This window comes from Mixophyes fleayi, chromosome 1 (assembly GCF_038048845.1).
Source record: "Mixophyes fleayi isolate aMixFle1 chromosome 1, aMixFle1.hap1, whole genome shotgun sequence".
NCBI classification, from domain to species: Eukaryota; Metazoa; Chordata; class Amphibia; order Anura; family Limnodynastidae; genus Mixophyes; species Mixophyes fleayi.
This window is the reverse complement of record NC_134402.1, coordinates 217,147,336-217,291,514: the sequence shown is the minus strand read 5'-3', so window position 1 is coordinate 217,291,514 and position 144,179 is coordinate 217,147,336. Positions and strand designations below refer to the sequence as shown.

General features: G+C 41.0%; 1 protein-coding gene across 1 annotated transcript; it reads left to right on the top strand.

Annotated features, from left to right (window-relative positions):
• The first annotated feature begins 26,509 nt into the window (after window positions 1-26,509).
• TMEM59L (transmembrane protein 59 like) lies at window positions 26,510-142,503 on the top strand. Its single transcript, XM_075205212.1, has 8 exons — window positions 26,510-26,766; window positions 58,541-58,646; window positions 61,260-61,354; window positions 123,014-123,163; window positions 126,714-126,822; window positions 133,204-133,315; window positions 134,910-135,027; window positions 136,232-142,503. Exons 1-8 carry the CDS (start codon window positions 26,602-26,604, stop codon window positions 136,391-136,393), a joined length of 1,017 nt encoding a protein of 338 aa, XP_075061313.1. The 5' UTR covers window positions 26,510-26,601; the 3' UTR covers window positions 136,394-142,503.
• Window positions 142,504-144,179: the final 1,676 nt, after the last annotated feature.

Sequence of the window (144,179 nt, the reverse complement as noted above, 5' to 3'; positions counted from 1 at the left end):
ATAGAGTGTGGAGTTCCAGCGCGTCACAACCTCTTGTTTGAGGTGATGGCAGGGCAGGTTCATGCTTTTTTGATGGTGCTCCAGTCTTCGGTAGGCAGTGGCAGAATGGCGAAAGTGTCCCGCAATTTTGCGCGCCACCCCAAGCATATCCTGCACACCCCTGTCACTTTTAAGATAATGCTGCACCACCAAATTTATTGTGTGGGCAAAACATGACACGTGCTGGAAATTGCCCATATGTAATGCCCGCACAATGTTATTGGCGTTGTCCGACACCACAAATCCCTAGGAGAGTCTAAGTGGGGTAAGCCACTGCAAGATGATTTCCCTCAGTTTCTCTAAGAGGTTGTCAGCGTTGTGCCTCTTACTGAAACCGGTGATACACAACGTTGCCTGCCTTGGAACGAGCAGGCGTTTCGGAGATGCTGCTACTGATGCTGCTGCTGGTGTTGCTACGGAAGGGGATGCATCTACCCAGTGGGCTGTCACAGTCATATAGTCCTTAGTTTGCCCTGAACCACTTGTCCACATGTCCATGGTTAATAGGACAGTGGGTACAACCGCATTTTTCAGAGCACTGAGGACACTTTTTCGTACTTCTCTGTACATCCCGGGTATCGCCTGCCTAGTGAAGTTGAATCTAGAGGGGATTTGGTGCCGGGGACACAATACCTCCATCAACCATCTAAATCCCACTCCACTGATGGCGGACACCGGACGCACGTCTAACACCAACATAGCTGTCAAGGCCGCAGTTATCCGCTTTGCTATAGGATGACTGCTTAGTGAAAGACGTAGCGGTCTTATGACTTCCCCTCTGGGAAGATGACTGACTCCCAGCAGCAACAGCAGCAGCGGCAGTAGTAGGCATAGCGCTGCAGGATCCTCCGGAAGAATCCCGGATTGAAGAGGACTCAGTCATGCCGGTGACATGGCCTGCAGGACTACCTCCGATCCGGATCGAGGAGGAAATTGACGAGGAGGGTGTTGCTGGTGTGGATACAACAGGACCAAGGGATTTAGGTGTCCCTGGACTTCTGACGGTCCTAGCCAGAGGTCCTGAACTAAACACAGAATGATGAAGGGTCTTCAGGTGACGTATAAGGGAGGTTGTCCCTAGGTGGCCAAGATCCTTACCCCTGCTTATTGCAGCTTTACATAAGCTACATATGGCAATACATTTGTTGTCCGGATTGGGATAGAAATAATTCCAGACCGAAGAGGTGGATTTATTGGTCTTCTGCCCAGGCATGACAATGGGCTTTTTCATCCCATGGACAACAACTGTTTCCCCCCCTGGTGCCTCATTTAAGCAAACCACATCAGCATCCTCCTCGTCAACTTCCTCCTCAGCGCCAGCTACATCAATATCCTCCTCCTGGTGTACAACATTGACACCTTCATTATCAAAATCTGGAACTGCACTGTGGGTGATCCTTCCAGCATATGCAGAGGGCGTGCTGCAAATGGTGGAAGGAGCCACCTCTTCCCATACATTGATGGGAAGGTCAGGCATCGCAACCACCAACACCCTTGGACTCTCCTTGGGGATTTGTGATGCCATGTCTTAGAAGGCAGAGTTGTTTGCTGTGTTTTTGATGACAGCTTAACTCTCTTAAATTTTCTAGAGGGGGGGGAGGAGGAGGGCTTAGATCGTTGTGTGAAGCTGAACCACTAGTCATGAACACGGGCCAGGGCCTAAGCCGTTCCTTGCCACTCCGTGTCGTAAATGGCATATTGGCAAGTTTACGTTTCTCCTCAGATGATTTTAATTTCTTTTTTTTGATCATTTTAGTAAACTTTGGCTTTTTGACACTTTTACTATGACATTGGGCATCGGCCTTGGCAGATGACGTTGATGGCATTTCATCGTCTATGTCATGACTAGTGGCAGCAGCTTCAGCATTAGGAGGAAGTGGTTCTTGATCTTTCCCTACTTTATCCTCCAAATTTTTGTTCTCCATTATATGCAGCATAAGAGAGCGTACCCCTAAAGCACACACACTCGGCAAAGCCTTTAAAAATTATAGAGTACCACTGGACTGGAGTTATACGGCTGTACCACTGGACTTATATGGCAGGATCAGTGGACTTATACAGCAGTACCACTGGACTTATATACGGCAGGATCAGTGGACTTATATGGCAGTACCACTGGACTTCTACGGCAGTACCACTGGACTGGATTTAAGCAGCACAGGACAGAACCACTTGACTTATGCAGTACAGAACACCACCACTGGACTTTTGCAGCACAAGACAGCACCATTGGATTTATATGGCTGTACCACTGGACTGGACTTATATGGCAGTACCACTGGACTGGAATTAAGCAGCACAGGACAGCACCACTGGATTTAAATGGCTGTACCACTGGACTGGACACAGGACAGCACCACTGGACTGGACTTATATGGCAGTGCCACTGGACTGGACGTAAGCAGCACAGGACAACACAGGACAGCACCACTGGAATTATGGCAGCACCACCACTGGACTGAGCAGGACAGAGCACAGGACAGCACCACTGGACTGAGCAGGACAGCACCACTGGACTGAGCAGGACAGAGCACAGGACAGCACCACTGGACTGAGCAGGACAGAGCAGCGGACAGCACCACTGGACTGAGCAGGACAGAGGACACCACCACACACCCTCCCTCTTCCCTCTCCAATGCCCAAGTGAAGATGGCGGCGGGAAGCGGGGAATAATATGAATCCGGATCTCGCAAGATCCGAAGGCGGGATGATGACGTTTTGCCTCGTTCTGAGTTTTGCGTCGGGCGGAATCCCCGAACAGTGCTCGGATCCGGGCTCGGATCGGCACTGTTAGGGGGTGTTCGGATTTCAAAAATCTGAACCCGCTCACCCCTAGTTAAAAGCAAAAGCATTTGACATGCGATTATTTACGTGCAGTTTTCCTCACATTCAGAAGGCCAATGACATTAAAACATATTTAATGGAGCAGACAGCGTTCAGAAACTCGCAACACTCCCAAACAGGAGTAACATCGCAGGTGGGTATGGGGACATTAGAATCAATGCGTTCTATTTTGAGCTCCATTTTTGTGCGTCAGTAAACGTAATACAATGCAGAAAGTCAGCGCCAATGCGTAAGATGCATAGCAAGTTAGTGAAATTGTTAGGTAACTAAAACACAATACAAAATAATAACAATGGCTGTAAGCTGTTACTAAGGAACACATAACTCTGCTGTGATAAATAAGTAGATGTGGCAAGAAATACTCTGTCCACCATATTAGTAAGTAGTAGTTATTGTGGTTCACATTTGGGATTACGAGAGAGAGAGAGAGAGATTCTTCATCCCTTCAGTTCCACTGACAGGAAGTTCGGCATTTGGAACGCAAGTTTGCGTTCCAAATGCTGTCCACTGCGGAACTGAAGGGATGAAGGTACAGAGGCAGGTAGCTGGCGGCTGCTGCGCCCCCTTGGCCTTGCGCCCTGAGTGACGGCACCGCCCGTACATGCCTCGTTACGGCTCTGCATCATGCTTGCTGCTTGGCACATAGCCAGGACACGTTTTCCCCACGTTTGCAGAAGCTGTGGTTTTACCTGCCGCAACAAAGGAGGCTGTGTAGATTACCAAAGAAGTAGTAGGGATTTCAACAGTGACAGTTAAACTCTAAGGGCCTGATTCATTAAAGAAAGTAAGGCAAAAGAAGGAGTACATTTTCTCCTAGAAAAACCATGTTACAATGCAAGAGGTGTAAATTACTTTATGATTTTGCACATAACTTAAATACTGGCTGGTTTTCATGTAGCATACAAATACTTGATTGCTTTATTTGTATACTGAAATTTGATCTAGGATATGCCCTGCCCCAAGTCTAAATCTGTTCCCACATTTTAAATTTACCTCCCCCTCCAATGCAACATAGTTTTGCCAAGGTGCAAAGATACTCATTTTTTTGCTTTACTTTCCTTAATGAATCAGGCCCAAGGGTTCAATAGCTGAACTGAAATTATATTCCAGTAAAAAACTGGAAAAAAAATTGTCTAGGTACAACGCCTTGTAATTTCTAGAGATGAGCGCACTCGGATTTTGTGAATCCGAGCCCACCCGAACCTTTCCGATCCGAGTCGGATCCGAGACAGATCCGGGCATTGGCGCCAAATGAAAACTTGAAACCGAGGCTGTGAGTCATAATCCCGCTGTCGGATCTCGCGATACTCGGATCCTATAAATTCCCCGCTAGTCGCCGCCATCTTCACTCGGGCATTGATCAGGGTAGAGGGAGGGTGTGTTAGGTGGTCCTTTGTCCTGGTAGATCTCGTGCTGTGCAGTTTAGTTCTGTGCTGTGCTGTTTAGTTCTGTGCTGTGCTGTGCTGTGCTGTGCTGTGCTGTGCTGTGTTCTGCAGTATCAGTCCAGTGGTGCTGTGTGCTGTGCTCTGTCAATTTTGAGTTCAGTGGTGCTGCTGGGTCCTGTGCTGTGTCCTGTTCAGTCCAGTGGTGCTGTGTCCTGTGCTCTGTGCTTCTAAGGGCATATTTATTTCCCCATTATTCCCAAGTGTTTTAAAAAATAAAAAAAAGTTATAAAAAAAAATACAAAAAAATAATTAAAAAAAATTAATTACAACAAAATTTGCAAAACCAATCCTGCAGTATAAGCCCATTTGTACTGCAATATTACCAAGTTCACACATTCAACAGTAAAAGTCCAGTGGTGCTGTGTGCTGTGCTCTGTCAATTTTGAGTTCAGTGGTGCTGCTGGGTCCTGTGCTGTGTCCTGTTCAGTCCAGTGGTCCAGTGGTCCTGTGTCCTGTGCTTCTAAGGGCATAGTTATTTCCCCATTATTCCCAAGTGTTTAAAAAATTAAAAAAAAGTTATAATAAAAATACAAAAAAATTATTAAAAAAAAAAATTATTACAACAAAATTTGAAAAAATCAATCCTGCAGTATAAGTCCATTGGTACTGTCTGCAATATTACCAGGTTCACACATTCTGCAGTATCTTGTGCTACATATAATGGAGACCAAAAATTTGGAGGATAAAGTAGGGAAAGATCCAGACCCACTTCCTCCTAATGCTGAAGTTGCTGCCACTAGTCATGACATAGACGATGAAATGCCATCAACGTCGTCTTCCAAGCTGATGCTCAATCTCCTAGTACAGGGCATGTAAAATCCAAAAAGCCCAAGTTCTCAAAAAAAAGCAAAAAGAGAAACTTAAAATCATCTGAGGAGAAACGTAAAGTTGGCAATATGCCATTTACGACACGTAGTGGCAAGGAACGGCTTAGGCCCTGGCCCGTGTTCATGACTAGTGGTCCATCTTCACCCAAGGATCTTAGCCCTCCTCCTCCTCCCCGCCCCTAAAAAAAATTTAAGAGAGTTATGCTGTCAGCAACAAAACAGCAAACAACTCTGCCTTCTAAAGAGAAATTATCACAAATCCTCAAGGCGAGTCCAAGGGTGTTGGTGGTTGTCAAGCCTGACCTTCCCATCACTGTACGGGAAGAGGTGGCTCGGGAGGAGGCTATTGATGATGTAGCTGGCGCTGTGGAGGAACTTGATGAGGATGGTGATGTGGTTATTGTAAATGAGGCACCAGGGGGGGAAACAGCTGATGTCCATGGGATGAAAAAGCCCATCGTCATGCCTGGTCAGAAGACCAAAAAATGCACCTCTTCGGTCTGGAGTTATTTTTATCCAAATCCGGACAACCAATGTATGGCCATATGTAGCTTATGTAAAGCTCAAATAAGCAGGGGTAAGGATCTTGCCCACCTAGGGACATCCTCCCTTATACGTCACCTGAATAACCTTCATAGTTCAGTGGTTAGTTCAGGAACTGGGTCTAGGACCGTCATCGGTACAGGGACACCTAAATCCCGTGGTCCAGTTGGATACACACCAGCAACACCCTCCTCGTCAACTTCCATCAGATTCAGTCCTGCAGCCCAAGTCAGCAGCCAGACTGAGTCCTCTCCAATACGGAATTCATCCGAGGAATCCTGCAGCGGTACGCCTACTACTGCCACTGCTGCTGTTTCTGCTGTTAGTCGGTCATCTTCCCAGAGGGGAAGTCGTAAGATCGCTAAGTCTTTCACAAAACAATTGACCGTCCAACAGTCGTTTGCCATGACCACAAAATACGATAGTAGTCACCCTTTTGCAAAGCGTATAACTGCGGCTGTAACTGCAATGTTGGTGTTAGACGTGCGCCCGGTGTCCGCCATCAGTGGAGTGGGATTTAGAGGGTTGATGGAGGTATTGTGTCCCCGGTACCAAATCCCGTCGAGATTCCACTTCACTAGGCAGGCGATACCAAAAATGTACAGAGAAGTACGATCAAGTGTCCTCAGTGCTCTGAAAAATGCGGTTGTACCCACTGTCCACTTAACCACGGACATGTGGACAAGTGGTTCTGGGCAAACGAAGGACTATATGACTGTGACAGCCCACTGGGTAGATGCATCGCCTTCCGCAGCAACAGCAACAGCTGCATCAGTAGCAGCATCTACAAAATGGCTGCTCATGCAAAGGCAGGCAACATTGTGTATTACAGGCTTTAATAAGAGGCACAACGCTGACAACATATTAGAGAAACTGAGGGAAATTATCTCCCAGTGTCTTACCCCACTTAGACTCTCATGGGGATTTGTGGTGTCAGACAATGCCAGTAACATTGTGCGGGCATTAAATATGGGAAATTTCCAGCACGTCCCATGTTTTGCACACACCATTAATTTGGTGGTGCAGCATTACCTCAAGAGTGACAGGGGTGTGCAGGAGATGCTTGCGGTGGCGCGCAAAATTGCTGGACACTTTCGGCATTCAGCCAGTGCCTACCGCAGACTAGAGGCACATCAAAAAAGCATGAACCTGCCCTGCCATCACCTCAAACAAGAGGTTGTGACGCGCTGGAACTCCACCCTCTATATGCTGCAGAGGATGGAGGAGCAGCAAAAGGCCATTCAGGCCTACACAGCCACCTACGACATAGGCAAAGGAGTGGGGATGCGCCTGAGTCAAGCGCAGTGGAGACTGATTTCCGTGTTGTGCAAGGTTCTCCAGCCGTTTGAACTTGCCACACGAGAAGTCAGTTCCGACACTGCCAGCTTGAGTCAGGTCATTCCCCTGATCAGGCTGTTGCAGAAGCAGCTGGAGAAAGTGAGGGAGGAGCTGGTAAAGCATTGCGATCCAACAAAGCATGTAGCTCTTGTGGATGAAGCCCTTCGTACGCTTTGCCAGGATATGAGGGTGGTCACTCTTTTAAAGTCAGAGGAATACATTCTGGCCACCGTGCTCGATCCTCGGTTTAAAGCGTATGTTGTGTCTCTGTTTCCGGCAGACACAAGTGTCACAATTGAAAAAATGGTGGAGGATTATTTTGCTGACACCATCCAAATAGACATGTCAGACAGTCCATATTGTTACTGGCAGGAAAAAAAGGCAGTTTGGAAGCCCCTGTACAAACTGGCTCTATTTTACCTGAGTTGTCCCCCCTCCAGTGTGTACTCGGAAAGAGTTTTTAGTGCAGCTGGGAACCTGGTCAGTGAGCGGCGAAGGAGGTTGCTTCCTCACAACGTTGAAAAAATGATGTTTATAAAAATGAATAATCAATTCCTCAATGAAGTACAGCACTGCCCTCCAGATAGTACAGAGGGACCTGTGGTTGTGGAGTCCAGCGGGGACGAATTGATAATGTGTGAGGAGGAGGAAGTACACACTGTAGGGGGAGAGGAATCAGAGGTTGAGGATGAGGATGACATCTTTCCTCAGTAGGGCCTGTTTAGTTTGTACAGGGAGAGATGAATTGTTATTTTGGTGTGGGGGCCCAAACAAACCAATCATTTCAGCCACAGTTGTTTGGTAGGCCCTGTCGCTGAAATGATTGGTTTGTTAAAGTGTGCATGTCCTATTTCAACAACATAAGGGTGGGTGGGAGGGCCCAAGGACAATTCCATCTTGCAACTATTTTTTTGGCATTATGTGACCATTCAACAATCGTTTGCCATGTTCAAAAAGTAAAACAAAATGTCAACAAATAACAAAAATGTAATCAAAAGTTAAATGCCCTGTCATTATTTAAAACAAGAGGGTTTGACGTGCTAGAATTAATGTAGTGTTAATATGTTATAAACACTACACTTGGAACTTGGAGGAGGTATTGTGGGCCAGGTATCAAATTTAGTACCGGGCCACCCCACTACACAGTCCAGATTTTTTTTTTTTCGGAAATTCAGACCCGTGGAGGGTTTTCTTATTAATTATATTGTGGTGACCACTCCTCTACGCAGTCCAGATACATTTATTGGTGCGAATCATACAAGTTCAGGGTTTTTAAATTATATTGTGGTGACCCACTCCTCTACGCAGTCCAGATACATTTATTGGTGCGATTAAGACCAGTTGATGGTTTTCTTATTATATTGTGGTGACCCACTCCTCTACGCAGTCCAGATACATTTATTGGTGCGATTAAGACCAGTTGATGGTTTTCTTATTATATTGTGGTGACCCACTCCTCTACGCAGTCCAGATACATTTATTGGTGCGATTCATACAAGTTCAGGGTTTTTAAATTATATTGTGGTGACCCACTCCTCTACGCAGTCCAGGTACATTTTTTGGTGCGAATCATACAAGTTTAGGGTTTTTAATTTATATTGTGGTGACCCACTCCTCTACGCAGTCCAGGTACATTATTGGTGCGAATCATACAAGTTCAGGGTTTTTAATTTATATTGTGGTGACCCACCCCTCTACGCAGTCCAGGTACATTATTCGGTGCGATTCATACCAGTTGATGGTTTTCTTATTATATTTATTGTGGTGACCCACTCCTCTACGCAGTCCAGGTACATTATTGGTGCGAATCATACAAGTTCAGGGTTTTTAATTTATATTGTGGTGACCCACTCCTCTACGCAGTCCAGGTACATTATTCGGTGCGATTCATACCAGTTGATGGTTTTCTTATTATATATATTGTGGTGACCCACTCCTCTACGCAGTCCAGGTACATTATTGGTGCGAATCATACAAGTTCAGGGTTTTTAATTTATATTGTGGTGACCCACTCCTCTACGCAGTCCAGGTACATTTTTTGGTGCGATTAAGACCAGTTGATGGTTTTCTTATTATATTGTGGGGACCACTCCACTACGCAGTCCAGAAAGATACCTCGTTGCAACGTTTTGGACTAATAACTATATTGTGAGGTCTTCAGAATACACGGTAAATTAGTGGAAATGCTTGTTATTGAATGTTATTGAGGTTAATAATAGCGTAGGAGTGAAAATAAGCCCAAAAACTTGATTTTTGAACTTTTTATGCTTTTTTAAAAAAAAATCTGAATCCAAAACCTTAAATCCGAACCAAAACCTTTCGGCAGGTGTTTTGCGAAACAAATCCGAACCCAAAACATCGCGGAAATCCGAATCCAAAACACAAAACACGAGACACCAAAAGTCGCCGGTGCACATCTCTAGTAATTTCCCACTGTCTTCACAATTTTTTTACTGTTTTATATCTGTGTGAAGATGATTATGTGGGAAGAAGGGCACAGAGCTGATTTAAACTGCAACCATATCTATCCACATGCCACATGGTGTTTCCATTGTAACAAAAGGAGTCAATTGCCAGATGAAAGCATCTCATTTTATATTGCTGAATTGTGTAGGTTGTCAGATAATTGCAATTTGGGCAGTAGTTTGAGATCCATCCTAAGGGAACAAATTGTGAGGCTGCATCTACAGTATACATTAAAGAGAAATGCAGCACTCATACAGTAAACTACATTCACCAGATGTTCATCAATTGCAGAATAACAATTCTTATGTAAAATTACAAATTAAGCAAATTGACACAATAGCTTAACTGCAGAGTTCCTGTTCAAGCTGTGGAAGAAATCACAGACATGAAAGTTGCTGATTACAAAATGAAGTATGTCAGTGTGATCATAAACAGGGATTGTGCCATCAGGAATACAACTCAATGAGAAACATGCACATAACTCAGCCTCCACACGCAGCATATAAAGGTAATACTCCAAATGGCACTCTTAAAAATTAGGTAATCCCTAAATATATGCTTCAATTTGTGAATAATGTGAGAACATACCCAAAAAGGCTAAAGATTTAATGTTATGAGGGATTAAAAGCAAGATAAATGTGGATTCAAGAGGTGAATATTCTTTAATCTCAGAAGTGATTTTTAATACCTTTTTGCCTTTATATATTCAAATTTGGACTAGCTAAATGATATCAACAGCCGCCTGTAGATGATACTGTTGTTGATGCAATCAATAATCACTCACAGAGAAGTATTCAGAGCTAACTTATTGTAATTCAGTGTCTGCATTGTACTTCCTGGTCTTCCAGTTAAAATGTTATGATGTTTTAATTGAATGAGACTAAATCTAAACATTATCTGCAGGACTCAGAGAAATACTGCTGATTTGCTGTTATTGGCATGTGTTATGGCCACCAGTGCGGCATAAACTCATAGAACAGGTAGAAGAGGTCTTCACCTTTAGCAGCTGCCTTTCCCATAGAGACTGGTTATGCTCACAGGTACTCAGATGCCCCCAGGTCTTATGCTCAGAGTAGTATGAGTTTATGCTAACACGGCAGTTCACAGGTATAGGAGGTTGCACACGGAGTAGCGGCAGGCCAGAGATGAGCAGACTGGGCAGAGCACCAGAGGATATGTCAGGTACAAGCAGAAGGGTCAAGATCACAGGCACAGGTTCAGGATCCAGGGACAGGCGATAGGTCAGGGTCACTAGCAGAGGTTCAGAATCCAGAAACAGGCCAAGGTCATTCACGGGTAATCAATCACAGGTTTCAACACCAAGGATAGGAACAGGAGCAGGCAGCAGTACTGGAACAGAACGCTATAACCGGCAGTGAGGCTCAGTCCTCACTGCCTTAAATAGTACAGATAGCCAATCAGAACATAGTCCAGAATGTGTTCCCAGCAGCAGTATAATTAATTTGCAGAGACTGCAGCCAATGATATTTGCAGAGTGCCAGCAGTAAACTAGAACCTTAATCAGCCTAAATTGGCTGATTATACACAGCCTTGAATGGCTGGCCCTGTACAGACCTGTGGCAGGAGCTCCCCAGCGTCCTGGTTGTTGCCCAAGCAACCGGGAGGAAGACACCGGAAGTGACGTCCCGGTCGTTATAGCGACGGCCGGGACGCCTGCAGGCGAAAAGTAAGAGTCCCCTAACAGCACGCAGATTAAAAAGAAGCGTGTTTTTTGAGTGTCCAGTGTTGTATTCATGGGGTTTTACGTTGACGTTAATGGATTCCATCCAACAGTTACAACAGTGACAGTTATTACTTCTAATGATGATGTGTCCTACTCCACTGGGCCAGTCTTTTACAAATTAAAAACTCTGGGTGGACAGATTACTTTTAGGCTAAATGTTGACAACTAAGTTATTGAGGAGAAGTGTATACAATCATTAGCTTTGCCTCTGCACAATAACTTCTTTCCTTTAACCACTCTGCAAAGAAATTCTATTCTATTTCTTTATCAGTCGAAATGAATCAGAATAAATTAACAATAAACAAATAATGAGGCCACAGCTAGTGAAGAATTCTCCATCAATTTACTTGCTCACCCTAGAGGGTTTGTTAACCATCCAAATTTTTTGAAGGATTATATTATCTGACTGTAAACTACTACCTTCTGGATCTCTAGATCACAATGTGGTATTTATTGCCTGATTGTAATTGGCACTCTTTTGTTATAGGTTCTCTATCTTTAATTATAGTCCAGTGGCGCACGCAGGGGGGGTTTCTGAGTTTCCAGAAACCCCCCCCCGCCTGCGCTAACTAAGTGGCCGCTATAGCTGCACTGTCCTATACAGCAGCCGCGGCGCTGTCAAAGAAGCGTCCGCGGCGGTGCTGTAGTGTATACAGCACCGCCGTGGACGCTTCTTTGACAGCGCCGCAGCTGCTATATAGGACAGTGCTGAAGAAACGGAGCTGCAGCTCTCGCGGGGGGTGTTTTTTTTGGGGGGGTCGGGGGGGAAACCCCCCCCCCCCCCTACCCGACAATCCTCCGTTCGCCCCTGTAGTCATTATGGTGCAGAGTTTTTTCAATATAATAGTATGCTAGCAGCTTTCCATTCTTGCTGCTTACAGTTACCTTACAGGTATTTAATACACGCTGTCGAGCATCATGTATTAGAATAGACTTGTTAGTCAGTGAACATTTAAAAGGCACATAAGAAGGGAAAAGAAAAACATGAAATGTGATTGCCTAGGATGCCAATGGTTAGGGGGCACCTAAAACAGCGAATGAGTGATATAATGTCACTCATTCAGTGGTTTTAATGCCCCTGCCCCTGCACTTCTTACATGTCAGTTTTAAGCTGGGAGGGTAGTGCTTGCCTATGATGTCATAGCCAAGTGCCACATACCCAGTCTGAGGAGCATCGATTCCACCTTCCACCTAGAAGCTGAGGCGGGGTTGCAAACTCATCTACTCCAGAAGTGGAACCAGTGGTCCACTGCTGCACTGCCTGCAGTGCAATGGCACAGTGCCTTGCTTCTCCTCCCTCCTCCTGCGCTGAGAGGAGCAGCTGACAGAAAAGAAGACCATAGGAAAGGAAGTAGAATAGAATGGTGTGATAAGGGGCACAGTGTGATGAGGGTGACAGTGTGATGAGAGGGGCAGTGTGATAAGGGGCACTGTGTAATGAGGGGCACAGTGTGTTAAGGGACACTGTGTAATGAAGAGCACAGTGTAATAAGGGGTACAGTGTGATGAGGGGCACTCTGTGATGAAGGTGGAACAGTGTGATGAAGACAGTCTCTATTAGATTAATAATCTTAAAATTGTTCATCTCTTATTATTTCAAAGCAGATAGTAGTAGTCACTGATTTTATAAATACATTTTTAATGTTAATAAAATACATTTGTTTTTAAATAATAAGAGACAAACAATCTTCCAATTACTAATCTAATGGAGACTCTAAGTGCTCTTTTTTCATTTCAAGATTCATACTTTTAAACTTCTTCAGGTTTTTATACCTAGAGAGGCTACTAGTTCCTTGGAATTCTTTATTGTTTAATAATAGGTTTACTTGCTCTTTAATTTGGTGTCTTTTTGTTGCATAAATTAACAAACAATGTTATGCATACTTCCTTTTGGTTTTCATAGTCCATAAAATCTAAGCATGGTAGTATGAAATGAGTTTGCTATTTTAATATGCACAAGACATGTTTTAAAATTATACTTAGGTGGTTGTATAAGTAGAGAGAAAAAATGATTTAATAGTTTTCTGAATAAATAGCTCTGCTATTTAGAAAAAGGGTATTCCAAATGCAACGTTAATGCCTTTCCTTGTTTCATTGTCCACATTAATGTAAATGCATTTATCACACAATGCTTACTAGAGAACTTGATCAAGAAAATCTGTGTGATCTCTGGTAATATATTCGCTCCAAGTTCTTTAAAACCATAACGATTGATTGCAGTACTTTGCCTAAGACATAATTCAGCCTGACTGCTCTAATTGCTTACTTAAGTCCTGCCTGCTTTTGCATTCCTCAGCTCTTCATTTGCATTATATCACCTAAAATGTGATATGCTAAAGGCAGAAGTTCTGGCAAAGTGCTAACTTTACTCTTAAATTATTTAAATTTACATACAGTATAACCACATGTAAGTTTTGAAATGCAGTGTTATAATTATTGTGTTTCGAGATAGTTTCTTGATTGTTGCTAAACCTATTTTCCTAAAAGTAAATAAATAAGTCTGAGGCCACTAACTACATTTATTGGTATTGCATAACACTTAAACATACATTTTGGTGCATTTTAAACAACAGTAAAATACTAAAGAAATGGGATAATTGCTGATTTTACCAAAGTACTGGTTTCTAAAGTCATAATAATAGTACCTACACAACTTGTGCTTCACAATGTTGGACGTATGTCAAGCTTTGAGGCTTACATGTACACATTTCAATACAGCGGACGCATACCAAAATGCTTTTGTATCTAGGTGGAGATATAAAGACATATTTAGACTTAGACGCATCCCCAGATACACCTTTCCTTTTGGGAGCTTATTGCTTCTGGATAAAGGAGGTACTGGTACTTAATATATGCCTGATGGTCATACTTGAGGTATGTCAGACTTAACATACACACATAAATACACTTCTTTTTGTAACAAAATCTTTATAAATATGATCAGAGCCCAAAATGCTTCAACTCTAAATGAGACTGTGCTTCAAAAATAATAATACAAAATCAACATTGATTTGAAGACAACTTTATATTATTCAGCGCTACTACTCTTTGGAAATATATACTTTTAATAGGATATTTCTGCATTTTCCAAATTCCCTTTCCCATACACACCTTCAGTTCTGACTTAGGTGAGACAATCCCAATATTAAACCAGAGAATTGAGATAGTTTGGGAGATCGGAGTGTGAAATAAACTGATCCAATTTCTCAATCAGGCATGTTAGGAGTTAGCTTTACCTGAAAGCAATATACAGCAAAATGAGATATACAGACAGATGATAATTCTTCTGACTGATGTTTCCTCCAAGACCCTATGCAGTCAGGAAAATAATGAAAACAACTCTGTAAATGATCGATATGCATCAGCTAATAGCTTGGTCCTTATGATTATTATTATTATTATTATATTTTATTTATAAAGCACTGACATTGTGCAGAGTTGTGACAAAAAAAATCATGTATAATAAGCTGGTTTCTAACTTGATTAAACTAAATAGATCCATGCCAACGACAAAAGAGGGAGCACTGAAAATATATTGGATGTGTGTTACTGTAAAGATCAAAACTATAAACGATTTAAAAAGTATATCACATTTTACTTATAACACATAATAGATCATAAAAGATTAATACTATGTGCTAAATAAAATATTACAACAAACATATATGTGCACATAAATAGAAACACTAGTATCATAATAATTCATAATGCTCTTTCTACTTGCCACAGAATCGCTAGTATGTGTGATAACAGAGGTTCTTAGTAAGTCACGCGCATCACGGCCAGAGCAGACAATGAGGATGGATATCAAATAGCATGCTCGTAGTGTCAACACATTCAATGCTTAAAACTAGTCAAGTAGTGCAAATTCTAGGCTTCAAAATCAAATGGACCACTGTTCTGTATAAAACAAGGATAAAAAACAAGGAATACATAAACTTTCCAATTGTTAAAAAGATCAAACAGTTTCATGTGACAAAGTTCATACAGCATTTAAATTCATCCACTGCGGCAACAGAAAATAAGATCGGCAGAAAGCCATCAACAATCCATAAACAAGAAAGTAAATGTATTGCAAATGGCTGCTTGTAGTGACATCATACAGAAGCTTAGCAGACTAATATATCAACATATTGTAGTACAATGTATCACATCACTGACGCATTTCTTCACTAGGTAAACATGGTTTAATCAGTGGTATGATACCACTACATTGGTCAATTTTGATAGAAACAGAAAAATCCTAGTGTCCGATAAATTTACTTTTTAAACTTGGTGATTCCTTAACTAAGTTAATTCATTAATTTTTTAGATTTCGTTAATTTTTTAATTTTAAATACTTTCAACTTCACATTTACCTATACGTTTGATAAGCATGAGATCAATTTTCTGGATATAACTTTATCTATAAAAGAGGGAAAAATTGTTACATCAAATTATAACAAACCAGCTGATGTCTGCAGTTTTCTGCATTTTAAGAGTGGCCACCACAGACCCTGGATAAAGAATATCCCTAAAAGTCAAGTTGGTCACCTACGAAGGAATTGTTCAAATGATCTAGAATTTAGGAGTCAACTCAATAGGATGTTAGAATCCTTTAGGTCCAGAGGTTATCCGGAAGCTTTACTAGACACCACTAAGGTATATGCCCTATCGCTTAATAGAGATTCCCTTATTCAAACTTTAAAGAATCCAAAACTGAATGCAAAGTATGAGAATATGAGAAATCCTGCCTTTATTTCTAAATACAATTCTAAATCTAAACAGATTACCAATATTATTAAAACCAACTATAGTCTACTGAAGTTGGATAATATTTTATGTAATCACATTGAGCAAAAACCAGTCATTATTTTTTTAAAAAACTTGGATCTCTAAAAGATCCTAGCACCAAGTTCTTTGAAAACGTTGCCAAGAAATCCCAGCGAAAGTTGGCTACAAAGACCAGAGGGTTTGTTTTAAATGTAACAGAAATATCTGCTTAACTTGTAAACATATTGTTAATAAATCTAAAATTATCAAATCCAATTATTCGGGTGCTGTTTTTCCCATAAAAGGGTTCATTAATTGTGATAGTTCTTACATTGTATACGTATTAGAATGCGAATGTAAGCTTCAATACGTTGGTAGAACAACAAGGACACTAAAAGAAAGATTCAGGAACATAAAAGGAATATTCTTAAAAAAGTATGAACTCACAGTATCTCTAGGCATTTTTCAGACTGCCATGAAGGTGACCCTAGTAGTCTAACAGTGGTAGGGGTTGAACATGTTATAAATACTGAAAGGAGAGGTGATACATTCATGAAACTGTGTTTATGTGAATCTGCATGGATCTTTAAACTGGCCACCCTATTTCCCACAGGTCTTAATGAAGCCCTAGACCATCACTGTCTTAATTGACTAATAGGGCTGCCCCCCCTTATATTCCCTAAAATACAGGTCTTTTTTAAGATTGTAACTTTATGGATTTAAGAGTTCCCTTCCCCTATATACTTATCTAGTAGCGGGCGCTGGTATTAATACGAGATTGGGATTATATTGATTGATTGGTGTCTATGTATCTAACTTAGTCATTTAATATAAGAGATATTGATTGGAATCTATGTATTTAGATTATTAAGGTTTTTTATATATTGTTTTTTATATATTGTCTTTATATGTATTTTTAGTGTAAGCATCATTGTCACTATTGTGATATTGTGATTAACTAAATTATGTTGAGCTGGAGATGGGGTTATTAAGAAAAACCTGGTTTTTATTAATTTTTTATTATTATTATTAATTTTTATTTATAGGGCGCCACTAGGTGTCCGTAGCGCCGTACAGGGACAAACAAAATTACAATACGAGGTGAGACAGCACAGTACAGTAAACAATAAGCACAGAAACTCAGTGAGCTCAAAGCACAGCTAGGGGAGGGGAGAGGGGAGATTCCACATACGACGGAGCCCAAGAGGGAGGGCACGGTTGACAGGGAAACTCCCAGAGGGGAGAGGAGGGAGCGAGAGGGGATGGAGGGAAGAGGGTCCTCGAGGAGGAGGGCTAGGTAGCTGGAGAGCAGAGTTAAAAGTGGTGAAGACAGGAGGAGAGATGACCCTGCTCAAAGGAGCTTACAATCTAAGGGGTGGGGTAACAAACAGAGAGACACGGGGGAGAGAGGGAGAGAAGGAGGAACGGAGGATAGCGATGAGGGAAGGGGAATGAAGGGGAAGAGGCAGAAGAAAACATAGGAAGTTAATTGGGAGACTGGAGGGCTTTAAGAAAAAGGTGGGTTTTTTTAAAGCCCGTTTGAAACTGGACAGATTAGGGCAAGTTCTGATGGAGGGGGGGAGCTTGTTCCAGTGGAGGGGGGCAGCGCGGGCGAAGTCTTGGATACGCGCATGGGAGGAGGTGATCAGGGGGGAAGAGAGGCGACGGTCATTGGCAGATCGGAGGGGACGGGATGGAGCATGAATAGAGAGGAGGGTGGAGATGTAGGGTGCAGTGGAGTTGGCGAGGGCCTTGTATGTGAGAGTGAGGAGCTTGAAGAGGATTCTGTAGGGGAAGGGGAGCCAGTGAAGGGCTTGGTAGAGGGGGAAGACAGACGAGGAGCGGCGAGAAAGGAAGATAAGCCTAGCGGCTGCGTTAAGTACAGATCGAAGGGGAGCGAGATGAGATTGGCGAAGGCCAGTGAGGAGGAGGTTACAGTAGTCCAAGCGGGAGATGATCAGAGAGTGAATAAGACATTTGGTGGCATCTTGGGAGAGGAAGGGCCGGATGCGAGCGATGTTACGCAGCTGGAAGCGGCAGGATTTGGCAAGAGAGAGAATGTGGGGGCCAAAGGAGAGAGAGGAGTCGAGGATTACACAGAGGCAGCGAAGTTGGGGGACAGGGGAGATAGAGGTGTTGTCGACAGTGATAGAGAGGTCGGAAGGGGGCGAGGTGTGAGGCGGAGGAAGGACTATGAGTTCAGTTTTGGCGAGGTTGAGTTTGAGGAATCGAGAGGACATCCAGGAGGAGATGGCAGAGAGGCAGACAGACACTCAAGAGAGGAGGAAGGGAGAGAGATCAGGAGAGGAGAGGTATAGTTGAGTGTCGTCGGCGTAGAGGTGGTAGTTGAGGCCGTAGGAGCTGATGAGTTCACCCAGGGAAGAGGTGTAAAGAGAGAAGAGTAAGGGTCCCAGAACAGAGCCCTGAGGGACTCCGACTGGAAGGGTGGACGGGGGGTCAGCAAGGTAAGAGGTGAACCAGGACAAGACTGGGCCGGAGAGGCCAAAGGACTGGAGGGTGTGGAGGAGGAGGGGGTGGTCGACGGTGTCGAAGGCTGCAGAGAGATCAAGGAGGATGAGAAGGGAGAAGTAGCCCCTGGCTTTAGCAGAGAGGAGGTCATTGGTGACTTTAGCCAGGGCAGTTTCAGTGGAGTGAAGGGGGCGGAAACCAGACTGGAGAGGATCAAGGAGGGAATGTTCAGAAAGGTAGGAGGAGAGACGGCTGCAGACGAGCCTTTCGAGAATTTTGGAGGCAAAGGGGAGGAGAGATATGGGGCGATAGTTGGAGGGAGAAATGGGGTCAAGATTAGGTTTCTTAAGAATGGGGGATACGAGAGCATGTTATAAGGAGGAGGGGAAGATGCCGGAAGAGAGGGTAAGGTTAAAGAGGTGGGCGAGGTGGGAGCAGGTGGTGGGGGAAAGGAAGCGAAGAAGGTGGGAGGGGATGGGATCCAGCGGACAGGTAGGGGGGAGGATGAAATGAGAGAGTGGACTTCCTCGCCCGCGGTGTGGCGGAAGGAGTAGAGGGAGAGGTGGCTGGGGGGGAGGACGGAGGAGTGGGGGGGGTGGACGAGAGAGTGGAGGAGGAGATGTCAAGTCGGATGACCTCAATTTTAGAGGAGAAAAAGGAGGCAAAGTCAGAGACAGTCAGGGAGGAGGGGGAGGGGCCAGGAGAGTGCTGAAGGTGGTGAAGAGGCGGCGGGGGTTAGAGGATTGGGACGAGATGAGGGCTTTAAAGAAAGATTGTTTAGTGAGTGAATCGGCTGATTGGCATAAATATGAAAAAATGCAGCCTCCTAGTGATATTTATTTGCATAACAATATATCTCCTGAGAAAGAGAATGTATATATAAATATGTTATCTATAAGTAAGAGCTTAGCTACGGAAATAAATATATATATACGTTTATCAGATCCACCTCTACTCTGAAACATATGATGGATTCAATGTTTCATTAAGTATAAAATTGTATCACGGGAGTGATGAATTAAGATTGGAAAACCTTAATTTATGACCATATTCAACCTTGGCTTCACTGATAAAATGATTATATCATCTGGATAATAAAGAAAAAAGAGGATACTTCAATTATTGATTGCACCTGTCACTCTGGCACCCTATTTAAAGAATTCACACAGACCCTGAGTAGCTTTGAAAAAGTGCCTAGTATCGGCACAAAACGCTTTAGCTGGGCCTGTTTTCCCTACACACTACCTGCGGATACTATACCACAAGATGCGTGTTGGTTTGAGTTGCATCTTGGAGAACCGGAATGTGAATCACTGATACTTTGTTGGCGGTGAGACATTATATCAAGTTGCGCGTGATCGCGCTAAGAACGAAGGACCGCACAAGGAGCAATTGAAGAAGCGGGTTAGTGTGTGGAGTTTACGTTGTATCGTACTCTTCCTTCCGGAGGGGTGAAGAATTTACGGGTAAGCGGAGTGACATTGTCTGTATCTGGATATTAGTGAAGTCAGCCATGACATTGGTCACATAGGAGATAACCGGACAGTTATTGTGTTGATTCAGCCTGATGATTACTTGGAATTCAATCGTGGTCACCGATGACTTTTTTTATTTTTACTTACAGCATACGAGTTGATTAATGTTCATATTCTGAAGCTATTTCTGAATGAACTCATTCATGAGTTGTCGGGGAAAGTACTTAATTGTGAACATTTCTGATTTGCGACTAGTCAAATATACTACATCCGTACTGAAGGTTTTTCTTATATGCCTATTATGATATATATGACAATGTAATACCAAGTTGGTGATGAATACACCTTGTATTTTAGATTGGTTTTTAATCGATGATTAAATATTGTATTTTATGATTTTTAGATTTTCTCTTTTTCTTCTTCAAGGGAGACTCCAGTATTATCATTATACATAAGGGGAAGGTTTTCCACAGCTCAACCATTTTTTCCTTTTTTGTCCAAACAAGTTTTGATGGTGGTTGTTATGCAATAAACCGCGGGAGACTGGCTCTACTTGTGTATTTCTCTTACTTAATAACTTTTTATTGATATCATACCTATTGGAAATTATCTCCCCAATCTATAGTGTGCGCCAATTAACCCCTAGTGGGATTGTCGATTCCTTAACTAAACCTTGTAGCATCTCCACTGTAACTAGCCATCTGATATACATTGTAGCTATTTCTTTATTATAACCTGCTAACAATTGCCAATTCAAGAAATTCTTAGTTCTATAGGTTATTTTATGTAATTATTTTTATCATTCACATCAATCCCTATGGAAATTTAGCTTACAATCTGTGTTCCCTATGACACTGTAACGGATTACTGGATACACTATTAACCTTGATTAAGCGCTGGCTTACCTGAGGTGCGGAGTCTAACGATCTCCCCGGTATTCACCAAGGACTGCCGCAAGGCGGGATGGGCTTTGCTACCAGGAGTCACAGGTCACGGTCCTCAGGTTTGCCTCAAGATGTAATACAGCGGAATAGGAGCAGGATGAGAATAGTCGGACAGGCCGGGTTGGTACAAAGGTAGGTAATGCAGACAGGGTCGGTACACGGGTCACCAAAACAGATGTCCAGTGACTCTGTTCTGCTTAATCCAGTGGTAAGTTAGTCCTGTGCTCTGTCCTGCTGATCAGTCCAGTGGTGCTTTTGTCCTGTGCTCTGTCCTGCTGAGTCCAGTGGTGCTTTGGCCAGTGCTCTGTCCTGCTGAGTCCAGTGGTGCTTTTGTCCTGTGCTCTGTCCTGCTGAGTCCAGTGTTGCTGTGTCCTGTGCTTTGTTTTGCAAAGTCCATAGTTATTTTAAAAATTTTCAAAAATGATAAAAAAATGTAAAAAAATAAAAAAAAATTATACAAAAATAATTTAAAAAAAATATAAACAAATTATTTAAAAAGTATAAAAACATTTAGAGTGCAATATATTCTTGCAGTCCAGAAATATTAGTACTGCAATATTTACCTACATTCACTGTTCTTGCAGGCCAGAAATATTAGTACTGCAATATTTACCTACGTTCACTGTTCTTGCAGTCCAGAAATCTTAGTACTGCAAAATTAAAATACGTTTACTGTTCTTGCAGTCCAGAAATACTAGTACTGCAATATTTACCTACGTTCACTGTTCTTGCAGGCCAGAAATATTAGTACTGCAATATTTACCTACGTTCACTGTTCTTGCAGTCCAGAAATATTAGTACTGCAATATTTACCTACGTTCACTGTTCTTGCAGTCCAGAAATATTAGTACTGCAATATTTACCTACGTTCACTGTTCTTGCAGGCCAGAAATATTAGTACTGCAATATTTACCTACGTTCACTGTTCTTGCAGTCCAGAAATATTAGTACTGCAATATTTACCTACGTTCACTGTTCTTGCAGTCCAGAAATATTAGTACTGCAATATTTAACTACGTTCACTGTTCTTGCAGTCCAGAAATATTAGTACTGCAAAATTAAAATACGTTTACTGTTCTTGCAGTCCAGAAATACTAGTACTGCAATATTTACCTACGTTCACTGTTCCTGCAGTTAAGAAACATTAGTACTGCAATATATAAAAATACGTTCACTGTTCCTGCAGTCCAGAAATATTATTACTGCAATATTTTACTACGTTCACTGTTCCTGCAGTCAAGAAATATTAGTACTGCAATATTTTACTACGTTCACTGTTCCTGCAGTCAAGAAATATTAGTACTGCAATATATAAATACGTTAACTGTTCCTGCAGTCAAGAAATATTAGTACTGCAATATTACTCTACGTTCACTGTTGCTGCAGTCCAGAAATATTAGTACCAGAGATTAAACTATAATGGAGTACAAAAATTTGGAGGATAAAGTAGGGAAAGATCAAGAACCACTTCCTCCTAATGCTGAAGCTGCTGCCACTAGTCATGACATAGACGATGAAATGCCATCAACGTCGTCTACCAAGGGCGATGCCCAATCTCCTAGTAGAGGGCATGTAAAATCCAAAAAGCCAAAGTTCACTAAAATTAGCAAAAAAAGAAAATTGAAATCATCTGAGGAGAAACGTAAACTTGCCAATATGCCATTTACGACACGGAGTGGAAAGGAACGGCTTAGGCCCTGGCCCGTGTTCAGGACTAGTGGTTCAGCTTCACCCAAGGATCTAAGCCCTCCTCCTCCCCCCCTCCAAAAAAATTAAGAGAGTTAAGCTGTCATCAACAACACAGCAAAAAACTCTGCCTTCTAAACAGATGACATCACAAATCCCCAAGGCGAGTCCAAGGGTGTTGGTGGTTGCGAAGCCTGACCTTCCCATCACTGTACGGGAAGAGGTGGCTCCTTCCACCATTTGCAGCACGCCCTCTGCATATGCTGCAAGGATCACCCACAGTCCAGTTACAGATTTGGCTAATGAAGGTGTCAATGTTGTACACCGGGAGGAGGATATTGATGTAGCTGGCGCTGAGGAGGAACTTGACGAGGAGGATGCTGATGTGGTTATCTTAAATGAGGCACCAGGGGGGGAAACAGTTGTTGTCCATGGGATGAAAAAGCCCATCGTCATGCCTGGGCAGAAGACCAAAAAATGCACCTCTTTGGTCTGGAGTTATTTCTATCCCAATCCGGACATCAAATGTATGGCCATATGTACCTTATGTAAAGCTCAAATAAACATATACATAAGGCTAGCACTAGATGATAAAGAAATGACCCCTAAAATTTAGTGGCAATGTTTAAATATAAATGTGAATAAATATAACCATAGCTCTATAATCCAAACTATAGGTACATATGTGCAGCCCGGAAATAAAGATGGTCCCAAACTTCCTCAGACAGCGCCTTTTACAACCATAATACGATGCAGAAGGACCCAGTAAGTACGTAAATATATATAGTCTTATTTAGAGTTGTACAGATGTCCATTATTGTCTATCTATGTGTCTGTAACAAGATTTGGATAAGCAAAAAAAGAGGAGAGGTAAGCATAAGTTGAGTACACTAAGGGCATGTTACAGTTATGTGTAGATGTGATTTCATGAGATCTAACGAGATCTGGACACATACCCAGATACACGTCTTAGAAGGAGTTTCTGTTGTGGGTACTGGAGGCCTGGTGTAAAGATACGTGTTGATGATGATGATGATGATGGTGATGATGACACCTTCAGCACTACCTAGCTGCTTCTAATTCACGGTTTACATTTAGTCCCCCTCCATCTGATAGTACGTCATTCATTAGCATTGTGGCTAAATTGAGTCTCTGTCGTCTGTTCAGATTAATAATTCTCCATTTCCATTTTGGAGGAAAGAAGATTTTCATTGGATTTATGAAGTGGTAAAGGACGCATGTGGGGTTGTTTGTATTTCATTACATTTTAAATGAAAAATACAACCTTACATTTATTATTAACATTGTCCAGACACTATTCTCTTATTTTCTGCATGACACTTCATTATATTGTATGTCTAATACAATATTGTGGATAAATAGGGTAATGCAACTTTCACATTTATTGAGGACACTGTCAAAATACAACCCTACGCTTCCTTGGGCATAAGTAAATATTCAAAACACTGTGGCATTGTAACATTGAGATAAAAATTTGAAGCTGAATATGAAGGGCTAAACAATGATTATGCAATGTGGCACTGAACTGAAAGTAAAACTAAGGCTGAATTGTAAAGGTAAATTGCAACTAAGCTTCCATGTTAGATCATCCCATATTTTAGACTGTGAAACATTGCTAACATGTAGCACACATAGCACTGGATAGGGCCTTTGATATCTTACATTTTGACAGGTCATCATCAAGTGCAATGCCTGGTACATACATTGGCTCTATGAAGCATTATTCTGGTTTTGTATATCTCACCATTGTGCACCTCTGATGTTCATACTTAATATTCAGATTCTCAAAAAAAAGTAATTAAAGTCTGGAGACACTCTGGCCGCATGAGCCTTTTGAAGCACAGTCCTTTGTGGTGGGGACAGTAAAGTTGCTAGCTGGCAATATTCTACATATTATTCAATATAATTTCTATCTAGTTAATTAAATATCAGCTGCAGCAGTGTCAAGATACTACCAATTTTATCTTCTTTTCGCATGTTGCACAGCAGATCTGCATAGTCAATCAAAGGTTAATCTTTGGTTTGCACACAGCAACTTCCATGGACCCGTCAGGGACAAATGTTTCCCATGGACAGACTCCAGACCGATACATGTACTGTCATAAGGAAACAGGGATATTTGGTAATCTTATATTAGAAATCTATTTCAGAAACATTTTTGGCACCCTATTTGAAGATTGTATTACCAGATGCAAAATAATCAATCATAGAGACTTCAACATTGTAAAATCATGCGCTCATCTTCCTCAAGGAAAATACCCACTTGCCCTCCGCCCCATTTTATGTTGGCGTCTTCTGACAGGTTTTATTTTATCTAAGTTGTTTGCTGGAGTCTTTTCTGGCCCTCTTCTGTGATGAGTCAGCAGCATTGAGTAAATGAACTAAATGACTATAAATACAGCTCAGAGCAGACTCTCAAATATTAAAATATATTTCTCGAACTATCCTTCTGCCCTTGTGTTCTTCTTTGCACGTCTCAATTTTGGCATAAAAATGAATTGCTTTGGTCAAGTCTTCAAAGGAGAAGCAGATCCACAATAGAGTAGCATTAGATGCCAACTGAAGATGTAGATGAGAGGTTGTCTTCCATAGGCAGGACACTTTCCTGTTATCAAATTTTTACAACAATTGCTTGACCCAATAAAGTTCCTGGACTGAAACAAATGTAATAGTGCATGAAAGTCTCTTGTTTTGCCTAACATAGGGGCATATTCAATTGTTTGAATTTCCCGCAGCGTTAAAAATATTACCGTTATTACGGTAATACTAAGCCGGATTTCAGCTTGCAGCTCCCTGAGCTGCGAGCTGAAATCCAGCATGAAAGGTACCGTAATAACGGTATTTACGCGTACTATAACCGTCATGGCGGTAATAGTGCGCAAGTCGCGTTACTTTTGCCAGTAAGGCTAATAATTGAATATGCCCCATAATGTAAGATCCAAATGAGCCAGGAGACCCTTATGAAAGATTGTGCTGATTTAGATATCAGCTATAACATTGGCTTTATTCCTCCTCTGACCTAAAGTGCAACAGCAGCTTCTTACCCCTTTGCTCATATGAGGTCAAAAACATTACCATCATCTATTTCCAAGTCTCCAGAAATCCCCACAAGTGGCCAAAGGCCCCTCCTATACCAGAATAAAATGCTTCTAATGCTAATGAGGGTTGTAGAACTGCCATACAACAGTAAATGGAATGTCCCTGTAAAAGTCCTACACTTGAATACATAAGAAAAAATGATTTTATCTGGAGTTAGTGGGCAAAGCAGACATGAACTTTGGAGTCTGTTGTGTTGGTGGCTCATGTATTTTTCTTGACCCCATTTTGGCATGTATGAAGTTTTCTATCAGGACCATGGACAGAGGATTGGAGCTGTAAACAAGATGCTGCCAAGGTGCTGCACGTGATAAACTGTAAACGTTGAGCATTATCTTGAACTAGGTAAAATGTCCAAAATAAATAGTTATAGTAAGTTCATACGTTGGAAAAGTGGCTGTGTGCTCTGTTTGTATTTTTTTGAAAACCAACTTTTAAAACTTAGTTTTTCCTATCATAGGACAATGAAGTTTGCGACACGAGGCTTCTTTATAATAACAAAGCACATTGCTAATCTTGTAATAACAACCGAATGAGACTGAAAATCCGCACAGATACATTTTTGTACATATTTATTAAGTTAAATATTAACTAGAACCTGGCAGGCCAAAACGGTCGCGTTCCTTAATGACTTGCATAATTATAATAACATAGGAAGTGAATACTGCTGCTCTGTTGTGAATAATGGGTTTAACGGTGAAATTGCAGACTGCATCAGTTACAAACATATGCAGCACCCGCTCTCTGAGATTTATTCCATCTCCCATTTGTACACTGTACAGCCCTCCTCCTCTCTCCCATAGTCCCTTTCACTAAACAGATGACGTTAGAGTAGCTCTGACATTACACAGCAGTGTTGCTCTCTGTATCTCCGGCTGTGCGTTTGCCCCTGAGTCCTTACAGTACTGCAGGATGGGAGCCCCGGAATATTGGACCTGCGACCTCAGCCTTCTCCTATCGCTAATAGTGATTGTATCTGCAGTCAGTGCCGGTGATCCATTTGACGCCCAGTTAGGAGACATCACCTCCTGCAGCCAGCAGTGTCAGCTCACCTTCAAGCTCAAGAGCTCGGCTGAAGTAAGTACTCTTGATTGGTAGGTGTCTTTGTGAGATCCCGCTACATATAATCATTATCATTAATTAACGTTGTGATATTGTACAGTTACCGCTGTTAATATCACCGCTCAGGCATCCATGTTATACCTGGTTCAATGAAGTCCGCGTGCTCGATTTAATTTATTATGCTGGCTTACCTGATGTATCTTTCCGTGCTCCAAACGGCTGCAATCAGATGTAAAAATTAAATTATACTTGTCATTTTAAGGCTGTGATGAAAATGGTGGTCATTGATATATTCTCTTTGTAATTAGCAGATGGGTAATTAATAATAACGTCAGTTTACAATAATGTCAATTGCTTTATTGGATATACTAGTATTGCTGTTAGAGCACCTAAATAAACACAATGCTTTCCCTTATTTTTGTGTTATTTCCTGCTTGTTTCATGTCCCCATATTCTCAGTGGGTGTTTAATTGCACATCCCTAGGTTGAATGTCACAGCGATTTCTCACTTGAGAAATGCTGTTGGTATAAAAAAAATACCCCTGTGGTTAGTCTTTATTACTTATATAGACTGTGTGTTTGATATTATATGCTGTAAAAACTAAATATTGTTCTGTAGATTGCTTGGATTGTGTATATACATAGAAGATAATGTAATCGTTTATAATTTTGTATGATCTATAGATACAATCCATAGTAATTAAAACAGTAGGTGTTAGAACAAACGTCCTACGATTTATCATTTTGCTTTGTACACAAAAAACATATGCAGGCTTTGGTATTAATATATTTATGTAGCTGCACCATTTGAAGGGATTGTGAATTCAGCAAAGATCATACATGCATACAGTGACAGAGATTGGTTCGGGCCATGATAACATAATTTGCTTATGCACCTATTCTAGTATGTGAACGCTCAGATTTATTGCTTGTCTTGCTGGATTATATTCATTTATATGTACGTAGGTCAAGGATGTGCCAGATTTTCTTATAGTGTGTTCATTCTTTCCCATCTCCCGTGTTTGTTACAAGCAGAAAATGGGATAAACCTAGGTTATTCTGATTTATGTGTTATCATTGTACATGAAACTAATTAGTCACAGTGGTTTTAATCATTATACACTGACTTGAAAAATGCCATACTTCCTTGTTGTATATTTTTATTACCTATTTGATGTTCATTGTAGGTGTATAATTACTTTTTATGTATGTAAAAAATTGTTAGTGTATGTATACATTTTAAGTTTAAATATATACCCCTCTGTGTCCCCTACTGGCCTTCAAATCCAAAACTAGTCTGATCCTCCTCCCCTCCAGCCAGCTTTAAGGGTAAATGTATCAAGCTGCGAGTTTCCAGTGGGTTTGAAAAGTGGAGATGTTGCTTATGGCAACCAATCAGATTCTAGCTATCATTTTATAGAATGTAGTAGATAAATGATAGGTAGAATGTGATTGGTTGCCATAAGCAATATCTCCACTTTTCAAACCCGCTGAAAACTCGAAGCTTGATAAATTTACCCCTTACATTTTATTTTGTATTGTGTGTGGATCACTGCTCTATTTCATAAACAACATACAAAATGTAGCAGCAAAACTGTCTTGAATTATAGGCTACTAATTTGTGTAATGTAGAAGCATACTTGTAAGAAGGACAAACTTGTAATAGCGAACAGGAACCAGAGAGATGTTAGCTTTGAGTATCCTTACTACAGAAAAAGCTGCAGATTAAATATAACAGCATGTAATCACTGCCAAGAAGGGCAGAAATAACAATCTCTAGAGAGTTGATTCCCCAGGTGCGCACCACAACAGTCCTTGCACAACCTATCTTGCAGATCTTTTAAATCCTTGCCACACAATATTCTGTGCAAACTGTTCGTAAATTAGTCCATCCCAAAGAATAAAAGTAGTAATTAATTTAATGCTTGGCAAACTTGAAATAGGTTACTGAACAATTTAATATTAAAATGTTCTCAAATTTAGGAACAGCAATGCTACAGCTAGTAGCAAATTCTTCTCACAAATACTAACTTAGAAGTTACACCCCTGTTGTGCAGAATCCTCAGCTGCTAGCTTACTTTCCTTCTGTTTCTCTTTACACGTTCTCTTTCACTCTCCAGGCTATTTGTCGTGCTGCACAGTCCTTCTCAACTTTTTTCTGTATTAGCTCCTTTCACTGTACGCTTATTCTCACTGTTTCTGTTCACTTCTTTCCTTTATTACCTTTGCTTCTTCAAGAACTCTGCCCAAATAGCCTCTCCAGTGCAGCAGCTCCTTTGTGGATGACTGGTAAAAGCCAAGATAGTAAACATGAGAGACACCTGCAAGGACCTTGCAAATTTGAGCAGCTAATTTCCAGCTTCAATTCTGACGATACATCGGTGTGAGTCTTCAAAGTCTGGGTGCTGTATTATCCCAGGTGCAAGAAAAGTAGGAGCATATGGAGGCCTATAGTAGTCAAAGTCTCCATCAGAGCGAGAGGAATCCAGAGAATTACAGTTCCTACAAGCTGGAGCTACTGACCTTAGTTTGTGTTGCTAAAGAAAACTTCTCCAACTTCCTCACAAGTTAATATAGTTTGAGGTGTGCTGTTGAAATTGGGTAAAGTCTGCTCTGCTCTACTACACAAGACAATGCAGGATACATCCAATTCCTATGTGGAATATAAATTAGCAAAAGGGGGCACAAAAAAAAAAAAGATTGAATTAATGTCACTTGCTAATTATATAGGCATTAATGATAAAACAGTTTTTAAAAAAAGTGTTTTTTTTTAATTGGTTTTTTTTCCATGAAATACATTTATTAGGATGTTCTCAATGTCTTCTGAGCATAAATTACATATTTACAGTTGCTTGTGATTGCAAACGTGCAATAGCATGCATACAAGACTGTCATCATTATAGATCAGGACTTAGACTAGCCCTGTAGCTGGAGCAAGAGATACGGTAGAAAAAATAATAATTTTGAGATAGCCATGGCTGCATGTACTTCAGTTTGGCATGTCCTTACTGTACAGAATGTATGGCAAAATGCCCCTTCTCCTCCCCATTCACTCTCCAAAATCGTAGGCTGTAATAAGTGTCCTTTGCATTCGAAGGCGGAGTGGACAGGGCTGCGTTCACAGACGTACCTACCTGTTCTGGGTATGCGCAGAATAATTTTGCGTACGATACACTCAAAATCGGCAGACATGTGCCTTGATGATTCAGGCTCTCTGTCTTTACAAGCTTGTGTGATGACAGATAATAGTAAAGATGAGCAGAAAGCATGGAGATTTCATCACTTATTATGGATCAGGGAGGATGGACAGACACTCTGCCTACCAAGAGGTTTCTGTAGGCTCTGGCGGTGTTGTGAATGGACTTTCTGTTGCTAGCTGATCACCAACAAGTGGTTGGTCGTGGTGCCTACCAAAGGTTGAAAGGAGAAGACAACTGTGCATGTAAACTGGGAACACTGCAACTGCCACTTTGATTGTCCTCGATGGATACCATCTGATCAAGGATCCTTAGGATCCAAGTTTGATGTTTGTCTGCAACAATTCTGTGCATCTGGACCCCCTTCACCTCACTTCAGGAACATAAGAGGCTGGATGTTGTGTGCTGGTTGGCATCAGCTGAGATGAAGTTGTCCCAAATGGGTATTTCAGTAAATGCTTCAGAAGTAACCTTCAATAGGGAGGGTAATAGAGTCTTTGTGACAAGCCTCAAAAATCAAGTTAGGTCGCTGGCAAAGACTCAACCATTTATTGTGTTGTAGCTATTAGATACAGAGCAGCTGGTATACAGTATGTGGTGAACTAGAGTATGCAATGGGGCGAGCAAGACGGTCGCAATTCAACTTGCTGGAATTTTTTGTGTTCTCAAATTACAAGAGGCCAAAAGCCTTGTGGGGACAGTGGAGACGTGAGGAGGAACTGAGGGAAAATCTTCCCCCCCAAGTGAGGGAGTATTTTGGTGGGACATCCAGACCGGAGCTAATGGCTGAGAGTCTGGAAATTAAAACTGATGGCACTATGTGTGAGATGGAGCAAGAAGCTGTTAAGCAGGAATTGCCTGGTCAGAACAGTAGCAATACCAATGACCTGTCTCCTAAACCATTTCAAGGGAAGGGCATCCCACCGGCTAGAATGTCAGACAGTAACATAGGTGTACTCTATGTCTAATTACAGGATATGGAAGTAGAATAGTAGAGGACTGTTTTTACACATAGACTTCTTCCCAGCTGCTGAGTACAAAAACACCAACAGCACTAGCATTATTTGTCCATGACTGTGGTCTCCAGTGACCATTTTGTTCCATTACATTTCACCTGAAAAAAATAAAAATACAATATTGTGTAAGAAAATATTTATTTACCTTACAAACAAGCTTAGTTACCTCATTACCTATATACAGTAAAGGTAAGCTTATTCCTTACACTCTTGAATAGAGAGTGGCAGTGCTTGCCATAGAATAGATAAGAGAGTGGAGTACCCTTTACTAACTGTATTGGAAATCATTGCAAGCTTTCAAGACTCTGTTTATATCCCTCCCCCCAATAAATATGCTCCTGCACCCTGTTACAATGTAGAGAACACCATTTTTCATTGAACAACAGGGTGTCCCTCTTCTGGCTTTTAGACTAGAAGGAGATCAGGACCACTACATTGCAGGACTCCTATGGTGGACCCCTCCAGTGTATAATGGCTGCTGCATGCTGAAAACTGAGTTTAGGAATTGTGCTTAAACACTTCAGAACCTTTTTGCAGAAGTCCTGGTATACAGTGATTGCAATTCCTGATGTCCCCTTCTGATCTGAAAAATAGAGGAGAGGCTGACTTTCCAACCTGGCTAGTCTTGCGTGTACTTCATCATCAATATCACCATTTATTTATATAGCGCCACTTATTCCGCAGCGCTGTACAGAGAACTCACTCACATCAGTCTCTGCCCCATTGGAGCTTACAGCCTAAATTCCCTAACATATATACACACACACACAGACAGACAAAGAGAGAGACTAGGGTCAATTTTGATAGCAGCTAATTAACCTACTAGTATGTTTTTGGAGTGTGGGAGGAAACCGGAGCACCCGGAGGAAACCCACGCAGACACGGGGAAAACATACAAACTCCACACAGATAAGGCCATGGTTGAGAATTGAACTCATGACCCCAGTGCTAACCACTAAGCCACTGTGTACTTGCACTCTTGTCTGTCTACCCAAGGGTGTGGCCCATTTGATTTGAGATAACTTTCTCACTGAAGCTCAGCATGATGAGGGTGAGGGTATAGGGTGCATATTTTTTTCTATTTGCAAACATATTCACTCTCATCTTACAACCTTGTGGAGCTTCATAGCAATATGGACATACAAATGCGCAATACACTTTATAGAGCTGTCTTTGCTCCTTTAGGGTTGGGCTTGCCCGATGCAGAGTACATCAGTAAAATTTTACAAAATTTACAACTAATTTCTGAACAATGTCGTTACCGAGGCTGATGTTTTGCTGATATAGGAATTAAACTCTCTTACAAAATTGGAAGCTAGGCAGACTTCAAAAACGTATGCAAACTGGGAAAAGTGTAAACAGTTATGTGTGCTTTGCATTCAGTAGCTCTCAACATGGGAAATATTTGTCAAACTGAAAGTAGTTATGCATATAACACTCTCTACTCAATGTTGTAAACTAAATGTCATGTAAAATGTAATAATTAATACAATTATAATAAAAGAACAAAGTAAAGAGACATTTATAACTGAAGAAATGTAACAAGTAGAAATCTGTAATTGCTGCAGAGAAAAACACATAGGGGTCTATTAACAAGCGGTGAAGAGACATGCCAGTGAAAAGGCTTTCACCACTTTATGATATTTAACAAAAGTTTAACACCAAAGAAAGCAGAGATTTCTCCGGCCTTAATCTAATTACCAGGGCTTATAGTTGTCCTTATATATCTCTATGGAGACAGCAGCACTAGTCAATTTATTAAGCTGCGAAAAGGAAAAGCAAAGTAGTGCCATCTCAGCATGGCATTACTTGTCTTTTACAATGGGATTCAGCTAAATCCTCTCTGGCTTCTCTTGATCCCTCACCTGTGAAAGCACTAGGAGCCTGATTCATTAAGGATCTTAAATGAAGAAATATCTTATTTCAGTCTCCTGGACAAAACCATGTTACAATGCAAGGGGTGCAAACTAGTATTCTGTTTTGCACATAAGTTTAATACTGGCTGTTTTTTCATGTAGCACACAAATACTTGATAGCTTATTTGGACACTGAAATTTAAAGTTGATATTTGTGTGCTACATGAAAAAACAGTCAGTATTTAACTTATGTGCAAAACAGAAAACTAATTTGCACCTCTTGCATTGTAACATGGTTTTGTCCAGGAGACTGAAATAAGAAGTTTCTTAAGTTAAGATCTTTAATGAATCAGGCCCTTGGTTCATAGCACTTCCTCCAGTTGCCGGCAGAATTATTCGGCTAACGATTAAGAGGAAACAGGCTTTGTGGAGGAGGAGGGTCTTCCCCTTGGTAAATTGCAACAGTATTTCTTTATGTATCACTGCAATTTGCAGCAGTGCGTATTGATAGTTTTAATAAATAGAACCCTTAAGCTGGGTACACACTACAGAAAATTACTGCAGATGCGATTTCTGTAATGATTTTACAGACTGTGCGGGAGACCAGGGCAACCTCCCGAATCCTGCCCGCTTCATTGGTGAAGTGTTGTGGGGGTGGGGCTAGTTGTGTCATCCTGGCCCTGCCCCCTGCTACAATAGGCTGAAAATTGTATTGTATAACAGGCGGTGGGGCCTAATGACGTGATCAGCATGGCCAAGCCCCCAAGACACAGCTTTGGAGATCTCCTGGAGGGGTGACTTGAGGATATTATCAAACTGATTGGTAAAGATTGTCATGTCAATTTTACTTCTATATAAAGTTCATACATCCAATTTGTTGTCAGTGGACACTAGATTTAAGGAGGAAGTGCCTCTGGAACTCTGTGCTTAGGAACAAAGTCCTTAAAATGAGTCTAGTTCTGAAACTAGTCTAAAATGAGTTAGTATGGGTGGTATTAATTGGCTACTAGGGCAGTAAACAGGGGATTTGACATAACGCATAGCTAGTTATAGCTAGTTTAGTAATATTGTGGTCTATCAGTGGTAAAGCTGTTAAACCACATTTCTGTGTAAATGGAGGTAAGGTATGAAAATATGTTTGTGAAACAAAGACAAGACTGTGATTGTAATTGCACGAAAGCCCTTGGTAAAATCCCTCCCTGAAAAAAACCACACACATTCACACCATAAAGCTAGGGGTGGAATCAAACGGGACAGCTGAAAATACTGACAGCTGAAAATGATGACAAGTAGGAAATACCTACTGTTGTAAACACCGACAGGCAAGAAATCCCTACAGTTTAAATACCAACATGTAATAAATCCCGACACATATAAAATACCAACAGTGTGATTACCGTCAATGAAAATGTCGACAGTCACACTGCCGCCATTAAGACAGCAGTGCTTGCTGGTCCGACTCACTGGCTGTATATTGTTAACAATTAAAAAAAAATGTGTTGTGTCCCCCCTATAAACACTATTACCCCTAGTGCTGCCAGCCTACTCTTGGTTCCTGTGAAATCAGCTGGTAGAAAAGCGTGGGATTAGCCCGATTTCATGAAAGCCAGCACTAGGCTAACCAACCGGGGGAGCTGGCACTGTAGCTGGGGACACGCAACAGGGGTCCCCCTGCCTTAATGACAAATCAACCCCAGGCTGTCTTACACAGGGCTGGATTCCCTAGGGAGTGGGGTTCACAAAAAATTGCTACAAGCACCAGTATGCCCAGACTGTTAATGGCAGCCCCGGCTGCTAGGACCTGTAGTTCAACAAAGTAAAATAGTGTTCTTCACTTATTCTTATATTACACACACTTTAATATTGCCCCAGGGGTGTAGGATGAGCCGGGCTGGGTATTCCTGTGCTGAACAGCCTGGGGTTGGTTTGAGACAAATATATGCAGGAGGAGTAGTCAAATACAACCCAATATTAGGACAGGCAGCTAGAAAACTAATGTGTATACAAACAGAGGTCAGGTCAAGAAGTAATGGAAAAAGTAGAAGTTAATATGGTTAACAGACTAGGATGAACGGTAAAAAGCAGAGGTCAATATGGGGAACAGAATAGTCAATAATGAGCCGGATCAAACACAAGCAGACTTCAGATAATACAGACATGAACGCCAGTGCAAGGTAGTGCATTGAGCAATCCCAACAGTTGGTCAATGCAACCATCACAGCGCTAACAAGCAAAGTCTAACAAATCAGACAGAAAATACCAATTTAACCATATACGCAGTTTATACAGGCTTAGACGTAGTGGAACACCTGAATCCCAGTCACTGTCATCAATATTGAGAGTACTCCCTCCCTATAATGAGGTTTTTTTCCAGGAATTGTCTATCAAAGACTCTTTTAAGTCTGTCTGCGTCTATCATACCGATGATCTTTGCTCCGGACTATACCCCCTCCAGTGTATAAGTAACTGTAGCTACCTGCTAGACAACCTAAAATTCAATATACTCTAAAAGTCATGATCTTTTTCTTCATCAATGATGATATGAGAAGGTATTGCGGGATCTAATAACTGGTTTAAGCAAGAAAATCTTGAATGTTCTGGATATCCTCATTGGGGGTCATTGCAACTATACAACCACAGGGTTGCTAATTCAAGAGATCTTAAATGGGCCAATATATCTAGGTCTCAGTTTAGCAGAGGTTGACTCAGCCTAATGTTTCTGGTAGATAATTTCATTCTATCTCCTACCTTGAACTTAAAAGCTGGACCCCTACTCCAAAGTTTTTTTTTACCCTGGGAGACAGATTGATTCAACAAAGCTTGCACCTTCCTTTTCAGTCGTTGGGAGAGAGAACCCACCTATGGAAAACCTAAAGGTCATACCAGTGCAAATGAACAAGGCTTTGGGTGATATCCATACTTGCAGAAAAATGGGGAGACCTTGGAGGAGGAGTATGCCATATATTTACAAGAAAACCCAGCCCATTGTAGAAACTCAGCCCAATCATGTCCTTTGATTTGAGGGTCATAGGCTGACAAAAATGACAGATCAATACCTAATTTAATACAAAGCACCATACAAAATTTAGAGACAAGCTTAGAGCACTATGGGCCTGATTCATTAAGTAAAGCAAGAAAAATGAGTAACTGTACACCTTGGCAAAACCATTTTGCAGTGGAGGAGGAGGTAAATTTAAAATGTTCTGTCAGATTTATAGTTAAGGTAAGGCATGTTCTAGATCAACTTTAAATTTCAGTGCACAAATAAGTCTATCAATTATTTGTGTTCTATATGAAAAAGCAACCAGTATTTATTTTATGTGCAAAATAATAAACTAATTTTCACCCCTTGACATGGTTTTGCCCAGGAGAAAACTTGCTCCTTTTTTTGCCTTACGGCCCTATATTTACAGAAATCCCATCTTACTGTGTTCTATGCAAATATTGTTGCCAATGCTTCAACTGATGGCAAACCCCTCAGAGACACAAAAGACTTATCTTGTTAAAATGCTCCAAAATGACCCACATGGTATTATATCCCTTAGAGGGTGGTAGTTCTATGATTAAATCTATAGACAGATGCGGCTAAGGTCTTTTTGGCACAGATAAAGGCATCAACTGTTCTGATGGAACTTTGTTTCTGGCACTGATATCACATGCAGCTACATATTTCTGTGTGTTTTTTTTTAATGGATGGTCACCACATAAGATCATGGAATGATACATACACTTTCCAAAAAATCAGCATAGTCTTGTAAAAAATTCAGAGAAAGAGTGTCAGTCTTGATATTTTTTGACTCACGTCTAAAGGAAATGGTAAAAATCAAAGTGAGAAAAAATTAAGCCTGTCTGGGATTCACTTTTTTAGCTGACTCAATATACGGTGATAGGATGGAGTTCATTTAATGGTCAATAATTCCCTGTTACCTACATCATTATTAATCTATGCATAATTACATTTTCTAGAAAAGTATGCATAAGGGTGCAATTTGCCATCCACACTACTGTTCTATGACAATACAGTTCTTCTCCCTACCTCCAAGGCATCTACTTCAACTACAAATGGATGATTGGTATCAGGATGTTGCAGGATGGATACTGAGATAAAACTGTCCTTTAATAATTTAAAAGCTGCTAGAGCCTCAAGTTACCATACCTATAGTTCAATTCTCTTTTTGGCCATGGCTGTGGTAGGCAACACAGTGGTGAAAAATTATATAATTGATCGTTTGCAATAATTGGAAAAACACAGAATCTGTGTATGGCTTTGAGATTACAAAATAATGTTTAATCAGCAATGGCCTTTACTTTAACTGGAACCTTACAAGATCCTGGGAAGAAATAACATAACCCAGAAATGCTACTTTACCCTATTCAAATTCACATGTTTAACTAATTTTACCTTAATTTCTCTACTACCATTTCTTTTTTTTGGTTTTGAATTATTTAATTTATGTTTCAAATACAATGCAAAAAGCAATAACACTAACCAGAGGCCAGAATAGTAGTAGCTGTACAAAATAGTTAAGCTAAGTGATAAACAAGTTTCTAGTTGGACACAGCTATCTGAACTAGTACAAAAGAGAAAACATCAAGTACTTGTTGATATCTGGCAATGGTAAGAAAAAACAAATATAGTAAAATGTATACATTGTGTTGTGGGCAGGGGATTGGATGGGGAAAGGTGGAAATTAGGAGAAAGGGTAATTGATGCCAAAGTCAGAAGCCTGGAACCCCCAGGTCTACTATGGGGGAATAGAAGCCTTTGTATGTAACAAAAGGCTAAATTAAACTAGCATAGGTATTTGGTTAACAGCAAATACTAACATTTAGATAACCTTCAGAAGGAATTCTGAAAAGCCCTGAGAAGGACCTTCTACCTTGGGTAGATGGATTGTTAAAAATGAACCAATCGCAACAAACTTAAGGGAAGGGGATTTGGCCATTTCATTGCTTTACAACCAAACCAAAACAAACCAAACCAAAGTAAAATGATGCTACAGTACCATTTTATCCTGACCATGATGTTCCTCAATGGAGGATGACATCCAAATATACCACTGTGAATTTGCTCCTATAGGTTTCTCCTAATAACCTGATTTACAAAAACAACTGGGACGTTACATAGGCCAAAAGGCACCACCGAATATGCATAATGACCAGTATGGGGGTTAAATACAGTTTTCCACTCATCCCCCTTTTTGATCCTAATCAGGTTATAGGCTCATTTGAGCTCAATTTTAGAAAACATTCCTGAATCTGATTAAAGAGTGCTGAAATTAATGAATGATGGTATTTGTTCTAAATGGTTATTTTATTTTGTCCCTTGTAATCAATACAAGAGCATAATTTTCCATTTTTTTTAGCCAGAAAAGAAAAATGGAGAGAGATAAATTTGAGTGTTGTATGCGAAGAGCTAGTAGTGGAGGCCAAAGGAATGTATGAGTTTTGGGTAGAGAGGATGTATAGAGGGAGAAAAGCAGAGGACTCAGAACAGAACCCTGAGGGATGCCAATGGAGAGTGAAATCAGGAGAGAAGCAAGAGTGAGAAGTAAAGGCACTAAAGGAATGACCTGAGGGTTAATAGGCGAACCAAGCAAGGCTAGTGTCACAACGATCAAGGGAGTGAAGAGTGTCATGGAGAGGTTAAGTAGTATAGAATGGAGAGGTGACCCTTTGACTTAGCTACAAGTAGATCATTGGTCATTTTAGTGAGGACACTTTCGGGGAGGTGAAGATGGTAAAGCCAGACTGCAGAGAGTCAAGAAGAGAGTGGGAGGAGAGCAAGTCTGTCCCCACCTTTATACCCAGACTGAGACAGGTTCCAAACTGACAGAGGCCCAGGGATATTAGTAGAGGTATGTATAGTTTCCAATGGTCTCTATTTTCCAGAGACAATCCCATTTCAATTAGTCTCTAGAAATATCCAAATTTTTCACAGTTGACAAACTGTACAATAAAATGTATCTTTCTGCGTGAGATACAATTTTTACCATCTATTCTTAGAGGCATATTCAAATGTTAGCGAGACGGGTGAAAATCCTGCGCTCGAAAAAAAACCAAAAACCTGCACTCGTTTTTTCCTGTTCGAGCGCTCGTTTTAAAAAAAAAATCGCTCAATTCAATTGTTAACATTGCATCCACCCCCTCGTGCTCTATTATTGGTCCTAGCGAGTTTGAAATGAGGAGTGGTTAAGGCAGTCATTTTAGTATAAAAAAATAAAATAGAAAATTAATACAATCAAGAAGGACCCCAGCACTGCAAAGGAGATTGGGCCCCTACACTGCAATCAAGAAGGGCCCCAGCACTGCAAGAAACAATGCTCCCCCCCCCCCCCCCCCCCCCCGGACAGTAGATTTAAAGATTTTACAAGCAGGTAAATTTTTTGCCATTTACAAACATTTCTTGAACACTGGCCAATCATGGACATTTGTAAGGTACAAATATTTGTGGGACAGTGGGCAAGCCGGACATTTCTTCGAAGGTACAAATATTTGTTGAGACTTTGCGTAAATGAGTGTGTGTAGGTAAAGCATCAGAAAACTGAGGATTTCGTCCATGGTGAGTATTTTGTATTTTTTTTGTTTTTAATAAAAATCTATGGTGTACATGAGGGTGTTTACTGTATTTCTTGGGGTTTTATTATTTTTAATAAAGATTTGTGGTTGGAATGAGGGTGTTGTGCTTTTATTTAACATTTTGCTTTGTGGAACTACAGATCACAGCCAGCTGTGGGTGTAAGAGCATTTTGGCACTTGTGGTTCTACAAGTGCAAACATGCCATGGGTACGCTGGTGCTTGTAGTTAGACAAGTAGCAGCATGCCCACACTATTTAGACCAACATGGCTGGCTGGGACATGTAGTTCCACAAGTCAAAATTATTATTTTTCTACGCAAAATCCCCATTTATTACCCTACTACCCACAGCCCAGGGGTAGTAGGAAGAGCCCTAGTGCTATCGGCACTGGGCTGGGTGTCCCTAGGGGGTGGCCCGCTTACATTTTTCAGCGGACCACACTCCCTAGGGAATCCAGGCCAGCGCTGAACAGTCTGTGGGTGTTTAGTCATTATGGCCATGGGACCCAAACTGCGTTTCCCCCTCCCCCTGCTATAGTGCCTATCACCCCGGCTGGTTTGCCTAGTGCTGGTTCAATTAAAATAGGGGGAACCCTACGCAAAATTTTTCAAATATTTTAACACACACAGCAATAGCCTGCCAGCACTAGGGTTAAGACTAAATAGAGTGGGGAGCAAACGCTTTTGGTTTTTAAAAATAAATAAATAACATGCTACTTTTCACAATTTTGATGAGAGCTGACTGAGGTCAGGCACAACCACCCCCTCCCACCTTAAAAAAAAATAATAAAGTTTAAATACATGCACCACTAATGGTTTTTTTTAAATGGGGAACTTTCAAAAAATTATTAATTATTACACTTTTATTTTTTTTAAAAAAAAAATAGTACTTTTCAGTTTTTAGGTTATTTTTATGAACTTTTACACCTATGTTTTCAGTTAAATGTATATTTTTCTTTGAGCAGACCAAGGAGGTGCGAGATGAAGCAGCAGATTTGCCTGTTTCACCCACAGCGTTAAAAAACAATTGAATAGCTTTTTCCGCTGAGGGTTTGCATCCAGCCTATACTTTAACATTGACAAATGTTTGGAGCGCGATAAGACCGTTTCGGTAAAAAAAAAAAAAAGATTTGAATTGCGGGAGAAGTTTCCGCGCTCGAAAATAAGAAAAAAAGACTTAACGTGCTCGAAATTACAAACTCGCTAACAATTGAATACCCCCCATACTGTCTAAGCTTTTTAAGTATATTTAGAAAAGGAGTCTTTAATATGCGAACTACTCTTCTATCAAATAATGGGGATTGTAGTTCTCCAAGGTCCACTGAAACAATATTGCACATAACCTGTCTGGTTCCAACGACACTGCAGCAAAGTGTCCTTGGAAAGTATTAAAACTGAGTAAAAGTATCTTTTATCCCAAAAACCATTATCTTGAAAGGCCAATGAAAGATCAAAGAAATGTAAAGGAAAGTCATAAACACATACATGAGAAGCACCGCTAAACTTTAGTAAGTCCCAGCCTTCTACATAATAAATCCCTTATCTTTTCTAATTACTAGACACACTCTTTGTCAATTTTAAACTCACCAAAAATGTAAATGCACAGTTGTCTGCTTTGTACATTGAAGTATGTCACCATTCCACGTTCTGATACTCTCCTGTTCAGATACTTTGCATGTCATCATTGGTAAGTGTCTGCAGCACCTGCTCACAATAGTGAGTGGGACATACATTCCTGAATAAATTGGGACAGTTTTAAGGTATGATGTAATGTTTCCAGAAACATGTCCCATCTAGGGACAAACCATTTAAAATGTGAACTTTCCTTGGAAACTTGGGACATCTGGTCACCCTATTCTAAATGGTGTAAGAGCTTAAATATTTGCAGTGTGAGTCTAATGAAATAAGGGCATTTGTTGAGAGGATCATGTCATGGGTTATTGTGTCCCAAATTTATGCCCTGGGATGTTGGTAGACACCATATTGTCAGAATGTCTCTACATACATATAGACCATATGAGAGAAACCATCTACTCTTTGTTGACCTCTGAAAACAGGACAGAGGAGAGATGGTTGAAAAGATTCCAGTGTGAACAAACACTAAAAATGTTTTATTTTATTATTTTGTCCATACAAAATGTTGATTTATTTATGTCTAGAGAGTTATGCATTTTTTAGTAAACCAATTCCAGTGGTACCTTCTCAGTTCTTTTCCTTCTACCACACTGAACATCATTATTTAAAAAATTTCTAGTAAATATGACATATGCTTTAATGAAACAGCTTTATTATGTGTTTGACAAAATTATCACACACCAGAAAACCTTAGCTCTAAAAATAAAAATGAAAAAAGAATCCCTGCTGTCTGGTCAAGTGGAGAAATGAAAGTGAACAGCAGGAGATGCTGTTAGAATACTCTTCTGACGGCTTGAAATCTGCTGAGGTAAAGTATAATAGATAACAAAAACGTTAATGCATTTTAATGCACTCAAAGTAGAATGCAAAATCATTTTACTTACCTTAAACGTTTAATTGATAGTGATGCTATAGCGATTGAGACACTGCACCTTCACATTTGATTTTTCAATCCCTATACATGCAAACATGGCTTGTTCTTGCATTTAACCTTTTACCTCTTTGCTGCAAACTGAGTTTTTTTTTTCTTTATATATTTTGGAGGATTTAATTAGAGATGAGCAAAGTTTCTCAATCTGCTGAATTTTGGGTGGTTTGGTGTTCTCCATCATCGATAAACATATTATACCCTTCTTTCACTACTTATTTTGTAGGATTGGAAGACCTGGTTATCCTATTTCGGCAGCTACTTTTTTAGATTCTTCTAACTGTGTAGTGGTCTGCTCCTATACAATCCAGCTAAAATCAGCTACACTCAATTGTAAGACACTCATCGTAAAGCAGCTCCCTTTGTATTGTGTAGGGAAAGAACTTGGGGGCCTATTTACCTTCAGGGTTGATTTTCTAGAAAACCTACCGCAACAATTTACTAAGAAAATGTAACCGGGGCAGCTGCCCCGGTTACATTTTCTTAGTGAGTGATACTCAGCTCCCAGGCAATACTGGTTGGCAGAGGTAAGAGGACTTCACCAGCCATTCTACAGAGCCTCAGTGCATGCGTGACTTCATACATGTGGAGTGGAACAGGAAGCCCTGACTTGGGCTTCCAATCCCACTAGTGAAAATAAATAGATAAAAATTACATTTGAAAAATAAAAATAAAATATAAATAAGTAAATTCTAGAATGAAAAATGCTTTATTTAAATAAGTAAAGCATTTTTTCATTCATTAGTCGCTGTTAGGAGAACATTAGCCCCCAATAGGAAAATTGGTAAATAGGGTTCCTCATTCTTTGCCTAAAGAAGCCATTGCCAAGAGAAAACCTACAAAAGTTTATTCTGTTCGGTCTACAGCAGGCGAAAGGCAATGCAGGGAGGAGCCCTAAATTCTTCAAAAACACCCGTTAATAAATAGGGGCCTTAATCTTCATTGAAAACAAAAGACAATGAACCTCGTTTTGACATAAATCAGAACTGGTGGATGAAGTTCTGTGTTATCACCCAGGGCCAACGGTGATCATAAAAAATAAAAGAGTAAGAGGCAGATTCAATTATGCGAGGTGCCTCCTATGCCGCGAGACAACTCACACGGATTTTTCTCTTTTTTACAGACGTAATGCTGATTTTGCTCGCACCCCATAGAGGTGTGAGCGAAAATCCACATTACTTTTTACTGTAATATTGGTAAAAATGCTCATCCACGATGTTCTTACAAGCATAGCTGAAAATTGTTTCTGCCCCAAAGTCCAGCTAGAAGGTGCCATTTTGCTCCTTGGCAAAACCATGTTGTGTTGCAGGAAGGGAACATTTAAAATGTGCAGGCACATTTAGAATTGGGAGAGGGCACATCATAGGTAAACTCTAAATAGTTTTGTTAAAATAGAGCTGCTCAGTATTTGCATGTTACAGGCAAAAGTAGCAGTATATCCCTGCATGCAGAAAAATGCAAATGCATACCCTTTAGGTGAATTTGCCCATTTTATTCAAATTTTGACAACCTTTAAAGTGCATTGTGAATAGATACAAAACTAACTGCTCGGTAAGGTATATAAACTAAGTGTGTGTAGACCATTGGGCTGTGACTTTTAGTTCTCTAATATTCAAGACATTTACCTTTATAGGATATGGTGGCATAGTTTTTGTGTTCTGTAACAAAGGGTTAATGACATCCAGACTCATTACTGAAAGAGCAATTAAATCCACTATTTGCCATTAATATATAGCCTGTGTATTACTGAGCTGTTTAATGTACATGAAATAGCAAAACATGTCCAGCATGCTCACTTGCACTCCTCTGCAGTGAAAAAGCATTGTTGTGCACAAATTCAGCCCATGGTAACATCCTAAGGAATGTTTCCAAGTCTTGATTAACTCTCTCCGTTTGCCCATTGGTCTGAGGGTGATGATGATGAAGAGGAAAATTTTAGCCGGATGCCCAGAAGGTGACACAGAGATCTCCAAAACTTGGATACAAATTGGACCCCTCTATCTGAGAAAATTTCTGAAGGGCAACCATGAAGGCAAAAGATTTCTTTCACAAATTGTTGGGTCAAGACTGCAGAAGAAGGCAGACCAACCAAAGGGACGAAGTGTGCCATTTTGGAAAAACGGTCAGCGATAACCCAGGTGGTATTATAATTCTTGCTAGTACATCAGTGATGAAGTCCATCAAAATACGGGTCCATGGTTTGGAAGGCACAGGAAGAGGCTGAAGAAGACCCAACGGAGGTTGGCAAGAGGACTTGTGTAGGGCACAAACTGCACAAGTAGCTACAAATTCCTTAACTTCAGATTGATATTTGGGCCACCAGTATTGTTGAGAAATTAATAAAGGTCTTTCGAGCTCCCAGATCTCCAGCAAAGCGTGAGGCATGAAACCAGATCAGTAGTCTCTTCCGTAGATAGGGAGGAACAAAAGTTTTCCCCAGAGGGAGAGTAAGATTCTTGGATAGATTGATACATTTTGGATCCAAAATGTGACGATCCAGAAAGTCCTCGGGTTCAGTACTGTCAAATGCCCGAGACAATGCGTTAGCTTTCTTATTCTTTAGACCAGGTTTAAACGTAACATGTAGGTTAAAACGTGAGAAGAAAAGCGACCAACGGGCTTGACGAGGATTTAAGCATTGGGCAGATTGGAGAAAAAGGAAGTTTTTGTGAGCTGTAAATACTGTGACAATATGTCGGGCCCCTTCCAACAAATAGTGCCATTCGCTCAATGCCAATTTAATGGCCAGTAACTCCTTATCGCCTATGGAGTAGTTCCTTTCTGCTGGTAGAAATTTACGGGAAAAGAAAGCACAGGGATGGAGTTTCCCTTGAATAGAGTTTTGTGAAAGAACAGCTCCAACTCCCAACATGGATGCATCAACTTCGAAAAAAATGGGAGGGAAAGGTCGGGTTGCTTCAAGACAGGAGCAGTAGAAAATGTCTCTTTGAGAAAAGAAAATGCCTCAAGTGCTTCTGGAAGCCAATGTTGGGTGTCAGCACCTTTTTTGGTGAGAGCCACTAGTGGAGCCACAATGGTGGAATATCCAGAAATGAAACGTCTGTAATAATTGGCGAAGCCCAAAAACCATTGGATAGTTTGAGTGTATTGGGGCGAGGCCACTCCAAAATAGCCCAAACTTTTTCAGGATCCATCCGAAGACCGGTACCAGACACAATGTACCCTAGGTAGGGCAGCTCAGTGGCTTCAAAAGAGCATTTCTCCAATTTACAATACAGGTTCTTTTTCCATAATTGGGAAAGAACTTCGGCAAGTTGAAGGCGATGAGACTGGAGATCTTTCAAAAAAATTAGTATATCATCAAGCTACACTACCACAGAAGAATACAGGAGGTCACGGAAAATTTCATTAACATAGCTCTGGAAAACTGCAGGCACATTGCACAGGCCAAAGGGCATAATAAGATATTCATAATGGCCATCTCATGTGTTGAACGCAGTCTTCCATTCATCTAAAGCTCGTAATCGAATGAGGTTGTATGCTCCTCGAAGGTCTAGTTTAGCAAAAATTTTTGCACTTTTGATGCAATCAAATAATTCTGTGATTAATGGAATGGGGTAGCAGTTCTTCAACGTGATGGTATTCAAGCCTCTATAATCAATGCATGGGCTAAGGGTTCCATTTTTTTTCTTTACAAAGAAGATGCCAGGTCCGGCTGGAGAGGTGGAAGGTCTAATAAAACCTCTTTGTAGATTCACTTTAATATAATTTGTGGTAGCCTCAGTCTCAGGCAATGATAAAGGATAGAACCGTCCTCTGGGTGGCACTTTACCTGGACTTAGATCGATGGGGCAATCCCATGGACGATGAGGAGGCAAACGTTCAGCATAGGATTTATTAAAAACATCAGCAAAGGAGGAATAATGTGGCGGCAGAACAGAGGTGTTAGAGTCTGGCGAGGCAAGAAGACTCCTTAAAGGCTTGACTTGAGTAACACATCTACCTGAGCAGGCTTTACCCCAAGCTGTAATCTGAGAAGAAGGCCAGTCCTACTGTGGCGAGTGAAGGTGAAGCCATGGTAGACCTAAAATAAGTGGACTGGTGGTAAGAGGAAGAAAAAGAAAATAAATTTTCTCCCGATGGACTGCTCCTACATGAAAACAGAGTGGACTAGTGCCATGCTGAATAAGACCATTGGTGAGGCGAGCTCCATCAATACCAGTAATCATGATAGATTTCTCCAGAGGCACTGTAAGAAGGGCCAACTGCCTGACAAGATGTAGAGAGATAAAATTTCCTGCAGCTCCTGAATCCAACAAGGCAGTAGTATAAGCAGTCTCAGAGGCCCAGTGTAAGCTATCAGGAAACAAACAAATTTGGTCAAAAGAAAAATCCGGAGAGTGGTGAAATGCCCCTAGCCTGATCTCTGCTGAATTAGCTAAGGTATGGTGTTTCCCGACCGTTTAGAACAAAGTTTAAGAACATGTCCAGCATCCCCGCAATAAAGATAGAGTTTATTCTTGATTCTCTTCTCTCTCTCTTCAGGAGTTAAATGAGAATGACCCAACTGCATGGGTTCATCCGACGAACCAGGGAGTTGAAATCGGGGAGCTAGTTGAAAAGATGAACGTCTGGAATTTTCCTTCTCAGAAGACCTTTCACTAAATCTAATGTCCACTCTATTACATAATGAAATTAGGGTGTCCAAGGTTGCTGGTAATTTTTGAGAGGACTTTGTCGGAGAGACATTGCAAGAAGGTAGCTACCAGAGCTTCATTGTTCCATTGTAATTCGGACGATAGAGGCCGAAATTCGATTACATATTGGGCCACTGAGCGCAATCCCTGGCGTAACCAGAGAACACTGGACGCTGAGGAAATTACTCACCCTGGTTCATCAAAAATCCTTCGGAAAGTAGCAATGAAGACAGAGCAATCATTTAAAGACCAACGCTGCTCAGATAACAGGGAAATGATATATGCAACTTTGGACCTTGAAGAAGGAAAATTCTGTGGAAGAAGTTCAAATTGAATAAGACATTGACTTAGGAAGCCCCTGCAAGACTTTGGATTACCATCGAACTTAGAAGGTGTTGACAGGCGTAGAGCAGAAGAATTTGAAGACGTCTCTGGGACAACTGGATGAACCGCCACCTGTACCGTAGTAGGTGAAGATGGAGAAAATTGAAAATTGTCCATACGAGTAGCCATTGACTGGAAGCACTGGAGCAATTGAATCTGCATGGCATCTTGGCGTCCCAATCTACCAACCATGTGTTAGAGTAAATCTTTAGCAGAGGGTTCTCTTTCAGGATCTGTCATGTGTTGGTTCTTACTGTCAGGCTTGTACACGAACAATGAGTGAGATCCTGCTGTCTCAACTGGTATTGGCTAGACTTCCCTAGAGGCGTGGAGTCTAACAGAATGTAAGGTATTCACATGGGATTCCTGCAAGGGAATTTGGGCTTCAGCGGCTTCCACCCTGCAGGTCCCGTCCCTCCAGAGAAGTTCCCAGTGAGACAGATTAGAGAATAGTTTAGGCAGCATTCAGAGAGATACAGTTCTAATAGCAGATGATGATCATAGCAATTACCACTAAAGTTCAATGGAGTACAGAATATCCTGCAGACAATAGACCACAGCTGTTATACTATAGAGTAGAAACAGTCAGCAGAGTTCAGCGGTGCAAGCAGAATACATAGTGAGCGTGGATCAGAGCAAATACCACTAAGGAGTATAAAATCTATGCAGTGTTCAATGAAGCATGAGGCATACAGCAGACAATGAGCCACAACTGTCACCACATGGCTGCAAACGATGAGCCACAGCTTAACACAGGGATATGGAACAAATCAGCTGTAGTCAGCGGTGCGTGCAGAGTAAGTAGTGGGCGTTGATCACAGCAATTACCAAAAATGCGTGGAACAGATGATCAAAGATCAGCGGTATCCAGGTATGCAGCAAACGATGAGCCACAGCTTACCACAGGGATGTGGAACAGATCAGCAGTAGTCAGCTGTGCATGCAGAGTAAATAGCGGGCGTTGATCACAGCGGAGAGAGGAAGCTGAAACAGACCAGGGGGTAAATGTATCAAGGTCTGATTTTGCAAATCCAGCGATTTTATCGTGAGAGTTGAAACTCGCAGATGTATGAAGCTGAGATTTCATGCAAAAATCGCCAGAGTTGTGCTTCTGTCAAAATCGCTATTTGCAAAATCGCCAGAGATCAAACTCCCGACTGTTTGCCACTGCAGCTATACAAGTCTCAAATGTATGAAGCTGCGGGTAAGCAAACTCAGGAGAGTTTGATTTCAAACACGCCAGATACAACACGCTGCTTGCTAACAGCGTGTTGTATAAACACATCACTGTTACACTGCCCTGGCAGTGTAAAAATGGTAAAGAATAGAAGAAAGTTAAAAAAAAAAAAAGCGTGGGGTCCCCCTCTATTCCTGCTTAACCCTAGTGCTGTCTGACTACTGCTGGTTCCGCGAAAATCGGGGCAAAATTTTGCGTGGGGTCCCCCCGGTTTTCACTTGACCAGCACTAGGCAAACCAGCCTGGGTTGGCGGCACTATAGCAGTGGGACACGCAGCAGGGGTCCCCCTGCCATAATGACTAACCAACCTTAGACTGTTCAGCCCTGGGCTGGATTCCCTAGGGAGTGGGGTCCGCCGAAAAAAACGAGCGCCCCCCCCATAGAGACACCCAGCCCAGTGCTGATAGCACTAGGGCTCTTCCTACTACCCCTGGGCTGTGGGTAGTAGGGTAATAACGGCGATAAATAGTGAAAAAAATAAACTGACGCCATTTTGTTTTGTGGAACTACAAGTCCCAGCCAGCCAGGTTGCCCAAAATAGTGTGACCATGCTGCTGCTTGTATAACTACAAGCACCAGCATACCCACGGCAGCCAGGGCATGTTGGCACTTGGAGAACCACAAGTGCCAACATGCCCTGACATCAATGGCTGGCTGGAACCTGTAGCTCTACAAAAGAAAATGTTTAAAAAACCACAACACCCTCATTACAACCACTAACATTTAATAAAAATAAATAACCCACAATAAACATAGGAAGCGTCCTCATTTACACCATAAATTTTCATTAAAAATAATAAATCCCCTAATACTCACCAATGAAGTCTTCTTTCTGTCACAAATGTCCCAACACAATTTGTATTTCCAAATGTCTGGCTTGCCCCAGTCCCAAAGTATTTATACCATCCAAAGTCCAGGCTTGAAAAAGTCACAAAACAAATTGATGATCCAAATGTCCATGCTTGCCCCAGTCCCAAAGTATTTATACCATCCAAAGTCCTGGCTTGAAAAATCTCTTCTTTGCTTCGCCCAGGAGGGGCCCCTTGTTGATAGTAGTCTTCTTTTCTTCGGCCAGGGGGGCCCCATATTTGTAGATCCGAAACTTTGTTCTTGATTGAAGGAAAATAAAAAAAACTGGAGCCTCCTCAAACAGCTCCTAGCAAGCTAGGAGAGCTCCATTACGCAATGAACGTTGCTCATGCGCATAGTCTATTTACAGTATTAGGTCATCTTCCCACGCTATTGGGGAAATCACTTAATACTGTAAATAGAGTTTACGCAATGAACGTACGTTCATTGCGTAGCGGTGTTCCTACTAGCTAGGACCTCCGTTGTGCAATGAGCGTTGCACATGCGCAATGAACTAGAGTCAGTGGCTCAGGTGGAGATTCCCGGAGAGCGGTGTGTGACAGCATGGGAACTGAAGAACTTACTATCAAATTCCAAGATAACGTGCATTAACGTGAATGACTAGGACACAGACACCCAAACAGCATTAAGGAACTGAAAAAGAATACAAAGAATCTCACAGCTTCAGGACTTTCACTGATGACCACTGCAGATACACAGTCACTTGCCTGATAAAAAGCAAAGATGAAGTACTGGACAAGTTACAGGATTATGTAACAATGACTAGAAAGTCATTTCCAAGAAATTCATTGGCATTTCGTAGTGAGAATGGTGGGGAATCACAGGACACCAAAGAGAACACTTCCTAAGACATCTCAGCATAGAGCACCACAAGCCAGTACCCTACACAACATAACAAAAGGAGGGGACTACAGGTGGAGCTGTTCCTAAATGTGTTATTATGTTGTCACTCTGTATTATAGTAATGTGCTCTGTTGTACATAGAAACTTCTAGTTTTGTTCTCATGTTGGTGTTACATGCAAGATATGCTGATATAACTGCACAGTTTCTTAGAAAGTTATTATGCTACAGAAGAACTTCCCAGTATGTGCCTGTGGACAGTGTATGAAAGAAGCAAAATCCTTTGACCAGAACAAAGGGTACCCTCTTAGCTTTACAAGGGGGAGCAGATTTCTTGATTAAGGGAACCTCACAAAACCAACCTCTTGCTTTTTCAGTTCAGATGGGCATCCAGCTGACCAGAGATACCAGTTTGAGAGAAAGAAGGGGGGCTATGGGGGAATGCAGCTTACATACCTGTATTCTACAAACTGGACCCTGCCAGATTTACCCACAAGCCACCTGACTGGTTTAAGAACAGGGTATACAAATAATCAATATTAACATGACTGCCCACAACAGTGTAACATTATCATGTGTAGAGTAAGGATTCTAACTTCTCCCACTAAAATCAGTAGTAGCGGAATTATACACAGAATATCTAGTCTTTAGAGACTGTGGTCAAGTTTCATGAGATGTTACAGTGTGTTTGCAAAGTTCACTACCTGTTCCTTACATGGAGTTCTACTGAATTATCCAGGAAGAATCAGAGTTGTAGTCCATGATAGTGAGTGTGTAATCTCCTTACATTTCACATCCGGTTTTACCATGCAGTTTGGCCAAAACTAAATGTGGTCTAGGGGATTGCAAACGTGTAATGTGGGGCAGTTTTCCAACCACATATAGGATTGCCCCTTAATAAATCTCCCCATAGTGTTTTTTATATAATTTATCGATCTAGTTTAATAAACAGTGGAAAATAGTTATATTATCTTGTAAGCTTGACATTTTAAGTCTGCTCAGCTACCTGCTTCCTTATTCAGAAAACTTAGACTTGTGCCGATTTGTTTATCAATCATTTTACAGAATGTATCATTACTCATGATTACTGCAATCCCAGAGAATTCCGTACTGAAGCCATCACGATCACCATTTAATATTGTGACTCACTCTAGACATTATTATGATGTGGTCGTAGGAAAAAGCCACCAGTACTGTTTGATTAGGTTTTAGCATAACAAAAAAAAATGTTCTGCCAGTAAAGTAAATGGACATCTCCATAATTTTATAACTCTAATGTATGTCATTACAGGAATAAAAAGCGTTATTCCACACACTAAATATTCCCCAAAAAATTTATACATCATTTTCTAATAATGTATTTATGTAGATGCTAATGTTTTCAATAAAAAGCAAAACATTAGTCTGCTGACACAGGACGGACCAAAGAACAAGACAAAATGAAGTTGAGTTTGGCCAATTGCAGAACTAGCACCACTGCAGAGGTTGTCGCCACTAAGGGCCCGGAGGTGAGCGGGACCCTCAATGCGGGTCACCATCCTAAGGCCTCACTCTATCTCAGGGAAGCAGAGTCGAGGGCTATTCTGAGTCCATTTGATTTGCAATGTAAATATCATAGAAGACCTGATTAAATATACAGTAGGAGAAAACTGACATTTTCCCAGGGTTCAAGAGTGTGCTGGAAAGTGGGTTGAATTTTATGAACTCTATTATTGAGTCTGTTATTCTTATTTTGCCAAAACTAACATTTCAGACATAATGGAATATAGGGAGAAGAAAAATCTGCAATCCCAAATCATTCTAAAGTGTTCCAGAAATGAGCATTCATTCATATGTCCTTGCAAGAGAGAATAGCATCTGTGAAAATTACTTTGCAAGCAATTTGTTTTGATTTTGTTTCAATATACATTTGGAAAGGGAGAAAAAACCCCCAAGGATCAGAAAGCAGATTAGGGGGAGAACTGTGAACTGTTTTATTGAATGTGACTTGCACTCTAAGCTATATTTTCTGCCTTTCTCTTTTATAACAAACAGGGTAGTAAGCAAACTACCCGCATGTATATAGCAATACCTGATGACAGTGGGAAGCAACTAATTATTTGGAATGTTCCATGCTTTATCTTTTATAACTTCTTATTGTGTCATTTGATGATTCCTTACACATCATAAATCTGTTAGTAGCTAGTTTTAGTCCAATTGTTTGAAAGTGTGAATCTGGGTTTAATGAAATATGCTAACTTTTAATATTAATAATTAATATACTGTAGATTGAGCTTATTCCCTGTTCTGTTCTCATATTGAATTCCCCACGCTGACCCTTACCACAAATTCCATGCAATTTGACTTAGGCTTAGTTCTATACTTGCTGTGGATTTGCTTTGTATTTCCTATTGAGTTGACCCATATGATATGGGTTGTCTTCTGTGCAGCAATTTATGCAGCAATCAATACAAAGCAGTACAGTTAATACATGCTTGCCAACTCTGATATATGGAGCTCCGGGAGATGCCGGTTAGGGGACATGGTGGAAGGGCGCGGTCCATGGCCAATCGTGTCATTTTGACATTCCGTGAGAATTGGCAAGTATGAGTTAACAGTTCTGTTAAAATTGCAAACCCTATTAATTAAAAAATGTCAAATAACATGCATTGCTATAGCATAGCATGGTGCAATATCCACAAATACAATGTAAGTTGCAGCAACAAGTGAGATTACAGCTTCAATTATGTAAACAGTTATACTAAAAGTAACTCTTATTGATGACCATGGATTACCGCACATTTCCTGTGTTATCACAGACAGATCCTATAATAACTCATTCTAAATTGATTTAGAATTGCTGTATGTTTGTATATGCGTTCATGTGCCTTTTTTTAAAATAAAAAAATATATAAATTACAAATTTATCACACAACATGATTATATAATTAATAATCCATTTATTATAATACCTAAAATATAATTTGATTTGAATACATAATCAATATGTCATCTCTGCGTTATCTTAAATACAGCTTCCAGGTGCTGTCAGTTTATCTAAATAGAGTCTATACCTGCTATAAAAGAGCCTCCATTCAAAGTAGATGCCAATTCATTAGGTATTTGAATAGGGAGGGGGTCATTTAAAATGATTCTTTTCTTATACCGGCTCGTAAATATGAAGCATGAAGAGATTAGTGATTTTAATGTACTAGGTAACAAATCAATAAGGCTTTCCCATACTTCAAAAAAAGAGCTTACTCTATTCTCCTTATGCAAAGCGGTCTCAAGCCAATACATGCTAAATGCAAAAAACAGTTTTGCATGAAATATATCTAAAGATGGCGGTTGTTCCTGTGTCCACATTTGCAGAACACTCTTTCGGGCGGCAGCGGAAATAATCAATAGTAGCTTTCTGCTTCCCCTCGTTATACGGGAAGTCACTGTCACAAACCCCAATACAGCCAATTCAGGTGACAGAGGAACATAATTCAAGAGATATGTAGATGAATATTGATAGACCTGCCGGCAATAACGCCTTATATAGGGGCATTCCCACATACAATGAAAAAAGAAGCCTTGGAGATGTAACATTTCGGACATAAATTCAAACAAGTTTTCGTAAAGTCAAACATTGTTTGTAAAAGTTTATAATGGACAGTAATAACCCCTCGACCTAACAATGGCTTGGTAATTACTGTATTTAGTTCATTAGTCCAATCTTGCGCTGAAAGATGTTTAATAACAAAGGAAACATAATGTTGAGCCTGGTTTACTGCAATAACATGAGTATAAGACAAATCAAATTTAGTAATAATCTGAGCTACAGTAAATGTTTTCTAGCTTTCTGATCCACCAACGATCCAATATTAAAAATTCCCCTCTTCTGCCATGTATTAAATGGATATATACGGCTTCTCCTCTTAAAAATTAGGATTTTTAAAAAATTATAAATAAAGCGAATAAGTACAGTTAAGATCATATTTTATTCGAGTTCCACGCCAACTTTCCATGCAGTAAGTAGTAGGGGGTCATCAATCCATTTGTCCAAAAGATCTTTTCTAAGTAGATGCAAAAAAGAAACAAAACTACAAGTGGACACAAAAGAACTATGCAAGTTAGCATAAACATTTCGGGCGTTAAGCCACTCTTGAACATACCTAAGAATCCAGGGTGGTTATATAACTTCAGATTTGGAAAATTAATTCCCCCTCTCAATATAGGCTGTTGTAACTTAAGCAAGACAATTCTAGACCTCTTAGCTTGCCAAATAAACCGACAAAACTCTCCATTTATCAATTTTTCATCTGAGGCAGTTAACAATACCGGCAAAAACTGTAGCAGTTATAAAAATTTTGGAAAGAATGACATTTTTATCAAATTTGCTTGACCTAAGTATGAGAGGGGAAGATAACTCCAACTCCGAAGTTGAGCAATGACTTCTTTAACAATAGAACTAACATTCAAAGAATAAAGTTTATATATATTTTTAGGAAGTTGGATCCCCAGATATGTAAGTGAGTGGGGTGCCCACTTAAACTTAAAAGCTCTGCCCCATGTTGGTTTCACAGCCGTACCCCAAGACCATTGCCACAGATTTCTCCCTATTATTCGTAAATGCAGAAACCTTCCCAATCTCTGCAAAATTGTCAAACACTGGTGGTATCGAAAGATGGGGATCAGAAATAAACAACAAAAGATCATTGGCAAGGGGTGCCATTTTTACTTCCTCTACCCACAAATAAATATCATGAAAATCTGTCATCTCAGTCAAAATATGTAAAAGAGGTTCAAACCCAGATTAAAAAGCAAAGGCAATAATGGACATCCCTGCTGCGTACCGCGAGTCATAGTTATCGGTTCACTATCGATATCATTTACCGATAAATAAGTAATTGGGTTATTATATATGTATTTGGCAAACTGGACAAATTCCTCTCCAAACTGCCGATACTCAAATATAAGTTGTAAATGCGTCCATGAGATTTTATCGAACACTTTTTCCGCATCTATTCTTAACAGAACATCAGCAGCCGCTTTAGTTGTATATGTAGATTCAACAATAACTACAATGGCAGTCCGTACCCCTCGCCCAGAATGCTGACCATGAGTAAAACCCAACTGATGCGAATGTCACTCACCGGACTGTGAGTGCCATTTCTCCTGTGTTCAGGAACCGTGGCCGTCCGCCATCCTGAGGGTCTGCGCATGTGCAGCCCTTTCAAACCTTCTGTTCATGTTCCTTTTAGTTAATTGGCTGATCAGGCAACACTCCCTATTTAAAGCACCTGAGTTCCATACCTCGTTGCCTGATCTTGGAGTCTCATTCCCCATGAGCCTCTGAAGGTGTTCCTGTGTTTCCTCGTGTATTTAGCTCCAGCTGATTCCTGTCTACTACGATTGTGGTTTCCAGACCACTTCAACTCTCCTGTGTTCATCGTGTATGCACTTAGCTGATTCCTATCTGCTACTGCTGTCGGATCTCAGACCGTCTCAACTCTCCTGTGTTCATCGTGTCTGCACTCAGCTGGTTCCTATCCGCTACTGCTGCCGGATTCCAGACCGCCTCAACTCTCCTGTGTTCAGCGTGTCTCCCCTCCGCTGCCTTCGCTACTACTGCCGGATTCCAGACCGCCTCTACTCTCCTGTGTTCAGCGTGTCTCCCCTCCGCTGCCTTCGCTACTACTGCCGGATTCCAGACCGCCTCTACTCTCCTGTGTTCAGCGTGTCTCCCCTCCGCTGCCTCCGCTACTACTGCCGGATACCAGACAGCCTCAACTCTCCCGTGTTCATCATGTTTCCAGTTTTACTTACTACTGCTTCCTGAGTATTGCTCCTTTGATTACCGGTTACCTTTTGTGCGCTGAACCAACCTGATTACCGCTTCCATCCTCCAGTGGTCTCTCCTCCTGCCGGCGTTCAGCCGTTCAGGTATCCCTGCACTTCTCATTGACAGCCTGCTCTCCTGAACCGCGGTATGCATACTTTCCATTCACTTTGCTATTGTATTGCATATCCGTCTGGACTGTGTTGTGTTCATCTCCGGAGTCTTCCATCTACTGAAGCTATTGTTACTATTGACTTTGTTTCCTATTACCTGGATCTCTATAGTGACTTTGTATACTTCAAGCAGTGCTTGTCAGTTATTATTGTATTGAGGTTATCATCGTGGGATCAAGTTCCGTGTGCCCCCGTGTATCCTCTGTATTCCATTTATCTCCTCGTGCCCCTCCTCACATATATATAGCAGTGGTACAACTTGCTGAACGCAGACCACTGACTCCTGTTTCCCATTGGCACCAGTTTCAAGTATCCTCTCACATAAGCAGTGGTACAACTTGCTGTATGCAGACCACTGACTTCCCCGTTACCTACTTGCACCTGGAACCCATTCCTTCACTATAGACAGTGGTACAACTTGCTATACGCAGACCACTGACTTTCACTACCTCCTCTCTACTCCTGGACATTCCTCCTCACTATAGCAGTGGTACAACTTGCTGTACGCAGACCACTGACTCTCCTCACGTTTACTTGTCCATCTTGTTCCTCGTGTTCATACATCTAAGTCATTACCAGTTGCTGCTAGTTATAGACTTTCCTTGAGCATTCTCTCACCATCTGCTGATTCTCCTGTTCCGTTGTCACCCTGCTACCAGAGGACCATAGTACCAGCTATATTACTCTGGTAAGAACATCATCTGGTGATATCCTGGGCAAAGACTCCTAGTGACAGCGAAGTAATCAAATCGGGAAGAATACTTTGTAACCTATTCGCCATTACTTTTACAAGAATTTTAAAATCCTCATTTAACAAGGTAATTGGACGGTAAGAAGATATATTTTCTAGATCTTATTTTGGATAAAAATTGTATAGGCTTTATTGAGGGAAGCTGCTCAGCGGTAATATATTGGAACACAGAGTTTTATAATATTCCCCACTTAGACTATCAGGTCCCGGTGATTTATTAGAAAGCAAGGTCTTGATAACTCAATCAATTTCTCGTTCTGTAATCTCTGAATTTAAACCACTGCGTTGTAATTCAGTGAGTTTGGGCATTTTAGCAGACTGTAAACGAGAGTGATGAAGGAGTAGATCCTCTGGATTTGCAGTATATAAATTTTCATAATATGATCGAAACTGGGAGACAATAATTGCCTCCACATATTGTTTTTTTCGTTGAACTTTAGTCATGTTCGCTAACATCTTCCCTGCTTATTACCCTACCTATAATATCTGTTTCTAGAATAGTCTAATCTAGACTTTGAATTAGAGGCCAATAAGTCTTCCAAAAGCTGTCATTCTTTCATATAAAAGTCAAAAGAAGAAACTGATGGATACATAATATAAGCATCAAATGCAGTTTTTACAGCTCCATGCAGGAGATTGTATTTAGTTTGAAATTATCTTTTCTGCTTAGCCAGGTACGCAATGATGTGACCCCTTACTACAGCCTTAGAGGTCTCCCAAAATAACACTGAATATTCCTAATGGTCTTGGTTGTCATAAACAAATTCCATCCATGTATGATTGAGATATTCTCTAAAATCATCTTACTGTGCCAGATATGCTGGAAACCTCCAAGCCCGACGAGTGGTCACATCAGAGCGTATCTTCATAGTCAACGTAACCGGTGCATAATCTGAGATTAAAATACTCCCAACTTGAAAATAACTTACTCTAGAAATCAGCAAATTGGAGACCATCAGATAATCAATACGTGAGAATGTATGATGAACCCCAGAATGAAAAGTATAAGTTCTCTCAGTAGGGTTATGAACCCTCCATGGATCAATAAGCCTATGGCTATCTTTGAAATATTGAATAATATCCCATCCGGAACTAACAAGAGAGACAGGAATAGTTGATTTATCTAGTAGTGGATTATCCACAGTATTGAAATCTCCCACAATAAGACTTGGAAGATCTCTTTGAATCATAAGTCCAGAAAATTTAGTATAACAGCTACGGTTAGGCATATTGGGGGCATAAATATTCAAAAGTGTAAAATGTTCCCAATTAATTATCAAATACAGAACATACCCTCAGCATCAATTAACACATCCTCAATAGTATAACACAATCTTTTATTCAAAAGTATCGCAACACCTCACTTTTTAGTTAAATAAGGTGCAGAGATACAATCTTGAATCCATGAGGTTTTTAAAGACATCCCTCAGTACGGTTCCAATGCGTCTCCTGAATGAAGGCAATGTCCGGAGACAAGGTCTACAAATGAGTTATAGACGGCCTTAATTTTGGTGCCTAAGGTGGAAGAAAGAGAACAGCTGGACATATCATGACCTATTTTGCTGTAAAATGAGATTTAAGTACTACTTTGGTATAGGGTGGATATTGAAAATATACTGGACTATCTAATATTGCATATAAACATTACTAGTACTGTATTCCAGGGGACCCAAGTCAGTATATATCTGTATTGTGGGTTTTTTCTATTATAATCATGTGCTTTTTTATATATTTTTACTAGAATATGGTGAGTATGAGCGCCTCCTACTTGTTACAGTGTTTAAAATGTTTGAAATCTGCTGAGATTGAATGATTTGGGAAGAAAAATAAATATGTAAAAATATTTCTCTTCTGAAAGGATGATGTCCTTGGTGCCTGTTACAGAGGATGCAGACTCTTCTCCATTTGTCACTTTGTGGATGTCACTGCTGATCTCAACACCACAAGAGCTGAATGCGAATCGGGTAAATTAATATACATAATACAAATAAAAAAAGAGATATGGTTTGTTAATGGGCTGTGCATACTTGTCTTTGAATATATAGTGCTTTAGCTTTGTTTTTAAAGTGCATGTGCTATATTAGTAGCAGATTAAATACATGTTTTTCAATTTATTTTTTTAAATACAGTAAAGAACTGATTTTATGTTTTCCAGGGGACAATGAAAGATAGTATAAAGGTGAGGAAAGTGTAAATTGAGGGACAAGTCTAAAAACCACCCAACCAGACATACAGTTTTAGTTCTCAGTCACCCAGTATCAATGTCTGTGCACATAAAGAGCACTCACCCTATCACACTGCCTCCTCCCTGATTCATTATGGAACGCAAAGTTAACGCAATTTATGTTTTTCTAAGTGAAGTACAAGCGGATCTCAACAAACATATTTCTATTTAAATATGGGTAGAAGTATGCTTTGTGTATACAGCACTTGTTGTATGCAGATAGACACAACACATTGCAGGATACGCACAATGCATATGTGCATATAAAGTCCCATCAGTACGCACAGATAAAAAAATAAATATTAAATACATTAACATCTGTTAATAATGTAATCATTGAAAACAATGTGGGTTTTTATTAAAACATGAAATTCATTTATCAGGATTTGATTAATGCTTGCTATACATAAAATGCATTTTTACAGTTGCTCTTAAATTCAAATACATGGTCTGGTATGCATACATGACGTGCATCACTACCTATCTGCACTTTCACCTGCCCTGTAGCTGATGCAAATGAGTGAGCTAAAATTCATGTACCTGAGAGATACCCAGAGCTGTCCTTAGCCCACAAACATTGAAAAGCAGCAGCCAACACCTTCACAGGTAAGAAGCTGTCTGCTGTTGTCAGGGGTAGACCTAGACTTTATTTTTAGAAGGGAGGCTATTTAGCATTGCCACATCCCTCCTTCATTGTGATTGGTTTGCCCAGCTCCTGGGCTTGATTGGCCCCACCCCCTCTTACGTTAAAATGCATTTTTACAGTTGCTCTTTAATTCAAATACATGGTCTGGTATGCATACATGACGTGCATCACTACCTATCTGCACTTTCACCTGCCCTGTAGCTGATGCAAATGAGTGAGCTAAAATTCATGTACCTGAGAGATACCCAGAGCTGTCCTTAGCCCACAAACATTGAAAAGCAGCAGCCAACACCTTCACAGGTAAGAAGCTGTCTGCTGTTGTCAGGGGTAGACCTAGACTTTATTTTTAGAAGGGAGGCTATTTAGCATTGCCACATCCCTCCTTCATTGTGATTGGTTTGCCCAGCTCCTGGGCTTGATTGGCCCCACCCCCTCTTACGTTAAAATGCATTTTTACAGTTGCTCTTAAATTCAAATACATGGTCTGGTATGCATACATGACGTGCATCACTACCTATCTGCACTTTCACCTGCCCTGTAGCTGATGCAAATGAGTGAGCTAAAATTCATGTACCTGAGAGATACCCAGAGCTGTCCTCAGCCCACAAACATTGAAGAGCAGCAGCCAACACCTTCACAGGTAAGAAGCTGTCTGCTGTTGTCAGGGGTAGACCTAGACTTTATTTTTAGAAGGGAGGCTATTTAGCATTGCCACATCCCTCCTTCATTGTGATTGGTTTGCCCAGCTCCTGGGCTTGATTGGCCCCACCCCCTCTTACGTTTTGATTTAAAGGCATACTTGTGCTGCTTGGGGGTGCGATTGCCTCAATCTCTTCCCCTGGATCCACCACTGGCTGTTGTCCCATAATGTTAGTAGCCATCGCTCAGTGTGGAGGCACTGTAGTGACAATAAAGATATTGAATGATTGATATTATGTCACTCAATCTGTGTTTTAGGCAACCACCTACGTTCACCTTCCAGCCCTGCAGATACATAAGACCTTTTACTGTTTAGTGGAAATGTTGAGGGGTTCTCTTTGCTGTGCAAAAATATTTATTTTTTAAAAATAAAATTATATATGGAGGGAGTTAATACTGCAACTCATTTATTTCCTTTTAGTATATTTGTGGGAGCTGCATAATATGTGTGCAGAGGCTGGGGAGGGAAAAATCTTTTGAAAAGGAAACATTTACTCTTAAAATGCTGGGATTTTAAGAAAGCATTACAGGTAGTGATGTATTGCTGGGTTTATTATTGGATGTGGTAATGCTAATGTTCCTTATAATGACTTGTAAGAAAAGGGCTTGAAGAGGATTGGTCTAAAACCCCCTGACATATTGTGATGCTTTTAGCTCCCGTGTAATAAAATGATTATCCTTAAATTAAATTGTTTCAGTTCATTTCTTACTCTTACATATTCTTCAATCAATAAAAAGACAAAAAAACACCGTTATTTAACGCGAAAAAATAGTGTCCTATACAGTGCTTGTAGATAGAACAAAATACAGTCCCATAATGGAAATGCTCTTCTAGTTTTTTTGCTAAAGACATGAAACACTTATGTCATGTTGTGTCTTCCTGATCTGTTTATCTGTATGTAATCAGGCTCCTCCTACTTATGTGAAATTACTTCATTTCAGAATATGCTCGATTAATGTAAATTAATTAATGATGGCAGAAGCATGTCACCAATTTCTCTTTTATAGCCTGTGTTGAAGCCTATTCCAAAACAGATGAACAATATGGCTGTACCACAGGTTGCAGAAAACAAGTTTCTGAAGTGGAAAATCAGAAAGAAAAGGTATGTGCTATCTGAATTCGTATTTGGTGCATATCAAAATGACCCTTAGCAGTACGAACTTAAAATCAGAGCAGAAACATCAATTTAGAATTTGTATTATGGTTCAGTCTTCCGGGTTTTTTTTTTGTTTATGTTTATTCTATCTACTGTATTTCATGCGTTTTGAGGGGTCCATGTTAGTTTCTTGTCGTCCTTTGTGGGCATAGGCAATTAATATTTACAGTGGATATAAAAAGTCTACACACCATTATTGCCTACTTCCAAACATTGTAGCTGTTCTAATTGGGACAGAGAGGGTGATGGGGCGTGGCCATATAACGGCTGGGGTGTGATTCTATCATCTTGAGGGCCTGATCACACCCCTGCGGGCGTATATTGTGCTTCTCAAGTACTTGGTCACCCAGTACTATCCTCTCCTCCCTTAAAAGACCATGAAAGTGATGCGCTCATGCGGCACTTATTCACTGCTGGATGAAAGTGAATGGATTTAAACACATACCTTCCACCATTCTGGTCATATTGGGACATTTGAGAAGTATGTTATTGGCATTGCAGGTGTTTGTGAAGTAGAGCCTGAAATCAAGATAAATAATGTCAGACTTTTTTTGCCTTTATTGTGAGTAATGGAAAATTTTTAGGAGAAATAAGTAAAAACAAAAACCTATAGTGCCCTGGTTGCATAAGTGGCCACACCCTATAAACTAATACTTTGTGAAAGCACCTTTTGCTTTTATTATCTTGATTTCAGGCTTTACATCACAAAGACTTGCAATTTTAATAAGGCTTTGTAGACTTGTTATATTATTATTATTATTAATTTTTATTTTTAGGGCGCCACTAGGTGTCCGTAGCGCCGTACAGGGACAAACGAGATTACAATACGAGGTGAGACAGCACAGTACAGTAAACAATAAGCACAGTAACTCAGTAAACTCAAAGCACAACTAGAGGGGTGGAGGAGGGGATAGGGGAAGGTCTGCCAACGATGGAGTCCAAGTGGGAAGGCACGGATGACAGGGAGACCCCCAAGGGTAGAGGAGGGAGCGAGAGGGGACGGGGGGAAGAGGGTCCTCAAGGAGGAGGGCTAAGTAGCTGGAGAGCAGAGTTAACAGTGGTGAAGACAGGAGGAGAGAATACCCTGCTCAAAGGAGTGTACAATCTAAGGGGTGGGGTAGACAGACAGAGAGACACAGGGGAGAGATGGAGGAATGATAAGGATAAAGGAAGGGGAAAGAGGGGAAGAGGCAGAACAAAAGGTAGGAAATTAAGTGGGAGACTGGAAGGCTTTAAGAAAAAGGTGGGTTTTTAAAGCCCGTTTGAAACTGGACAGATTAGGGGAAGTTCTGATGGAGGGAGGGAGTTTGTTCCAGTGGAGGGGGGCAGCGCAGGCGAAGTCTTGGATACGCGCGTAGGAGGAGGTGATCAGGGGGGAAGAGAGGCGACGGTCATTGGCAGAACGGAGAGGGCGGGATGGAGCATGAATAGAGATATTCATATTATAGAGTATATTCACTGTAAATTTCAAAAGCAAACACTGTGCCATTCGTGTATTATTTTGGCAAGAGAGAAGTGCATAAAACAATTAATTCATCTCAATGTATGCTATAGACCAACACCAATGCTGTAAAATCTAAAGGTAAAAAATGTGTTGTTTATTCAAATCAGTAAATATGTGTATATTATTGTCCTTAAGTTATACAATTATTATGAGCCATAAAAAGAACTTAATACACCCAAATCATTGAGCCTAGGGGCTAGATATACTAAGAATCGTGTTGGGTGGCGGTTTGAAACCGCCACCCATCGCCGGCGGTTTAGTGGGTCAAACCGCCGCATTTACTATAGGGCGGCTTGAGGCTTCAATTTAAAATGACTGGCGATGTATGGCGGATTGAAAAAAATGCCGGCGGTTTGGATGAAACCGCCAGCAAAACCGCCATCTAAAAGACAGGACAGGACAGTTTTAATACCTGCTTCAGAATGACTTGATAGCTTAAATATGCTGTTTGAACTATTTTGCCATTCAGAACATTAGAGAAAGCACCATTGACTTTTAAATTGTGTTGGCAATCATTATTTATTGATTAAGGGGCAAAATGAATTAAATATTAACTTATGAGGGAATAAAACATTTTCATTATATTAAGGGGATAAAATTATTTAATTATTATATTATTTGGACAATATGTCATGATAAATTGTGCAACATAAATAATTATATCCACCATTAACAATCAGTTAATAATATTATATATTCACATATTCAACATAATATAATACTATAATAGTGTCCCTTTAAATAAAAATATAAAAAAAAAATTCTCTCATACATTAATATTACATTTATTTTGTCCCTTTAACAATAAATAATGATTTTCCAAATGATTAAAATATCAATGGTGCTTTCTCTTATGTTCTGAATGGCAAAATAGCTCAAACAGCTTGCTGTGTGATCAATCTCGCCTATTGCAACCACCTCTTTCATTCTGGCCATTTGGATGGCTTTTTTTCGGTGGTTTTGAAAACCCCAGCTTACTAAATCCAATTGTTTGTATGTTCATCATTGTTAAAATCGGGATGGCGGTTTGTAAAGTGGTGGTTTTGAAAAACGTAATTTCTGGCCGTTTTGACGGCAGTTTGGGCTTTAGTAAATCCAGCGGTTTCAAAACCACCGGACAACTAGCCGAAAAGCGGCGGTTTGAGCAAACCGCCCTTTAGTAAATCTAGCCCTAGGTCTTTTTAGGAAATTATCCCATCTCAGGCAGTTTAAACTAAGTTATATGTAATATGGCCAACATTCATTGATCCCTGCTGATATACATGAATAAGATATGCAAAAAATCTTAAACATGGGAGGTTTGTATTGTCACTGTTATTTGACTGTTTAAATTAACCCATTTTAGCACTTTTTCAACAGTGTCCCAGGTAATTTTTATTTTATATAAACTTTTAGTATCTTATTTGATATACTCATGTGACTTCAGCAGCGGTATATGTATATGTATCAGATGGAAATGTCCTGTTTTATTAGTGTAACTTACAGTGTGCATGGTAGAAGCAAGTACACATATAGTGCTATTGTTTGTGGGCAAGGCCTTGGATCATTTTGAACCAACCCTGAAATAAAGGCCATTTACAATGCTGCAAATATATATGGGCATTCTACTCAAATTATGGTTTGTGACACAATGAGCCTATCTTTGCACAATGTGCCCATTAGTATGACAAATGCATGGAATAGCGGATGATTGTAGCAACTAAGAGTGATGCAAAAGCTTGCTCCTAACTGAAATTTCCTGCGAAAGTTCCTGTTAAATGTAGACTAGACTCCTCATATTGCATCGACATGTATAAACTAAATTTTGTTTTGTGGTCAATGGGACACATTCATACCACCCAAATAAAACCATTGGGCCTGACATTTCATGTATTATATTTGTACATATCAATGTCACCTTACTTTGATGACTTATTTAAGATCCAAATGAGGCTTAATAAAGTAAGTTTTGTAGCGTTAATTTTATCAGTTAATTTTATCAGTTTAATAGATGGCTAGACTGCTTCTTGTTTGCAGTTTTTGTCCCTTTTGCATAAGAAATGATGTCACTGAAAGTTGTCATGAGTCCTATAGGCATGCAAATTCAATAAATACAGTCAGCTCCATGGTACTAGATCTCTACATAAAAACACAGAAGGTTGAACTTTACTGGTTGAGAGAATGGAGGGGTTAAAATAAATTGTGGAATGGAAGCAGCGTATACTGTACCCACTCCTGAATAAAGCTGAGCATTTTCTGTATTCAATTTCTGAAAACACAGTTTATAAGTGTACAAAGCCACAGGGGAATCAGAAGGACTTGAAAAGTCAATGGAGGCACTTGCTATTGAACCCCTAGCCCAAACAATTATAGTAGCGCCCGACTTCCCGGGATCACTCTTCACTCATTCCCTCATAAATTATGTTTGTTTGCGGACGATGTGTTTTTGTTTGTCACCAGCCCGAGGACCTCGTTGGCGGCACTCCAGCTTATTTTAGATCGCTATAGTGATGCCTCCTTTTATAAACTCAATATCACTAAATCGGAGGCTTTGCCCATTAATATCCCCTTATCCACTCTTACACCTCTACAGAGGAAATTCCCTTTTGTGTGGGTACAAAAATCTTTGCCTTATTTGGGCATCCATATTCCAGCCACCACTGCTGAAATATTTGAGACTATTTCTGTGCCGCTAATTACACATCTTACTACACTAACTGAGAGCTGGATCAATTACGAGGTTTCCTGGCTGGGTCGCATTGCTACCTTTAAAATTATGCTTCTCCCAAAATGTATATCTTTTTCATACTATACCCTAGGTTGTTCCTAAAAAATATCTAGATCAATTATACAAACAAATGATGGCATACATCTGGAAACGGAAACGCCCACTAATGGCTTACCATCGTATGACTCTTCCAAGAAGTTAGGGAGGTCTAAAACTTCCCAATTTGGCTCTCTATCAGAAAGCATGTCAATTATCACACCTTAGGGATTGGTTCCTTTCCCCTAAAGCCAAGTCATGGGTCGACCTGGAATGGTCCTCCTCTTCGGCCTTTCCCCTCCCAGATTTATTGTGGACTCCTAAGAGTGCCCGGCATGTACCTGCTCACCAACTCCTCTCCATCTTGGATGCTATGCTGACATGGGACCGACTTATGACCCGCCATGTGGATTTTTCACTCCCCACTCGTAATATGCCCCTTCAAGCTTTTTCTAAACTTATTTCAGACCTTAATCTTGCCTCCTGGCGTTCTAAAGGATTGTCTGCTCTCAAAGACCTGTATGCCCAAGATCTTTTTCTTCCCTTTTTCCTACTTCAGGAACGCTTTGACATACCCTCTAAAGACATATTTAAATATGCCCAAATCCGTCACTGGGTAGGAGCGGTTTCCAAGCCCCCCCATTCCCTGTCCTCGCCCCGGCCCAATTGTTAGACAGATTGACAAAAGGCTCTACTAGAGGCGGCATAACGTTCTGGTATCAACACCTCCAATCCCTACTTATTGTTCCTAAAGCACCTTGTCAGATACGCTAGGAGTCAGATCTTAATCTCTCTTACTCCACGCAACAATGGGAAACCATATATATCACTTCTCATTGTTTGTCTAGATGTGTAAATCATAATGAGATGCACGTTAAAATAATCAATAGACTTTAATTTACACCCACCAGGCTTCATGTTATTTGGCCCTCTCAATCCAAATTCTGCTGGCTTCAGTGTACCCATATTGCTGATATTTTTCACATCTTCCGGGTTTGCCCACACATTCGACTCTGACTCCCTCTTCCCCGGCCCTCTCATTATCACCTCTACATGAAGCCTCCCAAGAGATCTAATATAACCAAATGTTAGTAAGCTTTACTCAACAAAAATTATTAACGATAGAAAAGTCAATGGAGTATGAATAATTACCAATACATCACATATTAAATAAAATGAAGCATTATCCACATATCTTAATAAAGAGTTTGTCTAACCAGTTGAAAGCTGGAATGTTGGAGAGCCGGAAACCTTAAAATAAAACAAAATGGTTTGTGTCTTCTAGAAAAATTATGTAGAAACTGTTTTAAGTTATTTTATTCCAGATGAAGAAAATGCCCTGGGCCTGTTGCCTTGAAGTATACACTGTATAATTATTATTTCTGTAAACGCAATTTATTATATTGTTTTTAAATAAGAAAATATTAGCAGAAAGCTGGAGGGGGGTGAATTTGCAGCATGTCAGGTTAAATGCAGAGCAATTTCATGTAGAGCTATCAACCTCGTTGGGCATTTCTATACACAGAGTACTACATACTGCACTGCTTCTGTATTCAGAGCAGAGCCGTCATTGACCATGAGACAAAAATACATACTATTAGCAACTGTAATCTGTTGCCAATTAGAATAAGTAACTGCCGGAGTGTGAGAGTCCTCAGTGCATCAATGTGAGTGACAAATCAGAACGCAGACTTTGACATTCCCTGTGAACAATGGTATTGTATCACACGGCTTTGTGTAGGCAGCTTTGCAGTGCTGGCAAATACTGATGGTGAGCTGTTTTTTTGAGATTTCTGCATAGGATAATTCTGTGGTGTTATAAAGATTGTTTCCCCAATTTCTGTTTCTGCTCCAGACTTTAATTTTCTTCACATCTTCCAATAAAATTCCATATTAAAGTACGCTGAATTTAGTTACAGGAAAGATTATTGGACTAATAAAGGTTAGCTATGTGCTATTGTATTAGATTGAAATGGATTCTTTAGTGTATCTTTATGTCTGCTAAAATGTTTCCACTTTTGCAACTTTACTATTTATATTTATAAAATATTATGAGTGAAAGAAATATATTGAGAGTCACCTTTCATTTTCAAGAATGTCCTGGATGCATTTGATCAAATTACATATAAAAAGGCATTAAGCTTTAAAATTACAAACATGATTTAAGGGAATCATATGGATGTTCCAAGAATAGGGAGACTGGTTGAAGAAGGCAGAGGGTTGCAGACTTCTGGTGGTAGATCTTAGGTTTTAAGTGCTGTAGGGGTAAAGGTCTGATCTGGTAACTTGCCAATAATGTTTTTGAAGGATAAACACACAAAGTTAATGTCTGATTTCTAGGGACAGCCACTCTAGATCACATAGCATATGACAATGGTGCAATTTGTAGTAACATGCTGTTTGGTTGTCAGGAAGTTTGTATAAAAATTAAATTAAAGGTTAGGGTCAAGCTATATAACTGAGTATTTATATTTTGGATACTGATGTCAGATAAATGTTAGAGCTTGTTGGAATCAGTAGATTAGGGACAATACAGTTTAGCCTTTAAACCAAATAGTAATGGACCTAGAGCAGAGCCTTGTTGGACCAAACAACTAAAACTAGGTTGCTATAGTTGGAGCCAGAGACTGACATAAACTGGGATCTTCCTGATAAATATAGGGGAAACCACTTGTTTTCTGTGGAAGATAAATAATTGGATGAAGTCGGCTAAATTAATGTTCGTTTTATCGTGCGATTGTGATTAGTACGCCACGTGTAATGATGCAATCACACCGATAAATAACACACCTTTACATTCACACTCTCACTTGTAAATAGTACACACTTTCTAAAAGTTTCAGTTCACATTTGATTATTTAATAAATGAATTAAAGGTTATTTATACACAGATAATATCACAATAAAAGGTATTTATGGTTAAGGTCCTCTATAATGTAAAGAGTTTGGTCTCATATTAAAGCATATTTCACCAGCAGTAACCCAGTTTTCAACAGAGTAGCGATCACATCTAGCGGTCTCTAATTATGAGCAATATGAGATTAATACTCAAAAGCACTCTTCTTATGGGTCAGCTTAAACTGGTTCTTCGAAGATACATAGGCAACAGTTGGAGTGAGTTGCCACCTCCTTTGGGAGAAGATCAAATGAACTGACTTATGACCAGCAGTCTACTGGAACATCGTTAACCCTGGACCAATGAAGACCTCTCTTAGTGTTATCTGTGTATATTTTGTGACATCAGTGTTTTTTGTAAACTTAACAATATAAAAGCAGCCTCTGATTCAGGAACAGACACACTCTTTGGCAACAGACATCAGAATTGATGGACTGTTCCTGGATCCAGGACTGCGCAGCATATGTATCGGTTGTACTTTGTATTATTGTGATCTACTAAATTTTGCTATGAAATCTCTTTTGTGCTTTGGAAACACATTAATCGCATCTGACATTATTGATAGCGACAGTACAGACATAACAATTTGGGGACTCGTGAAGTGATGTCACATTGTTCAAGGATTCGCAAAAACGTACAGATTTTGGTTTACCAACAAAAGTTGGAGATGCGTACACAAGTAGTTCTATACCTTTTATCATCCAGTGTTGCCAAACCGAATATCCGCTTTATGTAATCTAAGGGATGCTGGTGAGGACTTAGGGACAAGAAAGAAAAAATTGTTTCTTTTTCGTGTCATTTTGCGATTTAAATGTGGTTTGTTTGTACAATGTACCCATATAATTCCCTTTATATTTGCCACATGTTTAAACTAGAGATGCTCAGGCTCTGTTCCTCGGGAACCGAACATACCCTAGCTTAGAGGATCCGGGTACTTTCGCGCTTTTTCGGAATTGAAAACGAGGCAAAACGTTGTCGGATCTCGGATCTCACAAGTTTTGGAATCTATAAATACAGCCCTCCACGATCTAGCGCCATTTGAGAGAGGGACATAGAAGGGGTATCACAGAGTGTAGAGCAGTTGGGCAGGCAAAGTTATAGAATTAAAAGAGGAGGGTGGTAGCAGTGTTCAACAAAGTAATCAGTGACATTCAGGAAAGCTCCATTGCTAATTCTCATTGCAGAAAAATACAAATAATAGTGCTTACATGGTTGATGTAATTCTGCAGTCCAATTCTACTGTGTTATATAGGTAACACACAGAAAAGAGAGCTCCATTGCTAATTCTCATTGCATAAAAATAGAAATACTATTGCTGGCAGGGTTGGTGTAATTCTGCAGTCCAATTCTACTGTGTTATATAGGTAACACACAAAAAGGAGAGCTGCGTTGGTAATTCTCATTGCAGAAAAATACAAATACTAGTGCTGTCAGGGTTGGTGTAATTCTGCAGTCAAATTCTACTGTGTTATATAGGTAACACAAAAAGGAGAGCTGCGTTGCTAATTGTCATTGCTGAAATACAAATACTAGTCCTTGCAGGCTTTACTTCTAAATTTGCACAAAAAAGTGTACGGTGTTATATACACCCAAAAAGAAGAGCTCCATTGCTGAAATACAAATTCTAGTCCTTGTAGGCTTTTCTTCTAAATTTGCACAAAAAAGTGTATGGTGTTATATACACCCAAAGAGAAGAGCTCCATTGCTCCATTGCTGCAATACAAATACTAGTTCTTGCAGTCTTGTCTTCTGAATTTGCAAACAAAAGTGTAAGGTGTTATCAAAATGGATTCACAGCAGTACACAGAAGAGCAGGAGCATTCAGCAGATGCTGCCACCAGTCATGATGATAGTAATCCCTGTATGTCATCTGGTAAGGTATATGTAAAAGTACATAGTGTATTTAAGTCAGGGAAACAAAAAAGTAAAAAAACACCTTTTACCTTGGTCAAGAAAAAAAGAGCTGTAATCCAGGCAAAATTATCTGCAGAAAAAAATAGAATTGCCACAATGCCATTCTACACATGCAGAGGCAATGAAAGAATGAGGCCTTCGCCTTTCTCTATGAGTGCGAGTTCTGCAACTGTTACTGAGGCATCTTCTTGTAAGGTCAGTCTTGACCAAGCAAGACCTTGTCATTCGGACTCCAAAAGTGGTGCACAAATACTTTTACATGTAATAGCTGAGCTGGAAGAATACAGTAAGGCATTAGAGGAAAATGTTCAGATTCAGAAATGACACAAATCCCTGAGGAGAGTCCATCCACGAATGCTATGTGTTATCGTGACCATTCTGATACTGTACCCATAAAGAAGGCCTCTTTCAGCCTTTCTGCAGATGTGTGCCTGAACAGCCTGAGTGTAGCCGGTGATACACCAATTGAGGATGCCACTTTGGAATTGCAACAGGATGAGGGGGATATTTGTTTAGCCAACGTCTAGCTAATGAGGATGTTGAGGCTGAGGATGATTTCAACAACATCTTGCCACAGTAGAGGTAATTAACAGCACTGTTACCTTAGGTGCCTTAAGGCCATTGTTACCTTGTTTTGTGGGGGCCCAAACAAACCAAGCACTTCAGCTACAATGAGTGGAACTTTTGTGACTGAAGTGCTTGGTTTGTTAAAGTGTGCATGTCCTTTTTAAGGTCCAACATAAAGGTGGGTTGGAGCCCAAGGACAATTCCATCTTGCACCACTTTTATTTTCTGCCACTGCTGTGTGCCAATGTGTCCTAGATGTGGTAGGAACTGCGTGTGTTTGAGTCATTGCTCTGTCACTTAGCATCCAGCCAGGTCGCTGCAGTATTTGTCCGAAAGTGTATGAAAATAATAATGTGACCTGTGAGGTGGTCAAAAGTGACTGCAAATTACTTGAAGTTAGTGTTATTAAGATTAATATTAATGTAGAATGTAGGATAAAAAAAAGGGCAAAATTATGTGATTTTACCATTTTTTAGCAATTTTTCTAAAAAAAATACAGAACCAAAACACACGAGGACGGTTTTGCCAAAATCAAAACAAAAACACGAAGCTAATCCAGATCCAAAACCAAAACAAAAAACCACTTCATAGGGTCAGTGAGCATCTCTGGTTTAAACGGTTGTATTGATAGATATTGCTTTTGTATTTAATAGTGAAAGGAATTGTTAAAACCTCAGAAAAGTTATTACCAACATTTGGGAAAGTATTTTTCTGTACAGAAAACAAAAGTGTATGTGAAATTTTGAATTGTGTGCTTTTGAACGTATAATTGCTGAGAATAATAGTTATTAAAGGGTAGTATACGGTGAATAAAGGTAGTATACGGTTAATAAAGGTAGTATATGGTGAAAATAGGTAGTCCCAATTGTAATCGTGTAGCGTACAAATAATTAGTACCTGTAAGATGTGTGATTGGACCGCATGTGTTGCATACACAACTGTGATTGTGCAAATTGTGGACAGTGAGAGAAAATTTGCTGGAAAGGCTGGTATTCTTCAATAATCAGTTCCCCCAGTTCTAAAGTACTTAGCAGGAACTTTGCGGTAAAGGCAGAGTATTGTTTTGTGCAGCGAAGCGTTATGAAATCCGCTTCCACACGAGCACTAAAACATTGGTATTTCCGTTCTCCCAGTTTAGTGACTGTGTTAGGGTTCACGCTGTGTACGCTTGGTATCGCTTTTTAAAATGTACCCAGAATTCTCCCACGGCCACCAGAAATCTCTAGCAGGAGTTTTTCACTGTTAAGCATTGAGGATTCCGTTTCTACATGGGTGCTAAACAAACGTGTGAGATGGTCGATGATGTATGGGTTAAGCAAGGGCCGGTAGATTCGGCGAAGTATATTATGAGTGTGAAATATGGTGTGTACACAACAGCGTATAGTGATAAGTGGATCAAGGTGACCGATGAATGTGTGAAACCCTTTCCTATAATTTGCAGTTTTGATCCATAGTTATTAAGTACTGTTAGAGATAAATTCTGTTTGATAAAGTCACTAAAACTGAGAATTAAGCACACTAACTGTTTAAAACTGTGGCAACAGGTTTTAGGCAGTATGTGGCACGAGGGCATATGCGCAGCAGAAGGTAGCGCTGCAAAGCAAAGAGAAGCAAGCGCAAGCACGCCCCCGCCGCCATATGCGGAAAGTACAACTGATACCAAAAATGATAAAAATAACATAAGTCATTTATATCCTATATTGAGTGGTATGCAAGGTAATGTTTCTGAAGAAGATGACGAACCTACTGTTATTTCAGCCATTGCCCATGCAACTAATATGCAAGAGGTGTCACGCAGGCAAGGAATGGGAGCGGTCCCACTAGCGGGGTCAGTACTGAAACAGTGCTTCCAGTGATTACTTGTGAATGTAGTGATTTAGTGGACTTACATCCTGTCCGTACAATAGCACTTCCTAATGGGAAAGCAGACAAAGATGGTATAGTCCCCATAAAACAAGTAGCAATGCATTGTCCGTGGACTAGGCCTGAGCTACATTCAATTATGTCTGATTTCCCAGACCCAAGGAAAGATTTGGCAAAATGCCAGAAATTTGTTTGAAGAAGATTGGGTAAAGCTCATGAGCCAACTAATAAAGATTGGCTAGTGATGTTGAGGGCCTGTTCACATCCCAATACTGACATACAAAAGTTTATTAAGGATTGTATGTTGGAGGAAGTCCTTAACGAATGAAGATAATCAAACCAATATAAAACATATAGGGCCTGAGTTATTAAGGAATGTAAGGCAAAAAAGGAGTAAATGTTCTCCAACGCAAACCATGTTTCCATGCAAGGGGTGTTAATTAATTTATTATTTTGCACATAAGTTAAATACTGGCTATTTTTTCATCTAGCACACAAATACGTGATAGCTTTATTTTTACACTGTAATTTAAATTTGTGCTAGGACATGCCTGACTCCAACTATAAATCTCTCCCCACATTTTAAATTTCCCTCTCCCTCCAATGCAACTTGGTTTTACCCAGGTGCAAAGTTACTAATATTTTATTCTTTGCTCTCCTTAATGACTTAGGCCCATAGTCTTCCAATTAGATGTAGATTTTCCACTAGTAGTGGACTGGAGCAAAATTTTTGCTATCCAACAAAAGGAAAGTGTAACTGCAACAGACTTTTACTAGAGTCCTGACAGCAATGACAAAATACACTGGGTTATCGGACATAGCAGTATCATGGCAATAGGGTTTCTGGGATCCGCCTCGGGACCCTTGGGACTAGCTGTAGCAGGAATTATTATTATTATCTGTTATTTATATAGCGCCACTAATTCCGCAGCGCTGTACAGAGAACTCACTCACATCAATCCCTGCCCCATTGGGGCTTACAGTCTAAATTCCCTAATACACACACAGGCAGACAGAGAGAGAGTCTACAGTCTAAATTCCCTAACATACACATATACACACACATACATACAGTCTACACTCTAAATTCCGTAACATACACATACATACACACACAGACAGAGAGAGAGTCTACAGTCTAAATTCCCTTACATACACACACAGACAGACAGAGACTAGGGTCAATTTTGATAGCAGTCAATTAACCTACTAGTATGTTTTTGGAGTGTGGGAGGAAACCTGAGCACTCGGAGAAAACCCACGCAAACACAGGGAGAACATACAAACACCACACAGATAAGGCCATGGTCGGGAATCGAACTCATGACCCCAGTGCTGTGAAGCAGAATTGCTAACCACTAGGCCACTGTGTGGAAACTGGGAGGCCAGATGAATGTTTTGCTCATAGACGTTACTCTGTTCCTGTATACCGGATGTTAGGAGGAGGAATGCTGGACTGGACTCCGTCCAGAAATAAATGACTGGAATCTGGACCTGATGTACTGGAACCTGGACGTGGCAACAGGGAGGACCTGAACCTACGACTAGAGACTCAATACCTCCAAGAACACAGAAACTCAGACGAATATAAAACCACGACTCATAACTCAGGCAGTGAATATACAGGGGTTGCAACCTCCTGTACAGAATAAGCCTGGAACTGGCTATGGACAACTCAGAACCTGATTTAGGCCTGGAGCTGGAAGTCAGTACCCCGAGACTCAGAGATGGCTCCAGAAAGTATATGACTTAGAACAACAACCTACTACCACAGATAGCCAGTAGGAGACAGGAATAGGCTGAAAAGAGCTGGATCCACACAAGGGATGAGCTGGATCCACATGAGTGGTGACAGCTGAAATCTGTACAGCAGAAGATAGAATGAAGCTGAATCCACACAAAAGGTTAATACAGCTGGCAGAATGAAGCTGAATTCACACGAAGAGTTAATGGCTGAAATCTGTTCAGCAGCAGGCAGACTGAAGCTGAATTCACATGAAGGGTTAATGACTGAAATCAGTACAGCAGGAGGCAGATTGAAGCTGAATTCACACGAAGGGTTGATGGCTGAAATCTAGACAAAAGCAGGCAGATTGCAGCAGCAAACAAACAGCAAAAGTGATGAGCTGGAACTAGGATAGTGTTGCACTGGCAATTAGCTGACTAGGAGGTAACTTTTATAGTCTGCAGAGAAAGTTAATTGGTGGATGAAGTCAGGTGATCAGAATAAGCAGGATATAGCAAAATGTCTCACCCAAACTGGCAGCCTCCAGTACAGCAGACAAAAGTCAAACTTTGTGCCAGGTTTTAGAATTCTGCATTGTGACAGGATGGAGATGCACATTGATATGATACCGACGAGTGCAGTTAACAGGGCTAAGACCCTGATTCATGTCAAAAAGATGACGTGCAATACAGAGAGGTAGCTGTTTCAGTTTTGATGGATGGCCTCAGGGAAAATCTAAAAACCAGGGTACAAACCTCATTATCTAACTGGAGAGGGATCACAGTACACACCCTCAGGCAATCTGCTATAGAACATGATAGAAATATAAGTAAAAGGAAGGAAGTGCAGAGTTAGAGGTTACTGATGGTAAGTATCAGGCACTAGAAGGAGTACACACACAACCACAGTGTAACAACACATATTATGGGGAATGGAAACGACAAGAGTTGGGGAAGTGTTTTAGATGCCTAAAAGCAGGACACCTAGCAAGGGACTTTGGAGAAAGAACAAGAGAGGACACAAAGAGATTTGGGTCACCTAGGAGGGAATCACAGAGATACCCATAAAGAAGACAAAAACAAGCCTCATTGGTTTCAGTTGCCCATGCACATTATAGCAGCAAATGCTTTGCAAGAGAACAATATGCCAACACTAGGGGTTAGGTCACACCTATATCCTGCAACCAGTCAGATTAGCTGAAAATCTTAAGGAAGAACCCACAGTGACAGTTGATGTATCTGGTGTAACACAAACTTTTTTTGTAAATACAGGGGCGACCAGGTCAGTGATAACTTCTCCCTTAAGTTTACAGGTTACTAACAAAACTGTTCCAGCTATGGGAGTAACAGGAAGAGTGCTACATTACTCTTTGACTAAACCTGCGGAGGCCCCTGCATGCCAAGCTATCATTTCTCTTGGCTACAGCACTTCCTATTAACCTACTTGGCAAGGATTTATTATGCAAAATGGGATGTGTTATTTAGTGCATCCCTGATGGTGTATTTCTGGCAATTCCAGGAAAGTTCGCACAAGAGGTGAAGGACATATTAGACACCCCACAAAGGCTAATGCTGCACTCTACTGTTCTGGAACAAAGTCCATCTCTGGTAGAAGAAATGTTATCACAAATACCAGGTTCCCTATGGATCAGAGATGGACGGGACACTGGATTGATGGCAAATGTAGCCCCTGTAATGGTTCATCTAAAAAGTGGTAGGTAAGCTCCAAAAATACCATTAAAATGAGGGGTGTATCCTGTAATTGAAAGGATGTTGCAATAAGGAATTTTAATTCATGTTTCTAGCACAGCTGACAGTCCAATTTTCCCAGTAAAGGATAATGGGGGGGGGGCTACAGATTAGTTAAAAACCTAAAGGGAATTAATAAAATAGTTGAGAGCCAATTCCCCATAGTGCCCAATCCAGCTGTCATCCTTATGCAGATTCTAATATCTGCCAGTTATTTTAGGGTAATTGATCTCTAGTCTGCCTTCCTCTCTGTTCCTCTTCATCCTGACTGTCAGTATCTCTGCACATTCTCTTATAAGGGTATACAATACACATATACAAGAATTCCCCAGGGGTTCATTGACAGCCCCAGTATTATTTCTCAGGCCTTGCATGACTGTTTACAATTTTTCCAACTAAGCAATGGGTCTGTCCTAATTCAATATGTTATAGACAATCTGACATAGGAGGACTATGTACCGTTTATGCTGTTGTAGATGACGAGGATGTTATAGAAACTGAACCCCTTGGTCCACCTCACTCAGCCAAAGGGGTTGAACTTGTGGCATGGAGGAGAGCAAGTGAGTTGGCAGAGGGTAAATCAGCTAATATATACACTTACTCTAGATATGCTTTTGGGGCCCTCTAGTGTCTTAGAAACTTTATGACAGTGGCAGGCACACCAGTAGCACAGTCACAACACATAAAAGGATTTTTGACTCAATACAATTACCAAAGGCAGTAGCCGTCATCAAGTACAAGCCCACACACATGAAGAAGACCCAGTATCAGTGGGTAATAGCAGTGCAGACAAAGCTGCCAAGTGGGCAACAGGTTTATCTGTAAACATGTCAACTGGCAAGATGATTGTTCTCCTAATGACAAACACACAAAATTAATTGAAATGCAAGGTTTGTGTTGCCTACAGGAAAAGATGAACTGGAAGGTGAAGGGATGTGGTCAAGAGTCATCTGGACTCTGGAGAGATGGGCAAGGTAGACCCATGGCTCCCAGAGCATATTTCCCAGGCCTAGCTGAGGCAGCACACGGTCTTACTCATCTGGGTAAAGAAGGAATGTGTAAGCTGCTTAGCGCATACTGGTGTGCATCAGCCTTTTCTACTCAAGCTAGTAAGAAGGCAATGTCTTGTCTTATTTGTTTGAGAAAAAATGTCGGAAAGACACTACCAACAGAGCCATCCCATATCCCTCCTTCAGATGGACCTTTCCAGGTAATGCAAATTGACTTAGGGTAGTTCCCAATGAACCACCAGAGAGTGAGCGTAGTATTAGGTAGGTAGTAACCCACGGGAGGTATTGAAGGTATAGAAGCACCGGAGATCTGAGACCGTTGCTACTGAGAACTGGAGTTGCACTGAAAAATACCACTAGTGAGAGATACTACGGCTGGTCTGCAGTGTTGCCACTAGGAAGTGGTTTGCAGGGATGTTCTGCAGCGTTGCCACCTGGAAGTGGCTAGAGGAAGTATTCTGCACGTCGTCGCCTGGGAGTGATTTAGCAGAGATGATCTGCAGCATTGCCACTTGGGAGTGGTTTTAGACGCAGTGTTCAGTAGTGTTGCCACTTGGAAGTGGTTAGCCAAGAAGATCTGCAGCATTGAAACCTGGAGAAGCAGGAATACTGGGATGAAAAAGCACACAAGCTGCTTCCAGAACAATAGTCAGGAACTGACTGAAAGAACCAGCCTAGAGTTTTGGTTAGAAGGCAAGGTATAGTGCTGTTTCAATTAGGCAGCCAATAGGGGGCAGCAGGAGGAAAGAAAAAGGTTGGCAGTTATGCACATGCGCAGAACCGCTGAGAGCCGAGGAGAGAGACACAGCACTGGACAGACTGCAGCAGCAAAGAATCAGGTAAGACAGGCTTGGCGGGACAGAGCGGGAGAGCAGAGGGTGCACACGCCGGCTCCCGGGGGGACACAGTGGGAGTCCGGCGTGTGACACCCAGACCTGTCACTCGTGGATCTGTTCCGGGAGACCTAAACACTGCACATGAGCCAAGGACGTTTCAAAGACTATTATTACAGCATGGAGTGGCGGTTTTTCTATTCTAATTTTTCCACGGTTTTTCTTATTTTTATTCTATACAGGACATTCTGTTCTTGTGATGGAGGTCAGATAATAGAGACTGGGTCCTGTAATGATACTGATGAGGTGGAGATGGAGGAGAATTTGTTAGAACAGTCACTACAGCCTGTTGCCTTATTCAATTCAGGGGTAATGAAAAGGTCTGCTAACTCTGAAGCTTGGAGACAGAGTGAGGTGCTATTGTCTAATGAATATTATTATTATTATTATTATTATTCATTTTTATTTATAGGGCGCCACAAGGTGTCCGTGGCACCGTACAGGGACAAAAACGAATTACAATACAAGGTGAGACAGCACAGTACAGTAAACATAAAGCACAGTAACTCAGTAAGCTCAATGCACAGCTAGTAAGGGCGGGGGGAGTATCCGCAAATGACGGGGCCCAAAAGGAGGGCGCGGAAGACAGGGAGACCCCAAAAGGGGGAGGAGGGCCCTCGAGGAGGAGGGCAAAGTAGCTGGAGAGCAGAGTTAGAAGTGGTGGAAACAGGAGGAGAGTCTGCCCTGCTCAGAGGAGCGTACAATCTAAGGGGAGGGGTGGACAGATGGAAAAACACAGGGGAGAGAGGGAGAGTAGAGGGACGGCGGCAGGGAAGGGGAAAGAAGGGAGAGGCAGAGGATAAGGTAGGTAGTTAAGTGGGAGACTGGAAGGCTTTAAGAAAAAGGTGGGTTTTTAAAGCCCGTTTGAAACTGGACAGGTTAGGGGAAGTCCTGATGGAGGGAGGGAGCTTGTTCTAGTGGAGGGGGCAGTGCGGGCAAAGTCTTGGAAACGCTCGTGGGTGGAGGTGATGAGGGGGGAAGATAGGCGACGGTCATTGGCAGATCGGAGAGGACGGGATGGAGCATGAGTAGAGAGAAGGGAGGAGATGTAGGGTGCAGTGGAGTTGACGAGGGCCTTGTATGTAAGAGTGAGGAGCTTGAACAGAGTTCTGTAGGGGAAGGGGAGCCAGTGGAGGGATTTGTAGAGGGGGGAGACAGAAGAGGAGCGGCGAGAAAGGAAGATAAGCCTAGCGGCTGCGTTAAGTACAGATCGAAGGGGAGCGAGATGAGAGAGGGGGAGGCCAGTAAGGAGGAGGTTGCAGAAGTCCAAGCGGGAGATGATCAGAGAGTGAATAAGGCATTTAGTGGCATCTTGGGAGAGGAAGGGCCGGATGCGAGCGATGTTACGCAGCTGGAAGCGGCAGGATTTGGCAAGAGAGAGGATAAGGGGGCCAAAGGACAGAGAGGAGTCGAGGGTGACACCAAGGCAGCGAAGTTGGCGGGACAGAGGAGATAGAGGAGTTGTCGACAGTGATGGAGAGGTCGACAGGGGATGAGGTATGGGGGGGAGGAAAAACTATCAGCTCGGTTTTGGCGAGGTTGAGTTTGAGGAATCGAGAGGACATCCAGGAGGAGATGGCAGAGAGGCAGGCGTACACCCTAGAGAGGAGGGAGGGAGAGAGATCAGGAGAGGAGAGGTATAGTTGAGTGTCGTCAGCGTAAAGGTGGTAGTTGAAGCCGAAGGAGCTGATGAGTTCACCCAGGGAGGAGGTGTATAGAGAAAAGAGTAAGGGGCCCAGAACAAAGCCCTGGGGGACCCCAACTGGAAGGGTGGACAGGGGGGAGAGAGACTCAGTGGTGGTGACAGAGAAGGATCGGTAAGCGAGGTAAGAGGTGAACCAGGACAGGACAGGGCCAGAGAGGCCGAGAGACTGGAGGGTGTGGAGGAGGAGGGGGTGGCCAACGGTGTCGAAGGCTGCAGAGAGATCAAGGAGGATGAGAAGGGAGAAGTGGCCCCTGGCTTTAGCAGAGAGGAGGTCATTGGTGACTTTAGCCAGGGCAGTTTCAGTGGAGTGAAGGGGGCGGAAACCAGACTGGAGAGGATCAAGGAGGGAGTGTTCAGAAAGTTAGGAGGTGAGATGGCTGCAGACGAGCCTCTCGAGAATTTTGGAGGCAAAGGGGAGAAAATATTCTATCTGTAATTACTGTAACTCCCTAATTGAAGAGAGGTGCATCCAGCGATGCCAGTTCTGTAGTAATTTGGATTTGGGCAAGCTCCCCTTAGATGATAATCATTCCTTAGTGGGTAAGGACTTAAGCCACACCAAATGCTAGGTGTGCTCTCACGTGCCTCAGGGGCAATATAATGTAGAATTATTACCGTTCCAAGTAAACATCTCTGAGGTTCTTGAATTACGGGGCGGGAGATCCATAGAAGGGAGATATAATACCACTTCACCAATACTCTGTAGATCGATCATTATTGTGTTTGAATTTTTCACATACAAATAACTTGAGATTTGGAAAAGATAATAGTATTTAGTTATTGTAGGGTTGGGTTGGAAAATTAGGTGGTTTAGATTTAGAGACCTACATTGGGCACAACATTTGCTGTTTGTTAGGGGGAGTCTAGCCAATTCAGATTATGGTCCCCAAGATCCACCAAATCATTTTTTGAAAACAGTGCTATGCTGAAAATGTGTCATATCAGTTAGATATTGGAGAAATATTTTATGGGGTCAATAGATGCCAGCAATAATGATTTGATTAGAGATGAGAAGACATAATTTCCCAGCTAAGAAGCTGTGAAATGTAGATAGAGCACATGAGTTACAGATCATTCCAAAAGTCAGGGAATCTTCTAAAGACATTGCTACCTCTTTAAGTCCTATGTTCTAAAAACAGAATATTAACGAATGGCAATAGATGTATCTTTAGCCATGTTTCTGTAAGAATTATAACTTAAGGCTGATGCTAAAAGCACAAAGCTCTTAATGTGTCAAGTTTAGGTATTGTTATTTTATTTACATCCATTTATATAGCACCAGCATACTCTACAGTGCTTTATATTTGAGCACAAACACAGTAATAAAGCATGGCTTGGTAGATGGGCAAAGGTAAGAGGTAAGAGTTTGCAAGCTTACAATCTATGCAAAAATTGGAGCTTGATATGTGAGGTAAGTGCCATGTATTGCACATAGGTGCAGCCAGATTGCAATGGGAAAAACTGCTTAGTAGAGCTATATTATCCAGTCACATAGCAATGTTATTTTGTGGGTCAGATGGTTGTATAGGAGTATAGCAGGAGAATAAATGGTAAGTTGTGGGTGAACTGCATATCCTAGAGAGGTTAAGAAGATGGTCTTGATAAGCTTGACTAAGGAGGTGAGTTATCAGGGAACACTTGTACATTTGGAGACTTGGGACAATCGTTTTGTACAAGGGATGCAACAGGATTTCAATGCACATTGGATGTGGAGAGCAAAGGACAGTTCTGAGTCAAGGATGACACTTAGGCAGTGAGCTTGAGGGCTAGGGTTCATTGTTGTTGTTGTTAACAGAAATAGATGTTAGGTAGGTAGCTTCTGTTGACTTGTGGGAAATATGGCTCCATTTTTGAAAGTTTGACTTTAAGGAGGAGAGAGGGCATCCATTATGAAATGTGAGAAAGGCATTCAGAAACGTGGGCCAACTCAGACGGCGAGAGATCCTGATATCATAGATAAAGTTGGGTATTATGTACATACAGGTGATTCTGAAACTCAAAGGAGCTCATTCGTTTTCTACGAGAAGTAGGTATAGATAGAGTAGATGGCCTAGGGTTGTGCCTTGTCGTTCTTTAACTGACAGTGGAAGAGTAGGATCCAAAGAAAATTAACGATGAAGAAATATGTTCATTAGTAGATTGAGAACCAGAATAGGACAATGTCCTGAAGATCTAGGGAATGTGGATTTTATATGAAATGTTAGTAGTAATCATTATCAAATGCAGCAGGGATTTTCAAAAGTATTAGGCTAGGTATATATTGGAGGCCAATTATCAGGCCAATCACCCGATAAACAACCGCTCAGCCACATATTGCGTTCCAAAGTGTCGATTGTCGTTTCATTTGCTTGGTCGTACTGTTTAATAATCTCGTTCAAGTCACCTTCAGATCGTGAAGTGTGTATGCACTAACGATCACGAACTCCTATGAGTTTACAGAGTTGTTGTCTTTTCAGCCGATGCCGGCAATGAACATGTTCTAGTGATTAAATGTAAAGAGTGCTATAGATGTAATAGTTTGTTTGTTCGTTCTTTGACTGAATATTTCAGAGTCACAGAAGCTAGTGAAATTCGTAAGGACATATGGATAGCTATAACAAGGTAGTTTTACTCAGTGTGACAGGAATCAGTGAATGAGTGACTATTGTGCTGTAGTTCTCTAAACGACTAGAGGACCAGATGAATAGTGCAGATCTGAAGGTAAATCGTGTGTAATGTGTATGCATGAATCGCCCGGTCAGACCTACATTTGTAGGTACAATCGTTGTAGGCAACAGATTGGTTGGAAATTTCTCTAGTGTGTACCTAAGCTTAGAAGCGAGCAGTAGTGGTAGTGTAATTTAGAAATGATCAAATTGTTGCCCACCAGGGCAGTCTCTGGAGTGTTAGGAACAAAAGTTTGTCACAAGAAGCATAGAAGTACATTACATTAGAAGATGAGACAGCAGTCTGAGAGAGTCTTTAGATCAGAATTTGTTGGGGTTTTTTAACAATAGGAGTATGATTATCATTATTATTATTATTATTATTATTATTATTATTAAATTTTTATTCATAAGGCGCCACAAGGTTTCCGCAGCGTCATGCAAAATACAGACACTGGACCATACAGGGTAGAAACATACAGAACATACAGAACAATAAATAAAAAACACCAGGACTTCAAAGCTCCAAACATATTTTGCACATTGAGGATGGAGCAGAATAATAGGTAGAGAGACAGGAGGGACGAGTGTCAACTTGTAGGAGTAGTATGCACATGCTTGAATAGTGATAGAAAAATACCAATGGAAAGAGGGAGAGATTACAGATGTTAGTTAAGACTGTGATGAGCAGAGGAGACAGCATTTGACTTATTTGCGAGGGTCATAGATACATTCTATTAATTTGTAAAGAATTGAGCAGGTTGTTGCCTTGACAAAAGGATAGCATTTCACATCAGATCTACAATTTTATCCTTTAGGAAGCAGTAATGGTGGTCAGAAGGGGTTCATGTGGAAGGATTGGAAACTGCTTTTGGCTCTATATAAAGTGAACTTCTTGTGTCAGAGTGCAACATCTTCCTTACCTTTAAGTGCTGGTGTTTGTGTGATATCTCTTTTAAGAGTTAACTTTGAGCAATAAGCACCCCTATTCAAAAAGTGTATGCTCTATTCCTGAAAAACATCTGTAACTGCTATATTTCTGTAACCTACAGATAAGAGCAAACACTCTCATTCATCTCATGGCAGTGCATTGCAGAACCCAGTATCATGAGCCACCCTGCCTGCTGCCCAACTCTGATCCAAATTAAGTTGTCAGAAAGTTCCAGCAGGTTGGGTACGATATAACTATAGTGAGAATTCGGACACGCAGAATTCCTGCAAAAAAACTACGAAAGACTGAGAAAACTAAAGAAAATTAAACAGACTTACCTTCAATCCGACGCTGGAGATGACCAATGGAAACAGCAAGGTGACAGCAAGGTATTCCCATGAAAGAACTGTACGGCAATACAATTTGACGTCATTGCGACGTCTGTCAATCTAAAATTAAACGGGCAATCTGGAGTTAAGTGTTTAAACACTTAACCTTAGGGGTCCCCACATTGCCGGTTTAAATTTAGATTGACAGACGTTGCGATGACGTCAAATTGTATTGCCGCACAGTTCTTTCATCAGAATACCTTGCTGTCACCTTGCTGTTTCATAGGTTATCTCCAGCGTCGGATTAAAGGTAAGTCTGTTTAATTTTCTTTTGTTTTTTCGTCTTTCTTTTTTTTTTTTTGCAGGAATTCTGCGTTTCGGAATGGTGGTAATTGTAAAAACGATTACCACCGGATCCAGCCAGGGTAAACAGCAAAGCAAGCAGTTCTCTATTCAGCTGGTGGCCCACTGAGCTCAACCTGTCGGGAAAAAATCAAAATGTGGCAATATTGTTCACCACTGGTCCATGTGGACTAATCGTTCTGTGAATTTGGTAAAATGTTTTAACAAACTGATAGGCACAACTTCATTTAAATCTTGGGTCTAATAATACTTATCCTCTTGTATAATCTGTATTATAAACATTTTACCTATAAATTTAGTAATATTATTATTTCTTATTGTGATCTAATTTTCTAACCACTGTAAATCTGTAAAATAAATCTCTTACCTGGAATTGTAGATTCTTAAAATAGTAGACCAATCCTAAGGGTTGCCAGTCTAGGAAAGGGGATTGACTGCACAGAGCCATCCACTTAGGACTAGAATTGCCCTGGCAAATTCCCCTGGACATTCAACTAATTTACAGTATATTTATCCTGAATTTAGAGCCATCCTCTTGAGCGATTTATTGCAGTAAGGGGTTAAATTTCTAATCCCACCATAATCCTGGTCCCCACCCTTAATATGCTGCCTGACCGTAACTTTGAAAATCTAATTGAAAAGTTCAACTTCTAATAGTATCCACAACATATATATGGAGTTAAATCGCACTACACTTGTTAGCATCAGTTCATTAGCAGTATTATTGTTGGCGACAATACGTCATTCACCCTTCGTTGACAGATTTTGCTTTGTGTTCTTCTTATTACAGTTTGCCTAATGCTTATATATGGAAGGGCCAGCACACAGATACATTAGATTGATAGAGGCTGATAATATTACCCTGCCTTAAGCACAGTACTAATTAAATTATGAAAAAATATCTCTGAGATGAAAAAGGCAAGCAGCATACATAAGGTACAGTAATTGGATACGGGAATAGATCTATTTTTATATTACACATAAAGATGATTATAGCATTTTGAAGCTTCTGTTAAAAACAGAATTAAAAATAAATAGTTCTGTATAATCAGAAACATATTGCTTCTGGAATAAAAGCATTTTGACCTCAGCTGTGTATTTTACAATTTGCTGAGATACAGTACTGATGGAAAGAATCACCAAGCGTTCGATCCGTGTAAGAATGAAAGAAAATGCCTATAAACTATAAAAGGATTGTTGGAGGAATTGTGGCCATGAAGGTACTTTTTCAGACATTTGGTGGAGCTGCCCCAAAATCATGAGTTTTTGGCATAAATTTATTTGAAAAATAAAAAGAACATTAATCCCAAATTGTCATTCATATTGACTTTTACATAGCTCTGAATACACCCTTACACAGAGCCTCCCTTATTAGGTATATCCTCAACACAGTCAAATGCTCAATCAGTTGTAAAAAGACCAATCCCCCTGCCATTGCAGCTGTAATATATATCTCAAGTACTATATTCAGAGCCGGATTTAGACCTCATAGGGCCCTAGCCAGGATACTGGTTTGGTGCCCCCTCCCCCCCAGTGAAACAATATTAACTTTTAATAGGTTCTAGAAAAGATAGTGCAGACAATGTTATACCAATAAATATTAACTTTTAATTAAATCCTTACATAAAACAGAGTGCAAATAATGTTGTATATAGCTTTAAATGCTAAGAATTCTTACCCCAAACTTTTTTTTGTAACTACAGTATACACTTGACATAAAACATACTGCAAACAATCTTCTATTCCAATTTTTGCTGTTAAATAGAATATATTAACTTTAAACGTCTGATATCAGAGACATGCTCCACCCATGATTTCGCACTATATAAAGACTTGTAGTGTAATCAGGGAAATAGGTACTATCTCCTGGGTGAGCAGCAGCAGTAAACCACACAAGTCCAGACGTTTCACCATAACAACCACAGACAGTTTATTCACCAGCTTGTAAACAAAACAGAATATAATCAAAATCCTAGCCGTCTGGCTACTAGACAATACATTTAGCAAGACCCTTTTTCAGAACTACAACTTATTATTTCTCACTGCAGCAGAGTGTCTGAGGAGGCAGCTCATCTCCTCCCCAGGTCTAAGACACTGGATGCATATCCCAGCTGCCTTTTCACAGACACCTCCCATCTCTTGATCAGTCTGTTTTAAAGTACAACCAACAGGAACAGGAAGCTTCTGTCACAGACTGAAGAGTGCACATTTTTACAATAGAGATAATTACATTTTAATAATAGGATTTTTACAATAATCGTTTAGAATGATAACTTTTCATTACTCACATTTGCTGATGAAAAGAAAGGTTATTTCAGTCCCTGCAGGTTGATATTATTGGTCCAACTCTGCGCACTGTACCTTGATCCTCTGTATGATGTCCCTTCAGTCCCTGCACGCCCAGTCCAAGCACACTGGGCCTGTGTAAGCTCTCACAGCTCCCTCCTACAAAAAATGTATTTGGGCAAATAAGTTGAAGTACAGAAGAGAAGAAAATGTCCCCTACTTCATCACTTTTGCTCCTCATTCACACTTCCCCTTTAGTACACTGTACTCTCTTCATCATCACACTGTGCCCTCCATCATGCTTTTGCCCTTTAATCATCACACTGTGCACCCTTCACCATCACACTGTGCCCTTCATATTTTTGCTCCCCTTGTTTATTTACCCTCACACGGCCTGTTCCACATTTCTGATATCATGCCCCTCTGCTACTAATTATTGCCATCATGCCCCTCATGCCCCTCTGCTACTTATTATTGCCATCATGCCCCTCTGCTACTTATTATTGCCATCATGCCCCCTCATTTATTTAATATTGCCATCATGCCCCCTCATATACTTAATATTGCCATCATGCCCCCTCATATATTTAATATTGCCATCATGCCCCCTCATATATTTAATATTGCCATCATGCCCCCTCATATATTTAATATTGCCATCATGCCCCCTCATATACTTAATATTGCCATCATGCCCCCTCATTTATTTAATATTGCCATCATGCCTCCTCATATACTTAATATTGCCATCATGCCCCCTCATATATTTAATATTGCCATCATGCCCCCTCATATACTTAATATTGCCATCATGCCCCCTCATATATTTAATATTGCCATCATGCCCCCTCATATATTTAATATTGCCATCATGCCCCTCATATATTTAATATTGCCATCATGCCCCCTCCCTTAATACCTGTTTCAAACTTCTCTGACATGGCCCCACAGTTAGTTAACTTACCTTCTATTGTTTACTTCTTTGTCCGATGTCGCGCTGCCGCTGCTCCTCCTCTCTGATCAGCCACTGCTCCTCACCGACTTCTTGTTGAAAACCACGTCGGGAGTGACGTCATCACGCCCAACGTCATTTTCATGAGGAGAGGAGAGGAGACTGCTGGGTCCCGCGGGTCAGCTGACTTCTTTTTTTTTTTTTTAAAACTTTATTTTTGTCGTTATGCCGGCGGACAGAGGGGGATGGCAGGCGGAGGGGAGCGCCCCTCTGCTTTGCCTACCCCACTCACCGTCGGCTCTGACAGGGCCCTCTAGGTCCCGCCGGGCCCTAGGCAGTTGCCTAAGGTGCCTAGCGGGAAATCCGGCCCTGACTATATTACTTGCTCGATTGTGCGATAAAATGTTTCACTATATGGTGCCCTTTGTATATCTATTATGAGGCCCCTCATCAAACTTCTTAATTTTCTTTAATTGCTTTGCCCCCATTAAACTTAATACTAAGTTACCTTGATTTTAGCTGAGCTAATCCCCCGCCCCCTGCTCTTTCACTTACTAACACCCTCTCTTATCTCCCCCTCACACCTTTGTCTCTAACTTTACAACCAACCATTATTGACTTGCTGGTTCCATATGTGACTTTTGCCTGTCTGTATATGCAATGGAAAATTGAAAAACTGTTATGTTGGTCTAATTCTATTGACTAATGTGGAGATTCTCTTCTGTCACTCCTTTTTTCTGTATGTCTCTACCTTCAAAATTTGCACATTGAACAAATCTTAAGAAACATATATTTTAAAAAAAATGTAGTACTGAAAAGAGGAACCACTACAAGTCTCTGTATTTGTAAAAACTTAAATTTGCCCTTTTCCAAGATGGCCAGTATGGCATCAAAGAGAAACCATCTTGGATCTTGTTTCCTGTTTGGGTATATAATAAGCACTCCCTGGATCAGACATGTACTTGAGTATTTTGCCTGCTCAGCTCCTGCTACTTGCTACTCTAACCACCTGTGTACCGACTTGGCTAACGTCTGACTACCCGCTTCTGTACTGACCTAGAAAACGTCTGACTACACGCTTGTGTACTGACCCAGCATACGTCTGACTATTCGCTGTATATATGTTCATCCATTGGACTTCAGATAATATCACCAGTATCTTTGCAAGGATCTTTCAAAGAAACCTGACTTTCCTCCTTGTTGACATTTTGATTTGGCTCACCATGCACAAAATATTATGACAGCCCTGTTGGTTCTAATCCACTTCTGGTGTTGGATTTGTATGCGATACTCCCAAATTAGCCTAATACTCAATTCTTTTTGGTTTTCGCAACACAAGAAGTGGCCTTGTTTTTGCCTTCCCTTCAGAAGAAAGGTTCCAAGGGAGAGAATACTAGGTAGCAATATACCTCTGAATGTAGTCAACATGATTCAAGGTTAATGTTATGTTTTTGCTATGCTATTGTATACACCTTGTAATCATCCTTTTCCTCATAACAAAGAGATAGTTAATTATGTTAATTCCTCAGAATTCTACACTGCTGTTACGGAGCTCCGGAGTTATTTCATTAAATCAGCCGAAGATGGCCGAAATGGAGCTGCTGCGCATGCATTGTGTTGCTATGGAGGGAGAATCTTGTGTTGCTACAGGCAAGGGAATCATGTGTAGCTATTAGTAGAATGTGTTTCTGCATAAGGGGGAGGGGAAATGTGTTGTTACAAGGGAAAGGAGAGTATGTTACTATAGAAATGATTTGGGGAGGGGGAGTATGTTACTACAGAGGTGATTGGGGGACAATGTATTAAAGGGGCGGGAAGATGTGTTACTACAGGGGTGATAGAGGTTGACTGTGTCACTACTATGGTTATAGAGGGGAGGTGTTACTACAAAAATGGGAGATACATAGAGTTTTCTCTTTTCCTCTAGTAAGTTCTACATAATTTATATGTTTAAGTTTTATTTCTAATAAAAACTATGCTGTATTCAAATGAGTACTCTCTCCCAATACAATTCTTGAAGCCTGATTAATTCCAATAATAAATTTAAGAGATATAAGTAATCAGTATAATATAGTTATATGATTGGTCCATGGCCCCTAATCCTAATGATATTCAATCTGATTTTGTCAAATTTTACTCCACTTTGTATGATGGTTTTAAAGCTCCAGATTCACACCCCACTAAGATTTCTTCCTTTTTGCAGGAATGAGCTTGGTGTGCTGTTCTGCAATTTAGAGAGAATCTAGAGAAAATAAGTCTAGAATACGGATAAGAGATGAGCACAGATGTCTGTCAGTCTAACTGTAATGACAGACAACTGACATCAGGTGGAATGATCAGAATATTTCTATTTCTAATATAATATTTCAGATTCTGCCATGTTTGAATCATACTAGTGAACAAAATGTAGGTTCCCTCCCCCATCTCAGGACATGAGGTAGGGGACTAGTCTGACCTGTTTAGCTGCTCAGCATTAGCATATGTAATGCTGTGACAAATTCCTCTAAAGGGTGTTTTGTTGATTATGACGTGTCTTCCACCCTGTCACGAGGAAGATTGCGGCACCTGCGGGTATTGGCACTGCTACACTAGGAGGCGCGGAGTGTAACACGCCGCCCGGTCTTCACCAGGGACCCCCGCAAGGAAGGTTGGACGACGTGCAGGTTGCAGCCTTCTCAGGGAGCTACCTGTGGGATGGCGGAGGTAATCATGGTCGTACAGGCTGAAGTCAGGAACCGTGCGGGCAGATAAGGTACAAAATCAGGAGGCAGAGGATAGTCAACAGGCCAAAGGTCAAACCGGAGAGAATAATGCAGGACCAAGGGATAATCCAAAAACAAGGTCAGTGTTAGAGCGTAGGCCTACTGAGGACTACAATGAAGCAGGACACTAACCGGTATTAGCACTACTGAACTAGCAGGTGCTAACGTACCTCTGGTATTCGCCAGGGACCCCCACAAGGAGGTTTGGACTTCGCTGCACAGGGCACGCAGTTCGTGGTCCTACTAGCCAGTTGCCGGTGTAGTGTAGAAGGGTCAAACGGTCTGGGTAAAGCCAATCGGGAATGCAAGGTACCAGGGAGAATCCAGAGGAATAGTCAACAAGCCAAGGTCGCAGGAACAATATGGGTCACACAGATAGAAGGGATGGTCGCCAAGCCGGGTCACAACAGGAGAGCAGGTAAACTGGGAGAAAGGTCTGGGAAGCTGAGCAGGAAGAACCAGGAACACTAGGTGCAGAACCTGTTGCTCTGGCACCCTAATGGGCCAGGTTTAAATAGAGCAGGATAGGCAGAGATTGGAGGAGCCAGGAGGCGGAACTAAGGAGTGAAAGTAGCATCCCGTTGCTAGGCAACGGGACGGAGCAGGGCGCATGCGCCCGACAGGCGACAGAAGCGTAAGCCGCAGGGCGTCTGTTGCTAGGCAACAGAGCGCTGTGGCCCGGAAAACAAGCGTCCGTCCCCATCTGACAGGAGATCAGCGGGGACGGCGCCTGACATTCAGGGAGAGCCAGGGTCGGTACACTGGAATCAATGATCAGGATATAAAAATATATATATATATAACGCTGGAGGCTAGAATGAACTAGTTGCTCTGGCACCATAATGGTGCTAGAACCATCCTTATATAAGGAGAAAAGGGTGCTTATTGGTGGACAGAGGGCAGCGGTCAGACAGTACCCCCCCTCTTTATTGAGGAAACCACAGGACAACCGCTGTTTCTTCAAGAAGGCAGACAATAATTGTGGGGCATGTAAATCTTCTTTAAAGACCCAAAACCTCTCTACGGTTCCGAAGCCCTTCCAATGAACTAAATACTGAGAACGTCCCCGAAGTTTGCGTCCGGCCAGGATTTGGCTTACCTCATATTCATCTCCAGTGGTAGTTGGAATAGCCTGAGGGACAGGAGAAATATGAGAGAATTTGTTAAAAGGTTTGAGTAAGGAAATGTGGAAGGTATTATGGACCTTGAGGTTAGAGGGGAGCCGGAGTTTAAAGGTAACGGTTAATAACTTGAATAATCGGAAAAGGCCCAATGAACCGAGGTGTCAACTTCATAGAACGGACCCAAAATCTGAGGTTCCTAGTGGACAGCCACACCTTATCTCCGACCTGAAGAGTAGGTACCAGTCTTCTGTGAAGATCAGCAGAGGATTTGTATCGAAGTCCAGACTTCAGTAGATGTTCTCTGGTGGAGTTCCAAAGTTTGGCCATATCACGAGTCATAGAGTGAGCGGCAGGAACCGTGGGAAATGATGAGAATGTGGGAAGAATAGGGTGAGTACCGTAAACAATGAAGAAAGGGGAGGATCCTGTGGAGGAATGCTTATGATTGTTATGGGCAAATTCAACCCAAGGCAACAGAAGACTCCAGTTAGACTGATTGTGGGATAAAAAACAACGGAGGAACAATTCCAGATCTTGATTTACCCGTTCAGTCTGTCCGTTGGTTTGTGGATGGTAACCAGAAGAAAATTTGAGAGTAAGACCTAAGTCCTTGCAAAATGCCCTCCAAAATCGGGATATAAACTGAACACCACGGTCAGAGATTATCTCCCGAGGACACCCATGGAGGGGAAAGTTCTATTGACAAAGACTTGAGCCAATTTGGAGGCGGAGGGTAAGTCTTTCAGAGAGACAAAATGGGCCATCTTCGAAAACTTGTCCACTGTTACCCAGATAGTGTTGAAACCACAGCTAGGAGGTAGATCTGTGATGAAATCCATAGAAATGCTTAACCATGGCTGGTCAGAAATGGGAATGGTTTGTAGCAAGCCAGCGGGAAGTTGCCTAGGAACTTTATTTTGGGCACACGTGGCACAAAAGGCTATGAATTCTCGGTTGTCCATCTGGATGGTAGACCACCAGTAGTATCGGGACAATAATGAAAGAGTCTTCTCCACACCAGCATGTCCAGTGAACTTGGAAGAATGTGCCCAACGAAGAGCCTTCAGACGGAGGTGGGGTTCCAGGAAAGAACAACCGACAGGGGGGGTTCGAGTGATTGCTACGATACAAGAAGGTTCAATCACAGGTGGGGGTTCCACAATGGTTGGGACATCGGAAATGTCAAATGACCTGGAGAGTGCATCAGCCTTGGAGTTTAAGGAGCCGGCATGGTAGGTAAGTTTAAGATTAAACTTGGCAAAAAATGAAGACCATCTGGCTTGGCGGGGATTCAAACAATGGGCATCTCTAAGATAGATAAGATTTTTATGATCGGTGAAAACATTAACCGTGTAGAGAGCGCCCTCGAGGAGGTGGCGCCATTCTTGCAGAGCGGATTTGATTGCGAGTAGTTCTTTATCACTGATGCCATAATTAATCTCAGAGGAGGAAATTTTCTCGAGAAGAAGCCACAGGGCATAGGGCTACCAGAGATGGATTCTTGATATTATACTGCCCCAACACTAAGAGAGGATGTTAGGACATTCAGCGCATAAAAGTTCCCATGGAAAACAAATAATTAACAACAGTCCATAATCACAGTTCTATTCTTATAATAGAGTGATTATTTCTGTGCCATAGATGTAGGAGTGACAGCGCAGAGACAGAGGAGTGACAGCTCAGAGAAAGACACACACACAGGAGACTCCGCAGAGCCTATGGGAGTAACTTTTGGAGGACTTGAATAAGGTGGAAAAGTGGGGATATTCCAAAGATTTGCCTGACATCCAGAGGATTCCCGCTGGATTTCCTATATGCTGAGAACATCAGGATCTCTGGTAGGAATCCATTTGTACTATTTCCCACGGATGGTGATGGGAAGGGTTCAATCACTTTGAAGGAGATTACATCTATGGCACAGAAATAATCACCCTATTATAAGAATAGAACTGTGATTATGGACTGTTGTTAATTATTTGTTTTCCATGGGAACTTTTATGCGCTGACTGTCCTAATGTTTTGTTATTACTGACCATTTCAGATTGTATTACCTGAGTTTAGGATTTTGGCTGCATTTAGGATCATATAGCGCCTTAGTAGTGGTTGTTTGACATTACTAAGAGAGGATGCATCAACCTCCAAGAAGAAAGGTCTGTTTTGGTCTGGTTGAGCGAGCACTGGAGCCGAGAGGAAGGCTTCCTTTAGTAGTTCAAACGCAGTGATGGCCTCCGAGGACCAATTCCGTGGATCGGCCGACTTCCGAGTAAGGGCCATGATGGGAGCAATTATAGAGGAGAATAGCGGAATAAACTGCCGGTAATAATTGGCGAAGCCAATAAATCTTTGCACAGCCTTTAATCCTAAAGGTCTAAGCCAGTTGAGTATCGCAGATTGCTTCTCAGGATTCATCCGGAGGCCAGCTCCAGAAACAATGTAACCCAGAAACGGAATTTGTGGGACCTCTAACACACACTTCTCGAGTTTGCAGTATAGATGGTTTGAACGTAGACGTGATAGGACCTCTTTGACATGCAGACGATGAGAAGTCAGGTTGGGAGAAAACATTAGAATGTCGACTAGGTAGGCAACAACAGAGACATAGAGAAGGTCTTGGAAAATTTCATTGATGAAGGATTTAAAGCCTGCTGGAGCATTGCAAAGGCCGAAGGGGCATAACAAAGTATTCAAAGTGACCTTCTCGAGTACAGAAGGCAGTTTTCCACTCATCTCCTGGACGTATCCGAATGAGGTTATACGCCCCACGTAGATCCAGCTTAGTGAAGATCTTGGATCCGCTGATCCTGTCAAAGAGTTCCGAGATAAGTGGAAGAGTATACCTGTTCTTGACGGTGATGGCATTTAGTCGCCGATAATCAATACAGGGCCATAAGGTTCCATCATTCTTGACGAAAAAGAAACCCACACCTGCGGGAGACGTAGACTTCCTGATGAAGCCTCGCTGAAAATTCTCTGAGATATAGGTGGACATCGCCGGATTCTCAGGAAGGGATAACGGATAGATTCTGCCTTTAGGTAGTGGATTATCCGGCAGTAATTCAATGGCACAATCCCAGGGACGGTGAGGAGGGAGACTCTCCACAGCGGCCTTGCAGAATACGTCTTGAAAAGCGATGTAGGGAGAAGGCAAGTCAGCCTGCAAAGACAACAAACCACAAGGAAGAGATAGGTGTCCGGGTTTGACTCCTGATAAGCAATATGCATGACATCGGGAGCCCCATGAGGTAACCATTGCACGACTCCAGTCGAACTGAGGGGAGTGAAGCTTGAGCCACAGAAGTCCTAAAATAACGGAATTCACAGATCGAGGAAGGACCAGGAACTCAATTTCTTCGGAATGTAGCACCCCTTGCGTCAGCCGAATAGGAGAGGAAATGTGGGAAACAGAACCATTGGAGATACGATTCCCATCCACAGCAGTGAGAAAGAGCGGTTGAGGCAATTTTCTGATTGATAATTGGAGTTGCGATGCCAGTGTGGCGGAGATGAAATTCCTTTCAGAGCCGGAGTCCACAAAGGCAGAGGTCTCATAGGGGCCAACAGGAGTATCCAGAGATATAGACATAAGGAAGTCAGAACCGGAATTATTATAGGGAGTTGTAAACCTAACTCCTAAGTCGGCCTCCCTGTTACCGATTAGGAAGGAGCATTTCCCGGCCTCTTGATGCAGGTAGATAGAACATGACCAGGTTCTCCGCAATACAGGCAAAGATGTTGCTTGAAACGTCTTTGACGTTCTTCAGGGGATAAGCGAGAACGACCAGTCTGCATGGGTTCTTCCGCAGGACCAGGATTTTGGAAAAGAGGAGCAAGACGTGGAGAGACCCGTCTAGTAGCAGAGCGTTCTTGAGTTCGCTCCCGGAAGCGCAGATCAATACGATTGCATAAGGAAATCAAGGAAAACAGATGTGCAGGGAGTTCACGTGACACTAATTAGTCCTTGACGCGGTCTGCCAGTCCTTGCCAAAATGTTGCCACCAACTCTTCGTTGTTCCATTTTAGTTCGGAAGAGAGTGTGGCATTGCATATTGACCGACTGTCAGAGACCCCTGGCGGAGGTTCAAAAGACTGGAGGCGGCAGAGGATACCCGGCCGGGCTCGTCAAAAACTATCCGGAATGCCTCAATAAATGAAAATACATTGGAGAGAAAAGGGTCATTCCATTCCCAGAGGGGAGAGGCCCAGGCTAGGGCTTGTCCGGATAAGAGGGAAATGATGAAGTCCACTTTTACCCGTTCAGAGGGAAAGGATGCAGGATTACACTCGAAATGAATCAAGCACTGGTTTAAGAATCCCCTGCACTTCTTAGGTTCTCCATCAAACTTGTCCTGTGGAGAAAGTCTCGGAGAAGTGGTAGACACCACTACAGAAGAAGAGGGAGTGACTGCAACTCTGGAGGTAGTTACCGGTATGGCCTGAGGGGAGGTTACTGAGGCCTGAAGGGACTCAAGTCATGCAGCGACTCCTTGGATGCATTGGAGAAGCTGCGCCTGTTCGGACTCCTGCTTTTCCACTCTGTGAGCAAGATGGAGGAGTAGGTCCCGGGCCGATGATTCACCTGGCGTCTCCGTAGACATTTTTTGGGCCAGAGCAAACTGTCACGAGGAAGATTGCGGCACCTGCGGGTATTGGCACTGCTACACTAGGATGCGCGGAGTCTAACACACCGCCGGTCTTCACCAGGAACCCCTGCAAGGAAGTTTGGACTTTGCAGTGAACGACGTGCAGGTCGTGGCCCTCCCAGGGAGCTACCTACGAGATGGCGGAGGTAATGGTGGTCATACAGGCTGAAGTCAGGAACTGTGCGGGCAGATAAGGTACAAAATCAGGAAGCAGAGGATGGTCAACAGGCCAAAGGTCAACCCCGGAGAGAATAATGCAGGACCAAGGGATAATCCAAAAACAAGGTCAGGGAGAGTCGGGGTCGGTACACTGGAATCAATGATCAGGATATTGAAATATATATATATAACGCTGGAGGCTAGAATGAACTAGTTGCTCTGGCACCATAATTGTACCAGAACCATCCTTATATAGGGAGAAGAAGGCACTCATTGGTGGACAGAGGGCAGTGGTCAGTGCTGACCGCCGACAGGGAGTCACGCAGCGCGTCCCGTTGCCATGGCAGCGGGCATGCATGCGCACTGCAACCCCCGGAAGGAGCGTCTCCGTGAGAGAAAGACGTCCGTCCCCGGCCAGCGGGGAGGCACGGGGACGGCGTCTGACACACCCTTTGTCCAGGAACCGAAATCCGTAGGTTTTGCAAATCTTCCGGTAGCAGTGATCTCACTGCTTTGAACCCCCAAATTGTTATGTTCGTCTAGTCCCTAATTTCTGTTGCTGTTGTGATAACGGTTTGCTCATTTTTATGAGATATTGCACAGTCCTATGATCAAATGAGGTTGTCTGCCAAAAATATCTCAAAAGGGGACAGATTAAGAGGAGGTCTGAGAGTTATCTGATGCTATGGAGGACTAGTGGCAAAGCTTCTGGCCACACCAATCCAGTTTCAGCCATTATCTTACTCAGTTTGTTCGTAATGCTACCATTCACCCTTTCCACCTTACCACTGGCTTGTGGTCAGTAATGAGTATGAAGTTTGCTATCAATTCCCATAAGTTTACACATGTTCTGAAAGATATCACCAGTAAAATGAGTACCCCTATTACTTTCTATAATTTTACAAATTCTGCATACAAATTCCTGAACAATTTTCTTAGCAGTAAAAACAGCAGTATTAGTGGCAGCTGGAAATGCCTCTACTCAATTAGAAAACACATCAGTACAAACTAATACATATTTGAGAATCCTGCAAGGTGGTAATTGGATGAACTCAATTTGTATTACCTGAATAGGTCCGTCTGTAGGAGGGATATGGGATGGTTCAGTTGGTATTGTCCTCCCAACATTTTTACTCAAACAAGTAAGACAAGACATTGCCTTCTTACCGGCTTGAGAAGAAAAACCTGATGCATACCAGTATGCTCTAACCAGCTTACACATTCCTTCTTTACCCAGATGAGTCAGACCATGTGCTGCCTCAGCCAGGACTGGGTAATATGCTCTGGGAGCCACGGGCCTACCTTGTCCATATATTTCAGAGTCCAGATGACTCTTGACCACATCCCTTCGCCTTCCAGACCGCCTTTTCCTGTAGGGAACACAAATCTTGCATTTCAATTAATTTCTGTGTGTTTGTCATCTGGAAAACCATAATTTTTGATACCTTGATACATTTACAGATAACCCTGCTGACCACTTGGCAGCTTCATCTGCCCTGCTATTGCTCACTGATACTGGGTCTTCTTTGTATGTGTGGGCTTTGCATTTGATAAAGGCTACTGCCTTAGGTAACTGTATCACTGTCAGGAGTCCTTTTATGTGATGAGAATGTGCTACTGGTGTGCCTGCCGCTGTCATAAGGTTTCTAAGACGTCAAAGGGCCCCTAAATCATGCACTACCCCAAAAGCGTACCTAGAGTCAGTGTATATATTAGCTGATTTACCCTCTGCCAACTCACACGCTCTCCTTAGTGCCTCGAGTTCGGCCACATTAGCTGAGTGAGGTGGGCCAAGGGGTTCATCTTCTATAACACCCTCATCATCTACAACTGTGTAACCGGTACATAGTTCTCCTGTGTCTGTCTGTCTATGAAAACTCCCATGTGTAAAATGTAAAATCTACATTTTCTAAGGGCGTGTCATGTATAAGTCTCGCAGTAAAAGTCTGGTTCAGATATTCCATACAATCATGTGTATCAGTATACCTGCAAAATTCACCTTCAGCCAGAGTCTCTTCTCCTTCCACCCTTTGTGAATCTTGAGGAACATATGGAAGGTATGTAGTTGGATTTAAAGTATTGCACCGTTTGATGGTGATGTTTGCAGGTGCCATCAGAGCTAGTTCCCACTTTGTGAACCTTGCTGAAGAGACATGTCTGGTTTGAGCTGAATTTAACAGAGCAGATACTGCATGTGGTGTATAGACAGTTGAATCATGTCCTAATACTACGTCTTCGCTCTTACTTACCAGAAGAGCAGTTGTTGCTACACTTCTTAAACACATTGGGAGGGATTTTGCCACAGTGTCCAATTGTCACTGTAGTATGCTACCGGTCTGCTAGCGTCACAATGTTTCTGTGTCAAGACCCCTGCTGCACAACCATCAGCTTCCATACAATACAACTCAAATGGCTTTTTATAATCAGGTATTCCCAAAGCAGATGCCTTAGTCACACTCTCTTTAAGGTTAAAGAATGCCTGCTCTGACTCCTCTGTATGTGTAACACGCTCAGGTTTTGAGGATGAGACTTCTTCCTGCAATGGCAATGCCAGAATAGAATAACCTGGAATCCATGATCTACAATATCGACATATCCCCAAGAAGGTACGAATATGCTGTTGATTCTGCTGCAGGGTCATGTTTTGTATTGCTTGCATTCTGTCCGTTGTCAAATATGTTAGCCCCTGGGTGAGACAGTGTCCCAAATATTTAACCTTTGTCTGACATGGCTGTAATTTATTCCTTGCAACCTTGTGTCCTGTTTGAGAGAGATGGAGCAACAACAGTTTAGTATCATGCTATAAATGAATCCGAGCACAGCAATAAATTGTCTACATATTGAATTAGAACAGACCCATTGCTTGGTTGGAAGGATTGCAAACAGTCATGTAAGTCCTAGGAGAAAATACTAGGGCTCTCAATGAACCCCTGGGGAATCCGTGTCCATGTATATTGCACCCCCTTGTAGGTGAATGCAAAAAGATATTGACAGCCAGGATGAAGAGGGGCAGAGAAGAAGGCAGAGCAAAGATCAAGACAGTGAAATGACTGGCAGATACTGGAATCTGCATAAGGATGACAGCTGGATTGGGTACTACGTATAATTGGCTCTCAACTAATTTGTTAATTCCCCTTAGGTCTTGGACTAATCTGTAGCCCCTCCCCCCATTCATCTTCACTGGGAAAATTGGACTATTGGCTGTGCTGGATGTACGAATCAAGAACCCTTGTTGCAGCAGCCTTTCAATTACAGGATACACCCCTAATTCCACTTCCGGTTTTAATGGGTACTTGTTAGGAACCCCCAAGTCAGTACAGTGAAACTCGGGAACTACTCTGAAGGCCAGGTGTTCGCTGGAGCCCCTAGTGGTGGGGACAGACTGGGCTGCGGGCCGACCGAGGGTCGAGTAACGTATACTGATTTAAAGGAGTTCCCAGAAGTGGAGTGATTGGTGGACTGTAGTATAAGAAGAATCCTAGGTCAAAAGGTCACAGGCACAGAGGCAATATCCAAGGGCAAGCGAAGGGTCAAACTCACAGGCAGAGAAGCAAAATCCGAATTCCAGGCAATAGGTCAAGGTCAGAAGAGAAGGGTCACAGGTCCAATAACAAGCAGGGGTCAAAACACGGGTAGTCAAATCCAAGGTAGCAGGAACCAAAACAGATAGCACAAGCAGGCAGCACGACTGAGGACAGAACGCTCTAACCGGCAATGAGGCTAAGTCCTCATTGCCTTAAATAGTCCAGGTAGCCAATCAGGGAAGAGCCCAAGAAGTGTCCAGAGGCGTGACCCAACAGCTGATTACCAGGTGACCAATAGCGATGTAGTTCAGCTGCAACACATACCACCAAAAGACACTGCCTCCTGAACCTCCAGATAGCCATGAATGGCTACTGCCTAAGTGACCTTGTGCGTGTACGCCCGCCTATTGGCCAGCTGGCCGGGCACCACGCCAGGGAGCCTGTAGCGTCCCGGTTGTTGCCCAGACAACCGGGACGTGGAAACCGGAAGTAACGTCCCAGTTGCCGTAGCAACCGCCGGGACGTCATCAGAAGCCACAGGAGAGTCGTGGCGGTGCCCGCGGCCGCCGCAATCTCTAACAGTACTGTGGGATTTTTCTAGTATGCCTGCCACTTTTCAGATTAACCACTACAGGAGCTACATTTGCCGTCAATCCAGTGTCCTGTCCATCTTTGGTCCATAGGGAACCCAGTATTTGTAATAACATTTCCTCTACTTGAGATGGACTTTTTTCTAGAGTGGCAGAGTGCAGCATTAACCTTTGTGGGGTGTTCAATATGCCCTGTACCTCATGTGCAACCTTCCCTGGTATGTCTAGAAATACACGATCAGAGGTACAATAAATGACACATCCCATTTTACACAGTAAATCCCTGCCCAGTAGGGTAGTAGGAGCTGCTGCAGCCAAATGAGTGCTTGGTGTGCAGAGGCCCAATAGTAACCTCTGCATGTTTAGTCAAAGGGTAATGTAGCACTCTCCACATTACTCCCATAGCTGGAACAGTTTTGTTGGTTACCTGTAGACTTAAAGGAGAAGTTATCACTGACCTGGCCGCCCCTAAATCTACAATAAAAGTTTGTGCTACACCAGATACATCAACCGTCACTGTAGGTTCTTCCCTAAGATTCTCAGTTAACCTAACTGGTTGTAGAATACAGGTATGACCTGACCCCTAGTGTTGGCTAACATTCTCCCGCAAAGCATTTGCTGCTATGATGTGTGCGGGCAACTGTTGGGAAATTTCTGAACCTTGTGTGTGCCTTCTTTGTGGGTATCTATGTGATTCCCTCCTAGGTGACCCTGATCTTCTTTACAGTACTTTATTATGTGTCCCTCTTTATGGCAGTTAAAACACTTCACTGACATATGTCGTTTTCGTTCCTTATAATATGTATTATGAGTTTGTGGTTGTGTGTATAGTCCTTCTAATGCCTGGATACTTACCATCATTAGTCTATCACTTTGCTCCTCTTTCCTCCTATGTTTTTGTCATGCTCCACGGCAGATTCTCTAAGTGCATCTACCGTGATTCCCCTCCAATTAGGTAAAGAGGTTTGTACCCTAGATTTAGACCATCCATTAGTACTGTAACTGTTACTTCTCTGTGGTGCATTTCATCCTTTATGTCTGATATCCCTGTATACTGGGTCATTGCTGACAGAGCTCTGGCAAAATAAACTGACGCATTTTCACTATCCTTCTGTTTGATAGTAAAAATTTTGCTCCAGTTCACTACAAATGGAAAGTATATGGCCAACTGTGAGCTTATACATTTAATATTTTCCTGATTATCATCATCTGTTACAGACTTATCTTCCTCCAATATACAATTATTAATAAAGTTTTGTATATCAATATTGGGAGGAAGACAGGCCCTCAACACCACTCGCCAATCTTATATATCTTATATTAGTTGGCTCAAGTGCATTACCTAAATCTTTAACAAATTTCTGACACTTTGCCAAATCTTTCCTAGGTTCAGGGAAATCAGATATAATTGAATGTAGTTCAGATCTAGTCCATGGACAATGCATTGCTACATGTTTTATGGGAACTACACCAAACTACTTTTTCTGCTTTCCCATTGGGAACTGCTATTGTGCACCAAATCGCTATATTCAGGATTAATTGCTGGAATTACTGTTTCAGTGCAATGAATGATCCCCCACCTTTTGATTTCTCCACCACTCTCACCAATTTCAGCCGCTGCCCCTGCTGGTGGGACCACTCCCTTTCCTTGTCTGTGTGGTACTTCTTGCACATTAATAGCATGGGCAATGTTCTATTTTTATAATTTTTTGTATCGACTGTACTTTTTGCCCCGTCCGCATATGGCGGCGGGGGCGCGCTTGCACTCCCTTCTCACTTCGCAATGCTTCCTTCAGATACGCACATGCTACCCTGCCACGTGTTCCCTTCCTGTTGCCAAAGTTTTAAACAGTCATTATTTTTAATTCTCTAATTTAGTGATTTATTCAAACATATTTATCTTTAACAGTATTTAATACCTCTATATCGAAACTACCAACCTTGGGAAAGGGTTTCACACAATCATTGGTCATCTTGACCCACCTGTCACAGTACGCCGTCGCGTAGGCACCATATTTTTCACAAATAATGTACCTTGCCGAACCTATCGGCCCTTCCTTAACCAGTACCTCATCGACCATCTCTAAAGTTTGCTTAGCACCCATGTGGAAACAGACTTTTCCAACGCTTCGCCGCACAAAACTGCCACTAAAGATTTTTGTCGACCATGGACGAATTACACGAGCTGCGTCCACTCACTTCTTCTCCACTGTGTACCACTAAACAATACACGCGATTGTCAGCATACCCAGCAAGGTCCCTAGCATAGGCCCTTCCTGCTGAACAGACGGAAATATTAACACTTTACAGCATACAACAATATCCCACCTTTTCAGAGAGGTTCCTGCTGAGTACTATACCACTGGTAGCACTAAATATTTACCAATACTAGCCTTGCCAGCGTATTTCCTCCGACAACTCCCAAATCACAATCACAGTTGCGTTTACAACACGTGCGGTCCAATCGCACCACTTACAGATACTAGCTATCAATAAACTTTACAATTACTATTGGGATTGCCACGAAAAACCCTTGTTTTTGTCACACAATATACCACGTATACTTTCCTCGGTTGTCTTTATATCTTGTTCAGTCAAACAGCAACCGGCATTCCTTCAGGTTATCTCTATATCATGTCTATTTCAACAGTAACCTGGGGCCTCAACTTTACAATCACACAATTCACATACACCTTTGTTTACTGCGCAGGAAAATACTTTCCCAAATAATAAGTTTTCAGAGGTTTAAACAATTGATTACACTTTAAAATACAACAGGACTATCTATCAAAACAACTGATCAAACACGTGACAACAATACAGGGAAATTTATGCATACGCTATGCAAAATAAATCACATTAAATCGCACAATGATAATAAAAAGAAACAGTTATTTTCTTTCTTGTCCCTAGATTCTAACCAGCGTCCCTTGGATTACACAAAACGGACATTGGGTTTCACAACACAGAATGATAAACAGACCTCAAACACATTGCGTTCTTATCCGATTATGACATGTCATCCACCCTTTGTTGAGGAACCAAAATCCGTAGGCTTAGCGAATCTTCTGGTAGCAGTGATCTCACCGCTTCAGGCCCCCAAATTGTTATGTTCGTCTATGAAAATTGTCCGCTGTGATTTGTGTGGTTCCAATGCACAAAGAGATTTGATAGCAAGATGCAACAAATAACAATTCAATACAATAAGTACAGCCGATACATATGCAAGTGCTCTGGATCCAGCATACAGTCATTCAATCCTGAAGTCTGTGGTCAATTAGACTGTATAGTGGTCCCAGAGCCTGTTTTATATACAGTTTGTGATACATAAAAACAGTAGTAATGTCTTGGCATGTTTCCATAGGTTCAGGATTACGGTCAGTCCAGTATAATGCAGATCATATATCAGTTCAAACAATGCCCTCTAAGGGTGGTGGTCAGCTCTCCAACAGCTGCATACATGTCTCCCGACCGAAATGCTGGTTTAAACTGGTCTATTTGCATTACACACACAGAATCATTATGATCATTATTACTCTATCATCCATAACTTGCATACGCAAGATGCGACCGTTTAGCCGATAGTAGCGGATGTCTGATGGTGAAAAGTGGGTCAGAATGACACTAAACATGATAGGTTTCCTATATCCTGAACCTTAGACATCAACAAAGTAGTTTTAACATTATTATATTAAACTATTAAATCTATTACACTTGATTATAAAAGACTGTGTGTTGGAACTTTATTAAGGTGAACTATTTACATGTAAATGTGTGAGTGTAAGTGTATGCAGAAGTGTTTGCGTGTTGTCACAAATCGGGATCTTAGCCGCACTTACCTCATCCGCCGCTGTCATATCACGGCTACCTGGGTCCCTTCTGGTCATCTGCAGCATTCCCGTTCTCCACACCTTCATTTGTAAACAAACACATACTGTCTGTCCTGCAGCATGGGCGCGGCATCTTGGATGCAGTCAGGTGATCATTCCAAACCAACCAGATTCAGAAGCTGTGATCACATGAACTGATCAGCCAATAGTTGTTTGGGACATCCTATTTAAACCTGCTGCTGTGATCTGTTCATTGCCAGAACAACACACTTCTCTCCAGAGGATAGTTCTTGGCTCCAGTGTTCCTGACTGCATTACAAGTGCAGTAATCCTGTCTGCACTCCTAAGTGCAGTGTTCCTGACTGCATTACAAGTGCAGTGTTCCTGACTGCATTACAAGTGCAGTAATCCTGTCTGCACTCCTAAGTGCAGTGTTCCTGACTGCATTACAAGTGCAGTGTTCCTGACTGCATTACAAGTGCAGTGTTCCTGACTGCATTACAAGTGCAGTGTTCCTGACTGCACTACAAGTGCAGTGTTCCTGTCTACATTTCCAGACTGCTAATTCCCCTGCTATATTCTACAATCAGCACGAACATGAGCAAGAAGTTCATCCAGGCTGCTAAGTTCTGTTTCACTCCTGCTCCAGCTAGTCCCAAGGGTCCCGAATCGGATCAAGAAATTCAGACGACCGTGACAGTTTGTTCTGGCCCAATGGATCCGCTAGGGGAACATACCCCGAGGGAGGACTCTGTCCAAATATTAGCTGAACGCATTGAGAGACAAGAAACTAACCAGGGGCAAATTTTGAGATTGCTGCAGGATGTTTCTACACGTATGGATACCTTGCAGTTATTCCGCAGTCAACCATCCCATACTCCGCCTGAGCCAGTAATACCTGCTTCACTACTTACTTCATCCAGACTCCACCTTCCCACGCCAGCTAAATACAATGGTGATCCGAAGAATTGCCGCGGGTTTCTCAACCAGTGTAGTATACACTTTGAATTACAACCCGGAAATTTCCCCACTGCACGTACCAAAACTGCTTATATTGTTTCGCTACTATCAGGGCAAGCTCTGGCATGGGCATCACCGCTCTGGGAAAAATCTGACCCAATTTTATTTGACATTGATAGCTTCCTGTCTACCTTCCGCAGAATATTCGACGAGCCTGGAAGAACAACGTCAGCCGCTTTAGATATTCTGCGCCTTCGGCAAGGGCAGCAGTCTGTTGGCCAATATGCCGTTCAATTTCAAACACTTTCCTCTGAACTATCTTGGAATAACGATGCTCTTGTTGCGGTTTTCTGGCAGGGCCTGTCTGACCACATTAAGGATGTATTAGCGTCTCGGGACTTACCTACAACGCTAGACCAATTGATTACCACCTGCAATCGGGTTGATCTTCGGTTCAGAGAAAGAACTCTAGAAAAGAGGAGGCTGAAACACCCCAAGTTCCACCCTATTCAACGGGTCCGTGTACCGTCTCCTTTCCCTGAAGGACCCATGCAATTAGGCAAAGCACGTCTTTTACCCACCGAGCGAGAACGGCGAGTTAGAGAGAAACTTTGCTTATACTGTGCCAGTTCCGGACATCTGTTACATCATTGTCCTCGTAAGTCGGGTAAACACAACCTCCTAGCTGACAATGAGGAAGTGAGCCTAGGAGTGGCTCTTCGCTCCCCACAAGGCAAGGACTGTATTATCCCAGTCACTCTGAAACACGCTCAAGGCTCCCAATACATTTCAGCCCTGCTGGATTCTGGAGCAGCTGGGAATTTCATGTCTGCCAGATTAGCTGCTGAACTAGCCATTCCACTAGAGAAAATTCCAGTGACCATCTTTCTCTCTGCGGTTGACGGTAGCCGTATTCCAGGGGGTACCTTTACGCATCAGACTTCTCCAGTGACGCTCCAAATAGGAGTTCTGCATTCCGAGTCTCTTACCTTTTTGGTCATCCCAGAAGCCACTAGCCCTGTGGTTCTCGGGTTTCCATGGCTTCAAACGCATAACCCCCATATTGACTGGTCGACTCCACAAATCCTGGCGTGGGCTTCAACTTGTTTCGGGTCCTGTTTACAACGTGTTCTTCCACATTGCTCCACCTCTGATAAGGAAGTTCTGCCAGTTCCTTCTGCCTACCAAGAGTTTACAGACGTTTTCAGTAAGCAGGCCGCTGAAACTCTACCACCTCATCGGGATTGGGACTGTCCCATTGATCTTGTTCCGGGTAAAACCCCACCGCGTGGCAGAGTCTACCCTCTTTCTATCCCTGAGACAAAATCTATGTCTGAATATGTAAAAGAGAACTTGGAAAGGGGCTTTATTCGCCCATCCTCTTCACCGGCAGGAGCCGGGTTCTTTTTTGTAAAAAAAAAAGATGGTGGATTACGTCCCTGCATCGATTACCGAGGTCTCAACGACATTACCATCAAGAACCGGTATCCTCTGCCCCTCATCACAGAGTTATTTGACAGAGTCAAAGGTGCGCAAATATTTACGAAGTTGGATCTCCGCGGGGCCTACAATTTGATCCGTATCAGGCGTGGCGATGAATGGAAAACCGCCTTTAACACCAGGGATGGGCACTACGAGTATCTTGTCATGCCATTCGGTCTGAGCAATGCCCCAGCGGTTTTTCAGAATTTCATAAACGAAATCTTTCGGGACTTACTGTACCATACTATTGTGGTATATTTGGACGATATCCTCGTTTTCTCCTCTGATATCCAGTCCCATCGCAGACATGTTAAAGAGGTCCTCAGCCGTCTCAGAAGGAATAAACTGTATTGCAAGCTTGAAAAATGCACCTTCGAAGTTGAATCCATTCCATTCTTGGGGTATATCATCTCGGGCACCGGTCTCCGTATGGACCCAGAGAAGGTGCAAGCTATTCTTAACTGGCCTCAACCATCTACACTAAAGGCAGTACAGCGATTTCTGGGATTTGCTAACTACTATCGAAAATTTATTCGTGGCTACTCTACTGTAGTAGCACCACTCACCGCCCTCACCAAAAAAGGAGCTAATCCTGCCAAGTGGTCTGAAGAAGCCCAATCTGCTTTTCAACTTCTGAAACAAGCATTTATTTCTGCTCCCATACTGAGGCAACCAGATTTAACCTGTCCATTCTACTTGGAAGTTGATGCCTCATCTGTCGGAGTAGGGGCAGTTCTCTCCCAAAAACCAGCTGATGAGCAATGGCATCCCTGCGGGTTCTTCTCCCGAAAATTTTTACCAGCTGAACGAAATTATGCCATAGGGGACAAAGAGCTGCTTGCCATCAAATTGGCGCTTGAAGAGTGGAGACATTTACTTGAGGGAGCTCGTTATCCTGTCACAATATACACGGATCACAAGAATCTGCTCTACCTTAAAACTGCACAGTGCATGAATCCACGTCAGGCCCGATGGGCACTATTCTTTTCTCGATTTGATATCCATGTCACCTTCCGTCCCGGTTCCAAAAATCGCAAGGCCGATGCTCTGTCACGTTCTATGGTAAAAGAAGAAGATTCCATCATTGTGGATCCACGGCCTATTATCAGCCCACTCAGCATCGCAGTCAGTAGACCCGACAATACACCTCCCCAGGGGAAAACTTTTGTTCCTGAGAATCTGCGGAAAAAATTGCTCCAATGGGCACATTGTTCCAGATTTGCCGGTCATGCTGGCATCCGCAAAACTCAATCTTTCATATTGAGAAGCTACTGGTGGCCTACGCTTCATCAGGATGTTCAGCAATTTGTTTCCGCATGTGGCAGCTGTGCCCAACATAAAAGTTCAAGACAATCTTCAGCTGGTCAACTTTTGCCTCTGCCTATTCCCACCAAACCCTGGACCCATATTTCTATGGACTTTGTTTCCGATTTGCCCAATTCTAATAATTTCAATACCATCTGGGTCATCGTTGACCGATTCTCTAAAATGGCGCATTTTGTTCCTCTCCGTGGACTCCCATCAGCACCTATCCTGGCTCAGCAATTTATAAAGGAGATCTTCCGTTTGCATGGGTGTCCTGAAGAAATCGTCTCAGATAGAGGAGTTCAGTTTGTGGCGAAATTCTGGAGATCCTTGTGCCAAGCACTACAGATCAAACTAAACTTCTCTTCGGCCTATCATCCCCAATCCAACGGGCAAACGGAAAGAGTTAATCAAGACCTAGAAACATTTCTCCGTTTGTACATATCCTCTTCTCAAGACGACTGGGTAGATCTGCTTCCTTGGGCAGAATTTGCTCATAATAATCATTATCACGAATCCTCTGCTTCCACTCCATTTCATACGGTCTATGGCCTACACCCCAGGGTACCCTTGTTTACTCCACTTCCTACAGCCTCAGTACCTGCCTCTGAAGTTTTCCTAAAGAATTTTTCAGGCCACTGGCGCCAGGTACGGGAATCTCTACTTAAAGCGTCCCAACGCTACAAAATTCAGGCCGACAAAAAGCGACGAGCCATTCCAAGCTTGAAACCCGGAGACAGAGTCTGGCTGTCTACTCGCAATCTACGCCTCAGAGTTCCATCTATGAAATTCGCTCCTCGCTTTATTGGACCGTTTAACATCTCCCGAGTCATCAATCCAGTGTCCTACAAATTACATCTACCATCTTACCTCAGGGTACCCAACACCTTCCATATCTCTCTCTTGAAACCACTGGTGCTAAATCGGTTTTATACACCCAAACTGGTTTCTCCTGAAGTGCAGACTGAACATGGTGACGAATATGAAATTAAAGAGATCTTGGACTCTCGGTTTCGACATAAAACCTTACAATATCTAGTCGACTGGAAAGGCTATGGTCCAGAAGAGAGGGCCTGGATCAAAGCTTCTGATGTTCACGCTCCATCTCTCATCAAAAAATTTCACCGCAAGTTTCCAACTAAGCCCCAATCTAAGTGTCCGGTGGCCACTCGTAAGGGAGGGGGTACTGTCACAAATCGGGATCTTAGCCGCACTTACCTCATCCGCCGCTGTCATATCACGGCTACCTGGGTCCCTTCTGGTCATCTGCAGCATTCCCGTTCTCCACACCTTCATTTGTAAACAAACACATACTGTCTGTCCTGCAGCATGGGCGCGGCATCTTGGATGCAGTCAGGTGATCATTCCAAACCAACCAGATTCAGAAGCTGTGATCACATGAACTGATCAGCCAATAGTTGTTTGGGACATCCTATTTAAACCTGCTGCTGTGATCTGTTCATTGCCAGAACAACACACTTCTCTCCAGAGGATAGTTCTTGGCTCCAGTGTTCCTGACTGCATTACAAGTGCAGTAATCCTGTCTGCACTCCTAAGTGCAGTGTTCCTGACTGCATTACAAGTGCAGTGTTCCTGACTGCATTACAAGTGCAGTAATCCTGTCTGCACTCCTAAGTGCAGTGTTCCTGACTGCATTACAAGTGCAGTGTTCCTGACTGCATTACAAGTGCAGTGTTCCTGACTGCATTACAAGTGCAGTGTTCCTGACTGCATTACAAGTGCAGTGTTCCTGACTGCATTACAAGTGCAGTGTTCCTGTCTACATTTCCAGACTGCTAATTCCCCTGCTATATTCTACAATCAGCACGAACATGAGCAAGAAGTTCATCCAGGCTGCTAAGTTCTGTTTCACTCCTGCTCCAGCTAGTCCCAAGGGTCCCGAATCGGATCAAGAAATTCAGACGACCGTGACACACGTGTTATTGCTAAATACGCCATTCCACGCCATAGCGTGCTATTCACATATTTTCACATAAAGTCAAATTAAATTGATGGTTATTAATTGAAATTACTTCACCCAATTATTCGCCTTCCACAAGGGTAACTCCATCCATGAAAAAGGTTTGATCTCATGTAACAAAAGGAAGTGAATGTCTCTTGGTTGCCTGCTTTGACCCGGATAGGACATGCAGAGATGGCTCCCGACTGCTGGAAACTAAGTTTAATGGAATGGAGGTCTGTATATGTGATGTGACCGGGAAGGCAATTTATATAAAAGCTGGCTAGTATAAAAAATGGAATATAATGGAGTTTGAGAGGATTGAATGGAAGGTGGTTGAACCTGGATTGTGGCTGTGTTTAATATGTTTCATAGTTTTGTGTTACATTAATAGGGATATGTAGGAATGGTTTTATGGTAAAGTTATGCATAGGCCGTGTTGGTTTTTAGCTGTGTGCTTGTTAGGTGAAACTGGATATATACATATATATATATATATATATATATATATATATATATATATATATATATAACAGGGATACTCTGCACTCTTCAAACACATAATTATTGCTATACTAATTACTCTTCTATATTAAAAACAGGAAATGTTAGTTTCACATATTGCAATATATGTTAGGCTGACCAACTCACGCCAAAGTCTTCCCCCTCTTGCACAGAATGTACGTGGAGAGTGCAGAGGATCTATATCTTTTTTTTGTTCATACAATGTAAGTCCATCTCTCTTGCATTCTTTACATTAATTAATTCCAACTTATTCCGAGCGCTGGATACAGAAGCAAGAAATAAATAGTTGAGGCAATACATGTCAGTAGCACAGATGAGTGTGAGTAATGCTATGGGGACTCACACATAGTGCAGAAAAAGACGTGACAGGATGTATGAGATACAGGGGACAATAGGTAGAGAGGAACCTGCCCGCGAGGGCTTACATTCTAAAGGGAGGGGTGGTGAGAGACAGTAGGACCAACTGGGAGAAAAATTTAGATGGCAGATGAGGAAGAGGAGGTAATGGATAGAATGGTTAGGAGGTGGTAGAATAAGCAAACTTGAAACGGTGAGTTTTGAGCATTTTAAGGACTAAAGGTTGGTGGAGAGTCGAGTGAGATGGAGTAGGGAGTTTCAAAGATTATGGGCAGCATGGCAGACATCTTGGAGGCGAGCATGGGAAGTGGTAAGGAGAGGTAAATTGGCCGGGTAGGTATGTACCTCAAGACAAGATCAGAGATGTAAGAAGGAGAAGTGTTGGTAAGGGCTTTGTAAGTGAGGGTAAGGAGCTTGAACTGAATTCTGAAGCAGACAGGGAGCCAATGAAGGGATTTACGCAGAGGAGAAGTGTAAGAGATGCGGTGGGAGAAGAAGATGAGCCTAGCCGCAGCATTCTGTATGGATTGAAGTTCAGAAGTGCGAGAGTGAGGGAGAGCAGTGAGAAAGAGGTTGCAATAGTCGAGACGACAAATGAGTGAATGATCCAGGATTTTGGATGCTTCCTGAGAGAGGAAGGGATGGATTTTCGTAATGCTACAGAGGCAGAAGTGGCAGGATTTGGTGAGGGACTGGATATGAGGGGTAAAGCTCAGGGCTTGTCAAACATCGGTCTTCCACGGTCTCTGCCCAGGAACAGGCGCACTTACCAATCCCCTGACTGCCGCTCCGTCATCCGCCGGCTGTCATTCCATCAGCGGTTCTGCGCATGCGCAGAATCGACAGCCTTTTTTAAAACCCTCCTTCCTCTGTCATTCGCTGATTATTATGACAGCCCTATATTAGGCTTCCCCCTCACATTACTCTGCACTGGTTCTTTCAGTCAGTGTCCTGTGCTGGAAGCAGCTCCCTGCGCTCCTGCGATTCCTGTGCTTCTATGAGCCTACAATTCCTGTGCTTCTGTGATCCTGCGCTCCCTGTGCTTCTGTGATCCTGCGCTGCCTGTGCTTCTCTGATCCTGCATTCCGGTGGTAACGGCCGCAGATCGTCTCGCTCATTCCACTCCTCAGTGGTAACGGCCGCAGATCATCACACTCATTCCACTCCTCAGTGGTGACGACCGCAGATCATCGCACTCATTCCACTCCTGAGTGGTAACAGCCACAGATCATTGTCCTCTAAATTCCACTCCTCAGTGGTAATGGCCGCAGATCACAACCGCAGTTCATTGCACTCAATTTTATTGGTCTGATCATCGCACACTATCCTACTCCTCAGCCGTAACGGCCGTAGATCATCATATCCTATTCCACTTCTCAGTGGTATCTCTGCTGCAGATTACAGCATCCTGTACTTCCCAATTCAGGGGCAACATTCAGTAATCCTTCGCTCTCTCTCTCTCTCTCTCACATGGTTCACTGGGAACTTCCCTAGGGTGCCACGACCTGCAGAGTGGATGCCCAAATTCCCTTGCAGGGATCCCTGGCAAAAACCTTCTGCTCTGTTAGACTCCGCGCCTTTAGGAGAAGTCCTGCCGATCCCAGCTGAACATGCAAGGATCCAATCCATCCTCATTGATACGCGACAAGGCCGACTCCAAGGCAGCGGGCTTTGGTGACAGGAGAAAGAGTGATGTTGTCAACCAAGAGGAAGATATTTGGAGGGATAGCAACATTGGAAGGAGGTAAGATAATGAGCTCGAATTTGGAGATGTTGACATTCAGGAAGCGCTGTGACATCCAGATAGTTAAAGCAGAGAGACAGCTAGATACTTGGGTTAAGACAGCGGGAGAGAGGTCAGGGGAGGAAATGTAGATTTGCGTGTCATCAGCATTGAGGTGGTATTGGAGTCCAAATGATTGAGTGAGTTCACCAAGAGAGGTGGTGTAGAAAGAGAAGAGCAGAGGGCCAAGGACAGAGCCTTGTGGGACTTCAATAGAAAGGGGATGATGGGGGGAGGAAGAGCCAGAAGCAGACACATTAAAAGAGCGGCTTGAGAGGTAGGAGGCAAACCAGGAGAGAGCTGTTTCACGAAGACCTAGGGAGTGAAGAGTGGTGAGAAGAAGAGAATGGTTGATGGTGTCAAAAGCAGCAGAGAGGCTGCGAAGTATGAGAAGGGATAAGTGACCATTGAACTTAGCTGAGAGTAAGTCATTTGCTATTTTAGTGAGGGTAATTTCAACTGAGTGAAGGGGGACGGAAACCAGACTGGAGAAGGTCAAAAAGAGAGTGGGAAGAGAGAAAGTGGGTCAGACGATTGGAGACAAGTCATTTAGAATTTTAGAAGAAAAGGGAAGCAGAGATATGGGGCAATAGTTGGAGAGAGAGGATGGGTCAAGGGAAGGTTTCTTGAGAATAGGAGAGATGAGAACATGCTGGTAGGTTAATTGACTGCTAACAAATTGACCCTAGTCTGTCTGTGTGTGTGTTTGTGTTAGTGACTGTAAGCTCCAATGGGGCAGGGACTGATGTGAGTGAGTTCTCTGTACAGCGCTGCATAATTAGTGGCGCTATATAAATAAATGGTGCCGATGATGATGCTGGAAGGCCGAGGAGAAGATACCAGTGGAGAGAGAGGTTAAAGAGGTGAGCAAGGTGACAACAGGTATTGGAAGAGGGGGAGCAGAGAAACTTGGAGCACACAAGATCGAGATGACAGGTTGTAGAAGGAGAGAAGAGACAGGATCTCAGGCACAGTAACAGGTGGGTAGGAACCAAGTGTGGCAGAGTGAGCAACGCGCTTTATAAATAAATAAATAATAATAACTTGTGTCAGGTGAGTCCCAGGTGGTTGCTAGTGTTTGGGAAAGACTTACCTTAAAAGCTGTGTGCAGGTAAGCATTTAGCCCAGATAAAAAAGGATAGCATTTGAGCATGTTAGGGCTGACCAGAATGGGAAGAATTTGGCGTGAGTTGGTCAGTTTACCATATATTGCAATATGTGGAACTAATATTCCTTGTTTTAAAAATAGAAAAATGGTTAGTTCAGCAGTAAATATGTGTTTAGAGAGTGCAGAGTATCCCTGTTCTTTGTCTATACAATGTGGGCAACCTCCCCTTGCACCCCAATCTTACATGGAGAGTGCGGAGGATCTATGTTTTATATATATATATATATATATATATATATATATATATATATAATGTGTGTGTGTGTGTGTGTGTGTGTGTGTATAGGTATATATATACACATATGTATATATCTGTAGTTATCTATATATATGTATAGATACATAGATATATAGGATAGTATAGAATATGTCTGCATTCAGATAAAATGGAGTTAGTGCAGATAATATGGAGTAATTTCAATGGAATAGTAATAATATTGTTGAATGTAATAGTTATAATGTGTAACTAGTTGCTTGCTAGGTTACGTACTGTGTTATGGAAGTGTATGGTTAAAGACTGTTTAATGCAGGTTAGTGTAAATGCATAGTAAGTGATAGGGTTGTTTTGCATGGCAAGCTTATACATAAACTGTGTTGGTTTTGATAATGGCGATTGTGTGATTAATACGTGACTGTGTTGTAGATTAATTGTATTTCATAAATAGAAATTGTATACACTTGAGGTGGCACTGTGACTGAGCAGTGTGGATGGATCTATAAGTAAGATGGCTGATAATGTGTTAGCTTCTGCAGTGCTATGAACTTGTGGGACTGTGCTGTACATTCGATTTATGAGACAGTGAAATAGGATTATATGTGTTTTAAATGGTAGAGTTTGTTTGTCTTTGGCTTAAAATGTGAGTTCTAGGGGGGTATTCAAATAGGTTTCCGGTCCGCGGTAATGCGCTGGAACGGGCTGCAAAGGCAATCCACGGTACTGCAGTAACGTGTATTTTTGTGCGCACCCCATAGTGTTGCGATGGAAAACCCATGTTATTGCGCTACCATATTACCGTCAATACTGCACATTTTTCACGGCAACGTGCGTTACCGCGGACCGCAAACCTAGTTGAATACCCTTTCTAGAGTTCATGTGATGTGTAGAATGACTGAAGGTGATCTGTAATGGGAAATTTTTAAATAATGTGGTTTATTGCTGGAGAAATTATTTATTATATTAAGTATTTAATATGGCAGCAGAAAAATGGAGTTTGATCTAGAAGTTACCATGCATGCATGATGGCTGCCAGTGTAAACTAATGCGATCATCATGATTAGACAAAATGGCTCCTGTGTGATGTCTTTGCTGTGATGCTAGAAGTTTCCATGTAAGATGTTGTGAAATGGATGAAAGAGTGAAATGTGTCTGAAGGCTTAGAATGGAGTTTCACCTAAGGATCTATCTCTCTCTCTTCCCCCCACAGCTCCCCTCTCCTCTCCTCCCCCCACACACATACACAATACAAGCTTACACACACACTCAACCACTGGTATATTTATAAAACAGGCAATGAATGCAACGTATTGTATGAAATGAAATCTGTAGAGTTTACATAAACAGTCTCTTATACTGTTTTATAATATATACATACGTTTCACAATTAGAATGTTAATTATTAATACAACACATTTTAAATGATTAAAAAACAAACAAATACATCCGGGCGCTAATGCAACCTAAAATAGGATTAACCAGCAGCTTTATGTGGGCTCCAGACCCAAGGGTAGAAAAACAATAATATACAAATAAAGCGCTAGGTGGATCCTACAAAATTTAATAAAAATATTATGCACAATTGTACACACAGTGGTTTATGGCCATAAACATCCCCACAGGTCATATAAAATAAAAACATACAATGTGTATAATACAACAAATATACTTTTCAGGGGTATTGAATAAAAGCGCTGATGATGAAGTTGGTCTTGACTCATAAAAATCACCTTGAAAATCACCTTGAAATTTTATCCAGATATTATATGAATAAGATGATATTTAGCTTATGAATACGCTGGATCCTGTGGAAAATGTAATGTCCGCTATTTGACAAAAAACTTTTTGGTATATTGAGTCAACTGGACTGAAACCAAATAAAGGTATATCGTGGAATTCTATCCGTATAAACAGTCAAAAAAAAAAGGGGGTATTGTTAGGTCTTTGTGTGATATATACCATGTACATATGTTATTGCCCAATAGTATAGACTGACACAGCCATATTTAGGGGCGTAGTCATCGGCATGCTATGTTATTCCTCTGCAGGAGTACAGAGGATCCAATTATCTTTAGATATATTGATGGGGACATTTATAGAGCTACATTTCATTATAATTTCAATCATCTATTGAATAATGAGTATAATCTAGTTAGTCAATTAATCCTTTGATTATAGTTTTGAGACTGAGTCAACTATGTGAAATGCAGTGCTTATGTATAAAACTTTTTGTGGAATATTTCCACTTAAATGTAGGTTCACTTATTTAGTTTTTATACTATTGATTGATAAATATATCTGGAATTGTTTTATAATTTTTTTTTTTTTGTGTTACGGACAGAAACCTTTTTATATTTGTCTATATGAATGTCCTCATTTATCTCCGGATCACCACTGATTGGTATAATCAAATAAACCTGGAAAGTCATATGACCAATTCTGAAACAAGTTGCTAAGTGGAGGATTGTTAGGTCTAGGAGTTAAATATGAAGCGGTGAGGACATCGGGAACATGCTTCTGATGAAACGGCAGGCGCCGAGAAACGCGTAAAGCAGTTCTGACTATATGTTTTGGAGAGAATATATGCTTGGCATAGAACAACCCCGGGGTTTCACGTTTATACAGCGCCTGGAGAGAGACTCAGCTTATTTACCTGTGAGGACGAGAACAGGAATTAGCAGCTGCACGCTGACTACAAAGGCTGGCAATACAACGTATCCAGCATTTCAACATAAGGTACCTCTCCTCACGGAGAGAACATTGCTGTGAGGCATTATGTTCTAATTACGTGGATCAAATTGCACAACAGAAGGTTTGTGCTATGTAGTGGATGTTATCTACATTTATGTGGAACTTATTCGCTAATACAGTCGATATATATGTATGTTTAGTGGTGTGTGCACACATTCAAAAACAGCTGACCACGCTTATACAGAGTACTACAAGACAACTGTATGTGGGATACCTATACCCCCTTTTTTTTTGACTGTTTATACGGATAGAATTCCACGATATACCTTTATTTGGTTTCAGTCCAGTTGACTCAATATACCAAAAAGTTTTTTGTCAAATAGCGGACATTACATTTTCCACAGGATCCAGCGTATTCATAAGCTAAATATCATCTTATTCATATAATATCTGGATAAAATTTCAAGGTGATTTTTATGAGTCAAGACCAACTTCATCATCAGCGCTTTTATTCAATACCCCTGAAAAGTATATTTGTTGTATTATACACATTGTATGTTTTTATTTTATATGACCTGTGGGGATGTTTATGGCCATAAACCACTGTGTGTACAATTGTGCATAATATTTTTATTAACATTTTAAATGAAGCTACATCTTGGGTGCAGTTTTTCTTGAAGATATAAGCGTACGTTATTATATGAATATTGGTCCTGTAGATTTAACCCCTTGTCACTGTGTGTAGTGTTGAGGTGCACAGTTTGGGCAGTTCACCTCTTTTCCAGCCCTGACTAGCTCCTGGCGTGGATGCAAATGACCATGGGGTCACCGCACATGAGGAGTCTCTGTGAAAATGTTGGGACACAAGTGATATAACTTGGGGTGCAGTGCAATCAGATGTCTCAATAATGCGGGCGCCAGACCATCTTTATATTGCAAAATAAACTCTTTTTATTTACACGCCTTCTTCATTCCAGCACATTCTTAAACTGTTGCTGTGATAAATATGTACACTTCTGTCAGGATTCACTAGGATGAGTGGGATCCTTCAGTTCTGCCTGGGGTTGATGGTACTTCACCCAGAGGCGCGGAAAGTGGAAGGTTTTCATCAGAGATTCCCGCAAGGGAATTTGGGCTTGCAGGTTGCGGCCCTCTAGGAGAGTTCCCAGTGAGCAGTGATAGAGAACCGAGTACAGAGGAGAATGTAAGCACTAGATAGCCACAAATAAGTAGGAGTACTGAGTGATGCTCAGTGATAGTCCAAAGAGAGATAATAGGTGATTTGCAGCAACACACTTGGAAGGATGATAGCGATGATCTGCAGTAGTGATCACTAACGAGTGGAGCAGGTAATAGGTGATTTGCAGCAGCATGCTTGGAGAGATGTTAGCGATGATCTGCAGTAGTTACCACTAACGAGTGGAGCAAGTAATAGGTCATTTGCAGCAGCACGCTTGGAGAGATGGTAGCAATGATCTGCAGTAGTTACCACTAACAAATGGAGCAGGTAATAGGTGATTTGCAGCAGCACACTTGGAGAGATGGTAGCGATGATCTGCAGGAGTTACTACTAACGAGTGGAGCAGGTAATAGGTGATTTGCAGCAGCACGCTTGGAGAGATGATAGCGATGATCTGCAGGAGTTACCACTAACGAGTGGAGCAGGTAATAGGTGATTGCAGCAGCATGCTTGGAAAGATGACAGCGATGATCTGCAGGAGTTACCACTAACGAGTGGAGCAGGTAATAGGTGATTGCAGCAGCACGCTTGGAGAGATCACAGCGATGATCTGCAGGAGTTACCACTAACGAGTGGAGCAGGTAATAGGTGATTGCAGCAGAGTCTGACGAGAAGAACCAGCCTTAAGAGGAGCTGGGACGAGCCTTATAAATGAGAGGTAACCAATGGATGAGCGGGACAGGTGAACACAGGTGAGATGATCTGCACATGTGCAGAGTCAATTGCCGGGCTGACAGCTGGGAAAGAAGCAGGAAATGAAGAATGAATGATACTTAGGTTACCAGGTGGCAGCTGTGGGTGAGCGGCGTGTGACAAGTTCATATATACATCTCCTGTCTCCTCCTGCACAGTTCTTAACGGCTACATGCACAGAATATTAATGAGGCAGTCACATCCAAAATGGTGGATCTCTAGTTCACACTCACCTCTCTCTCACAACAGCGTTCACTCACCCTTCCTCTGCAGGTTTAATATCTCTCTCCCGTTCTCTGCAGGGCTATTATCTCTCTGCCATTCTTTGCGGGGGTAATATCTCTCCTGTGCTCTGCAAGGGTATTATCTCTCAGTTGGATGCTGACAGACACTCCCTGTGTGCTGCTCTTTTCTATCATCATGTCACTTTCTGAGGCAAATTATCCCTGAAATCTTCCCCACATCACTAGTATTCTATCTGTGATGTTGTACTATGGCCCCTAATGGCAGCAGGCGATGGACCAGCTCCCCAGATTACAAGGGGATTCCCAGGACCTTCTCCCCTCTGTCCTGGGTCCTTGGCTCTTTCTCTCTCTCTGTCTGGTTCTGATCCACTCAGCTCATATCAGCCTAACATTGCTAAGCAACATTCTCAGTGTGTCTCCTCGGGTGGGGTGAGGTATAATGATGCTGATTAATCCGACAACGCGGTTATCGCTGCTGTTAAGGGAGTAATGTAAGCATGCGCCCATGTAGAATGTACTTTACAAAGCGTTGTACATTCTACATGAGCGCACCCCTTAGCAGCTACAACAGCGTTGTGGATGTAAGTGACATCATCAAGTCGCACCGGATTGTTGCTTCATCGGGCTTCTCACAACAGTCGTCATCGATCCTCGTCGGCAAGGAGCCCTTCGGTGTCATCATGTAGGGGTAAGTGTTGTCAGGGTAGTCAGCATCGATATACTGACTACCACTGGTCTAGTCTGGGTCCTAGTGCTAGGCCACACACTCAGTCACTGGGAGGTGTGAACAACAACACCAGAGGGGGTGTTACATAAAGGAAATAAGGAATATATTTTGTAAGTGAAATCAGAATTATCTTTGTGAGGACTTGGTTGATGGTAATATACATAAATTACATTATTAAATGGTCATACATACATTTTCCAGGCTATTAGAGAGATTAGAGCCAGATACCCATAGAATCCCCCTCTTACTGTGAGAAAGCAATTGAGTGGATTCTCTGATTTTTTTTCACTTTTACAAAAGGTATGGGATACTGCTGGTCCCATATCTCCAGCAAATCTTTGACGCTTTTCTAAAGAGCAAAAATCTGCCAGCTGATCTCTAGAAGCCCAGATAATACTGATTCATATGGAAGGATCCAAACAACTGAGTTACAGATGAATATTTTTGGTTAACACAGATTTCAAGATATATATCAAGATACTCTCCAACTGTGTCTCTCCCCTCCTGACAAGCCATAGTGCATAAGACCAAAGGGGGTTCACTCCAGCCAGCCAGCCAGGCATATGATATTATGTGTTCTTTCTTCTTATTTGGTGGGCTAAATTAAATCCTAAACTGTCTATGCTCTTACCTTTCGATGTCCCTAAGACGTTTTAAAGAATAAATTGACAGTTTTTATTTTGTTTTCTATAAACTTTTGGCTTTCCAATTAAAGCTTGAATGTGTTTGATGGGTTTCTTAATTCTCTGTGGCACCAACTATTGCTGTTTACTCTCCTTTTCTTATTTATTGAACCCTTGGAAGGTCACATTTCTTATTCTTGTAACATTACAATGTTTCAAGTGTTAAGAAATTATTTGATAACTCTATTAGTGATTGGTATTGTGATGGCACTGGCAAACCTACTTTTACGCATTTTACTATTTTTTCACCTGTACTCCACTCTTTATTTAAACTCTTGGATATATTTGATGTTTCATCAGGATTTGGAATTAATATGCATAAATTAGAGGCCCCCCAATATTTACATGCCATTGGGTTTTGAAGCATTTTTGAAATACCACTTCTTTTGTATGATTGACTTACCAACTTCACACCCTTCCCATACCATTTCCATGGGATGGGAACAAGGTTTGGTCAGGACATTATATATATATATATATATATATATATATATATATATATATACACACACATATATATACACACATATACATACATACACACACACACACACACACACATATGTGTATGTATAACTTTAATTTTAGAGAAACAATGATGGCAATTACTTATGCAATCAGTTGATGTTTATAATATCAAAGAAAAAAGACCTCTAGATTTTCGTTACAAATAAAAACTTAGTACATTGCATCAATGTTAGGTATTAAGAATTACCAAAGAAATCCATTTTGATTCCATAATGTAAGAAAATTAAATTTGAAAAATGCCAAAGGGGTGAATAATTTTTATTGTCATTGTATACATTCCAGATGAAGAGAGTCTCTAGGGCATTAGCACCGCAGCAAACACTCTTATGCTGTCCTTTAGTCATTCCTGCATTGTGACAATTTAACCCAGAAGGTTTAGTGTGAGTAACTACAACTAACAGTTGGAATGTGCAGTATGCATGAAATGTTTTTACTTCTGTCATCTGAAGATAGAAGGCCAACAAAAATGTCACTTTGAATCTGTGTTGCCTCCTGGACTATTTGTTCTGCTTCCTTCCCTTGGTCATACAGTTGGACACATGGATAGGTATAACAATTATGTTGAAAAAAGTTTTCCTTGTACGGTCCTGGTCAAAAGTTTTGAGAATGACACAAGTATTGGTTTTCACAAAGTTTGCTGCTTCAGTGTTTTTAGACCTTTTTGTCAGATGTTGCTATGGTATACTGAAGTAAAATTTCAAGCATTTCATAAATGCCAAAGGCTTTTATTGACAATTAAATTAAGTTTATGCAAAGAGTCAATATTTGCAGTGTTGACAATTCTTTTTGAAATCCTCTGCAATTCATCCTGGCATGCTGTCAATCAACTTCTGGGCCACATACTGACTGATGGCTGCCCATTCTTGCCTGATCAATGCTTGGAGTTTGTCAGAATTTGTGGGTTTTTGTTTTTTCACTCGCCTCTTGAGGATGAACCACAAGTTCTCAATGTGATTAAGGTCTGGGGAGTTTCCTGGCCATAGACCCAAAATATTGATGTTTTGATCCTCAAGCCACTTAGTTATCAATTTTGCCTTATGGCAAGGTGCTACATCATGCTGGAAAAGGCATTGTTCATCACCAAACTGTTCTTGGATGGTTGAGAAAAGTTGCTCTTGGAGGATATTATGGTACTATTCTTTATTCATGGCTGTGTTCTTAGGCACAATTGTGAGTGAGCCCACTCCCTTGGCTGAGAAGCAACCCCACACATGAATAAAAGGTCTCAGGATGCTTTACTGTTGGCATGACACAGTACTGATGGTAGCGCTCACCTTTCCTTGTCCGGACAAGCGTTTTTCCAGATGCCCCAAACAATCTGAAAGGGGATTCATTAGAGAAAATTACTTTACCCCAGTCTTCAGCAGTCCAATACCTGTACCTTTTGCAGAATATCAGTCTGTCCCTGATGTTTTTCCTGGAGAGAAGTGGCTTCTTTGCTGGCCTTCTTGACACCATGCCATTCTCCAAAAGTCTTTGCCTCACTGTGCATGCAGATGCACTCACACCTGCCTACTGCCATTCCTGAGCAAGCTCTGCACTGGTGGTGTCCTGGTCCCGCAGCTGAATCAACTTTAGGAGACGGTCCTGGCACTTGCTGGATGTTCTTGGGTGCACTGAAGCCTTCTTCACAACTATTGAACTTCTCTCCTTGAAGTTCTTTATGATTTGATAAATGGTTGATTTAGGTGCAATCTTACTAGCAACAATATCCTTGCCTGTGAAGCCCTTTTTGTGCAAAGCAATGACGACTGCCCATGTTTCCTTGCAGATAGCCATGGTTTACAGAGGAAGAACAATGATTTCAAGCACCACCCTCCTTTTAAAGCTTCCAGTCTGTTATTCTAACTCAATCAGTATGACAAAGTGATCTCCAGCCTTGTCCTCGTCAACACTCTCACCTATGTCAACAAGAGAATCACTGACCTGATGTCAGCTGGTCCTTTTGTGACAGGGCTTACATGCAGTGGAAATGTTGTTTTGGGGATAAAGTTCATTTTCATGGCAAAGAATGACTGAAATTAATTGTAATTCATCTGGTCACTCTTCATGACATTCTGGAGTATATGCAAATTGCCATCATAAGGCAGCAGACTGTGAAAAAATATTATTTGTGTCATTCCCAAAATATTTGGCCATGACTGTATATGTTTATCACCCTCAAGGTATTTTTTGTAATCTTCTGAAAAAATAATCATAGCTTTTTGATATATCACTTGTAGGTCTGCAAACTCACATGGGTGAGTCCTTCTATATTTTTAATGTCCATGTATAGGTTTCTTTGTAATAAATTAAGATAATAACCTTTATCTGATTATGTCTTTTTTTATACAATTTTAGATGCTGGACCTCAGACTTCCCTCTTCTTTTTCCATGTTTGACTTGATATCTGGCTTCTGCAGTGACATTGTCAGCTCAGCTCAGAGCTTCATATCTTCTACCTGGACTTTCTATCTTCAGTCTGATGATGGGAAAGTGGTGGTGTTCCAGGTAAGTCTGGGTTGAAAGCAATGGATGCATATTTAAATGTATGCTGTAAATGGATGTCATCATCTGTTCAATATACTCTTCCTTCCAAAAAAAAAATGGTAAAAGAATGCTTATACCAGAGTTTTTCAGCTAAAAGAAATGCATTTATTAAACGCTGCAGCTGCTTGCCTAGTCTATTCTTTTTCAGCTTGTCTGCCATCATCCTGCGTTTAGCAATATCTGTGCAAAATCTAATATACAGAGCCATATTTGGTGTGTACTTTCTGAATCTCACTGGTCTCTTCACCCACTCTCCTTACCCCTTCCTAGCAGAAAAAAGTTTCCTATTGCCAAGTCCCGCAGCTGCCATTTCCTGCCCTAAACTGAACTGCAGCAGCCTATCAGAGTTCAGAGGATCTCAGCCAACTATCAACAGGTGATAAACCAAGGGAACGAATGGGTGAATAGTGTGTAGTGGTAGAATCAGCCAGCCACTGTGTGACTTATGGTCCCTGGCAATGGTCCAGTTTTGCACCCTAAAGTCTGTCACTAAAAAATTGAATTCATTGGATTTTATTTAAGTTGCAACAATACTTGACCTTCCAAAGTTTATGAAACCATTATTCATTAAATTTTATTACCAGTATAGTTTGCATCTGAATGCAAATTATATACATAAAGAGAAACTCTGCTCACTTCTTAAATTAAGTGTACAAAGCAAAATTCTATTCTATATATACCATATTAGTTACATTAGTTACATTGTAGTGCACCAGTTCAATGCTATTAAAATGAGTAAACACACTGGGCCGCTAGGGTTCAACAGAGAAACCAATCTTCTTTGATCAATTGCATTACAATAGCCATGGTTTTATAAAACTACAAAGGGAGGTTCCTCATTGATCCTGGTTCCTGGCTTCTTACAAATTCTAATATTTCAGTTTCCAAATAAACTTTTAAATAATTATAAAACTTTTAAATAATTATCTCTGTCTCTTCCTCTCCCTTTTCTTTCCCCTGTTACTCGCCTCACCTCGGGAACTTATCCTGTATTATTATATGTACCGGTGGTTTTTTGGGGGGGGGAGTTCATTTTTTTATCCTTTTTTATTTCAAGAAAAGACAAAATGTAACTATTGATATGTAATTCATATGCTATTGCTTATTCATTGTAATTCTTCAGTGTAATAAAACAAAGAATGTATTAAAAAAACAGCCATGATAAAAAAAAATGTATACACCACATACATATAGAGCACAAGTGTATAGGTCATACTAGCTGAAGCTGCTGCTATGGTTACAATATACAAAGGGGTCTATTTATTAATACTGTGCCAGTATAATCGATATGCATATCAACAAATTATAGCGATGCATAATAAAACACCACTGTAATTTTTTTCTTTTTTTTTTTTTCTTTTAAATATCATTTATTGAAGTTACTTTATAGACACAAAAATAAGCAATAGAAAGGGAGCTAAAAGTAAAGGAAATTTGGGAGGGTGGCAGCAGAAGGGAAAAGAGGCAACTGGAGGAAGAGAGGAGAGTACTAAGGGGTAAATGTATTAAGCAGCGCTTTTTGCAAATGGCTTTTTGGCGGCTTTGCAAGGCAAATTTGAAACGGGAATATCTTGGAAGGCAATTTATGGGATGATAAGCTGTCTTCTTTGAGCTTCCCAGTGAATCGTAGGGGGTGATGTCAATATAACCTTTATGAAAACTAGAGAGGCTTTAGCTGGATCCCATTCGAAAAGAGAAGTAACACCAAAGCTTTCCGCAGCTTAAGAAATTGACTAGGTGCTGCTGTCCGCATAGAGATCTATGCGGACAGTGGTAAGCTATGTTAATGGGGCTAAGGCCAGAGAAATCTCTGATTTCTGCAGTGTTAACCCTTTCTTAAACAGCAAAATGCAATTGAATGCCTTTTGTCGGTGTTTACGCTGGTATTTTGGCTCTTCACTGCTTAATAAATAGACCCCCAACTATAAATTATTTAATAAAGTTTAGTTTTCTGGAACAATGTATGTGTATCTGAATATAGATTCTGTATTGTCATTCTTTATTGTACTCTTTATTCATGGTCAACATTTTCTTACCTCAATAATATTAGCCCTGATTCATTAAAGAAAGTAAGGCAAAAACTCACATCAGTCCCTGCCCCATTGGGGCTTACAGTCTTAATTCCCTAACACACACACACACACACACACACACACACAGACTAGGGTCAATTTGTTAGCAGCCAATTAACCTGCCAGTATGTTTTTGGAGTGTGGGAGGAAACCGAAGCACCCAGAGGAAACCCACGCAAACACGGGGAGAACATACAAACTCCTCACAGAGTATATGAATTGAAACCTAAAATATTTAATGAACAGATTGAAAAAATGTTTTATTACAATTACCAAAGTTGGACCCTCCTATCACTATGTAATCTATTTGGGTAAAACAATTAAAAAAATATTATATAATTAAAAAATAAAATATGTGGTATATGAGTTAATCAAAACCCTAATCATGCCCTTTGCTTTATTAGAATGTATGATTTAAAATTATGTCTGACATCCTTTTGCACAAAATAAGTTCCTACCTATTGTTACAAAAATAAAAGTAAAAATACATTAACTTAAAGTTCCTTAGACCCTCAGTAAAATTCTGATGTGAGTTTGTGTGCATGTATGTGTGTGACTGGCAGCCATACGGATCTCGCCTCCAGAGAGATTTCTAAAAGGAGATAATGATTTGTAGGAGGACATCTAAGAAAAAAGCATGCTTAAAATGTACTTGATGTACTATTTAAAGAAAGAAACCTTGCTGGGATTGCGGATTAAAAGAGGCAATCCAACTAAAACTCAAGATTGAGTTTAATTTTGATTTCAATTTTGTTAGAATACTGACCCGTAACCTCAGGTCCTTTAGAAATGATGACTGATGGGCATATTTCATGAACAAGTAGCTGTACTCAATGTTGATAGGATAGATAAAGTATGCTTTGTCTAAAACATGAATACAAGATGAATAACAAGGAAGCATAAAACAGGAACAGAATTGAAAAAACAGAATCACGGGTGCACATGAGCTGCACAGCAACCATTTTCCCTCCCTGCAGAAAACAGTTAAAATAATATAAAATAACTCCTGTCAGTTGTACCTCTAATGAGTATGTTAAGTTAAAATGCAGAATAGCATGTTCTTTTAATTCAGTGGGTATTCCAATGACTCTTAAGATCTGGCAGTGCTTTTTTCAATGTTGCTGTTTTAGGTACACAGTGGTGTTGTCAATGCCACCCATGTGAACACCCATGGGTGTTGTCAATGCCAGCCATGCTATCTCTTGAATTAGGTTCTAAAAAGGAATTTAATAGTACTCCCAAAAAATGCTTATTTACAGGGATAATGGTAGTTGAGCCAAAGCTATAGTGCAGCTACCGGACTGTAACTGGTTTTGTTTGGACTTGAGGACACAACCTGTACCTGATACATTTCTGCTTTACTCATAACATATGATATTTTCATTTATTTTAATTATTGATTCATTAAGTGAACAAATCTTCATTTATTTATCTTTCAGTCTCAGCCAGAGGTAGAGTACCCAGTGCTAGAGCTTCAAGCTCCAAGATCAGAGGTCACTGATAAGACTTGGCTTTCCTCCCATTTTAACACCCTGAAGCCACATACAGGTATAGGAAATTATACTTTTCACTATTATCTATTGCCAGATAATCCTTTGTTTTTTAACAAGTGGACACCGTTTAAAACATTAATAAAATCAATATTGTGCTATGTATTTCTGTAACTCAATAAACTATGGTATATCAGTAACTTCTTTCAGTAAAAGGAAGGCAGAGGAATCCTGTTCACTAAGACGTCCCTTTTTTGGGTTACTGTTGACTTAGCAAGCCCCTGAATATTGTAAAAATAAATGCAATGATTGAATTGCGTATAGTAATCAAGGATGTAGGAACTTCCTCACAGTTAGCAATGTGTTGTGCTGTAATCCTTAATTGTACAAATTCTACCACTTCGTCAGTGGTGTAGATTTTGGATCCCTGGCCCCTGTGTAGATTATATTCCGTGTCCCCTGTTGTTTGCATTCACCCCCTTTTTCCTAACTAGCATCTGGAACAGACTTCTAGAAAATTGGGCAATGCATATTCTAAAATATGAAAAAAATGAGGTGCGTAGTGATGTCATACAATATTTTAGAATATGAGATCTGCCTTCGTAACAAGATACTGGCTCAGTATACTGTATGTAGAACTGCTTCAGTTCTCATTGTGGACACTGTGCTCTTACTTCTGTGCCACAGTGATTATTTTCTCAAACAAAATCTAGACATACAGTAACAAACATTAAACTAATATTTAAAACAACATTTTATATATGCAACGCTCATAGACTCATTAATGGAGCACGTTGCATTATGTCAAGCATGTTTCCCAAAGCTTAATAATGAAATTCTCTGCAATTCATTTTCTGTCAAAGAATTGTAGTACACATGTCACATTAATAAGAAGCACATTTGTGAATTTGCAAATTACAGTTAACAAAGTAATTCCTGCAAATCTGCCAAAAAAGAAACCAAACCCTTCATGATGAATGCCAACTGTAAAATGACAATGACCAAGAGTAACTGGGACTCCCATTTACCACCAACCAACTGGGACTCCCATTTACCACCAGCCAATCACAAGTTACCAATGTTTTCTCACATTGTCTTCTCTCATCTCTGTGATCTCTCTGACTTCTCCAACTCTCCCTTCCCACTCTCTGACCACCATCTCATCTCCTTCACTCTGTCCTCCTCCCCTACTCCTGCCTCGCCTAAAGCCACCCTCACTAGGCGCAACCTTGATGCTATTGACCCTTCCTCTTTCTCCTCCTCTCTTGAAACTCTACTATCACCTCTTCCATCCCTGGCCTGTCCTGACCAGGCGTCCTCTCTTTACAACCTCTCCCTCACTACTGCCCTTGATGCTGTTGCCCCGGCATCCACTATCCGCAGACGTCGCCTTATTCCTCAACCCTGGCACTCCAAACTTACCTGCTTCCTCCAAAGGTGCTCTCGAACTGCTGAACGCCTCTGGAGGAAATCTCGTTCTTGGCTGACTTCCTTCACTTTAAATTCATTCTCTCCTCTTTCTGCTCCGCCCTCCCTCGCTAAACAATCCTTCTTCAAGTCCTTCATTTCTTCTCAGTCCTCCAACCCCCGCCGCCTCTTTGCCACCTTCAACTCCCTCCTCTCTCCCCCTCCGGTCCCCCCTCCCTCTCCGCTTCTGACTTTGCCACCTTTTTCTCTTCCAAAATTGAGGCCATCAGACTGAACATCTCCTTCTCCCCTTCTCCCGCCACCCTCATCGCCTCACCTCCCGCCAACAATCAACTCTGGTGCTCCTTTTGGCTCACAACAGGGGAAGAAGTTCGCTCCCTCATTCTTTCTTCTCCTCCCTCTACCTGTCCTCTCGATCCCATCCCCTCCCACCTCCTTCGCTCTCTTTCTCCCACTGTCTGCTCTTACTTTGCTCACCTCTTCAACTTATCACTCTCCTCCGGTGTAGTCCCCCCTCCTCTTTTAAACACGCTCTTATCTCTCCTATCCTTAAAAAAAACAATCTTGACCCCACCTCTCTTGCTAATTATCGCCCCATCTCACTGCTCCCCTGTGCCTCCAAATTACTTGAGCGGATTGTCTGCAGCTGCCTCGCCAGACACCTCTTGGTCTTTTCCCTCCTTGACCCCTTCCAATCCGGCTACCGTCCTTTTCACTCCACCGAAACTGCACTGGCCAAGGTTACTAATGACCTCCTATCGGCCAAATCCAAGGGTCACTTCTCCCTGCTAATCCTCCTTGACCTCTCCGCAGCCTTTGACACCGTGGACCACCCCCTCCTGCTGCAAACTCTTCTCTCTTTCGGCCTCCTGATCTTTCTTCCACCCTCCTCTCTCGTGTATCTGACTGCCTCTCCGCCATCTCCTCCTAGATGTCTGAGCGTTTTCTCAAAATCAATATCTCTAAAACGGAACTCATTGTCTTTCCTCCGTCCAGACTCCCATCCCACCATGACCTCTCCATAGTCGTCAACAACACCACCATCTCCTCTCTTACCCAAATACGCTGCCTGGGTGTCACCCTCGACTCCTCTCTCTCTTTTGCCCCCATATTCATGCCCTTGCCCAAGCCTGTCGCTTTCAACTACGCAATATCGTCCGCATCCGTCCCTTTCTCTCTCAGTATGCCACTAAGACTATCATCCACTCACTCATCATCTCCCGCCTCGATTATTGTAACCTCCTCCTCACTGGCCTCCCCCACTCCCATCTCTCCCCCCTCCGCTCTATACTCAATGCGGCTGCGAGACTCATCTTTCTCTCACGTCGCTCCTCCTCTGCCTCCCCTCTCTGCCTGGCCTTACACTGGCTCCCCTTCCCCTACAGAATCCTTTTCAAACTCCTCACAACCACCTACAATGCTCTCTCCCACTCTACTGACCCCTACATCTCTAACCTCCTCTCCATTCACACTCCTGCCCGCTCTCTGCGCTCAGCCAATGATCGTCGCCTCTCCTCAACTCTTATCACCTCTTCCCACTCCAGAATCCAAGACTTTTCCCGTACTGCCCCCCTACACTGGAATGAACTCCCTCGTTCCCGGCACACTGGTAATGCTGACAGCTGTAAAGGCTGACCGGAAACCGTGGCGACAAATAAAGAAGACGGCAAAACCATGTTACAATGCTACGCAACATCGCCCGCATCCGTACTTTTCTCTCTCAGGATGCCACCAAAACTATCATCCATGCACTCATCATCTCCCGCCTCGATTACTGTAACCTCCTCCTCACTGGCCTCCCCCACTCCCGTCTCTCCCCCCTCCGCTCTATACTCAATGCGGCCGCAAGACTCATCTTCCTCTCACGTCGCTCCTCCTCTGCCTCCCCTCTCTGCCTTGCCTTACACTGGCTCCCCTTCCCCTACAGAATCATTTCTCTGGAATGACCTCCCTCGTTCCATCCGCCTCTCTCCTACTCTGTGCTCCTTCAAATGTGCGCTGAAAACCCACCTCTTCCTTAAAGCATACCAACCATCCACATAACCCCTCCACTCGCTCTCAACATGCTCTCCCCCTTGCCTCATCTGGCTCCCCCTGTGCCTGTTCCGTTTTTCCTCCCTTAGGATGTAAGCTCACTTGAGCAGGGCCCTCTTCCCTCATATCTCCCTACCTGTTCTTCTGCTCCGTTTTTTGCATCAGCCAGCCAGGATTTTCTGAAGTATTGGTATTTTTGTTTATTGTTTTGTACTGTTTCACCCTGTATAGTCGACTGTTTGTACTGTGTACAGCGACACGGAAACCTTGTGGCGCCTAACAAATAAAGAATGATAATAATAATAATAATAATTGGTAACTTGTGACTGGCTGCCGATAAAGAGGGGTCGCAGAGAATTCCATCTTTGATCATTTTGTGGTGGCAGCTTGTAGTGAGGTGGGCTTGTTTGGGATTTTTCCTAGTTGTTTGCTTGTTGTTTTGGTTTTTTATTTGAACTACATAAGAAGGTAGGAAGGTAGGAAAGATTTTAGTTTGCGTTAGTGGTAAGTGTTAAATGATGGTTTTTGGTTATTAGTGAAGTGTATTTATTTATTTCATTTTTTTTTCAGTCTTGGTAAATTTCACTCCCAGGGAGACCAATTGTGTTAATTTCCCAAGGTCCCATAGCCCAGAGGAGGTTGGCAAGAGCCCTACCTTTTTAGTATGGGTCTTGTGGACTGTAAGAGGGGCTGAGGCTGTATTTTGCATCCCCATTCCTTCCCTTAAGGACACTAGCTCTCTGCTAACTAACCTGGGGCTGGTCTTCAAAGTAGCTTGGGAACCTCATGTTCATGGTCACTCCTTTACAGTGAATATCAGTCCTTGCATTCTAGCCCTGGGGCTGGTTTAGGATTTGAGGAAGAATATTTTTTTTTTAAATTATTTTCATTACACATTGTGGTATCTGTGTTTGAGAGTCAAGCACTTTCAAGTCTCCACTATGTAGCTGCAAGTTTTTTGTTTTTTTCTGCAAGTGACCGACTGTTACCTCTGTTCAAACCAAAGATGCTGCCAATCCATTAACTTAAGATGAATTAACTGTGTTAATTATTATTGCCAGCATCTGTCAGTCAGTGTAAATTGCAGTGCTCACCGTGACCTTGTATAGTAACAATAATTAAACAGAAAGCAAGGCAGTTAGCCATGGTATTGCAAGTAAAATGTATCAATGATTTGGAGTTTAACTATAGCAATACATTTTAGGAAATCATACTGTATGGGCTATGCAATAGTAAAAGAACCACTCAGCGGTATATTTAATTTTTTTTAAACGGAAATTTTACTAGCCCATCGGGTTTTGTCTTTAATTAAATTGGCATTTGAAGAAAATGTCTTCAAAGCTTCAGGAATCGGTGGTTCTACGGAACCGCCACAAACTAAATACACCCCTAAGTGTTTAAAAGATCACTTGATGCTTGCAACATCTGTAATAACAACCCTGCATGTGACTTATTTTGTCCTGTTTTTTTGTAAATTGTGGCATAACAAGTCATTAATTGTACAGATAATTAAGAGTCAGTTTTTATTGTCCTCTGCATGCCTATACTTAGCTATGCCAGCACAATATGAAGACAGCTCAGCTCCTTCTTGCAACAGTTTCACAAATGTAATAAATTTGGGTCTGGAGAACTGTGTATAGGAACATAGAGTACATAAATACACATTTAAAATTAAAGGAAGGAAAAGAATGTCTAGTTAGATGGCAAAAACTTTTCAATGACCTCTTGCCTCTTCATTAGGAGACCTATTTTCTCTTTATCCTTATTGTAAATAAATCATGTTTCTATATTTTAAATAAAAATCAACTTACAAATGCATTGGGGCATATGTAAAGTTAAGCTATCCTGCTTAAAGATTAAAAAAGTTACATTGTAGCTTTATGTAAGAGACATTGTAATAGTGAAAATTGTAAATGGTTAAAACATATAGGGCCTGATTCATTAAGGAAGGTACATGCGATATGTGCCGTATTTTGTGTAAAACTGCTCTGCGCATGTCCAGAACTGGACTATACACCAGAAATGTCTAATTCATCTTCGAGCGCAAAAGAACATTATAATAGCCTATGATTTAATGGGCAGAATGAGGAGAGGACTGGGGTTATGCACGTAGTCAATGTACAGTAAGGGTGTGCCAAGCTCAAATGCACACAGCAGTGCTCGATTCAAGTTTGGGCACCTCAAAGGTACATGTTTTTCTGTAGTATAACTTGCATCACCTACAGGTCGGGTGTAAGTGCCGATTACTAGTGATAAAGATTGCGTATGCATGCTAGAACATGTGTTTGCAATCAAAAGCAAGTGTAAAAATGCACTTTATGTACAGTAGACATTCAGACCATCCTAGTAAATGTATTTTAATGTTTGTCATTAATGACTATGTTATTTACAGGTGACAATAATTGTTTTTTTTTGTCTTTTCTTCCGTATGTTCTTTTGGGACTTTATATTCCACATATTTTATTGGACATATCCAACAGTGTATTGTCTGTTAGAGCAGAGAGCAGCTAGACCCGTATTAAATAACAGACATATCTTTATATCCGCTGCTTGTTGAATACGGACATGTGTAATGCCGATTTATGTGTGGTTTTAAAACAGCACACAATACGTTTGTTTTGTATGCACTAATGAATCAGGCCCATTTTGTGTATACATTCAGGAGAACTGGAGGATTTTAATCAAAGAATATATATAAAATTAATATGGCCACAATAATAAATAAACAGCTATTTATGTCGCTACAACCCAAAAATATGAAACTGGTCTAGTGCAATCTACACACATGTAAAGTTTGTGTCTATGTTGTAAACCTAAATATGTGCATATGATTACTGATTTAAACAAGTCTGACCTACCTACATTGACTGCATTTATATAACTTCCTGCCTGATAGTATTATTTGCAATCTGAAACTTAGGTACCAAATGTATTTTATTACAGTATTTGTGTTATTTCATCAATATTCATTTTATAGGTTTACGAGACAAAATTGAGAAGAGTTCAGGAAAGGAGTCCAAAGTGAAACACAAGTTACCCCATATGGAAACCCCACAGTCAGAGCATGATATTCTGGGTTGTATGTCCAAGTAAGAAGAGAAGCAATTTTGTCATTGAAAAATCTCACAAATGCACATACACACAGATCTTTCTATGTGGCCAATTCAGTTAGCCATGAGGTTCTGTAGTAACTTTGTGACTATGTTACTGCACATATTACCTGCAAGTACTTTAATGAAAACTTAACTCATTTTTGCTCACACCCTTATGAGGTGCAGACAAAACTGAGCTAAGAACATTGACTACAATACCACATAGTAACATAGTAGCGAGTTTACTTTGCATAGTGACATTTCCAGGGAGGAAACTCTAAAACCTAGGACTGTCCCTGAAAAATGAGGACAGTTCACAACTATGCACACATCCTGTGGGAGTAAAGAGTAAAAATACTTTTTTTTTAAACTGTTCCCATGCATTAAGGTTAATCTGTCATTTTTCAATTCTAACATGACAATGCTCAGCAGATCTTTAGATAATGTATTAAACAATATGCTGTTTTAATATGGTCCTTTATAAAAGGCACCTGGAGCACTCTTTAAAAAGTTTCTAGAATTAGAAGTTAATATTTTTTGTGTTATTATAATATGAACTGAAAAGTGAACGGGTCGATGTGTAGCATATTTTCCCTGGAAACCCTCCCCAATTGTAACAACTCTACTTGTTGCACTACACCATCAGGAGGCAGTGTGTATCTCCCTCTGAGCAACCAGCAGGAGAGCCCCATCCCCTGTAACATGCTCAAATTGGCCAAAGTTGTAGACTAAATTCAGACACCAGCTGCAGGGCTATCTTACTGGTGACATAACCATTGGCAGGCAGTGTGTATCTTCCGCTGGTCAACCATGATTAAGGCCTGGCATTGCGCTAATGGCTTAGGCTGTGGCTTTAGCCTACTCATAGATGATGCATGGGGACTGACCTGAGTAAGCCAAATGTGTGGGCTAAATTAACAGAGGGACATTGGCTGTGGAGAACCCTACTCATGGCTTACTAAGGAAAAACACACTGCTTCCAGGTGGCTTATAGAAAGTAGGGTAGCCTTGTTTTCATTATTGGGCTATCAGTTTTGGTGACTGCTTTGACCTACTTACGGCTGAAAAGAGGCACAAGGGATCTCAAAGAAAGTAGAAGGCACTGGAACCGAAGATCACTTACATAGAGTGTTGGAGATAAGATACAGAGTGGGAGAGTGTAAACTTTCTTGGTGCTTGGTGAGTACAGGATGGAAATGTAGGCTTTGTGCAGTGGGTTAGTGTGCAGTGAAGAATATCTTCAGCAAAATCCTAAAATGAGGTGTTTGGACAGTAAGGCGGTAACTATAATCCTGCCTGGACTGATGCTCAGAACAGCGGGAGGTGAAGTGGTGTGTTGTAGGGGTACGTGTGCTGAGGCATGGGTGTGTATAGGAGTCATCCATATCCACAGCCAGTTATTTGTCAGTGGACATGCTATGTCCTTTGATCTTTGATTAATATTATGATATTAATAATATGAGTGTCAACCATAAATTACAGTCCTTCAGCATGGATTGTCCATGGTGTTGGAATAATTAATGACTATAACTTACTAATAACATATATCAATAGAAACTGAAAAATCTTTCTTTTGAACTCATCCTTGTAGACGCTCAGGACTACCACGTTGGATTCTGGCTGCATGTCTGTTCCTGTCTATTATGGTGATGCTGTGGCTCAGCTGTGCTAGCTTGGTCACCGCTCCTGATCAACACATAAAGACACAGGTACTATACAGTGCTCTCATATCTGCTGTGATGCTTGGGTAATAGTATACCACCAAATAATGCTTGACCTATACTTCAGTACATGTGAAAAATTATGGTATTTATATTTCTGGCTTTATGACGCATGATTCATAATTATTACCTCTATTTTCTCTTAAATTATATATAAAGTCTTCAATATAATTGGCAATTATAAATATTAAAAAGGTGCAGTAACAAATTTTGTGGTATAATGATTCTAATATGAAACATTATGGCCATTATTCTTAATATTAACATTGTATCGCAAATGTAATAATAATGTTGTAAAGTTTGAAACGGCCATTTTAATTTTTTTTATTCAAAATTTTATTTATTGTGGCAGAGACATAACTAGAAGCTACTGAACTACTATCAATGTTTTGGAAAACCACATCTTCGCCACTTCCCAGTCCACCCCATACCACCTCATCTGTTTGCAGATGGGCACAGTAGTGAGCAGGTTATTGGCATATGGCATCAATTAGTCTAGGGAACTCTGCACTTATGCATGGTTTTCTTGCATGCAGCGTAAGCACTGAGTTGTAACATGACCGCTGATTCGCTCTATGAATGGCAGCATTTAAATAGTAAATCTCTGCTTATGTGTCAGGTCAAACTCAATAATGACTGTGTTTGCTAGGTTAATAAATAGGAAAGCACAAAGTGTCCATATGCCTTAAGCCCTGGGGGCCTGCATCTCGCCTCATGGCTGCTATGTTATGGCATTGTGACAGGTGTATTCATAATATCATTAAAAAACTAAAACTTGAGAAAGTTGATGAAATCAACACAATTGCAATAACAAAACAGGCAAAACCATTAAACCCTTTTATTTATTTAAGTGAAATTTGTCTCATGGGTGTCCAGATTTTTGTCCCAACATTATGAGAGCTCTATGCATAACATATCAAGTGATACTAAAGAAGGCCAATAGCTTAAAAAAAAACACATATTATGTGTTATTTTTGTTTATCAATAGTTAACAAAGGTGTCAATAACAGAAGTGCATGTTCCATTGTTAGTCATAATACCATGTAGGGTGCAACAGACATCAGATCTAATGTAATGTTATGGTTGTGAAACACAGATATTTCTATCTATAAGCAAACATGAAAAATATGTATAAAGTGCTGATTTTGGAAGAAAACTAAAGTCATGTTTTTCCATCATTGCTTCCTAATAGCCACTGAGCATAAATGGAGACAAGGAATATCTGGAAGATATGGAAAAACCAGACCCCTTTCCTCTGCCACCTGTTGTTGCTGTGACCATCTGTCCTACTGAAGAGAGTGAGGAAGCCGGACCGCTACCAGTGAAAGTTGACCTAGACAAAACCATAATCTAAAACAGTCTTTTATACACCTTTTAGTGCTAGAGGGGGTTGTACACCACCATCCATTAAAAAGGATCATTGTCTTGTTATACTGGTTTCATGAACTGTACTCTTGCTTCCTTTCATTGCAAAGCAAATAGAATGTTTGAGCTACAGGTGAATTATCCACCACAATTTGTCAGAACCTTATGGTGTCTACTATGGAGAGTGTCAGCTTCCATGTTGATTCTGTTAAAAATTATATTATTTTACAGGCTTAAAAGAGGTTTTCATGGATATAATTTGCCCACAATGCTATAAAACATCCTGTCTGTGTCTTCTTGTGTATGAAGACAAATAGATTATCTTACAGTGCTGTGCAGTATGTAGGCTCATTATAAATAAGTTAATAATTACATATTATCAGTAATTAAGATGTCAGTTACAGCTATGAGACATGCTCAGGTTGATTCACTCACAGGCTCCAATTAAAATATAATGGGCCAGAGTCCTTGTGTTTCTATTAAGATACTCATGGTACTGCATGAATACTGTCAGCAAGCTTCTATACTAGTAATGTTTTTTTGCTGATATATATTTGAAGCAAAGGCTTTTTATGCAAAGTGCAATGCAGCGCAACAAAAGATGTGTTTTATAAATGGACCTTTTTTCTGTATAGTGGATCTTTGTAAATACTACAGTAAGTTGCAAAATTGTTTATTTAAGGAAAGCTTAAATTAAAAGTGTGCTGTTTTTTGTGGTGTGAGATGTTCTGTAGGCAACTGGCATTTTTATTCCATTCAAAATTGCAGTTATTTGTTGCTCTTGGCATTATATTTTCCACCGACACCAGTGTCAGCTTAACTTATCATATTGCAGTAAGAATTTCAATGTGTTTCTGCAAGTCTCCCAAAGAAAGCAGGTCTGTGTTTCCTTTCAGTCTAGATCGGATTGTTTCAAAGTTTGATACCCTGAAAATCAAAATGTCTGTGAATGTAAAGCAGGTTTTAAGATGGCAGCTTGTATGATAGGAAATAAGACATTACTCTATGGCAGATACCGAGCACTAGGGTAATCTTCTATTTGGTACTTAGATTACTTACAAACATGCTTACGTTCACTCACTAAACTTATCTTGGCACACCAGCACCTCCTCTTCTACATACTGAAAGTATAATTCCATCATTTTAATTAATATTCATGGTGGCAAGTGTTTTACCACACTACTAAAAAAAATAATGAGGAGTAAAATATTGGGCAGGAATGATCCATCAGAGAAGAAGCTCATGATTCAATTTTATGTGCACTTTGTTCCATATTTTTAAAATAATATGTCGGAACACATTCATACTGAGTGACTGTCACCTACATGGTGTCCAAGGAAGCTCTTCAACAGTCATGTCAGAAAGGCAGTAGAAAGGTTAATATGGCATGCTTTCTGAAGGGGTATTTGTATGAAGAAATATTAAAAGTTAAATAAGGTTTTCTTAGGTGCCATATTTAGAGGTACACTCGTAAATAAACAACACTCGACCTCTTCCACACTGTATCTGCCATTGTACGAAACAATGCTTGCTTACATCCAAATTCCATATTGTATGTCATTGGTAAACACACTTGAAAATTAAGAGGAGGCCAAGAATTAAAGAACATGTAGGCAGTAATATAATTACAAAGGGCTCATTGAATGGCAGCCTTTTTGAAAGTTTGGCTTGTAATGTAACTATGGTGAATGTCTCACTTTGGTCATGCTCTGGTTACGGTTTTGTTTTATTTAGAGTACCACATATCTTATCTTTCTAAAAAGGACCATTTTATTTACCCAAAACCAAATGGTCCTTGTTGCCCAAGGTTATTGTAAATCATATTTTTTTTAGTCTTGGCAACAGATACAATGCATTAAGTTTCCTGTTTGTTCTGCACTATTTATAGAATGACTCACTTGATGCCATCTGTCTGTTTGTCATACTGCCTTTTATTTTCTGTCTGAACATTACAATTCTAAATTTTTATTTAAAAATGCCAAATTTTTCTGCCTTTATAATTGCTTTTTAAATTACTCATTTTACTGTTCCCAGTTCATATGTCAACTCCTTGCTTATTGTATTCAAATTCCTGTTTACCTTATTTCTACACTATTATATAGATTTACTGAAGTGTGAAATGAGAAATTATTGTTCCTTACACATATCCACCTTTAAAGAGAATATATTTAGTACCATTTGTTTGCAAAAGGTTTGCATGATGCACAAACATTAAACTTAAGCTTCACCATGAATTGAAACTTTCTACTTGTTATTATGACAAGTTTTGCTTTATATCGCCTTCTCTTAAGCTTACCTGCGTATTACTTGTAAGTACTGCACATTGCTATCCTTGAAACCCCACAATAAGTACACACTTAATAACTAGAAGTGTCTTTATTGTTATAGTCACTGTAGTCTTTATATTATAGTAAGTAAAGCATTCACAAAGCTGGGTAAAGTTCTACCTCTTTACTGCTCCTATAATTATTATTGAAGTATATTTACTCCAGCTGCTTTACTAAACCACTCTCTATATACTCACTCCCTCATGACTTAAAATATAACGTATATGTATCTAATACATTTTAGCATAGGTGTATATGGTTGCTGGAAATTCTGGCACTGCAAACATAACTATATAATATATTATTTTTGCAACTGCACACATATTTGCCTAGTAATTATTTTTCTATCTTCTGTTTCAAACAACTCGTCAGGTTCATCATAAATGATCCATATAAATGTACAATTCTTTAACATTGTTAATAAATAATATTAAACACTTGTACAGTAAGTGCTATTGTCTGATACATAACATCAACAATATTGGGAGATGAGTCACAAAGTGCTTCAGTACTTAGCATAGTCAGTGGAGTTTAATGCTACCACCGCAAGTGGAGACAAGTTATGAAAATTATTGGGAGTATCGGGAGATTCAAATTGCTCAATGAAAGGCAGTGATTGCAGCATATCATGCTGAACCAATTAGACCCTCATTGTCAAGTAGACATAACCCGTCCATACACATAAAACTCAACAGATGCCCAGCAGAAGATATTGTATAAAATATCAGCTCATCAGGTACGTTCATCATGTAGATTCTGAAAACCATAGCAAGTGGTTTAAGGTGTCCTAATTTGTGAAGGTTACTCACTATAGCAGTACGGTCCTTTACCTCTCAACTCTGCTTTTGGACTTTGTAATGTTATGGTAAGATCTAACTTGGACATTTCTAAAATATCCAAGCTGATGATCCAAGCAGGTGTTGGTGTATATGAGTGTTTGAATATTTTATATAAGTGGCTCAAATAACAAAAAAAAAAATCTTATTAGTGCACTACCCAGAATAAAAGGAATTTAGTGTGCTGCTTGGAACCTAGAGCACCCCCTCTTCTCAAGACAACAACCATATAAAAAACACAAAATTTTCCCAACACACAATTTAAAGTCTACAGATGTCAGTAAACCATTTTGTCTCACAAATATACTCTTGTATGCACACAATCTGTAATAAAATGTGATTTTATTTAAAACTAATAAAAACTGGCCATGTATGGTGGTAAACAGCAATATGGAGACTGGAGCGATAATTGAAATGGCTGAGTACAGATCTCGTTCTCTCAACTAAAAATAAACAAATAAAACGAGAAATCAGTACCTATGTGCAAACAGGCAATATATGAATCCAATTCCTAAACTGTAAAGATAGTTTACCTTCTCTGCATATCGCAGATCTATACCTCAATATGCATTAACGGAGATTCAAACTATATCACCTGACTGCATTCTGCAAGTAATACAACATATATCTATTCTGGGAGTAATCAGCAGATTAAATGTTAAGCATGTGTAACAGCATTGGATACATGATGGTAAATTAAAAATTATGCGTAAAAATACAAATAATGGGAATCGCGTTATTATTTCAGTGTCCTCACAATCCTATACATCAAGAGAAATTACCTCATGCGATTTTGATCTGCCCGTGATCTGCAGTTTTGTCCATGATGATTTGACAGTGTGCTGAGACTGAAGCTTTTCTCTGGCAATCCGGCTGTGATCTATGATGATATATGTGCTCAGCCAATTCATTTATCGCTCCAGTCTCTATATGGTGTCTATTTTAGCTCTTTACTACCATACATGGCCAGTTTTTATTAGTTTTAAATAAAATCATATTTTAATTTTTACAAATTGTGTGCATACAAGAGTACATTTGTGAGACAAATTGCTCAAATGTATATCCTCTCCAATTCAGTGGCTACCATTAGAGATACTTTACTTATTCCCTTCCCACTAATAGCACTTGGCAGCAGGAGAGATCCAACACAACTGCTCTATAGCTTTTAATTAGCAACGTTGCATTGGATCTCTCTTGCTGCCAAGAGCTAAGCAGCACCATAGAGGTCCTGGCTATATGCAACTGCCAATTACTAAATAGAGGAAGTGGAGTATACCTGGTGGATGGCCCCAACTAAAGTACCATTATTGGGAAGAGAGAGGATTTAGTGTAACTCATGTTAAAGTGGAAAACCCCCTTTTAATCCTGAGATTTTAGCAATTCAACTACATTGACCTAAATTGAAATATGAGAACCGTAACAATGATTTTGCAGTTATCTAAACTTGCTATTCTCATTTAGGATCAGGTAGGAGATATTTGGATTTCAAATTTACCAACAGTGACATCACATGTCGCTGCTCAACTGAGCATAAACTTGAGATAAGCATGTATGAGGTGATTTATGTCTTCACTGTATAGTTCACCAAGTAACACTTTTATGTGCCATACACATATAAATATATTGGTCTGTATGTGAAGGTTTTTTTTATATTAGCTTGCCAATTTATCTACCTTTTTTTTTTTGTTATAGTTAGTATACCCAAAACATTTTTTTGCTAGAAAGGATTTATTATTTATATTATTTATTTGTTTGTAATTTCATGCAGTGGCTGTAATAGCCATAATATAGTATATGAAAAGTGATACAAGCAATTCTTCTCTCCATCCAGAGTAGCTGACAGAAATTGTCATGGTCCATACTCCATAATTCTGCCTACAAAGATGCGTTTTCACTCCAGTGTGTTCAAGGTCAGTGATTATAGTAGGTTTAGTAGTATCAACTCTTTTCTTTCAATTATCAGCCACTGATATTTCTGGTAATTCTAACTCCCCACAGTGCAGAGTTTGAAAAGAGTTTAAACACAAAATGCATATAACTGTTGCTCAGACATATTATTTACTACCATCATTAGTGTTTAAAAGTTCAAAATAGACCCAAGGGCCTATTTTGCATATTTATCTACTAAAAAAATAATTCCACATGGGTGGTCTTTTTGATTAAGTTTTTCATCTATATTTGCATTATATTAAACATACTTATCAAATGCAAAGGTATGGGAATGTGTGCATATCTGTTATGAAAATCAAAATGCACACTAGATATATTTACATAAATGGAGTGTCCTTATTTTTTAAGATGTTGCTTTAATTTATACTAATGATTGAAATGGTTGGCGTGTTTGGTGTACCAATGTAATGCCTATTTTGCCTGCACTTCCATTTTGTACTTAGAATTTATTTTTGCAGTGCCACTATAAATTCTATAATTTACATTAACTTGGAGCACTATGCAGAATGGTAATACAGTTTTAAGATCTCTTCCTACTGCATGTTTGTTTTAATCTGACTAAAAGCTGTTTTTTTTTTATTTTTCTATGACTGCTATTTTATTTAATGGTTACCCTACTTAATACTACAGACTTTAGTTTATAACACTAATTTACAAAGGGTCTGAGGGCATCTATTGTGTCTGTTTATTTTGTAACATGCTGCTTATTACTGTAGTTAGTTAGATGTAGGTGATGTAATTCTGTGATCTAAAAATTATAAGCATATCCTGCAGAACTGCTTAATGATGATAAATTTGTATTCATGAAACAGAAATAGACATCTGTGTACTGTTTAAATGTGAGGCGTTTGTTTAACTTTGGGCCAAAGCGTTAGAGAGCCATAATCTTATATATTCTAAAATAAGTTGCAAAGAATGCATTGCTGTTTTTTTATGTGAATACATCATGCAAATGTTGTCAAGAAAAAATAAAAGTTTAGAAATGATATTGTTTTTTATTTCTATCTCTACTAGCAATAATTCATCTGTCTATATCTTTATTACTCTCACAATAAAAAAAACACTCTGATTTGAAATTATATATATATATATATATATATATATAAAATAATTGCAGCCGGACTGTTGCACTGCTGTCATCACAATAATGTCAAATGTGTTACAAGAATTAAATTGAAGAAATGCTGCTGTTCTTGGGAAGCCATGGACTTATATGAAATAATATGGTAAAAAAAAACGAGAGTCCGAAACAGTGTAATTAAATCCTACTGGATTAAATGATTAAAATGGTGAGTATTTTATTTAAAAAAAGTTATTATCTTACCTGGTGTTCCTCAAATACTAGTATCTTCATGTGGAGATGGACAAGGGGTTTCAAGCACATCACCAATCGTAAATCTTTGGAACAAATGGCAGATAAACCAAAATAAGAAATCAATAGTGTAGTATTATAGGTACATATAGCCAGAATGGTTCATAACATACTTAAAATATTGCAATGTTTATCTGGTTTATTGTTCCAAGCAAAATTCCTCTGATGGCTATGGATTTCTGAATACTGGTCTCCACTTTTTGCAGCAAGGGAAACAACCCTACGTTTTTCATCATCACATGACTTTATCAAGGGTGTGTTCTAACCCAATATGGTATTGATAGTCCTACATATGTAAATTGATAATTATCATGCTGCTTTGTGTGAGTTAGGTAGGTACAAGTTGTGAATGAGGGCTTATGATTTACTCAAGGGAAAAGAAGGAAAACAAAAAAAGCAAATATAAAATGTAATGTATTAAATGTAACTAAGCTAATGGTCGTTATTCTTTGGAAGATCAACTGGTTTCAGTTGTTTAATTAAAATTCAAAGTTAGTAGTATCTAATGATAATTTTACTAGGTGTCTGATAGCAACTCTTTAATGCTAATAATGCAGTGCCCTTATTCCTTATACTATATGGTACTATGAATACATCAAATAAAACAATAATTTTACACTAAACAAAAAATGTAATACAATAAATATCTAATATAATAGATATTATATATCTTTAAATCAATGTTAAGAGGAACATGCCCCAGTGATTATATTGTACTTAAAATAGAAGTAAACCAATATTTCAAGCAGCAGTTCAATGAAAAAAAAACAGTATGCCATGCGAAAATGAAGAGGGGATGATTTTACAGTACACAGTTCAGACAAAGCTCAGGTGAGCGTTCCAAAACCTCTCTGCTGTCTACATCATGTGCCATATGACTGTGGTTGCCATGGTACTCACATGACACTAGAAGCTTTTTAGGATTATAAATAATAACAGCCTGAAGAAACCAAGGGAAATGGTAATTACAATGCTTTTTCTTAAAGCCTGCCACAATGATTTTTGTTAAAAAAAACCACACATTATTTCATGGGATTGCTTTATTAAGTGAGATCTTCAGATAAAGACATAGGAGTATCTCAGTATTTTAAAATTCTTTCTGCTTCTTTTCGCTTATCAGGACATTGAAATACAACTTGTCCTCCTTTATTAGCAGATTTGATAACTAGAGAAGTATCTTCACTCTAAGTTTGCCACTTGACCTCTTTAAATTTTGAGTATATTTGTATCGTATTTTCCTAAAGTAGTCATTCCCAGAATCCAAGAAAATATTGATATAGCTACCCCGAC

What these genes read in the sequence shown, in the direction of transcription:
- TMEM59L (XM_075205212.1), top strand. Translation starts at nt 26,602, where the DNA reads ATGGGAGCCCCGGAATATTGGACCTGCGACCTCAGCCTTCTCCTATCG. An exon ending in GGAAAGTGGTGGTGTTCCAG is followed by an intron (nt 123,164 to 126,713) that starts GTAAGTCTGGGT and finishes TTTATCTTTCAG; the next exon opens with TCTCAGCCAGAGGTAGAGTA. An exon ending in ATCAACACATAAAGACACAG is followed by an intron (nt 135,028 to 136,231) that starts GTACTATACAGT and finishes GCTTCCTAATAG; the next exon opens with CCACTGAGCATAAATGGAGA.